This window comes from Mauremys reevesii, linkage group 2 (genome assembly GCF_016161935.1).
Source record: "Mauremys reevesii isolate NIE-2019 linkage group 2, ASM1616193v1, whole genome shotgun sequence".
Lineage (NCBI taxonomy): Eukaryota > Metazoa > Chordata > Testudines > Geoemydidae > Mauremys > Mauremys reevesii.
In genome coordinates, this window is record NC_052624.1 from 235,825,149 (window position 1) to 235,969,327 (window position 144,179).

Below are 144,179 nucleotides of genomic sequence, written 5' to 3' on the forward strand. Positions count from 1 at the left end.
TTCTGATCCCAAAGGACCAGCCACACACCCAGGTCAATATACAACTCAGATCTTACCCAAACATCATGCTGTCGCCAATCCTTTAGTATCTAAAATCTAAAGGTTTATTTATAAAAAGAAAGAAAGAAATGTGAGAGTTAAAATTGGTCAAAGGAATCAAATACATACAACAATCGCAAAGTTCTTGGATCAGGCTTGTAGAGTGATGGAATAAACTGCTGGCTTAAGTCAAGTCTCTGGTTGCTTCCAAATCATTGAAAGGTCCTCAATCCCTTGGTTAGAATGCTCCCATTAGTATAAGTCCATAGTCCAGAGGTTTGATCAGGAAAGAGGCAAAATGGAGGTGTTTCCAGCGCCTTTTATAGCTTCTGCCACCTGGAGGGAAACCCATTGTTTCAAACAAAGCCCTCAGCACAGCTAGTGGAAAATCACAGGTGACAAGATGGTGTTTGGAGTCACATGGGCAAGTCATATGTCTATGCATGATTCTGCTTAGTCACAGTAGAAGTCATTACCTATACCTCAAACAGCACATTCATAGGAAAGTCCAGTCGGGGTAGGTGGGCGTCTTCCATTGTGAGTTAAATGTCCTTTTGATGGGCCACTGTCATTTGAACAGATGTGCTGGCTAACTACCTTGTGGTTGCTACCCAGGAGCAAACATTTTGAAATACAGGTATAGAGCCAACAGTCATACTTCAAATACAAAAATGATACATACATACAAATAGCATAATTATATTCAGCAAATCATAACCTTTCCATAGACACCTTACTTGACAACCTTTGTACAAGATTTGTTGCAAGTATATAACAGTCGTAGCAACAATGATCTACATGGTCAGATAACATCACAGCGCTTACCTGCTGACATCTCCAGGACAAGAAAGCTGGACCAAGAGGAACAGAGAGAGGACTGGGGGAGTGAGGGATGCTCCCAGCAGAGAGACTGGGGAGGAGGGTTTGCACTCCAACTGGAAGGGTTAGAGTGGCTGTCCAGGGATAGAAGAGAATCTGGATGTGGCCCGAAGCACTGGAGGGTATGTAGGGCCTTGGGGAATGAGATGACAGGTGATCTTAATAACTGTTTGCAGTGGGGGTGATAAAGGGATTTTATGCTGGGACTTTTTTATGGACTACTTGCATGAGTGGCTATTGACTAAAAACTAAAAAATTTATTTTAGCATGAGCTTTCGTGAAAGCTCACTTCTTCTCTTCAGATGATGATGCACACACTGGGACACAGATTATACATACAGATACACACAAGAAGGAGGTGTGTATGCACACCAACACACAGGTCTAATCAATTGAGATGATGAGTCGTTAGCAGGGGAAAAAACTTTTTGAAGTGGGCCTGATACTTGCATGAGGTTCACTAATAATTCAGCCCCCAAAGAGGGATATTATTGAGAGAGGAGAATTTGCATGAAGTTATTGTTTTACCTGAGAGGGGAAACTCAGGCATGAGGCCGCTGACTCTGTTACAGTCTTGAAAAATTTGGATTAGAGAAATAAAAATAAAAGACTCAGGTGTAAATCGTGACCAGGCCTAGGTATGTTGGGGAAACATTGTAAGGCTCTTCATAACTTAATGCACCACTACTTCCTACTTCTCCAACCTTGTATCTTCTCTCATAAGCCCCAACCTTCTGTTCCTCCAGCCATGCCAATGTTCACATTCATTTGTCTGCTTTTCCCCACAAGCACCTATAAAGCATGGAATGCCCTCTATGAACTATTCAATAATACCATAATCCTGTCCTGCATCCAGTCCTCTTCAAGAACCACTTCTACCATACTTATGGGAAATGGCCAACTGATAATGATTAGGTAGATGACAAGTAGGAGTTTCTGATGTTTACCTTATTATTTGTGTTTTATTCTGTGCTTGTACAGTGTCTAGAAGAATTAGGTGTTACCATAATAGAAAGACTATTACCAGATCTGCCACAGTCTCTGTGATGTTGGGTGATTCACTTAACTTCTCTGTACCTGTCTATTTGGCCCTGCCTGCACTGTGTATGTCATTGTGCCTCTCTACATAAATAGCATAAAGGGCAGAGTAGCCACAACTGTCCTTCAGTTCACTTGCTAACTCAGAATCCCAGATAACAACGACTGAAAAAGTGGGAATGAAACGTAAGTCATGGGCTCCATGGAGATAACAAATATCTGAGACCCACAGTTACTGTAAGGTAAGTAACCACTCGTATTTCTAGCAGAGATAGGGGAAGTGTTATTAAAATTGCACAAGGCACTGGTGAGACCTCATCTGGAATACTGGGTGCAATCCCATGTTCAACAAAGATGATTTCAAACTAAAATAGGTTCAGAGAAGGAAGGGCTGCTAGGATGATCACAGGAATGGAGAAATTACCTTACAAGAGGAGACTTAAGGATTTTGGCATAGGTCCTGGAACTAGCAGTGCAGGGGGTGATGCAGCACCCTCTGACTTGAAGTGGTTTCCATTATATACAGGGTTTATAGTTTGGTTCCATGGCTCACAGCACCCCCACTACAGAAATTGTTCTTGCACCTTGTTTAGCCTAACCAAACGAAGGCTGAGGGGAGATATGTTTGCTCTCTGTAAATACATCAGAGGGATAAATATGAGGAAGAGAGAGGTGCTATTTAAATCAAGAGCCAGTGGTAGTACAAGAACAAATGGATATAAACTGGTCATCAACAATTTTAGGCTTGAAATTAGATGAAAGTTTCTAACCATCAGAGAATTGAAGTTCCGGAAGAGGCTTCCAAGGGGAGTAGTGGGGGCAAAAAAACTAACTTGTTTCAAGACTGAGCTTGATATGTAGGGCTGTCAAGCAATTAAAAAAATTAGTTGTGATTAATCAGCTTAGATTGCACTGGATAAAAAGCCAGTTATATGTAGCTGTTGCAAAGCTAAGTTCCAATACCATCAAAGTACTTCAAGTCTGCAGTAACACCAACATGCTGAACATGCTTTGGCCTCCAGTTCTTGCGCCGCAGATAACCCACTGACAGCAAATGAATCCCACCAGCTGATACAGAGTTCGTTTACAGAGTTTCAGGATCGTTACAAGCCCATGGATCAAACAAAGTACAACAGCTTAACCAATGCTAATGCAAAGTGGATATCTCTGGACAACAGACCACTCAACACTGTAAACGACAGAGGGCTAAGAGATGTTATTCAAATTGAATCTTCCAATCAGTCATACCCCTTGCCCTCCTGAGGAACCATTGCATCACGAATACATGACCTATATCACAACGACAAGAATACACAGTTGAAGCTTCTGAAAAATGCACTAACTGTTACTTTGAGTGGCATTTACTGGACAGGGAGCAATCACAGCTCTCTTGGAGTCACGGCACACTTGATGGATGCTGCACGGACACTGCAGTCGTTTGCTTCAACAGTCGCACATACTGAAGAGAGACATCATGCTGAAACACATATAGAGCATTTCTTGGATGCTGTGAAAGAATGGAATATTTAAGAAAAAGTAACAACAACAATTAGTACTAATGGTGTGATCAAAACTGCGATTAATCACGATTAATTTGTTCTGACTTAATCACTAAGTTCATTGCAATTGACAGCCCTAGTGCACACAATGTTATTGCAGGCACTAGAGGATCCCATGTCCAACTATGGTTTCTGTAGATCTCAGCTGGGTGACCAGGCTACAAAATGGCAGATGAAATTCAATGTTGATAAGTGCAAAGTAATGTGCAATAGAAAACTTAATCCCAACTATACATACAAAATTATTGGGTCCAAATTAGCCATTACTGCTTAAGAGATCTTGGAGTCATTGTGGATAGTTCTCTGAAAACATCTGTTCAATGTGCAGCAGCAATCAAAGAAGCGAACAGAATGTTAGGAAAGGGATAGAAAATAAGACAGAAAATATAATACCACTATAAAATATCCATGGTATGCCCCCACCTGGAATACTGTGTGCAATTCCAGTCACCTCATCTCCAAAAAAATATATATTAGATTTGGAAAAAGTACAGAGAAGGGCAACAAAAATTATTAGGGATATGGAATAGCTTCCATGTGAGAAAAGATTAAAAAGACTGGGACTGTTCAATTTAGAAAAGAGACAACTAAGGGGAGATATTATAGATATCTATAAAATCATGAACGGCAGAGCCATCCCTTGGGTAGGGAAAATTGGGGTGACCGCTCCAGGCCCTGCACTTTGGGGGGCTCCGTAGGCCGGTGCGATTGGCCGGCATGGTCGGTCCTGGAAGACATAGGCATGGGAACTAGGGGAGCAGGGGATGCTGCAGCACCCCCAGGCTCCCAGCTGCTAGCGCTGCACCTGGGGTCTCGGCTGCCGGCCTGAGTGCCCGGTCCCAGCTGCCACCCCACACGCCAGGGTCCCAGCTGCCACCCTGCGCACCCAGGATCTCAGTTGCCACACCGCCCCTGGGGTCTCATTTGCCACCTTGCATGCCCAAGACACTACTACTGCCCCGTGCCCAGAGTCTTTCCTGCTGCCCCACGTCCAGGATCTCTGCTGCTGTCTGTTGTGTATTTGGTTGTCATGGGTTTTGTTACTATGGCAACTGAGTTAGACTATTAAGGGATAGCTCAGCCGGTTTCAACCGGCTGAGTGAGCTCTCTGTCTCTGTAAATAAAATGGAGGTTTTGGTTAGCTGTCTGCTCTCTGGCCTCAAGTGATTGCTTCCTACACGGGCTGCCCCAAGGATACAACACTGGCGATGAGGGTGGGATCCTGGTGCTGCTCCAGTAACAGAAGGAAGTAGAAGTCAAGGTAAAGACCAAACAAAGAAAAAAAGCTGCTTGTTGCACTGACTGTGAAAGTGAAACTAAAAATCATGGCTACTCTGACCAGGCCCCTGGAGCCTTTTGATGAGAATACAGAGCAGTGGCATGTGTATACTGAGCGTTTTGAGCTTTTTGGTATTGCAAATGACATTACAGAAGCGAAGAAGGTGCCAATATTCTTAACTGTTGTAGGGGCTAAAACCTACTCTCTGCAGCTTACTACACCCTGTTAAGCCTGAGACTAAATCTTACAGTGACATTGTGGAAATCCTGGGGTCTCATTTCTCCCCAAAACCACTGGTAATTGCTGAAAGATATAGGTTCCACAAAAGAGACCAAAAGGAAGATGAAACAGTTGTACAATTTGTAGCCATTTTAAAAAAGCTAGCAGAACACTGTGAATTTAAAGAAATGTTAAATGATGCCCTGCGTGACAGGTTAGTGTGTGGCCTCTGCAGTGAAGCTATACGGAAGCGCCTACTGACAGAGGCTCAGCTTACATTACAGAAGGCTGTTGATATTGCTGTCTCCATGGAACTGGCTACAAGGGAGGCACAATACATCGGTGCACCCTATAGGGTGCAAAAAGTGTCACAAGAACTGACCCACAAAACGGTGCAGAGTCAAGAATGTTACCGCTGTGGTAAGCTGGGTCACCAGGCATCAGAATGCTGGTGTAAGGACCTGGTGTGTCGACACTGTGGCAAAAAGGGACACATTGAGTATGCCTGTAAACAAAAGAAAAAGAGGCCTGTGGTCTGGCCGAGAAAAAAAGGAACCTTGCATACCCTAGAGCAGACCCAGGATGATCAAGGTGACACCTCCTCACAAGAGGAAGTGCCACTGCATGTTTTGTCTTTGGCAGCGGGCTCACATGAATACTGGGTAACCCCCTTATTGGAGGGCAAACCTATACGCATGGAACTAGACACCGGTGCAGCTGTCTCGCTGGTTCCGGAGACTGTGTATAAGGAAAAGCTACAGCATCTTCCGCTTAAGGCAACAAAAACTGTTCTGAAGACGTATACAGGTGAAGCTGTGCCCATGTTGGGCACTATTGATGTTAAGGTGGAGCTCAATGGACAGGCGGCTAAATTGCCACTGTTTGTGGTGAGAGGTGACTACCCAGCCTTAATGGGTAGGTCTTGGCTTGGGAAGATTCAGCTGAACTGGGCAGAAGTGCACCGGATGACTAAAGAAGAAACCAGTCTAACCCCTATACTAAGGAAACATGCTGCTGTTTTTGGAGATGATTTGGGAAGTATGAAGGGAATCACTGTGACATTGAACATTAAACCTGGCAGTCCACCAAAATATCTGAAAGCCCGAACTGTGCCATATGCCATCAGGCCAAAAGTTGAAGCAGACCTGGAGCGCCTGGTCACCAATGGAGTCCTAATACCAGTTACCCATAGCTCATGGGCCACTCCTATCGTTCCAATAGTGAAGAAAGATGGCTCCCGCCCTGTTCCAGAGGGCTATGGACCAGATCTTGTGTGGCTTGTCAGGAGTTCAGTGCTATCTGGATGATATCCTGGTCACTGGAAGAAATGAAGAGGATCACTTAAAGAATTTAGAGGCTACCCTACAAAGACTGGAAGAGTATGGCCTACGAGTTTGCAAAGACAAATGTGAATTCTTCAAGCCCTCTGTTGAATATTTGGGACACATCATCGATTCTGCAGGTCTTCATAAGGCCCCTGCAAAAGTTAAAGCTATTGTGGAGGCTCCCCCACCTCGAAATGTAAGCCAGCTACGCTCATTTCTAGGACTACTGAACTATTATGGAAAGTTCATCTCACAGTTAGCCACACTGCTAAAACCACTTCATGAGCTCCTTGGGCAGAACAAGGCCTGGAAGTGGACTGAAGCCTGTGATGTTGCATTTAACAAAGCTAAGGATGCATTGTTAAATTCTGAAGTTCTAACGCACTTTGATCCATCCTTACCCCTGCAATTGGCCTGCGATGCTTCCCCTTATGGAGTGGGAGCGGTCGTGTCACACATTATGCCTTCGGGAGAAGAAAGACCTATTGCTTTTGCTTCACGCACTCTAAGCAAAGCAGAAACTAACTACGCCCAAATCGAACGTGAGGCATTAGGAATTGTTTTTGGAATTAGGAAGTTTCATCAGTACCTGTTTGGGCGAAAGTTTACTCTTCTTACAGACCATCGACCTCTGACATCAATTTTTGGACCCTACACAGGCATTCCCCCATTAGCTGCTAGTCGTATGCAACGTTGGGCATTGATACTTTCTGCACACACATATGAAATCAAATATCAGAAATCCACTCTGCACGGCAATGCAGATGGCCTCTCAAGGTTGCCTTTACCGGTCAAACATCAAGATAGTGCCCAAAAGGAAATCTTCTACTTTGAACAGGCAGAGAATACACCCATCACTGCTGCTCAGATAAAGAAGGCAACCGCGTTGACCCAGTATTATCCCAAGTTATGGACCTGGTGATGCATGGAAAATCTCGACAAACCTCTCCGGTCTCACCCGACCTTGTTCCCTACATGTCCAGGCGGACGGAGTTATCGGTCCAATCTGGTTGTTTGTTGTGGGGGAGGCGTGTCATTATTCCACCACCCCTGAGATCACAGATGTTAGAACAGCTACATTCCGGTCACTGTGGAATAGTGCACATGAAGGAAATTGCACGAAGCTATTTTTGGTGGCCTAGATTGGACAGTGCTATTGAAGAGAAGGCAAAAGCTTGTATGTCATGTCAGGGTGTAAGAAATGCACCCCAATGGGCACCCCTACACCCATGGGACTGGCCTGAAAACCCGTGGCAACGTATTCACGTTGACTTTGCTGGCCCCCTTGAAGGAAGCATGTTCTTGGTGGCAGTAGATGCCCATTCTAAATGGCCAGAAGTCTCTATAATGCAGTCCACTACTGCAGAGAGTACTATCCAAAAACTACGAGGACTCTTTAGTCGTTTTGGTCTGCCAGAACAACTTGTGAGCGACAACGGACCGCAGTTCGTCTCTCAGGAGTTTCAAAATTTTATGAAGGCAAATGGGATACACCACATCACGTCAGCACCATATCATCCGTCCACCAACGGATTAGCTGAAAGATTTGTGCAGACAATGAAAAACGCTTTGAAATCAGCAAAGGGACAACACTCTATTCAAAAGCGTCTGGATACCTTTTTACTTTCCTATAGAAACACACCTCATGCTACGACCCAGGCTTCTCCAGCCTTTCTAATGATGGGACGACAGCTGCGCACTTGCTTTGATCGGCTGAAACCTTCTGAACCCAGACAAACTGTGCAACATCAGCAGCAATATCAAGTCATCAGATGGGCACCCAGAGCAAAAGACTGAACCTTTAGCCCAGGGCAGCCAGTTTTGGCTCGGAATTATACTTCCAGAGCTAAATGGGTCCCGGCCACAGTCATCACTCAAAGAGGACCTCTTTCCTATACAGTCCGGACTGCAGAGAATCTTACCTGGCGGCGACATGTAGATCAGCTGTTGCCAGGTCATGCCAGTCTTCAGGACCCATCTGCAGTTGAGGAGTCTGACTTCACCCCTCCTGGTGAGACACCGAATCATGAGTCACCTGTTCCTGACTGTTCTCCTCCATTACTGCCGGCAGCTGAGATACCCCTTTGCCCAGCACGAGCTGATACCACCTCCTCACCTATTCGTGCTGCGGACCCTGAGCCCCTAGTACTTTCGGGTGCAACAACAACAGAAGTTCGCCGTAATCCACCTAGAGACAGAAGGCCTCCTCATCGGCTGGATCTTTAGTTAGGGCGAACCCACGGTTATGGGGCAAAATAATCCCCAGGGTTTAGCCGGGAATGGAGGCAGACTACCCTCCTTCTCTAGTTTAGTGTGTGTTTTATTTAGGGGATGTTCTTATTAGGGGGGGAGGAATATGTTGTGTATTTGGTTGTCATGGGTTTTGTTACTATGGCAACTGAGTTAGACTATTAAGGGATAGCTCAGCCGGTTTCAACCGGCTGAGTGAGCTCTCTGTCTCTGTAAATAAAATGGAGATTTTGGTTAGCTGTCTGCTGTCTGGCCTCAAGTGATTGCTTCCTACACCGGCTGCCCCAAGGATACAACACTGTCCCACACCCAGGGTCCCGGCTGCCGGCCCCATGCCCAGGGCTCTGAGGCCACCCCGCACATAAGGATCTATTGCCGCCCCATGCCTGGTGCTTTGCCCCTGGCCTCAGCTCTGGGACTGGGGGCAGGGGTAGGGGTAAGGGGACTAGCTTTCAGCACCCCTATTAAAAATGTTCCAGCACCACTGCCAAAAGACGAACCCATCACTTCCGCAGGGCCGCCATCTTGTTGGCAGTTAGCAGAGACAGCACCCGGCTCGGCCGCCCGCCTTTCAGTGCAGTGAGTCCCCCGCCCCAGCCGGAGCCCTGAGTTGCCGTGGCGCTATAGCCAACAATAGCAGCAGCAGGCAGCCCAGCACCAAGTCATATCCGTCCCGCCAGCCCAGCTGCCAATGCAGAGTGGGGACCCCAAACCAGCAGGGGCTGATTTGTCCCAGGCTCTGCATTCCCCTAGGGACAGCCCTGATTAATGGTGTAGAAAAAGTGAATAAGGATGTGTAATTTACCCCTTCACCTAACAAAAGATCTATGAAATAATAGGCAGGTTTAAAACAAACAAGGAAGTACACAGTGAGCCTATGGAACTCACTGCCAGGGGATGTTGTGAAGGCCAAGACTATAACAGGGTTCAAAAGAGAACTAGATAAGTTAATGGAGAATAGGTGCATCAAAAGCATTTAGCCAAGGCAGTCAGGGACACAACCCCATACTCTGAGTGTCCCTAAACTTCTGACTGCTAAACAGTGGGTGTGGATGACAGGGGATGGTTCACTCGGTACACTCTCTCTGTTCTGTTCATTCTGTCTGACGCATCTGACTGCCCACTGTCAGAAGACAGGATACTGGTCTAGATGCACTATTGGTCTGACTCACTGTGGCCATTCTTATATTAGCAGTACTTATATCTTCTTCTTCTACAGGTGCACTGAAATTCATTACCAGTCATTAGGTACTTTTCTGATGTCTGTAAATGTAACAGAAACATTGCTAAAACGAATAAAGAAGGGAGAGGACTGAAAAATATATCTGAAAAAGGGGGATTCTGCGGTACTGTGAATTTCCAGCAGCTTCAGGTGTGCTGTTAGCACTTCCCACATTCTCTCTAGATTTTTAGCATCGCCAAGAACATTAGTCATAATTAATAGATAACATGCTGCTGCAGAGGGATCAGTTGTGTGAAGTAGGAGGGAGGAAAATGGTGTAAGGAGATTTGAGATGGAGTCTATAAGACATATAGTGGGATTTGAGGGTACAGGGAGAGTTGATACAAGGGGCCAGAAGAACACAAGGATGGCACAGTGGGTCAGACCAATGGTCCCTCTAGCACAATAGCCTGTCTTCAGACATGGCCAATGCTTCAAAGGGAGTGAACAGAACAGGGCAATTATCAAGTGATCCATGTCATCCAGTCCCAACATCTGGCAGTCAGCGGGAACTTGGGAGGTATGGGAAAGAGTAGCAATGTATGGAGATTGGGGGGCCCAATAAAAGATGTGCAGGGATTTGTCAGAGGATTCAGGAGGATGGAAGGTAAATTGGATTTGGGGACAGACTGGCTGCAAGAAAATGGGAGGGGCTGGGTATTTTGGGAGATCTAGGAGTTGCTGGGGTATTGGGGGGAAATTAGAGATGCGGGAGAACTGGGGGCAACAGGGGGATTTAGAGAAATTGGGGGACATGGGGATTTGGGAAAGATTTGGAGATGGAGGGAACTAGAGGCCAGGGGCATTTGGGGAGCGATTAGAGATGCAACAAAGAGTCCTGTGGCACCTTATAAACTAAGGGTACGTCTTCACTACCCGCCGTATCGGCGGGTAGCAATCGATTTCTCGGGGATCGATATTTCGCGTCTCATCGGGACACAATATATCGATCCCCGAACGCGCTCATGTCGACTCCGTAACTCCACCAACGTGAACAGCGGTAGCGGAGTCGACACGGGGAGCCGCGGACGTCAATCCTGCGCCGTGAGGACGGTAAGTAATTCGATATCAGATACTTCAACTTCAGCTACGTTATTCACGTAGCTGAAGTTGCGTATCTTATATCGATTTTCCCCCATAGTGTAGACCTGCCCTAACAGATGTATTGGAGCACAAGCTTTTGTGGGTGCTTATGTTCCAATACATCTGTCTGTCTATAAGGTGCCACAGGACTCTGTTGCTTTTTCCAGATCCAGACTAACAGGGCTCCCCTCTGATACTTGATTAGAGAAGCAGCAGATTGAGGTTTGGGGGTGGGCTGGCGGCGCGGGTATGTGAGGCGGGCTAGGGAGAGGGCGGGGTCAGCAGGGACAGGGGCTCTGTCTCCCCCTCCCTCCCGCACTGCGCGCCGCGCCGCCCGCCCGCCCGCTCCGGGAAGCCAATGGGAGCGGGGGATGTTAGCGGTCGGGGTGGGGCCGCGTTGCTACAGCAGCGGCAGCCGGAGTCGGAGCGCGCCATGGAGGAGCTGGAAGGTGAAGGGTGGGGCGCGGGCGGGGATCAGAGACCGCAGCGGGCCCCCACCCCGGGCCGGGGCTTTGTGTGTGTCCGGGGGTCTGGAAGGGGCTGGAGCGGAGGGACCGGGGTTCCTGGGGGAGGGGAACATGAGACCTCAGCTCCGCCTTGGGCACCGCATCCCCCGCCCCCTGTAGGGAGCCGCGGGGTCGGGATAAGGGGCCTGGCACCCCGGGCTGGCTGGGCTCCCTGTCAGCCCCCTCCTCGCTCCAGGGCAGCAGAGCCCGCGCCTGGGAGGTGCCGGGCAGCCAGGGGCGCGCTCTGCCCGCAGCGGGGTTGTCCGCGCCCAGGGACACAAACAGCAGCACAGCCTGGTTTCCTACCACTGAGAGCGACTGAACATGCGCCGGGGGGGAGCCTTCCCCCCGTGAGTGGGGTTTGGCAGCCAGGCTGCGAGTGCTCTTCTCGGTAGCCAGGTCACCCCTGCTGTTTCCCCCCTCCCGGCGCCCCTGTCGAGCCAGTGCTGGCTTCACAACTGAGCGCTCAGTGTTTGACTCTTGTGTTTAACGTACAAAAGCGAGCACGCCCCTGATTATCTCTGCAGCCTTTCAAGTTCCCAACATCAGGCTCCACCTTGCTGATGTGCTGCAGCTGGCTGATGGGGATGACTACAGCATTGTTTTGGGTGGTACAGGCATCCTTGTCTGTCTGCTTTTTTAGCCAGAGGATTGGGCTTGATAGTATTACAAGTTTTAAACACTTGCTTCGGGATTGCTACAGTGGTGAAGTATTACAGATATTGTAAATGGTTGATTATGCACTGGTCTATGCTACAAACGTATGTTGATATAACTATGTCCACTTTCCTGAGCGACATAGTTAGACTGAACTAATCCCCCAGTGTAGACAGCGCTAGCCCTGTAGTTACTGCCTCTTGGGAAAGCAAAGTACCTACACCAATACGTAGTGATCAATGGCTCCATGTCTAGTTCGCAGCCATTATCAAGCGGAGTGCTCCAAGAGTCGGTCCTGGGGCCAGTTTTGTTCAATATCTTCATTAATTATCTGGAAGATGGTATGGATTGCTCCCTCAGCAAGTTTGCAGATGACACTAAACTGGGAGGAGTGGCAGATACGCTGGAGGGTAGGGATAGGATACAGAGGGACCTAGACAAATTAGAGGATTGGGCCAAAAGAAATCTGATCAGGCTCAAGAAGGACAAGTGCAGAGTCCTGCACTTAGGACGGAAGAATCCCATTCACTGTTACAAACTAGGGACCGAATGGCTAGGCAGCAGTTCTTCAGAAAAGGACCTAGGGATTACTGTGGACGAGAAGCTGGTTATGCGTCAACAATGTGCCCTTGTTGCCAAGAAGGTGAACAGCAATTTGGGCTGTATAAGTAGGAGCATTGCCAGCAGATTGAGGGACATGATCATCCCCTCTATTTGGCATTGGTGAGGCCTCATCTGGAGCACTGTGTCCAGTTTTGGGCCCCACACTACAAGAAGGATATGGAAAAATTGGAAAGAGTCTGGCGGAGGGCAACAAAAATTATTAGGGAGCTGGAGCATATGATTTATGAGCAGAGGCTGAGGGAACTAGGCTTGGTTAGTCTGCAGAAGGGAAGAATGAGGGGGGATTTGATAGCTGCTTTCAACTATCTGAAAGGGAGTTCCAAAGAGGATAGATCTAGACTGTTCTCAGTGGTAGCAGATGACAGAACAAGGAGTAATGGTCTCAAGTTGCAGTGGGGGAGGTTTAAGTTGGATATTAGGAAACACTATTTCACTCAGAGGGTGGTGAAGCACTGGAATGGGTTACCTAGGGAGGTGGTGGAATCTCCATCCTTAAGAGGTTTTTAAGGTCAGGCTTGACAAAGCCCTGGCTGGGATGATTTAGTTGGGGATTGGTCCTGCTTTGAGCAGGGGTCTGGACTAGATGACCCCCTGAGGTCCCTTCCAACCCTGATATTGTATGATTCAATAGAAGAAGTTTGTACATAGTATTTCCACTAAGCATTACAGTGCTGTAGCAGCATTGTAAGTGTAGACAAGCCCAAGCCTTGTGGAATATTTGCACCTTTTTATCTCCTACGGTTAGATTAATGCAAATAATATTTTTGTGGGGTTGTAGCTTTTCACAGATAACAGAGGTAAGACGATAACTTCACTAATGCAAGAGTATCTGACATCTGTAAATGTTTATAACTTTTAATGTTGCTAAAAATAACATGAACAGAACTGTAAAAGCAGCAAAGAGTCTTGTGGCACCTTATAGACTAAAAGACGTTTGGGAGCATGAGCTTTCGTGGGTGAATACCCACTTCGTCGGATGTCTGTTAGTCTATAAGGTGCCACAAGACTCTTTGCTGCTTTTACAGATCCAGACTAACACGGCTACCCCTCTGATACATGAACAGAACTGTTTTGTGTAAATATCTGTAAATGATCATTTAAAAAAGCATTCATACTCTGTTTGTCGTAACCAGTTGAGTATTTAAGATAAGAATGATATGGGCAATCTAGCCTCCTCTTCTTTTTGCTTCTACTTCAAAGAACTAAAGCAATTAAAATAATTTTTACTGTATAGCAATTTTTATCTTTATAGCTAGGCTAGGCAAGTCAGTCAATTGATTTCCTATTTACTTGATCATGGTCAAATATTGTGAAATTTTCCAACAAGACTTAGGCAGTGGCCTACCTTTTTGATTCCATCATGATGCCATTCCTTCATTTTTAGAACTTTATTTCATTGTGCTTCACATTTTTCTGTGTTAAAATAACTCAGGCCTGGTCTACACCTAAAACTTAGGTTTACTTAGCTTTGTCATGCAGGGGTGTGAAAAATTCACACCTCTGACAGACGTAGTTAATCCAGCCTAAGGCCTGGTGAAGACTCTGGCTTCGGCTGCATTTTCAGCTGCGCCGCGCAGCAGCAGCGCTGCTAGCGTAGCGCCCAGCGCTCAGCGAAAGAAAACCCTCCAGCGTCGCTGTCCGCACTCCCCTGGGGAATAGGGAGACAGCGCTGGCGCTGGGAGCTTCCCGCTGGGGGGGCTTTGACACTGGCGCTTTGTAGCGCTGCAATTTGCAGCGCTGCAGAGGGTGTGTTTTCACACCCTGCTGCAGCGCTGCAAATTTGTAAGTGTAGCCAAGCCCTCTGCTTTGTCAAAGGAATAATGGTTCTATTGACCTTGCTTCTCAGGGTGAATTTACTACAGTGATGGGAAAACCCCTTCTGTTGTAGCTAGTCTCTACACTACAGCGGCATAGCTGCAGTACAGCAGTTGGCCACTGTGGTGCTTGTAGTGTAGACACATCCTCAGTTAAGTAACTTATTTTTTATAAGCAGGCAGAAGTATATATCTAAAGCCTATTGGAGACCATATAGTTTTACTCTTTTTGTTACTCTTCTAATAAATTAGTGCTTTAAAATATTTAACCATTTTTAACATTATTTGACTGGTTAGTTGATTTGATTATTTTTGGATCAAATGCCCCACCCTATATATACGCTTGGCAGAACTTAATTTTTTTGAAAAATATTGATGGATATCTATTTGTTTTAAAGCATTTTTTCCTATTTTTAACAATAAATTTTCACATTTGCAAGAAATTATGGGGTAGAGTGAGAATAATTGTTTAATGAGAGTACATGTTGAGATTCAAAAAGTTAGTTTTATAATTGTTAAAACACAAATTGTCAACATCAGATATCAAAATATGCAGTGTAAACTCTAAGTTATCAAACAGCACTTTTCTTTTATTGCCTATCTGAAATTGCTATTATTACTGATGAAAATATATTTCATCAATTTGTGTGTGTACAGAGGAATTGACGTTTACTGACATTTACTGATTAAAAATCTAATCCTTCCGAGGCTACCAGTGTAGCATTTACAAACATCATGAGCGAGATTCTGGTCTCCTTATACAAGCAGCCCTACTGACTTCATTGGGATTACTTGCATAAATACAGAGAGCAGGATTTGTCATAGAATCATAGGACTGGAAAGGACCTCGAGAGATGTTCTAGTCTAGTCCCCTGCACTCAAGGCAGGACTAAATATTATCTAGACAAGCCTTGTCAGGTGTTTGGAGATTTTAAAGAGCAGATTAGACAATTACAGAGATTCCACAACCTCCCTAGGCAAATTATTCCAGTGCTTAACCGCTCTGATAGGAAATTTTTCCTGAAGTCCAACCTAAACTGCCCTTGCTTCAGTTTAAGCCCATTGCTTCTTGTCCCATCCTCAGATGTTAAGAACATTTTTTCTCCCTCCTCCTTGTAACAACCTTTTATGTACTTGAAAACTGTTATGACCCCCCCCCCCCCTCCAATCTTCTCTTCTCCAGGCTAAACAAACCCAGTTTTTCAATCTTCCCTCATAAGTCATGTTTTCTAGATCTTTAATCATTTTTGTTGCTCTTCTCTAGACTGTTTCCAATTTGTCCATATCTTTCCTGAAATAGGGCACCCAGAAATGGACACAATACGCCAGCTGAGGGTGAATCAGCGCAGTGTAGAGTGGAAGAATTACTTCTTGTGTCTTGCTTACGACACTCCTGCTAATACATCCTAGAATAATGTTTGCATTTTTTCAACAGTTTTACACTATTGACTCATATTTAGCTTGTGATCCACTATGACCCCCAGATTCCTTTCCACAGTACTCCTTTCTGGGCAGTCATTTCCCATTTTGTATGTGTGCAACTGATTGTTCCTTCCTACGTGGAGTACTTTGCATTTGTCCTTATTGAATTCATCCTATTTACTTTAGACCATTTCTCCAGTTTGTCCATATCGTTTTGAATTTTAATCCTATCCTCCAAAGCACTTGCAACCCCTCCACAAACTTTCAGTGTACTCTGTATGCCATTAACTAAATCACTGATGAAGATATTGAACAGAACCAGACTCAGAATTGATCTCTGCAGGACCCTACTCGATATGCCCTTCCAGCTTGACTGAACCACTGATAACTACTCTCTGGGAATGGTTTTCCAACCAGTTATGCACCCAATTTAAAATAGCTCCATTTAAATTGTATTTCCCTTATTTGTTTATGAGAAGGTCATATGAGACAGTATAAAAAGCCTTTAGTAAAGTCAAAATATATCACATCTACTGCTTCCCCCATATCCAAAAGACTTCTTACTCTGCCAAAGAAAGCTATTAGGTTGGTTTGACATGATTTGTTATTGACAAATCCATGCTGAGTGTTACTTATAACCTTATTGTCTTCTCGGTATTTGCAAATTGATTGCTTAACTATTTGCTTCATTATCTTTCCTGGTACCGAAGTTCATTAATACCCTTGAAAGATTATGTCTCTTGTGTTCACTCTTAAAGTATTGCTGTAATTCTTAAATATGATCCTGGTGTTTAAAAAATCAGTAAAACCAAAAGATGGTGTCTTATGCTTTATCAAAGGACGGCCTTTTGGGCACTAAAAACTCATTAATAAGGCTAAGATTTTGTCATGGATATTTTTAGTAAAAATCACGGACAGGTCATGGGTAATAAAGAAAAATTCACAGAAGCCTGTGACCTGTCCCTGACTTTTACTAAAAATATCCATGACAAAATGGGGAGCTGCTGAGGGGGGCCCTGGCTGGAGCTCCAGAGGCCTCCACCACCTGTGGGGGTCTCAGAGCTCCAGGGTTTCCCTCCCCCCATGGTGTTGGGAGCTGCAAAGGCTAGCCAGGAGCTGTGGGGTCCCCCACCGTGTGGCTTAGAGCCTCCCAGTGCCTGCAGCGGCCGAGAACTCCAGGGGTCCCCCCTGCCACCCGCAGCGGCTGAGAACTGTGGGGTTCCCCCCATGGCAGCTGGGAGCTCAGGGGGTCTCCCCTCGCTGCCTGCAGTGGCCAGGAGTTCCTGGCAGCTGTGGGGGGCCACTGCCATTTGGGAGGGGGAGCTCTAGGGTCACCCCTGGGAGTTCCGGGGTCACCCCTGCTGCTCGCAGAGGTGGGCAGCTTTGGTATGCCACGTGCAGCAACGGGGACCCGTGGGGGGGGGGCCCCAACGCCCACGGCAGCCGGGGTAGAGGGAGTCCCCCTGCTATCCACAGCGGAGAGTTGAGGGGTACTCCTGCCAGGAGCTTGGGGGTGGGGGCATCCTACAGCTCCCAGCCACCTGCCAGCTGATGTCGCGGAGGTTTTTGTAGGTCATGATTCCGTGACTTCTGCGACCTCTGTGACAAAATCGTAGCCTTACTCATTAAACCTTTCTCACAAATACTTCTATGGCCAGATTCTGTCTTTACTTACACTTGTGGCAAATTTGCACCTTCCTAATTTGTGAGCCAGTTGGGGGTTTTATACAGTGTTAATCATGGCAGAACATTGCCTACTGTCTGTCCATCCAAACTAGTTTGGGGTTCACCTGAAACAAAAATGTTTCGAATTTTTCAGTGACTTGGAAAAAAATAATTTAGTCTGAATAAAATATTTCATTTTAGAGTTTTTTAATTTGTGTCTTAGATGCAGTTGAACCAAATTTCAAAATGAAATGTTTTGGTAAAAACTTTGTTGTTTAATAACAACAATCAAAATATTTTATTTAGAAAATATCAAAACAAGAGTTCTGATTATTTATTTATTTGCAGATTTTTTTTTTCCCCAACTGAAAACATTTGGCAAATTTGGGAAATGTTTCAGTTGACTCAAAACTGCATTTTTCAGTGGAAAAAGTGTTGGCTGAAAAATTTCACCAGTTCTATCCTGACTAGTTGATTCACGAGTCTGCCAAGGCTATCCACATTCCATGTATTGGAAATCAATTTTGGGAGTTAAAGGTGTAACATATCCCATATTTACAAAGCAGGCCTTTTCCTCAACCCCGATACCTTGTTTTCTGAAAAATAAAATATTGCTTATTTTCTTTATGATCACTCCAGATTGATATCTAAGCTACCTTTTGGTGTGCTCATATTTTAAAAAAATTGAGTTGGACCTTGTAAACTTTCTTATCCCAAATAATTTTAAAGACAAATTTCCTCAGAACTGTGAAGAATAAATTCAGTGACTTCTTGACTTGTCACTATAATGCATTTCTCTTAAGTGAATCAGTCCAGTAAGAAGCAAATACTTTCTTTGTTTTTTCTGTTTCAAAACATGTACTAAAATGGCTTGTATTTGTGTTCCAGCAGTTGCAGGGTAAACATAGGTAAGCAAAGCTTTTATTTACTTGAAAAGACAGTGCCAGATTAAGCTGTACCTCTTTGGGGTGTGATGACATTGGATCTCACAATTTAAGGATCGGGTCTAGTCAACATTTGTATGGAGGGTAGTCTCCAAGGAAAATTGTGGGACAGAAAGTACTGATGTTTCATTAGGTAGCATTTTCCCTTTTAAGACATTACTGAACTAGTGACGCAATATACTGGTGTTGGAGGTGCCATCTTGGATTAAATGTAAACTTCTGGTAAAAATTCTGGCATAGTTCCCCCATCCTTGTAACTTGCTGCTTCTAACAGTCATCTAAAGCTTAATATTGTAACCTGTAAGATGCACCTGTTTAAACTAGCTTTTAATCAATCAATGAGCAGGGATTTTCTGATAAGGAGTGCAGGGGGCTGATTGGGTAAGTTGGAGAGTATTTTAGAATATGTGACTATATTGATTGAATCTTAGAGCAATGTTCGTAACATTCAAAGGGCTTGTCATATTTCTTGTATTGTGATTATACCCCTTAAGACATGTATCTAGTGAAACTGCAAAATAAATCTTCTCTATGTGACTTCTAATTTCCTTGGAATTCACTTCTGGCTTTCTTTTGAAATGACATCTAGTTCCGTTTTTGCTTTACTACTTTCTGAGCTGGTTCTGAAGAACAGTCTTGGAGCTTAGACTGGCTGTAGGAGGATCAGGGCTCAAATATATTAATTAAAGTGACAAAAGCTGACATAATTTTTTAAAAGCTAATCTAAAACTTCCTAGCTTTTGTTAGTTATTGTGGAATCTGTTTGCTGATTAGCTGTCGTCTTGAGAACAAATTTGGTTTTGTTAGCTTATTGTTAATTTTTTTTAAAGTTACTTTTTGAAGACAGTATAAGACCTGACTTTTAGAGGTGCTGACTAAGGACCGTCAGCTCCCATTAACTTCAGTTGGAGGAGTTTACGCTCAGCACTTCTTAAAAGTAGGTCCAGACTTCTTCACAGTCATAGATGGGAGTAGTGTTTGGCAGAACCCCTATATCAGCTAGGGAGCAGAAAGATTTTTATAATGGACTTCATAGAATGTTTTATGAATGCTGACATACTTGCATTTCAAGAATTCTTTTGCCACCTTGAAGGGGTGCTATCAACTTTAAACTCATGTTTTAAACCTCATTAGATTTCAAGTATTTTCAAATATGACACTGGCCCCTGAATCCTCTTCCAATTTTTATGGTTTTACAATCACATTTTTGTTTTTTAAATCTGTCCCTCTTTCTGTTGCTGCATGGAAGACCCACAAAAACATGAGAGGCTGTATGTACAAGAGAAACAACTTAACTGACAAAATGCTGTCAAATGCACAAAGTTTTTAAAACATAGACAATTTTTATTTAATTTCTGGTTCATAATAATTGTTTGTAGTAATAGTAGGTAAAATATTTTCAGATAGACGTGTGTGTTTTGTTTGTTCAGATAGAAGGGAGTGTGCTCGTGGGCATCAGCCTGTCTTGCTTCCCCAGTGCATGGAATGTCTGACAATTGATGTGCTGATTTGTGGATATAATTATTTTAAAAGCATATGGGGTCAATGTAAAGGTTTTGCACTAAAATGTGAAATATATGAAGCTGAGGTACATACTGCTTTTCGGTATCTGTTCGAGATGGAAAGGAAAGCCTTATGGCAGTGGTTCCCAAACTTGTTTCGCCACTTGTGCAGGGAAAGCCCCTCGCGGGCCGGGCCGGTTTGTTTATCTTTCACGTCCGCAGGTTCGGCTGTTCACGACTCTCAGTGGCCGCGGTTCACTGCTCCAGGCCCATGGGAGCTGCTGGAAGCGGCACAGGCCAAGGGACGTGCAGGCTGAGGGACGTACTGGCCGCTGCTTCCAGCAGCTCCCATTGGCCTGGAGCAGCGAACCGCGGCCACTGGGAGCAGCAATCTGCCGAACTTGCGGACGCGGCAGGTAAACAAACCGGCCCGGCCTGTCGGGCTTTCCCCGCACAAGCGGCGGAACAAGTTTGGGAATCACTGCCTTATGGTGTATTGTAGCGCATTATCAATTGCATTGGCAATATGAAGATGGAAAAGAATGCGTAAGTCTTTCCTCTTTTTAATTTCATTCTCTTCAATTTTGGGTGGATAAAGTATGTCCTACTACTAACATTTTGTTTGCAAACTGCATTTTAAATTAAAAAAACCTGGCCCCTAACTAGAAGTATGTGAAAGGATGGGTATTGAGAAGAGAGAACTTATTATTGTGTTTGAAATGTGCTGGGTCTTTGAGCATTTAAGCATCTAACTTCTGAGGCAATCTAGTGAATAGTTTATGAAAACTGTAATGATGGCCTTGATTAAATGAAGTATACACTTAAAATTTCCAGCAGCAGCTTAATTGTAACTGACAAACACACTTTAAGAAGGTGTCCAGTGTTGTTAGTTACAGCATACAAAGGATTTTATAAACACACCTTCTCCCTTTGACTTGATCATATTCTACAAATATGAGCATAGATAGCATATGTCTATGCAACATTCAAATGGAGAATTTGCAAAACTGGCAACCCAGATTATTAGGCCCTACCAAATTCACAGTCTGTTTTGGTCAATTTCACGGTCATAGGATTTTAAAAAGCATAAATTTCATGACTTCAGCTTTTAAATGTGAAATTTGATTTTGTTGTAATTTTAGGGGTCCTGACCCAAAAAGGAGTTGTAGGGGAGGTTGCAGTACTGCTACCCTTACTTCTGCACTGCTGTTGGCAGCAGCGCTGCCTTCAGCGATGTGCAGCTCGAGAGCGGTGTCTGCTAACAGGGAGCCCAGCTCTGAAGGCAGAGTCGCCGCCAGCAGCAGCGCAGAAGTAAGGATGGCATGGTATGGTATCGCCACCCTTACTTCTGTGCTGCTGCTGGTGGGGTGCTGCCTTCAGAGCGAGCTGGGCACCCAGCCAACAGCCATCACTCTCCGGCCACCCATTTCTGAAGGCAGCGCAAAAGTAAGGGTAGTAATACTGTGACTCCCCTAAAATAACCTTGTGACCTCCCCCTCCCCGCAACTCCCTTTTGGGTCAGGAACCCCAATTTGAGAATGCTGGTCTCCCCTGTGAAATCTGTGTAATATTGGTAAAAGCACACAAAACAACAGATTTTACAGGGGAAGACCAGATTTCACAGTCTATGATGTGTTTTTCATGGGCATGAATTTGGTAGGGCCCTATTTATTAGCCACCTTTAGTATCATTTTCTCATTTTACTGTTTGTCCTATTGTGTTCTCTCCCTTGATTCATCCCTCATTTTAGTTTTCTTAATCTTTTAAACATGTTTAAATATGCCTTCCCAAGAAGTGTTTCCCAGATGGCATATTTTACATGTGGTCACATTGTCATTTTTGTATGACCATTGCTTGTGCTATTTGTCAGTCTCTGCTTCACTTAAATAATATAGTAAAAATATAAATAAAAATGACATCCCAGACAACACTGATCAGTGGAAATATAATGGAAACGGGCGCTCAAGGGACTGTAGCCTGAATTAATATCAGAAGATCACAAGATCTTTCCAAGGCAAAACAATCTGAAGTGTATAAGCACTGAGATTTCCCCCCCCCCCCCCCAATTCAAGTGGATGGAATACCAATAATAGCAGGGAAAAATGCAAACGTTTTGGAAAAATTATGTGAGGAAGCAGTGAAATTTGAAATTGTATGGGAACACTTTTGTCAGCCCTTGCATAAATGTTTGTGAATTTTTAGAGATAATCTGATGCATCTATATCATATAAAAGGAAACTTTTATACTAGAGAGTTTCTGCAAGTTTGAATGGAGTTTTGGTTGCCACAAGTGACCAAGATTTTTTATGTCAGCACAGCAGATAAATTTTGAAGGACAACATATGGCATTTTACAGGAATGTCAAACTGCTACTAATAAATATAGTACATGCATTTTTTTCAGTTTATACAACAAATTTTATCTAGGTTTGTGCACACAACTTTTAAAAAGAGAAAACTTATAATACAATTTCAATTAAAAATTAGGGCTGTCAAGCAATTAAAAAAATTAATCCTGTGATTAATTGCGCTGTTATTAATAGAATACCATTTATTTAAATATTTTTGGATGTGTTCTACTTTTTCAAATATATTGATTTCAATTGCAACACAGAATACAAAATGTAAAATGCTCATTTATTTTTTATTACAAATATTTGCACTGTAAAAAAACAAAAGAAATAGAATTTTTCAATTCACCTAATACAAGTACTGTAGTGCAATCTCTTTATCATGAAAGTTGAACTTACAAATGCAGAATTATTTAAATAAAATAACTGCATTCAAAAATAAAACAATGTAGAACTTTTAGAGCCTATAAGTCCACTCATTCCTACTTCAGCCAATCACTCAGACAAACAAGTTTGCAGGAGATAATCCTGCCTGCTTCTTGTTTACAATGGCACCCGAAAGTGACAACATGCGTTCGCATGGCACTGTTGTAGCTGGCGTTGCAAGATATTTGTGCTAGATATGCTAAAGATTCATACGTCCGTTCATGCTTCAACCTCCATTCCAGAGGACATGCATCCATGCTGATGACGGGTTCTGCTCAATAACGATCCAAAGAAGAGCGGACCGATGCATATTCTTTTTTTCATCATCTGAGTCAAATAGCACTAGCAGAAGGTTGATTTTATCCACTCTGCTGTAGTTTCTGCAGCAGAGTGTTGCTCTTTTAAGACTTCTGAAAACATGCTCCACCTCATCCCTCTCAGATTTTGGAAGGCACTTCAGATTCTTAAACTTTGGGTCCAGTGCTTTAGAAATCTTTAGAAATCTCACATTTGGTACCTTCTTTGCCTTTTGTCAAATCTGCTGTGAAAGTGTTCTTAAAACGAACAACATATGCCGGGTCATCATCCGAGACTGCTATAACATGAAATATATGGCAGAATGCGGGTAAAACAGAGCAGGAGACATACTATCCTCCCCCAAGGAGTTCAGTCAGAAATTTAATTAACGCGTTATTTTTTTAACGTGTGTCATCGGCATGGAAGCATGTCCTTTGGAATGGTGGCCAAAGCATGAAGGGGCATATGAATGTTTAGTATATCTGGCATGTAAATACCTTGCAATGCCGGCTACAAAAGTGCCATGCAAATCCCTGCTCTTACTTCCTGGCGACATTGTAAATAAGAAGATGGTAGCATTATCTCCCGTAAATGTAAACAAACTTGTTTGTCTTAGCAATTGCTGAACAAGAAGTAGGACTGAGTGGACTTGTAGGCTCTGAAGTTTTACATTGTTTTGTTTTTGAGTGCAGTTATGTAACACAAATGTAGATTTTTTTTGTTTCACTTTCACAACAAAGATTGCACTACAGTACTTGTATGAAGTGAACTGAAAAACACTTTTTGTTTCATTTTTACAGTGCAAATATTGTAATAAAAATATACACTTTGATTTCAGTTACAAGACGGAATACTATATATATGAAAATGTAGAAAAACATCCAAAATATTTAATAAATTTCAATTGTTGTTCTATTGTTTAACAGTGTGATTAAAATTGTGATTAATTGCTATTAATATTTTTACTTAATCGCATGAGTTAACTGCGATAAATCGACAGCCCTAATAAAAATTTAGTGACACCAAAGACACTCCCCACAAATGTCAGATCCAACCACTGGAGGTGAAACACATTCTAGAAGCAAGCACTTCTGGTTATTGCTGCGGTAATTGGAGGCAGCTGAAAATTTGGGAAGCATTCTCCAGACACAACTGACAGAAGATCTCCTGGAACATGAACTTTTTATTAACCAATGGTGATATAGCTGCTCTAAAACTATTTCTGATTTCTTTTACCCAGACAGACAACGTCTTATCTAGATAGAGCTCAGCCAGCTTGTTCTTTTTCAGGACTCAATCTCTGCCAGATACTGGGAAAACCAGGTGACTGTGCAATCTGGGTTCAGTGAAATGGAGATTTAGAGCTGTGTGGCATAAGCATAGTGATACCACTTCGACCCAAATCATCTTGCTATTTCTCTCCAGTGTCCTTCCATGCTTCTTGAACAAAACGGGTCAGGATAGAACACTGTAATTCTCTACATGAGATTACTACAGGTAGATAATTTGTACTCTGTCCTCTGGAGGGAAGTATATCAAGTCACTTAATTCTGACTCCAATTCCTGCCACACATTGCAGACTTGTTAACAGTTCATGGTCCGAAGTATCAAAGGAAGCTGTTTGCAGGTTTTTTAAAAAAAAGATCTAAGATGCTGGATCTTTATTCAACCCCGGGAGATTAACCAAGGAGACCAACCATACCATTCCCAGGCCTCAAACTAATCTGAAAGGAAATCTGAATACTCTGGTATTGCCAGAATTGCCTTGCTATACTCTCACTGATCCTTTTTTTTTTTTTTTTTTTAAATAGTTTGCATAAGGAGCTGGTTTCTCGAGCAGGATTGTTCATTTGAGAGATTCTGCTACCCTCTCATCCTCATGCAAGGGACTGGTAATATTCAGCAATAATGAACACAGTGTCTCCCTGCTTGATTTCGTCAATAAGGAAGAACATGAGTCTTCCATCTTTTTATTCTGTGTTTGTATAGTGCCTAGTACAGTGGGATCCTGGCCCATGACTAGGGCTCCTAGGTGCTACAGTAATACAAATAATAAATTATAAATCTTAACTTATGGCAAAAGCTCAGATAAGGGTTCTATATTTGTCCTCCTTTCCAGGTAGAAACTTGGTATCTTTCTGAATTTCTGTGTAAACATTTTGCCTCAGGCTGTGCTGGGAATAGAGACAATAAAGATGAGATTTTTCACAAGTAAAAGTGCAATATTAATGGAATAATATACTATAATCCATTTGGAGATAAAGAAACATATGCTGTAAGATATTTTAAGTTATACAGAAAAATATAAATAGACATTAGCAAATCACCCTAAAAATAGACACAAATATAAAATTTTAAGGGTAACAATTGAGAAAATGAAACGCAGCAAACTTGCAGAGAGTATAACTAAGAACAGGGAGCACACAAAGGTATTTTGAATTTCTGAAATTGGAGCCAAATAGTCTTAGAAAAGATGGCAGCATATCAACAGTGAACTCAGTCCTGTTAAGATGCAGGGAACTGAACTAGAAGTTCCACTAGAAAATACCTTCCAACTTAATTTAGTTTGTGTTCATCGGTGTTTCATTGATTCTTCTCATTTTTAATTCCAAACACCCCTATGAAAAGTACTCATGGGGGAATTCTGTGCAGAATTCATGTCTCCTGCAGATTTTTCTTTTTTCCCCGCAGAAAATAAATACATTCTGCTGGAGAAGTACTGCAGTTATGCCTTTTGCCCACCAGGGACTGCTGTGGTGCAAGAACAGAGGGTAGCAGCTTCTCACCAGCCATAACAGCCAATAGGGAGAGATCAGAGGCTGTGTTCCTCACTGTGCGCTGCCCACGGGACCAGGTGAAGAGGCACATATAGTTGGGGGACAGACAGAGCAGGACACACAGGACTGCTGGGGTAGTCAGACTGGGTTTTAGAAGGGCTAGTTGGGGGGGACAGACTGGAGTGGGGGTGTAGGGCCACATGGGGACGGGGTTGGGAGTGCAGGGCCACATTGGGACAGGGACAGCTATGCCTGACTGAATGGGAGAGGTTAGGGTTTAGTAGCTTCCTAACAATCCCTCCCCCACGGCCTTCCAAAAAACCCTTTTATATGCTTCTCCCACCTGTACCCAACAACCCTTCAGGTTCACTCCCAGGCTTCTTCTAAGCAATTACTTCCCTCTCCCTCAGCTCCTCCATTACCTCTGACTCCCCCAAGCCTTTGCAGTGCTTCTTAGAGGTGCTGGAAATTCATTTCTGTATTGTAGTTTAAATGAATTATTGCTCAAAGTTCTGTATTAGTATGTCTGTTAAGGAATCTGTTTGTGAAAAAAACATTTCCTGAATCTTTTTCATTGTCTGTGTTGTTACAGACATACTTGTTGACAGGTATTTTGAAATAAATTACCAAAATAAAAGAAACTGGTGTGATTATATTGTTGTTTTGACAAATAAAATTTGCAGAATTTTAAAATACTGTGTGCAGAATTTTATTTTTTTGGCACAGAATTCTCTTAGAAGTCGAGAAGATACAGTATCACCAGATAGTATTTTTTTTTGGAAGGTAGCACAATTAATGTGGACTGTAATATAACACAGAGGCTGATTTCAGACCTTACTTGTTTGTTGTGCTCTATGTTGTCTAGAAAACAAACCCATTGGTAAAGCATGTCAGGTGTCTTGATAGTGCCTCATGCTGCATCATTGAAGTCAGTAGAAGATTTTCCTTGATTTCAATAGAAGCAGGCTGCTAGAGAGTGGTCATGTAGATGAGACACTCCTTTATATCAAGCGGTAGGGGTCTGTGCTAGGGATCTGAAGTAAGGGGAATTGATTTAAATTACCAATTTTAATCACTATTTAAATCATTTTTAATTTTGTTTTGCATTTGCACTTTTTAGTTATGGGGTAACCACTGAAACACATTGATTTGCAACTAAATACAGCCTTTACACTAAACTTGGTACTACTTCTTGCTATCCAGGAGGTTACACTATATCAATACACATTTATTTAAGCAGTTACATTGCTTAACATACATTTATTCAGATTCTTAATTTTTACGTTTGTATTATGTTAGAAAATGGTGAATGATTCATTTCTTTCTTAGATTATTTTTTTACTTGTGATTTGTGTCAACGTATATTTGGATGAAATTTGGAATTCAATTAAAAATGTACAAAACCATAACCTTTTAAATCAGTTAAATAAAACTATTTTAAATGTGCTGGATGGGGCGGGAGGGGGAGTTTATCAAACCATGTGTGGTGCTAGGGAAGTCCTAAAATCAAACTTATCATAGGTGTTCGCTAGCTGTGTGTTTCTCATTTTCAAGTGCCTGATTTGAGACCTGGGGCCTAATCTGCAGAAGTTCTTAACACTCACAGCAGCAATGGAGGTCAATGGGAGTTATGCTTTGAACATAGAAAGTGCTACAGAATGCTAAGTACTCTGAAAAATCAGAGCGTAGGCATCTCAAATTGGGCACCCAAAATGTGGACATTTTCAAACTTTAATCTTAATTTCCTTGACTATAAAACCATGTTTATTACACCCAGTTGCATTTACACAGATTCTACAATGCAGCTTTTATAACGTCTATGATACTTTAACTTTCTGTACTATTTTCTTTTATGCTATATTTTGAAAAGTGTTTATAAGCATTGGTTATTTTGATTTGTATAAAATATTTAATAGACATCTTTAGCTTCAAGTTGTAAATATATTGTAAATGGCAGGTTATAAATCTGAGGTCCATTTTGGCCAAAAGGCAAACAAAACAACAAGAGGCCTTATCGAAAACAGGACACATCTCTTGTATATGACACCAGTTATCAAGATGAGCTTTGCCTTTTGGAAGAGACAGAAAAGCTTAAGATATTTGTTTTAGAAAGAGTCCTTACTTTAACAGAATGTAAGAATGTTCTTTTTATGAGCAAAGAGGACTGTGAGGTCTCTTTATTTAGCTTGTAAGCTCCTTGGAGCAGGGACTGTCTACTTGCAGAGTTTTTCTATATATGTCTTAAGGTTAAGCTGTGCATTGTCTCTCTGGAACTTTCCCTAGAGACCCTTCTTCCCAGCAGGTTTCCCCACTGCCTAGCCTCCCCTCCCCAGGGACTCTGACAGCTTCTCTCCGGGGACCTCTCTGCTTCTTGTAGGCCTCCTGGTTCTCTCAGAGTGTCAAACTTCCTATTCCTGAACAAGTACATAGAGAAAAGCTACCCAGAGACCAATTACAGGTTCATCTTATTGAAGCTAATACCATAAATCTGGCACATTCTGGATTCCAGCCAGAGCATGGGGTCGCTTTAGTGGCAATGACAGATGGTCGGTCATTGGATAGAGGGCAGACACCCATTCATATCCTCCTGGACCTCTCCGCAGCATTCAACATTCCATTAGTACAGAATTCTGCAGTGCATATCCCCAGCAAGCCCATCGCACATGTTTTCTGTACTCGCTTCCCCTACAACAAGAGTGGGCAAACTTTTTGGCCTGAGGGCCACATCGGGGAATAGAAATTGTACGGCGGCCCATGAATGCTCACAAAATTGGGGTTGGGGTACAGGAGGGGGTGAGGGCTCTTAGGGGTGCAGACTCTAGGATGGGGCTGGGGATGAGAGATTTGGGGTGCAAGAAGGTGCTCTGGGCTGGGACCAAGGGGTTCGGAGGGCAGGAGAAGGATCAGGACTGGGGCAGGGGTGCGGGCAGGGGTGCAGTTTCCGGCTGAGGGTGTGGGCTCTGGGGTGGAGCTGGGGATGAGAGGTTTGTGGTGCAAGAAGGTGCTCTGGGCAGGGACCAAGGGGTTGGAGAGCAGAAGGGAGATTAGGGCTGGGGCAGGCTCTGAGCGGCGCTTACTTCAAGTGGCTCCCGGAAGCAGTGGCATGTCCCTGCTATGACTCCTACGCGGAGGCGTGGCCAGGTGGCTCTGCACGCTGCCCCATCTGCAGGCATTGCCCCTGCAACTCCCATTGGAGCCAGGGGTGGCTCTAGGTATTTTGCCACCCCAAGCATGGCAGGCAGGCTGCCTTCGGCGGCTTGCCTGCGGGAGGTCCCCGGTCCCGCAGATTTGGCGGCTTGCCTGCGGGAGGTCTGCTGAAGCCGCGGCACCAGCAGACCCTCCGCAGACACGCCGCCGAAGGCAACCTGCCTGCTGCCCTCACGACGACCGGCAGAGCGCCCCCAGTGGCTTGCTGCCTCAGGCATGTGCTTGGCGTGCTGGTGCCTGGAGCCGCCCCTGATTGGAGCCCAGAGGGGGCCAATGAAGGGCATAGGAGCTGGAGCGGTGAGGAAATGGCTTAAGTATAGTCAGGTAACTGATTCTGCAATTAATATAAATATTCTGTACTCAAATGGCTTCTTGCATTAGTAACCAGTTATAGCAAAATCATTGGGCTCCATATTGGTACAGAAAACACCTTACCGTTTACATAGCAGTGATATTGGGAAGTTCTTGGGTTAGCTGCTTACATTTAAATGAAAAAACACTTGCAAATGTATATCTCAAAAGAGATTTATGCTATCTTTAAGCATCTAAGGGGTTACAAGATTTGGACCATTGAGAGAAAATGAGTTAGCAGAAGTAAATGACATCTTCTGTAAAACATTTTTCAGCCATCAATGTTTTTCTTAAAGTTTGAAGGCCTTAGAGTGCTTATAGAAGAAATTATTTTCAATAAGAATTTTGTAGGGGTTTAATTGAGGTTTTTGTCTATGAAGGTGGAGGGGGTGGGCAGAAAGCCCATTTTTATGGCTTAGTTTTATAACTCTGACACAATGTATTATTAGTATAGTAGTGTCTAAGGGTCAACCGAGTATGGGGCTCCAGAGTACTAGGCATGGTACAAACAAGACTAGTAGACAATCCCTGCCTACTAGTAGGGATCCCCTGCCTCATTCATTACACACCTTTTGATTTCTTCAGGAGATAAAGCAGGGGTCTTTCAGACAAGAGTCTCCTTTACTACAGAACCATGACACATCCATAGTGCAGAGCCATCCTTTGCACCCAATAACGCAGGGATCATATGGAAAAACTAGTATGTATATTTAAAGTCTCCATCATAATGCATAATAAGGGGATGCAGTTTAAGATTGCACAGGCAACCTTAATTCTAGCATTTCCTAACCCCTGAATGCTTGACTTTGCAATCTTAATTATGTTCTTTTAACACAGTCATTTTTTGTATAATTTCTTAGATTTGTAAAAAGGCAAATAAAAAAACCCAAACAAATCCCATCACGTGGCTTCGTATTGACACTCACATAGTTCCTCACTAGGGTGGAACCTTTAAATGTGATGTCTGCCACTTGAGCTAACGGAATAAAAGATAACAATAAATAGTAGAAGCAGCAAAGAATCCTGTGGCACCTTATAGACTAACAGACATTTTGGAGCATGAGCTTTCGAGGGTGAATACCCACTTCGTCAGATGCATGAATAAATAGTAGGTGGTCATTGTCATAGGTCTCACCCCCACTTAGAGCTGTTGGGTTCCAATGTGGGGACCTGCACTGGTTTCCCTATAAACTAAAATTCTACTTTAGATCTAGTAAAAGCTGCCACCACTCAATCAGGTACGTGGATTGAGACACAATCCTTCCCCAAAATCCTAGGGGATTCCAAGAGCCCCAAATCCATGGAGTTCTTACACCCAGGAGAAATAAACCATTCCCCCCTGCTTCCTCCCCCCTCCCTTTTCCTAGGAGAGACACCGGGATTTAACTACAGAGGGATACCTCCCCCTCCCCTTTCCCTGAGAATCCACCCAAAGAAAGATCAACCAAGTCCTTAATAGAAAAGAATTTATTAAAGAATAAAAAGAAAAGTCACTGTCTCTGTAACCAAATTGGAACAATATACAGGGTCTAAATTTATCAATCTCTGGAGAGAATTCCCCCTCCCTTCTTTCTCAGTAAAAGCAATATCAGCAAACAGGAATAAAGAATTTCCTTTAGCAAACACACAATTGCAAATATAGAAAAGCAACTCAAAAGACTAATCCGCCTTTCTAATTAATACTCACTATTAAATAGTAGGAACTACTCCAGGAGAACTTGGAGACATGACTGACCTCTCTTAGATCCAAAGAGAGCTCTCAGCAAACAAAGAACACAGACAAAGGCTTCCCTCCACAGAGATTTGAAATTATCCTGTTCCTTGATTGGTTCTCTGGTCAGGTGTTTCTCAGGTTACTGAGCTTGTTAACCCTTTCCAGGGAAAAGAGATCTTAACCCTGATCTGTTTATTTATGACACGCCCCCCAAATCGCAGACAGTGGGGGAACCACACTGGCGGTGATTTCCTTCTAGAACTTTAAAATAAACAGATTAACAAAACACATGCACTATTACATATACTACTAAGTATGTAAACAACAAGGTATTTGACATTGAAGAACACTTTTTATGCATTTGACCGGACATACTTGGCAACGTCCTTGCCCATCCCCTCCCAGTGGAAGGACTTCCCCAACCTGTCCTTGGTTATGTTCACCCCAGAATGACCACTGGGATGTCATGGCCCAAGCTTAAGAGCTTGTCCTGGTACTTAGTTGGAACTACCAACTGTTTTTGAGGATTCTGGCCTTTCTGGTGTCCACCAGAAAGAATCTTGTTATATAAAAGTCCTTGTTTTACAACAAACTGGGATCGATTAGAAGAGCTGAGAGGCGGTGGGTTGCTCCGTGCCGCCGCCCAAGCTTTCTTAAGGCTGTCATCGGCTTCCTGCTCAGTCTGGAACTGTTTCCTTGAAGCTGGAGACACTAGTTCCTCCTTAGACTGTGGACTTGGGCTTGGTCCCTCTGGAAGCGATGTAGGTGATGAGGTTGTTTCCATTGACTGTGGACCGCTCTCCGCTGGTGCACAAGGTGATATTTCAGGCTTTGGCTGAGCCTCTTGGGTAGGGTTGTCTGCTGTTTCTGCCAGTTCAGGCCCATTGGCGCCCTCTGGCGGTGGAGTTGCAAGCGCTGGCGTCAGTGCTGGCACTGGTTCTGCCGCTGGTTGCTCTTCCAGTTCCGGTCCTGGGACTGGATGTACAATGGCTGCTGTAGTTGTTGGCATGGGATCCGGTTCCACCACCTTGGTCTGGGTCTCTGGTAACACAGACGGGGTCCTGGTGGATGGCTCAGGAACAGGGATGGGAGTGCCTGCTTGTTTGGCCTGGCTGCGGGTGACCACTCCCCCCTTCTTGGCCAGCTGCACATGGTTGGCCAAGTTTTCCCCTGGTAGCATGGGGATGGAATAATTGTCATAGACAGCAAAAGTCCACTTTTCTGACCAGTCCTTGTACTGGTCTTCAGGGATGCTGTACCCATGGCAGGTCCTTTTAAAATTTTTCAAGAAGGCCTTAGTGTTCTCACCTGCCATGTAGGTGGGAAATTTCTTGGGATGGGGAACTGTGCCTGGAGAAGGATTGTTAGGGTTGGCTGGAACATGTGGGTTAGCTCTTGCTAATTCCAGGTCTTTGTCTTTTAACTCCATTTGTCTCCTGTGCTCAGCCTCTTTGGCTGCCTCTTTGGCTCTGTGGTCAGCTTTTTGTTTCTCCAGCTCCCTCTTGTGGTTAGCCTCTCTGGCCTGTTGCTTCTCCATGTCTTTGTGCTTTCTGGTGCTGGCCACACCCCTCTGCATTCAGTGAACTGTATTGCTTGGTTCACTTTTCCTACCCTTTCTATTCACGACTGAATAAAAAGAAACAAAAAACTTTTTATTTGCAAATGTGTAGCTGCTGTTTGCTGATATACTGAGAAGACCAAAAAAAAACACTGGTTTGTCCTGTTTCTAGCACTTGCTAAGTACCTCACAGTGGGGGTCCTTTCTAACAAGCCTCCCAAAAAAACTTACACCTTTTCCCTAGCTGTTTTTTGAAGCAACCAGAAAGAAAAAAGAAAAAAAAGAAAAGAAGAAAAAAAATATTTTGCTAACAAAGCCTGTTAGAAAACCTTATTTCCCTCAGCTAAACCCAGCTGAAAATCTGTTTCCAAAAAAAAAAAAAACAATCTCCCCCTCCTGGCTCCCAAGAAGGTAGAAAAACCGGTTTTGCCACTGTCTTTTGCAAATTGCTAAGTACCCTCTCAGTAGGGTGTTCCTTGTAACAAAAGCCTGGTTAGAAAAACTAATTCCCTCCAGCCAACCGTGCTGAAGATTCCTTCTAACAATACTAGTTAGAAACGGAATACTTGTAAACTCCCTCTTCTCTCAGGTTGCTTTCCTGCTCTAGAAGAAGAGAATAGCTCCCTTCAGCTTAGCCCAGCTGAAAAAAACTCCTTCTAACAAAGCCAGTTAGAAAACCTTGTCTGTTTGCCTTCGGGGTATCTCTCCCTCCTAACCTGCAGTCCTGCTTTAGGAGAAGAGAATAGCAATGGCTCTCTGGTTCAGAAAAAATCCTCACCGCTGCCCACCATGTCATAGGTCTCACCCCCACTTAGAGCTGTTTGGTTCCAATGTGGGGACCTGCACTGGTTTCCCTCTAAACTAAAATCCTAGTTTAGATCTAGTAAAAGCTGCCACCACTCAATCAGGTACGTGGATTGAGACACAGTCCTTCCCCAAAATCCTAGGGGATTCCAAGAGCCCCAAATCCATGGAGTTCTTACACCCAGGAGAAATAAACCATTCCCCCCTGCTTCTTCCCCCTCCCTTTTCCTAGGAGAGACACCGGGATTTAACTACAGAGGGATACCTCCCCCTCCCCTTTCCCTGAGAATCCACCCAAAGAAAGATCAACCAAGTCCTTAATAGAAAAGAATTTATTAAAGAATAAAAAGAAAAGTCACTGTCTCTGTAACCAAATTGGAACAATATACAGGGTCTAAATTTATCAATCTCTGGAGAGAATTCCCCCTCCCTTCTTTCTCAGTAAAAGCAATATCAGCAAACAGGAATAAAGAATTTCCTTTAGCAAACACACAATTGCAAATATAGAAAGCAACTCAAAAGACTAATCCGCCTTTCTAATTAATACTCACTATTAAATAGTAGGAACTACTCCAGGAGAACTTGGAGACATGACTGACCTCTCTTAGATCCAAAGAGAGCTCTCAGCAAACAAAGAACACAGACAAAGGCTTCCCTCCACAGAGATTTGAAATTATCCTGTTCCTTGATTGGTTCTCTGGTCAGGTGTTTCTCAGGTTACTGAGCTTGTTAACCCTTTCCAGGGAAAAGAGATCTTAACCCTGATCTGTTTATTTATGACAGTCATCCTTTGTGAACTAACACCAGAGAATAATGAGACTTTTTGTCAGTGAGGAGTACACACACTTGCTGACATCAGAGGAATGGTGAGATCTTGGGTTGCATTCCAGGCTCTGCAGGGGAGTATATTCTAGAGAGCACACTCTTCTGCCTGTTCCCTCACCAAGGTTGATACCTTCTGCTCTGTCTCTTCCAACTTGTCCCTGCCTTGCTCCTGGTCCCTATCCCAGTCTCCATTCCTCAGGCTTCTTATCTCAGTGCCAACCTCCTTGTCCTTCCAGTCCTAGCTACCTGCTCCGGCTTCCTTTCCGAGTATGGTCCCTGCCATTCCCAGCCTCTGCCCAACCAGTCCCAGTGCCCTCTCACCTTGACTGCTTGTCCCCAGTCTGCTTGCCCACTGAGTCCCAATTTCTCACCTCTTGGCTCCTTGTCTGATCTGTCTCTCCCCTCCGACCTAGCCCCCAGCCCCATCTTCCTTTCCCCACCTCCCACAGGCTCCCTTTCACAGTTTTTCTCTCCAGTCCATTCCAGTCTCACTGTCATACACTCAGGTGTAGGTCGTGAGATCTAGCAGTCAGAGCAGGAGTCTTGTCCTAGTGGTTGGAGCACAATCAGAGGGCAGAACTGGAGGCGTGGTCAAGAGACAAGTCAGTGGTTGGAGCCAGGAGTTAGGAATCAGGAGTTCAGAGGTAGGCATGGACTAGGGCTGTGGTGGAGCAAGGGCTTGTAGCCCAAAGGAATACTTTGCTAGCTATTATATCCTACTAAGCCAGCCAGCCATATCAAATATGTTTCTCTTTCTGAATTAATCCATTTCATATACGACTCTTATATTTTATCAGTTTTAATTCCTATGAAATTAGGATGTGTTGCGGCATATGATATGTGTTTCCTAATAATTATACATAGAATAAGTTTTGCTGAAATGCAAGAAGCCTGCCAGCGTGTATCCGGTAAGATCCGCTAAATAGCTAAAAGTATAATCAGTTAAGAGTAAATCAGCATAAAAGCTGGCAACCTTTGCCACAGATAGAAATGGTCCCTAAACTTTGGGGAACCAAAGGGAGGAACTACACACAACACTGAACAGATTTATCCGGCGTTTGCAACCGGTTGGTAACCGCAGGGTATACCACAAACCTGGAAGTTTCCAAGAAAGCCTAGGTTGGCAGTTTTTGGAGTAAAACAATCCTTATTAATATGTAGAAAGTAAGTGTCATAATCCACTAACCTATAAGATAAGGGTACCCATACATTTCGGAAATAAGATTTGGGTATAGTAGGTTGGGCCTGAATTACATAGCGTCAGGATCCTATAACACACCATGTAAGGATATCTTAGGAAGCTTTCTTTTCTTTGTTCTCCTATATTCTGTAGACTTTTTTATCCACCTATCATTCTGTCTTCTATCACGCTATCAGCTCAGCTTGTGCAGTATAGTATAACTACTGAACATTCCTAACTGTTGGGGAAGCGAGAACCATCGGGTTATTGGGTATGACAGGAGTAAGGCTGGTCCTTCACCTCCTATTACCAGGTCCTCAAGGAAGGGTGTGAGTATGTTAGGTTAAGGTACTTACAATAGAAATGTTACCACCAGGAGTGTTGGAATTCTTTTACCTGTTTTGCAGTCATAAGTTTCATAGCATTTATTATTTTTTTGTTAATCTCAATAAAGTTTTTATCAATTTGATATTGTCCTCAGTGTACGCGTTCTTGTCAAGCACCCCGAGAGTCCTCTCCTGCTATAGAACTCTCTGAGTTCTTGGACCCTGTAGTCTGAATTGGACAAGAACGTATAAATCTTCTGGTCAGATGCGATCAGTGGCGAGCCATAACATTTAACCCAAAAAATTCAAGTCAACAGACTGGACAGGAAGCAGGCCTGGCACACCTGCAGCTGTGGAATGCATTGAGCAGCCACTGTGCTGCTGCTGTTACAGTGCTTAAATGGTGATCTGTTGGCTCTTCTGACCAGTCATGGAGCACAGTCACTTATTGGTCCCAGTGAGCTCATTGGGTTTCTAGGCAACTAAGCAACTGAGTTCCTGACATTTCTAGCAATTTTTCCCAATATGTTCTTTTCCCTTTAAGTGTTGTTCCATGCCTGGGTGGAGCCAGGCATTGGAACTGAGAGGAGGGAGCCTGTATCTCTTGTGCTCTTAAAGGGTATGTCTACATCACAGTTTAAGACTGGGTGTGAGCCCAGGCTCAAGCCAAAACCCTGTGGTGTCCATAATACATTTGTACTAACCTAGGGCTTGAACCCAGCATCCCAGGACCCTGCAGGGTCTGAGACCCATGTTAAACTGGGACCTAGGGTTTCCTGTATACACTCAGCCATGGCTTTCCTCAGGTCCCAGGAGTTCTCCAAATGTGTCCACAGTTCCTGGCAGCAAAGTAGCAGAGCTGCAGGCAGCTAGTGCAGCTGGTTGGAAGTGCCATTAGTGTTTGGTCGAGCTCATTTCCCCCTTCCTGCTCCTTCTGCAGCAGCAGCTCCTGCTCCTCCTCGCTGCTGAGTGGCACTTGCACAGAACAAGGAGCAAAGTAGCCAGGTGGGAGGCAGCTCCTGGCTGTTGGGGGTTATCCCTCCCCAAGCAGGGCTGAGCCAAGAACTCAGGTGTTCCTTATGGGTACCTGAGTTCCATCAATAGCACCGCCGTAATTAGGAAACGGGGGGCAGTAGAGTTTTCCCACAGTGCACCATGTTCCTAGGGCTAGAATGTCAACATGGGGTTGGTGCTAGGCACTCTGGGATACAGTTACTTTGACTTGGGTCTGTGCACTGCAGTGTGAATGCCAGAGCCCTAGGTTTGAGCATAGGTCAGAAAATTCTTATCCTAGGCTTAAAATGCAGTGCAGATGCTCAGGTCCAGATTTCTATGACATAGGTGAGCTGACTTGAGTCCCACTAACCCTAGGCTTACATTGGGTAGACATAGCTGAAGGGACTGACAGCCAGGATACATTGAGGAAGAAGCCATCTGATTTGAATGCAGAGGGGACGAGCCAGACTGGGGAAGAAATTGCCTGGTCTGCTAGGACAGATTCGGCTGGAGTGTGTTCCATCGTTCTCTTGAGGTGGCATATGTGTAATTCTGTCAGCACATAGGAACTGTGAGGAAATGGAGCATGTTCAATTATGGCAAAATTTTAGAGACTTTTCGATACTAAAATGCAAGTTTCTACTGAATAGGTGCAAACAAACTTTTTTTCAAAGGCTTATTACTTACAAAATTTGGGTGGATTTTTAGTGTCAACAAAAGACATTCCTGATACAAAAGGCCGCCCTATGCCAAATTGCAAGTCTCTGCTTCAAATCATGGGGGCACTAGAACTTTTGGAAGTCAAGGACACCAGATTTTTTTTCAGTTGCAAAGCAATGTACTTTCCTCTAACCTTGTTTTCTGCTGTTTCTGAGCTGTTTTGGCTGAAACTTGAAAAAATCAGCCCCGAGGCAAACACCTGGCATGGAAAACTTCAGCCCTAAAGTTTAGTTTGTCAGAGTTACAACTAAAACAAAGTCTTGTTCTGGAAAATGTTGTGCATTCTTAATGCGGTGCTACCAACCATGCCTATAATACTTCTATGTCAAATTGTTTTATGTACTGTTAGTGTTAAATTTAATACCTTACATCACTATTGGTGAAAGGCATTAAAATATCTTTTATCAAGTTTTTGTTTATTTTGTGGATTTGATGGCATTTATTGCCAGCCAGTTTTCTCTATTTGTGTGGGTCTTTCACATAGCAACAGAGAGATGAAAACATTTTAAAAAATAGGAACTTGATTATAGTACCACAGCAGCTCCGTTCTAAGCCCCACTCCTGGGGAGGGAGCACCACCCAGCCCCACTTTGCCCCCAGTTCTGCTCTGGCCCTGCCACCAGCTGCAGCCCTGGATCCTGATCCTGCTCCCAGCCTCGACTGCAGCCCGGCCTCAGCTCCACTCCCGGCCCCAGCCCCTGACAGCAGCTCCGTTCTCAGCCCCACTCCTAACCCCAGAGCCGCTTGCAGCTGCAGACCAAGTCTCGGCTCCCTTACCCCTGTCCACCCCTCCCCCCCAGGGATAAGGGGAACATGACCCTGAAAATGTTGAGGCTCACTTAGAACGTCTGGAACTTTCCCTGTTAGTTTACAAAATTGTATTTTTGTTTTCTTGGTGATTTTTGGCAGAAGAAATTGCTCTTGGGAAATATTTTTGTTAGCTGGGTGTCTACCAACAGCAGCAGTGAAATGTTAAGAATGCTGTAAGGAAATTCACTACTACTGATTCTGTAGCTTCAATGAGGGCTAATTGGTGTTCATTATGTAGAACGATGTTATCATTTTGGCATGGGCTTGTAGCAATACTTCTAGATTCACTGAGTGTGTCCAACCTAGTCTGTTATTTTTAATGGTGAATTTGAGCACCAATTTATGATGAGTAGTTGGCTACTGAAAAGTATTTGTTCTGTTATTGGGAAATGTGGGGAAGAATGAGTGGCTCAGGGGACTGGTAAGGAAAGACACCCTATGACTTATTTACTGATTCTTACTTGTTCCTACTGACTTATGTAGGAAAAAATGCTGGTTTTACTCCTTTTCCTGGGGGAAAGCCACCCTCACATTTGGCACGCTTGATGGCAATTTCAGCAAAGAGGCTAAGGGGTACACTGGAATGTGGAGCCAACTACTTTCTCACAATTTGTTTTTGGTCAGGGTTGAAGCACCTTGGCAGGTGATATGAGGAAATCTGAACTGTGGCTAAACAGAAGACTTCAATATTTTGTGCTGTCAATTAGAGTAATTCACTAAATTAAAAATCGAAGGGAAATGAGGCTTGTATTTTCCATATTATTGACTGTCAGATTCTGGGGAATGAAGAAAAACCTATATAAAAATGGCTTAGCTGCCTAGCTCAGTGTGAAAAATGACACAGGCTGATCAAATCGTCTAGACTGCATATGAGTAAGTAATGCACATGTTTAAGTGTTTGCAGGATCAGGCCCTGAGAAAACTGATTAAAATGGTTTGATTCATTTGATGTGAAGACAATTTTCATCTGGTTTGCAACAGTATTTTTTATCAAAATCAAGCCTCCTAGTTACTGTTGCCATTTTAAGTGTTATCTGATGGGAGTACCACGCTACTGCATAGCATTTGCGTGATTGTGCTGAAATGCAATTATATATTGTTTAAATGATGGAGAAGGAAGTTCGATTATGACTTACGACATTAAATATATCTCAGGATTACTGTCAAAATTAGTTTTACAATAGGAAACATGGGCCACATAATGCTGTGATAAAGGACCTGCTCATGCATGGTGCTCAAAAATATTGTTTCTTTCCGAAAAGTTGCAATAATTAATGAGCTAAAAATATGAAATATAGAATCATAGGCATCTAGGACTGAAAGGGGCTCAATAGGTCATCTAGTCCAGTCCCTTGCACTGAGGCAGGACTAAGTGTTATCGAGGCCTTCCTTGACAGGTGTTTGTCTAATCTGTTCTTAAAAGCCTCCAATGATGCAGATTCCACAACCTCCCTAAGTAATTTGTTCCAGTGTTTAACAACACTTACAATTAGGAAGTTTTTCCTAATGTATAACCTAAATCTCCCTTGCTGCATTTTAAGCCCATTACTTCTTTTCCTATCCTCAGTTATTAAGGAGAACAATTTATCACACTACTCATAATGACAACCTTTTAAATATTTGGAGACTGTTATCTTGTTCTCCCTTCTCCATGTCCCCTTTTAGTCTTCTTGTTCCCAGACTAAACAAAACCAACTTTTTCAGTCTTTCCACCTAGGTCATGTTTGCTAGACCTTTAATCATTTTTGTTGCTTTCCTCTGGACTGTCCCCAATTTGTCCACATCTTTCCCAAAATGGTGCCCAGTACTGATTTCCCATTTTATATTTGTGTAATTGATTATTTCTTCCTAAATGTAGTAATTTTCATTTGTCCGTGTTGAATTTCACCCTATTTATTACAGATCATTTCTCCAGTTTGTCCATATCATTCTGAATTCTAATTTTGTCTCCACTGCACTTGCAACCCCTCACAGCTTGGTATCATCCACAAACTTTATAAGTGTTCTCTTTTTTTCCATTATCCAAATCATTTATGAAGATATTGAATAGAACTGGACCCAGGACAGATCCCTGTGGGACCCCACTCGATATGCCCTTCTAGCTTGATTGTGAACCGTTAATAACTACTTTCAGAGTGTGGTTTTCCAACCAGTTGTGCACCCACAGTATAGTAGGTTCATAATCGCCAATGGCTCAGAGATCTCTTCAGCCAGTTCTTTAAGTATTCTAGGGTGTATTTCATCAGGCCCTGCCAACCTGAGGATATCTTCTTTAAGTTTCGTCTAATGGAGATTCAGTCCTGCCTGGAATATCATGCCAGCTGGAGGCTTCTGCCTCAGGCTGCTCTTCCAGTCAGCAGCACCACGCGGTCACGGCTACCCCTTGCTCCCATGGCTCATGAAGCCTGGACACTAGTAAGGAGCAGTTCAACTGTAGGCTGAGCAAGTGCATAATGATGGTAGAATGTGCCTTTGGACGTTTAAAAGCTCGCTGGCGCAGTTTACTGACTCAGTCAGACCTCAGCGAAACCAGTATTCCCATCGTTATTACTGCTTGCTGTGTGCTCCACAATATCTGTGCGAGTAAGGGGGAGACATTTATGGCAGGGTGGGCGATTGAGGCAAATCTCCTGGCTGTTGATTATGTGCAGCCGGACACCAGGATGGTTAGAAGAGCACAGCAGGGTGTGCTGTGCATCAGAGAAGCTTTGAAAACCAGTTTCATGACTGGCCAGGCTAGGGTGTGAAAGTTCTGTTTATTGCTCCTTGCTGAAAACCCACCCTCTTGGTTCACTCTACTTTCCTGTAAGCCAAACACCCTCTCCTCCCATCTTTGATCTCTGCTTGCAGAGGCAATAAAGTCATTGTTGTTTCAAATTCATGCATTCTTTATTACCTCATCACACAAATTGGGTGATAACTGCCAAGGTAGCCGGTGAGGGAGGAGGGAAGCACAGGGGTGGGGTAGTTGTAGGGGCACCCCCTAGAATGATATGCAGCTCATCATAGAAGCGGCATGTGTGGGGCTCTGACCCGGAATGGCCATTTGCCTCTCTGGTTCTTTGGTAGGCTTCACGCGACACTGCTGCGGGTCCCTGTTATAACCTTTGACCTTCACGCCGTTGGAAATTTTTTCAAATATTCCAGCATTTCGTCTTTTGGAACGGAGTTCGGATAGCACGGATTCATCTCCCCATACAGCGATCAGATACAGTAGCTCCCGTTCGGGCCATGCTGGCGCTCTTTTGTGATTCTGGGACTCCATGGTCACCTGTGCTGATGAGCTCTGCCTAGTCACCTGTGCTGATCAGCTCGCTACACTGGCCAAACAGGAAGTGAAATTCAGAAGTTTGCGCGGCTTTTCCTGTCTACCTGGCCAGTGCATCTGAGTTGAGAGTGCTGTCCAGAGCGGTCACAGTGGAGCACTCTGGGATAGCTCCCGTAGTCCAATACCGTCGAATTGCATCCACGCTACCCCAAATTCGACCTAGCAGGGTTGATTTCAGCACTAATCCCTTCGTCGGGGAGGAGTACAGAAATCAATTTTAAGAGCCCTTTAAGTCAACAAAAATGGTTTCATCGCACGGATGGGTGCAGGGTTAAATCGATCTAACGCTGCTAAATTCGACCTAAACTCATAGTGTAGACCAGGGCTTTGGCAAATTTCCCATTGGCTTTCATAGTTTCCCCTACTGATACAATGGGCAAAGTGATACTCTAAATCCAGACACCAAATCTTCTTTTTATTAAAGAGCAATGAAGCGAATTAGTGTTCTGACTTAAAATCTCTGGTATGTTTGTAGCTTTCTTTCTTTAGTTTCAGCTATTGGATTGCCAAAAAGAAAAATAAATTCAAAATATTTGTCTTGTAATTATAGTATTGTCAACTATTTGGTGGAAGATAAGATTTTTACATAACTAAAGTTGGCAAAAGGTTGAAAAATTCAGTTTGCTTATAATAAATATGCATGCTTTATTTTTCTTTTTGTTAGAAAATGATATTACACTGCCAGCTGGAGATCTATTACCATGCAAGATTTGTGGAAGGACATTCTTTCCACCAGCACTGGTGAGTAAAGTGATTATATTTTCCATTTGCTTTTGGAATGGGTATATCAATCTGAGAACCCTGTGTGTTGATACCTCTGACATGGTCAGTGCAGCAAAGCATCTCAGTTTAAATTTTCAAAAGTTACTAATAATATTGAGTTCCTGTTTTTTTAGGGTGCTCAACTTGAAACACCTTAAAGGGATCTGATTTTCAGAGTTGCAGTGCCCAGCACTTTGTGAAAATCAGGCCTCTTTAAAGCCACTTATAATTACTACTCACTTCTGAAAATGTTATAGCAGTCTCAGATGATGACCCAGCACATGTTCGTTTTAAGAACACTTTCACAGCAAATTTGACAAAAGGCAAAGAAGGTACCAAAATGTGAGATTTTTAAAGATAGCTACAGCACTGGACCCAAGGTTTAAGACTCTGAAGTGCCTTCCAAAATCTGAGAGGGACAAGGTGTGGAGCGTGCTTGCAGATGTCTTAAAAGAGCAACACTGTGCTGCAGAAACTACAGAACCCAAACCAACAAAAATGAAAACCAAACTTCTGTTGGTGATATCTGACTCAGATGATGAAAATGAGTATGGATCGGTCTGCTCTGCTTTGAATTGTTATTGAGCACAGTGGTGCTTGAAGCATGAAGGGACATATGAATCTTTAGCGCATCTGGCATGTAAATATCTTGCAACACCGGCTACAACAGTGCGAGGTACCATTGTAAGCAAGAAGTAGGCAGCATTATCTTCTGCAAACTTGTTTGTCTGAGTGATTGGCTGAAGTAGGACTGAGTGGACTTGTGGGCTCTAAAGTTTTACATTGTTTTATTTTGGAATGCAGTTATTTTTTTTGCATAGTTCTACATTTGTAAGTTCAAAGTTCATGGTAAAGAGATTGCACTACAGTACTTGTATTAGGTGAATTGAAAAATACTATTTCTTTTATTTTTTACAGTGCAAGTATTTGTAATAAAAATAATTTTACACTTACACTTTGTATTCTGTGTTGTAATTGAAATCAATATATTTGAAAATGTAGAAGGCATCAAAAATATTAAATAGATGGTATTCTATTATTTAACAGTGCGATTAATCGTGATTATTTTTTTTAATCACACGATTTATCGCAATACATTTTTTAATCTCTTGACAGCCCTAGTTATTTTTTGTTGGTGATTGAAATAGCTGATAAGGAAGAACTTCATGTTGTTCTGTATCCAGATATAAATATTGCATACAATAGATTTCTTTCGTCTTCTTCTTTCAGAAAAAGCATACACCCATTTGCCAAAAAACCGCTACTAAGAAAAGGAAGACATTTGATTCCAGCAGACAGAGAGCAGAAGGAACTGATATTTCCACAGTAAAACCTCTAAAGCCACGGGTAGGTAAATAACCTCTTGAATATTATCATTTTTGACAAAATACCATACACAGGCATGTATTACACCTCTACCTCAATATAACGCTGTCCTCGGGAGCCAAAAAATCTTACCTCGTTATAGGTGAAACTGCATTATATCAAACTTGCTTTGATCCACCGGAGTGCATAGCCCCACTTCCCCGCCGTGCGCTGGTTTACCACGTTGTATCCAAATCTGTGTTATATTGAGTCGCGTTGTATCGGGATAGAGATGTATGTGGTTAATTCATTGCTTATATGCAAGGAATGCCAGTGCTAGTAATGGGTATATGGTAAAAGTAGTTAAAACGTGCAGTTAGATCAAGAGAGCAGTAATAATTTTAAGGTCCACTATCTTGCAAAAAATTGAAATTTAGATAGAAACAGACCTAGCTTTCCAGTGATATAAAGTAGTAACCTGTGTCATTTAATATGACATTGGCTACTAAAATCATATTGTGATCGAAATACAGGAAGAAAAAGGTGGTAATCAGAATGACATAATTTTGAAATCTGAAGGACCAGTGCAAATGTTTTGGAGATTAATATACTATTCAAAGTGCAACAGCCTGTCCCAGTTTCCCTCTGGATGGCCATGATTGGACCCAACCACTGGGTCCTACATGCATCTAAACTAACTGGGTCTGAGCAGATTCTGGTCACTGTTCTAGGTCTGGATTATGTAAGACACACTCTGAAGTTCAGACCCCTTGTCTGAACCCTACCTTAAGATGTGGAGACTCTGTAATCCAGCTGCCCCAGACTCTGGAACCAGTGCCTCAGAGTTCCACCTAACTGTGGATGTAAACCTTTCAGGGATAAGATTACAGGAAAGTCAGGAACACTGGCTTAGCCAAGTCACTTTTCTCTTAAAAAGCACTAGAAAATTACAGATATTTAAAAAATAAAGTCCTGAGGTGCATCCCTGCTCTGATCTCCCTTCTACACATCCTGTCAGTGTTTGAGGTTAGGCCGCATCCCTCCTGCCTTCTCAGTGGACGTACCCTCTTAAATACAGTCTCACTACTTTTGCCATGGTCTCTGCTGAGCAGCTGCAGATCTACTAGCTATGCTGATGCTCCTGTGTAGAAAATCCATTGTTCCATGGAGTTGGATCAGCAGTTGAGACACAATCAAAATTGCTGGCCCTAGTTTGCTCTGTGATGGCTTCTCAGTGACAGTCCTTGAACAAGATGACAAGCACCTTTCCTGGGCAGAGTACATCATAATAGACTTGCCTTGGGGAAAGTTATACATGTGTTTAGCACATAACACATAATAGAACAGGGGTGTCCAAACTTACTGGCCCTCTGAGCTGCATACAACAGTCTTCAGAAATTCGAAAGCTGGAGCACACCTGCTGGGAGCCAGAGCTTGCGGTTTCAGCCCCAGTCCTGCTGAAGCCCTGAGCCCCAGCATGTGCACCCCACAGGACTGAAGCCCTGAAAGCCTCCTCCCTACTGGACAGAAGCTCCTACCCTACCACACTAGTGCAAGGCAGAGATCCCGAGTTCCCTCCCACCGCAGCTGGTAGGTGGAGAATGCAGGGGGCAGAGAGGGCTTGCAAGCCACACTTTAATGGTAAAAGAGCCGCATGTGGCTCGTGAGCCACAGTTTGGCCACCCCTGTAATAGAAGTTACAGTATAAAATGGAGTTCATAGGTTGCTGCAGACATATCCCACTACATCACACTAAGCATTGGTTCTGGACTAGGGATCAGAGAGAAAAAGAGTATCAGAGATCAAGTTTTCAGGAAATACCAATCATGTTGCTGATAAAAGTATTTGCTCTTTATATTTCTGACACAAAATCTTTTGCCATCCTTGTACTGAGACTGAATATCCAAGTTTCTCTCTGTTTCTTTTTCTTCTTTTTTTTTGGTCTAAGGTGTCAGCCATACTCTCTTTGCAAGCCCTGAGAGCTATTTGTCTTCCTTAGCTTTAGGGTCAGTCAGGATTTTAAATATAATGGTATTAAAAATTGTATAATAAAAGCAGAAATGTGGGTTTTGGGTTCTTTCATTTTACAGTAAATACAACAGCTTTTTTTCTGTTGGCTTCTTAGCCAGAACCTCCCAAAAAACAGTCCAACTGGAGACGAAAACATGAGGAGTTTATAGCAACTATACGAGCAGCCAAAGGACTAGATCAAACTCTCAAAGAGGGTGGAAAACTTCCTCCCCCTCCTCCACCTTCATATGATCCAGGTATGTGAAATGGTGAAGTGCTGTAGATGTTTGTAAAGAATTTTGATATGTTGTATGTGTTGAATTGATAAGGAATATATTGGAATAAAATGTTCATGAATGCATACAGAAAACTGTCATCTGATAACAGCTAAGCAGCTGATGAGTTGTGGTTACTTATTCTGACTGGCTAAAAATTGTTTATGTCCTATTATTTTTGTTATCCCATTTTCTCTGATTTTTTTTTCACTTTTAACACATGTATGTCAAAATGTTATTGAACAATCTGGCGGTTGGCTAAGGAGCTGAGGGAAATATGTAACTTTTACGAGATTAGTCAGGTTTTTGTTTCCTTTCTTTGGAAAAGGAAATCTTCCTTTAAAAAGCAGGCCCCCCCTACAAAATATGAGAATCATGCTGAGGATCATACATAGATCTCACACTGTTATACCTTTTTTTTTTCCCCCTGATAGCTGCCTATAGTCAAGTGAAGACTTCACTTTTATCTGATAATATATGTGTATGTCCCAAGATTTGGACTGACATATTATACTCTTCTAGACTACTGTGCCAAATTTAAATTCAAGAAAACTTTAATTAATGTTATGGATAATGTACATCTTGTTTGAAATTGAAGTCATGCAGAATATCACTGGTATTATCCTGTACTAGTGTTTCCTCCTGTTGAATACTCACTTTGACTGACTGTGTCCACAGATATGTTTTGTTGCGGTCCCTTCAGCAAGCCAGTGAACAGTTGCCTGATGGCGCTGATAAAGCATCTTTATTTGAGCTATTTATTTGTAGCTGCATCAAATCTGGGGTGTGCTTTGCTGCATATGTTTATTTCTGCTTGTTTTAATTAAGTTACATGTCGAAAACCTGCATTCAACCACTGCAATGCTACAGGACAATGAGAACTGTATTCCTCCTAGCCAGGAGGCTTGGTTGTTAAAAACTTCAAAAAACAAACCAACCAACTACAGTTTGGAAAGGATACACACCCTGATGCTTAAGGACTTGAGCTAACCTCTAAGGGTCTGATTTAAAGCCCATTGAAGTAAATGGAAAGACTTCTGTTGGGTTTCAGATCATGGCTCCTCTGAAGAGGTTGGAAAGAATTCTTCCCTGTGAGCAGTTTCTTCCATAATTACTCATTCAGGATTCTGGCACTATCTGTACTGGTCAATGTTGGAAACAGGACAATGGGCTAAATGAAGTACTAGTATGGTAATTCTTATGGTACACTGCTTGGGCACTGCCATCATTTATTGTTGATTTGATGGTATTTGTGTAATTCTAAAGGTAACCACGTATGCAGGACACTCTCCTTTCCCTCCTCATTCAGCACCGACGTGAAGAGGCCTACTAGCCTGTTAATTTGTATGTTGCCATACTGGACTAATTCTCTTTTTATTACCATTCCTCTGTGTAAAGTCAAAACATTGAAGCAATGTGAACATTGACTGCTGTGGCCTGTTGAGTCTGGCATCCATATCTCAGAGGGTAGTTTCAGACATGCTGAGTGTTTTGCAGCTTTACCTCTAAAGACCCAAGTATATTTACTCCTTGAAATTTACCATCTCTAAGGAAACATATTTGAACATAGAAGCCAGGATTGTCTTTCATTGTTATAAATTTTAGCGTAGTTCTTCCTAGCTTTTGCAAAGTTAATAAAAGTTGTTCCTCTTGTAAGAGAGACTGTAGTCATAAAGTTCATCCTGAATTACAACACGCCCACAAATTAGCCTGTTTAAGAATGCCTCTAACATGAGCTACGTTTTCCCCTTGATTCAGTTTCCCCTGTTCCAGATGTGACCTCATTTTTTAGTATTGCCTTCAATATGCACGATGGATTGTTCACTTGCCTGAAAAGTATCACTGAAAACTTGAAATTGCTGCTGTTATCTTTTGGAACTTAAGTAGTAAAGTTGTTGAAAATGTATTTCAAACCCCAACCATAACTAAGGGCCTTCAAATGCAAAGGGCACTAGTGGCTTCAGGGCAATATCTTGAATTTTAATTGGGCTTTTGACCCAATCTTGTAGACATTCTGATAAGCAAACAAGAGAAATACAGTCTAGAAGAAATTACTGTAAGGTGGGTGCACAATTGCCTGAAAGACCAGTCATTGTTCATGTCTCCTTTTTCAAGTTAAGGTGCTTTTTGTTTTGTTTTAAGATTACATTCAATGCCCATATTGCCAGAGAAGATTTAATGAAAATGCAGCTGACAGGCACATCAATTTCTGCAAGGAACAGGCTGCACGTATTAGTAATAAAGGAAAATTGGCTGCTGATGCAAAAGGGAAGCTGCCTGCTCGAACACAGGTGAATTATAATACTTTCTTTGACTAGTGATTTCTTTTATGTCTTTGTGATTGTTAAGCCAAGTCAGTTAATCATTTTAGGTGTATCACAAAATGCCTTATAGAGTTAAATAATACAAGTCCAGAATAACATAGCTGTGGGAGAGAGAAATCAAGAGGCATAGACAAGGGAAAAGTTTGGGTGAGAGTTAATCAGGTGTAGAAATGCAAAAAGATTTTCCCAGATGATAGGAATCAGAGAAAAGAAAGCGCTCTCATAAATATCGGTGGAGATTATGAGAAATGGCAGAGAAGTAGTTCTCCAGACTTCTGCATATACAAATTACTGAAGGTTCATGGCGGCATTAGAATGATAAGGACAAAGAGGCAAGGTTTGTAAACTAGGTTGAAACAAGTTCATAGAACATCATAAAAACAAGAAATGCAATTTTAACTAGATTCTGAAACAACTGGGGAGCAAGTGAAGGTACTAGAGTATGACAGTTATGGCTCTGCTTTATGGGACATATGAGAAGTTGGACAGCAGTATTTTGTATATCCATCGTCTGAAGAGCTACTTGAGCAGACTATTGAGATGGGAGTTGCTCTTAGTTATTGGGAGGAGATGGAAGACCTAGATCAGCATTTTAATAGACACACAGTTGGTAGGCAGATTTCTGGATATCAGAGATGTAGGTGGAGAAGGAAAATGCTAATGGTCAAAATTGATGCTAGGTTTACAGTACAGGAAGCAAATGGGAGATCAGAGTGTGTGTATTATGTCTTGTTCCTTTCTATAGTACCTTCACCATAGCGGGGTAGGTGCTTTAAGTTCAGAGGGTAAAATACGAAACAAACACAAACTAAAACAGTTAATAAAAAGCTAAATAAAATTAGTTAATCTTGCATTATGTCCTGAAGGTGACTAGGCTCCAAGTCTGTGCAGAAACTGGTCCAACGTCCAGCTGTGTGAATGGAGTTTGGAGCGATGAAAAGAGGCTACTTTCCTGAGCACTCTCCTAAGAGGAAAATTTTAGTTGTGGGGTGATAATATTAGGGGTTATTAAAAGAGATGAGCAGTTGGACATATTGTGGGGTGAGGAGAGATACAGTGGGATACAATTTAAAAGTTTCTACCAGTTAGAATGTTTTTTAACCTTTTCTACAGTATTTTACATTATATGGATAGGAAACGTCTTTCAAACCAGTAGAAACAATTTCTTCAACCACTGTACCAGAAGCAGTGCTGACTGATGATGTTTTCAGGAGCTGGGGTGGGAAGACAGGCTAACAATCTTTCACGTTACATTTAATTACTTGATTAAACAGCTAAATAATTGATTATGTTATAGTTGAGTTTTATGTCCATTGTTACAGTACAAGCCTGCTACAGTTAAAAAGGCACCTTCTGCAGGATCAACACCATCCTCATCACGCTTACCACAGCCAAGTAACGTTAGCAAAACTGTTGTAGGTATGAACTGGTATTTTGAATTATGCATCTACTTTCTAAATAACTGATTTCCAACTATGAAATCAAGATCATATAATTTTAGTAGCTGTAGAGTTGTACAAGTGGTGCACACAGAGAAAGACGGGACATAAAAGCTTCTTATGGGGAACTCATAGAACTCAAAGAGTAGCACACGAGTGAGTTAAATGGTGACTGGCTTTTACTTGCATGCTATTTCCAGTTGCTTTTCATAGTTTTTTGTAATCTCAGGCCTTTGGCTACATTTTTGATTGGTGCACATTATAGTGTTCATTTATAAAGTTATTTACTCAACAAAAAATCAGTTAAAGTAAAGATTTACTAAATGTCCTAAAATAGGGATTTCAGTCTCAGTTCATCAAGACGCTTTAGTACGTGCATATCTTTAATCATAGTTGTAGTGAGGTCCCTGGGACTGGCACATGTGGTGGTTAAGTACTTTGTTTAACTGGGACCTCTGTGTACTGATCAGTGCAACATTGTTTTCAATTTCAGCCGTTTGAAGTCAGATTTTTCTTTTGGTTGCTAAATTCTCTAATAAATTTTTACACTGCATATACTAGTAAGCAATTTAAAAATACATGTATAGTAAAGCAAATTCTGTAAACATTAGACCCTACTCTAGTCGCAAATAGGGACCTATCATTTATCTCTATAAAATTAATTATTGCAGTTATGCAGGCCCTCTGCAGTATAGAATTTTCTTTAAAATGCAGAACGCACCAACCCATGTCCCATATTTTAGAATACAATAGACCTTATTGTCTCACTGGGCTTCTGTGAATTTTCTAGGTAATTATTAATACTCCTGCTAATGCCGTTATATATTCAGAAATTATTTCTAAGTAGTTGTCTAATGATTCCAATGTGGGCCGTACATGTTATCATACAAGAATACTATTTTTGCATCTAGTAGCAAAATCTAATATTAGCTTCTTTATATTGTAAGGTACACCTACGAGTAAAGTGTTATCTACAGGTGGGCCTTCTGGAAGCAAAATTCAGACCTTATCTCCAGCTCATAAAAATTCAGTGAGCATGACAAGCCCACAAGCAAGGTAAGTCCACATTAATTTTGTAGTTAAAGCTTTATTTGTCCCTGATGATGATTTTAAAAATGTTAATTGTTCTCTGTGCTCTTGATATAATTTAAACTAATTACTATTCTTTCTATTAATGATAGAGATTAAATGGGCCAATTTCATCCCCGATTTAACTCTCTTGACTTTTCTGTGTATGAACCAAAGATGAATTTGGCATGGTATGTTTACATAGCATGCTATGATTACGGTAAGTTTAAGGGCCATCAAGCTTGACAAATGCCTCCTTGACTATGGGCAGGTCTACACTAAGGGCGGGGGTCGAACTAGGGTACGCAAGTTCAGCTACGTGAATAGCGTAGCTGAATTCAAAAGTACCCTAGTTCGAACTACTCACCCGTCCAGACGCCACGGAATCGAAGTCCGCGGCTCCAAGGTCGACTCCGCCACCGCCATTTGCAGTGGTGGAGTACCGGAGTCGACCGCGGCGCTTCCGGAGTTCGAACTATCGCGTCCAGATTAGACGTGAAGTCGAACTCACCGCGTCGACCCGGCTGGTAAGTGTAGACTAGCCCTATGTAAACAAAAGGATTTGATGCTGAGAAAGCTTCCCTTCCCCCCACCCCATGGCTCAGCTCTGTTCTCAACCATTTCTGTAGCTCCACCCTCCTGACCTACCTCAATCCAGCTTTTCCTCCCCCATTCTGTGGCAGCCTTTCCTACTCCTTCCCTCCTCCAGCAGCTAGCTTTGTGGGCTCACTCCTCTCTAGAGTGTTCCTGTCACAGCTTCATGCAGTTCAAGAAGCAGGGTAGGTAGTTTTTGTGTATGCCTTAAGGGGAAGGATAAGCATGTACTGTTAGGAACATGATGAGGGAAGCAGGAAGGGATGTGTGCAAGAAAGAGATCGGAGGTAAAGACAAAGAGATAAGTAGGGATACAAGAAAGGGTAGGAAAATAAGTGAGAATTAGAAAGCTGAAGACAGAAATATGAAGAGAAGAGAAGAAAGAAATAGAAGGAGAAACAGAAAAGGAAGAAATGATGCCAAACTGTAAAGTTAGAAATTGTTGCATTTATATTATTATTATTATTATTTGTATTACCATAGTGTTTAAAAGCCCCAGTCATGGACCAGGACCGCATTTTGCTTGGCACTGTAGAAACACAGAACAAAAAGATGGATCCCACCCCAAAGAGCTTACAATCTAAGAAATAAGACAAGACAGATGGATACAGACAGATGGAGGAGTACCAAGAAATACTGAGACTATATTGGTCAGCATGATAAGCAGTGGTATCTGCACACTAGTGGTCTAACTGTTGACAAGTTTTTTTGGTAGGCATCATGGAAAAGGAGGGTTTTGAAGGATGGGCAACATGGGAGAAAGCACGAAGGTGCTTGTTTGAAAACTTAACAAGTGGACAGTGAAGGCTGATATCTTAGGCAATCAGAGACAGGCCTTGACATTTTGATAGTAAATGAGAAATGGCATACTCAGAGTAGTTATCAATGGTTTGCTGTCAAACTGGGAGGGCATAGCTAGTGGAGTCCTGCAGGTTCAGTCCTTGGTCTGGTACTATTCAATATTTTAATTAATGACTTGAATAATGGCGTGGAGAGTATGCTTATAAAATATGCAGATAACACCAAGCTAGGAAGGATTACAAGCACTTTGGAGGACAGGATTAGAATTCAGAAAGACCATGACAAATTTGAAAATTGATCTGAGTTCAAGATAAATTCAGTAAAAGACAAGTGTAAAGTACTTCACTTAGGAAGGAAAAATCAAATGCATAACTACAACATCAGGGAATAACTGGCTAAGTGGTGTTATTGCTGAAAAGGATCTGGGGGTTACAATGGATCACATATTGAATATAAATCAACAATGTGATTCATCTGCAAAAAAGGCTATCATTCTGGGGTGTATTCACAGGAGTGTCATGAAAAACATGGGAGGTTAACTGTCTCACTCTGTTCAATGCTGGTGAGGCCTCAGCTGGAGTACTGTGTCCTGTTCTGAGCACCACCATTTAGGAAAGATGTGGACAAATGGGGAGAGCAACAAAAATGGTAAAAGGTTTAGAAAACATGATCTATGAGGAAAGGTTAAAAAAACTGGACATGTTTAGTCTTGAGAAAAGAAGACTGAACGGCTACCTGGTAACAGTTGTTAAATATGTTAAGGGCTGTTATCAATCAATCAATCAATTGTTCTCCATAGCCACTGAAGGTAGGACAAGAAGTAATGGCCTTAATCTGCAGCAAGGGAGATTTAAATTATATGTTAGGAAAAACTTTCTAACTATAAGGGTAGTTAAACTCTGCAATAGCCCTCCAAGGAGACTGTGGAATTGCCATCATTGGAGGCTTTTAAAAACAGATTGGACAAACACCTGTCAGGGATGGTCTAGGTTTACTTGGTCCTTCCACAGCGCAGGAGGCTGGACTTGATGATTTCTTAAGGTCCCTACCAACACTACATTTCTATGATTTTTATGACAATAAGTAGGGTGGCACTAGGCTGTGTAGGGACCAGGAAGTAAAGACAAGTAGCTTATGTCTGATGTGGTGGAAAGGGGATGTCATTCAGGAGATTCAAATAGAGGGTTGGCATTGTCAAAGCAATGGATGAAGAGAATCATTTTTGCAGTAGCAATCCGAATGGATGTGAACGAGGCAAATTTGGATTTGTCAGGGCCTGAGAAAAGGGTGTTTGTTTCAGTGATCAAGACATGAAATGATGCGAGCCTGAATGAGAGTTTTAGCTGTGTGGATGGATAAGAAAGGCAGTCTCTGAAAGATGTTATGCAGAAAGAATCAAGAAGACTTTGACATAGTGTATATGTGATGACCTAGAGTTAGAGGTCCAAGTTGAAGATGACACCCAGGTTATGGGTCTGAGCGACATGCAGGAAGTGGTGTTGTCCACAGTGATTGTGAAAGTAGGTAGCGAGGAGGACTTAGCGTAGGGGTGGGAATATTGGGAGCTCTGTTTTAGCCAAGTTGAGTTTGAACTGATGGCTAGACATCCATGAGGAGATGTCAAAGAGAGAGAAGCTGAGATTTTAGTTTGGACAGAAGAAGACAAGTCTGAAGTAGAGAGGTAGATCTGTGAGTTTTCAGCATAGATGGTAGTTGAATTTATGTTTGTGGATGAGATTACCCAGAGATAAGATGTAGAGGGAGAAGAGATGGGGACCAAGGACAGAAGTGTGTGGAACCCCCACAGAAAGTTTGAGAGTGGATGTTGACGATCCTCCAGAGGACATGCTGAAGGAGTAATTAAAGAGAGAGGACAAGAACCAGGAGAGGACAGAGTTAGAAGCCAAATGTGTCAAAAGCAGCTGACCGGTCAAGGAGGACAGGGATGGAGTACTGGTTCTGAACTTCAGCTAGGAAAAAGTCATTAGAAACTGACGAGAGCAGTTTCAGTGGAGTGGAAGGGGTGAATGCCAGATTGGAGAGGGTCTAGGATGGAACTGGAGGAGAGGAACTCCAGACAAAGATTGTATACAGTGCATTCAGTGAGCTTAGAGGGGAAAGGTACATGAGATGGTGGTGGGAAAAGCAAGTGTGGTTAAGGTTTCTGTTCTTTTTTTTTTTTAAAGAAGGGAGAGGCTACAGCATGTTTGTATTGTGAGGGGAAAGAGCCAAAGGGGTTGTGATGGGAGAGAGGGGCTGGCTCTGAGCCTGGCTCAGCCTGGCTCTGAGCCCCTCTGTTTGCAATGGTCCTCTGCTATGGGAAGAGCTTTCCAATGATAGTCTCTCTTGACGATGAGGGAACAGGTCCAGGCGGTGATAGAATGGCTATGATGGCTCCTGACTCGGCACTAAGCCCTAGCTGTCTGTCAAGCGGTCCCCTGCTGTGGTAGAGCTCCCCAGTCAGTCTCTATTGGAATTCCCATATTGAACTAATTTCCCAGTTCGGTTGCTCACTGAGCAGTTTCCTTCAGTCTGTCTCTGCTTTAGGAAATGTAGTGGGGAAAGGAAGAAAATAAAGGAAACATCTTCCATTTCCTCTTCTGATACTTAGGGGTTATCTATACTTATGGCTAGATCGGCATTGATTCACCAGACCTGCTAAATCGATGGCAGTGCACTCTCCCATCAACTCCTGTACTCCAGCTCCCCGTGAAGAGTAAAGTAAGTTGGTGGGAGAGTGTCTCCTGTCGACACAGTGCGCTGTAGACACCACTGTAAGTCGACCTAAGTTATGTCAACTTCAGTTACATTACCGTAACATAGGTCGACCTTCAGCTGTAGTGTAGACCAGCCCCCAGAAATTAAAGAACACCTCTATGGCCACTTCAAATGAGTGCCTTAAGTAGCATCTTGCAGATGGCTTGGAGCAAACTTTATTTAGAGAATTGCATAACTGACTAGACATTATTTTCAAGCAGGCAGTGAAATGAATTTTTATCTAAAGACACGTTTTTAAAGCAGAGCAATTTAAAACTTGCACAAATATGCAGTGGTATTCCTTCCAATTTACAATTCCTTAGTTTTTAAAACTTTTAACTATAATTTTCAGAAATGTCATTAGCCTGTGGCTTGCCTGTTAGTTCCGTTTTTCTGCTCCTTTCATAATCTTTCTAACTGTGGTGTGGATATTCCTGTTTAAAGTTCATGCTTCTAAATAGTTGTAAGTTCTAAAAGCACATCTGTACTGGCTGGTCTGCATGGAGGATAACAGCCTACTACTGCTACCAGTTATTCTGTTAGTTTAAGAGGTGGAGGTCTGTTCTCTGGATCTAAAAGTCACAAACCTGCTGGTGACCCTTATGGATGTCAGTAAGATGTTCCTAGATGGACTTTGTTTTTACAGAATGTTTTTTTTTAAATTAAATTACACTGGAAAAATACTACATTAAAAGAACATTATTAAGGTTTACAAAGTCAAGCACTCAGAAGTTAGGAAATACTAGAATTAAGGTTGCCTTTATTTGGCCGACTTATGTGGACACTTTAATTACATAGTCCCATGCTATTTTTTTTCCCACGGTCCCCTGCCTCATTCAGTATACAGGATAGACCTGATTTGGGCATAAACCAGGGTTATACAATGAAGGAAACCAGGGTTATACAATGAAGGAGACTTCACTGTAGGACCCCTGCTTCATTTGTTGCAAAGGAAGGTGTGTAAGGAGTGAGGCAGGGGATGGCAGGAAGAGAAAGGATGGTCTCATGGTTGAGGTAGTTGAATGCCCCTTCTGAGAGTTTGATTCTATCTGTGCCTCTGCTAAATAGTTCCTGTGTGATGCTGGGCAAGTCAATGAAAACAATTTTTTCACAGTTGGCCATTGATACTGTGTTCCTCATTTTCTGGGTGCCCAACTTGAGACCCTGCGGATTGATTTGCAGAAATGCTAAAGTACCCATAGCAGCAGTTGAAGTCAATAGCAGCTGTGCTTTGAAAATATAAAGGGCTATAAAAATGTTCCATACTCTGAAAAATCAGACCCTAGGCATCTCAAGTTGGGCACCCAAAATTAATGGACATCTTTGACAGTTTTGGCCTTTATTTTACAGATATGAAACAGGTACTTTGAGATTAATGTAGTTCTTTCTATGTAATAGCCACATAAATCAGAACAGAGTATAATGAGAGAGAGTCTAATCGTCAACATTCTGAAAGGGTAAATTAGAATTAAGTTTCTATCAAGATGAAACATTTTTCATATTAAAATATTTATTATTTAAAATATAACTAAATTGCATCCAGAAATATAGAAGAATAAATCCCTTTTAAAAATTCAAAAGGAGCTTTAAGACCTTCAAAAAATTACCTTCATAAGGAAAAAGCATAAGAGTTTATTCTCTTATTTACTTTGTTACGGATAATTTACACAGTAAAAGAATGTTAGATACTTACCTTTAATTATACCATACTGCTGTGTGCTTTCGTTATACCATACAAGATAAACAAGTTCAGGCATAGTTAGCACTATGGCAGGGGTCGGCAGCTTTTCAGAAGTGGTGTGCCAAGTCTTCATTTGTTCACTCTAAAAAGGTTTTGCGTGCCAGTAATACAATTTAACATTTTTAAAAGGTCTCTCTCTCTATAATATATAACTAAACTATTGTTGTATGTAAAGTAAATAAGGTTTTCAAATGTTTCAGAAGCTTCCTTTAAAATTAAATTAAAATGCAAATCTTATTAGTTTAGTGTGATCCTTGCCCTTGCTTTTCCTTGCTGAGTTTTCCAATGTCTGGCACGTATTTGGATACTTTAAGCTGCACACAGGCTTCTGTTAACTGGCTCCGAGGGGGACAGAGGACAGATTTCATGTGTTAAAATACCTGTTCACACAGGGATGTGGATCCAAATGCTGAAAGAATTGCAAAGGCAATTTTCTTCAAACAGTTAAATTTCACTGGCAGGGACGTCCAGCAGGTCAGAATAGAGGCCCCATGATATCTCTCTCAGTAGCTTTAAGTGCACTCCACAGATCTCCAGACTTTGATGCCCACAATTCTGAGCTTTTTAACTGAATGAGCGGTTACACCCATCCACTGAAATACAGACAAATCCAAGTCACTTTCGTTGAACTTTTCAGGCTTGATTAGAAAAGAAAGCATTGGGCCAAATCACTGGAAATCTTGAAATCTGTCAGAAAATTCTGATTCCAGTTCTTGCATGTACATTCCAATCTCATCGACACTAACAGTGCAACGTCTCGATAGCTCTTTTATGTGTTGGAAGTAGTGGAAAGTCGAAGTTCGAATATCCTGAGAAAAAACTGCTAGTTTTACAACAAATACCTTCCAGGCTTCATAAAGATCCAGAACTGTTTGCCGTGACTTGATTTTTCCTTACACGTAAGCATTTTAAACACTGCTTTGCTTCTCATATCCTGCTACTGCCTTTTTGATCTATTCAGTCTTGTCTGCTTCGTCAAGAAAGGTTTTCTTGTGTTTCATTTGAAAATGTCGTCGAACACTTGATGTGTGACAACACTTTCACAACAGAAAGCACAAACAGCACAGTCCTTCTTTTGAATAAATCCAAATGTGTCTGTCCAAAAAGGCTGAAATGAATGGACATCTAACTTTGCTTTCTTAGGAGCTGACATTTTGTCAAATATACCCCTCAACTTACAGTGGGGAAAAAAAATCGTGACAGACGGCACAACGTCAAACGCAATGTGCTGTGATAATGATGTAAGCAGCAAATCAGAACTTAAAAATATCCCAGTAAAGTGGTGCTGGAACAATTTTTAAAGTGGGGGTGCTGAGCTGTGCCCCCTCTTGCCCCTGTCTGCACCCCTCACTGGGCTGGGGCCAGTCTACCACAGCTGGGGGTGGCTGCAGAGTCCCAGGCTGAGGCCAGGAGCTGCCCCCCCGGTCCGGCGGCCAGTCCCCGGGGCCTGGCAGCAGGCTGAGCAGGGCCGGTGGATGGGATCCCAGATGGCAACAGAGTCTCCAGGACCGGTGGCTGGGACCCAGGGCCTGGCAGCGGGCTGAGTGGGGCCAGCAGATGGGACCCCAGGTGGCAGGGGGCCAACAGTAGGACCCTAGGCCGGCAGCAGAGCCCCCAGGACCGGTGGCCGGGACCCGGGACTGGCAGCGGGCTGAGCGGGGCCAGTGGAGGGGGCCCCGGGTGGCAGGGGGCCAGCATCCGAGACCCCAGGATGGCAGCAGAGTCCCCGAGACTGGTGGCTGGGACCCAGGCAGTGTGAGTGCCACTCAAAATCATTTCGCGTGCCGCAAGTTGCTGACCCCTGCACTAGGGTGTCAGACCTCCAAGTAACATGCTGCAGGAAGTGTCACATTTCCCTCTGAGTCAATACTGAACCAATTATTGAGTTGTTTGAAGTAATATATTTCAAGTGAAACATAAAACTAAGGTCTCAATCACTTTTAGGCATTAAAGAGTCCACACAGTTTTCATGAAAATAAGCAGATGAACCCCAATGTCCTGGCCATATTCCAACGTGAATAATTGTATTCACTCTAACTAAATCATGCCTGAATTTTCAACTAAATACAGTGTTCTTCACGTCCTATGATAAACTGTGGAATAGTGTTTCTGTATACTATTAAACAACTGACATCTTCCATTTCTGTGTTAGATAAAGTGGTCCCATACCTGTTACAAAGATGGTGTGAGGCTTAATTTATTCACAATTATAAAGTGCTTTGAGGTTCTCAGATGAAAGATACAGAAATGCAATATATTATTTGTAGTCCAGACAATATGCCTCTCACTACTAGAATTAGAGTAGGTATTTTGTGTGGTGGAGGGAAGGAAGCACAGATAAGATATCTGTGCATAGATAGCTAAAACTAGAAGAATCTACTGGCAGTTAAAAGTAAAACGCATAAGGATACAGCTTTACTCTTGCCCTCTAGGTGGCACTCCTTCACTGCTGCATGAGACGATGGTTAAAAAGAATTGCTGTTCAGATAAGGCCATTAACCACAACTGTTTTAAAGGCGATTTCTAAAATGCACTGTTGCTTTTAAATAATTGTGCAATAAGAAAATTCTGTAGCTCCATTTTATGTTGTAATTCTATACTGCAGAGTAAAAAGAGGTTAGAAGCAAAAAGGCATCCTTTAAATATTGGAAATCAGATCCTCTGAGGATAATAGGAAGCATAAACTCTGGCAAGTCAAGTGTAAAAATATAATAAGGAAAGCCAAGAAAGAATTTGAAGGGCAACTAGCTAAAAACAAGAAAACTAACGGCAATTACTTTTAAATATATCAGAAGCAGGAAGCCTGCCAAACTGTCAGTGAGGCTACTGGACAACTGAGGTGCTAAAGGAGCACTCAGGGAAGACAGACCCATTGCAGAGAAGCCAGATAAATTCTTTGCATCAGTCTTCATGGCTGAGGATATAGGGGAGACCCCCACACCCAACCCATTTTTTTTTTAGGAGGAGGAACTGTCCCAGATTGAGATGTGAGTAGAGGAGGTTTTGGAACACATTAATAAATTACACGGCAGTAAGTCACCAGGACCAGATGGTATTCAACCAAGAGTTCTGAAGAACTCAGATATGAAACTGCAGAACTACTAACTGTGGTATGTAACCTACCACTTAAATCAGTTTCTGTACCAGATGACTGGAGGGTAGCTAATGTAGTGCAAATTATTAAAAAGGCTCCAGAGGCAATCCTGTCAATTACAGACCAGTAAACCTAACTTCATAGCTGTCAAATTGGTTGAAACCACAGTAAAGAACAAAATTAACAGATGAAAAGATGAACATGATGTGTTGGGGAAGAGTCAACATGGTTTTTCTAAAGGGAAATGCCAATTTAAAGCCTTTGACAAGGTCCCTCAACAAGAGCTCTTAAGCAAACTAAAGGGATAAGAGAAAAGGTCCCCTCGTGGATCAGTATTTGGTTAAAAGGTAGGAAACAAAGAGCATAAATAAATGGTCAGTTTTCACAGTGGAGACAGTAAATAGTGTGGTCCCCTAAGGATCTGTAGTTGGACCTGTGCTGTTTGACATATTAATAAATTACATGGACAAAGGGGTGAACAATGAAATGGCAAAATTTGCAAACAACACAAAAGTGCTCAAGATAGTTAAGTCCAAAGGGATCTCACAAAATCAGATGACTGGTCCATAAAATGGGAGATGAAATTCATTGTTGATAAATGCAAAGTAATGTACATTGGAAAATGTGTTCCCAACTATATATACAAAATGATGGGGTCTAAATTTAGAAAGAGAGAGTTTCTCTGAAAACATCCACTCAATGTGCAGCAGCAGTCAAAAAAGCTAACAGAATGTGAGGAACCATGGGGAAAGAGAGAAACGATAAAACAGAAAATATTATAATGTCACTATATTTTCATGGTACACCCACACCTTGAATATTTTGTGTGCAGTTGTGGTCACTCCAACCCAAAAAAAGATATATTAGAATTGGAAAAGGCACAGAGAAGGACAATGAAAATGATCTGGTGTATGGAACAGCTTTCATACAAGGAAGATTAGAAAAGACTGGGATTTCAGCTTAGAAAAGAGATGACTAAGGCCTGGTCTACACTGGGGGTGGAAGAGGATCGATCTAAGTTACGCAACTTCAGCTACGTGAATAACAAAGCTGAAGTCGCCATACTTAATCGACTTACCATGGTGTCTTCACTGTGGTGAGTCGACTGCTGCCACTTCTCTGTCGACTGTGCCTCTCGTGGCACTATATCTCCAATTATTATTATACCTATCTCCTAGAACTGGAAGGGACCTTGAAAGGTCATTGAGTCCAGCCCCCTGCCTTCCCTAGCAGGACCAAGTACTGATTTTTGCCCCAGATCCCTAAGTGGCCCCCTCAAGGATTGAACTCACAACCCTGGGTTTAGCAGGCCAATGCTCAAACCACTGAGCTATCCCTCCCCACTACTCCTGGAGTACAGGGGTCGATGGGAGAGCGCTCGGAGATCGATTTATCATGTCTAGACTAGATGTGATAAATCGATCCCCGCTGGATCGATCGCTGCCCGCTGATCCAGTTAACCCTAACTAAGCAGTAGACAGGTTCATATTTGGATAGTGAATCAGGCTAATGAGGCCACGAGTTAGTTCCAGTGCACACTGGGAAGGAACTCTAAATAGTGGTGTATTATGTCAATTTCTTCATTTTAGGGGAAGAGAAGATTCCTGGTAAGATGCTTGGAATACTCAGATCTCCAGTAGAGCAAATTCCATTGGTTCCAGAGTTTTATTCCACCTCAGGGCTCAAAAATGCTAAGTCTTGCATGACAAGACATGATACCAGACGTGTGGGTGGTCAGACAGTGATCAGCTTATTCTACTGCACAATAAACTTTTACTGGATTTGTGAACTGGGGTTGGAAAATGAAATGGTGATAGGATTAAAGTTTATTATGTACATAAAATTAGAGCTGGGTGGGAAACAATTTTCCCATCCCATGAGAATTTTTGAAACTTCAAATATTTTTCACATCCCAAATCAGTACAAAAGGTTAAAATCTCAGTAATAGTCATGAACCAACCCTCTCCCGCCCCCCGCAATTTCTGATACGGTCAGTAGAAACATCTCATTTAGATAATTTTGAAACATTTAATGTTGATTTAAATCTTGTTTCTTTTTTATTGTTTTTACATTTTTTTTTTTACTATACATTCACTTATATTTTGAAACCAAAATTTGTTTCTACCTAAGAAATTATACTTTTTCATTTAGAAAATGTCCAAACAGGACATTTCAACAACTTGGAAATTTTTTCCAAATATTTTTCAGATTGGGAAATTCTTCAAATTGATCCTTTCCGGCAAAGGGTTTCACTTTTGGCAAATTGGCATTTGCTGACAAAAAAAATGTTATCAAAAATATCTGATTAGCTCTGTTTCGCATTTCCATTTTATAATGGTAAAAGGCAGGCCTTTTGGAGGTTATGCCTTACGTTGACAATAATGCTGTTTGTTGTGGCTAAAGTTTACTGTGTGCTCATTCTGAAGACCTATCCAGTCCCAGAAATGCCTTCACAAGCAGTTCTGCCACAGTCTTTTTAAAATCCCTTTGTTTCTGCCAGCTATTTTAGTTTGTTTTTAAAATACATTTATACACAATTCTTACACAGCTTTAATTCTCTGTTGAAGACTGCTTAAACCAAGGGTTCTCAAACTGGGGGTCGTGACCCATCAGGGGGTCATGAGGTCATTACATGGGGGGTCACGAGCTGTCAACCTCCACTCCAAACCCTGCTTTGCCTCCAGCAGTTATAATGGTATTAAATATATTAAAAAGTGTTTTTAATTTATAAGGGGGGGTCGCACTCAGAGGCTTGCTGTGTGAAAGGGGTCACCAGTAAAAAAAAGTTTGAGAGCTGCTGGCTTAAATGCATACACTTCCTGATCAGTTCCACACCTCCAAACATCATCTTTCTGACTGTACTGACCTCAGGTTCCCACCAAGAAATTAAAAGGCTCAATCAGTTTGGATTTTTAAGGTCAGCTATATTGCCATGGCAACTGTATTTAGTATTGTTGATCGTGTTATTTATTGTATAGCCGTTTCTACTGACACTCTGTTAAGGTAATGTGAGTTTCAAGAGCTGTGAAAAGCCTTACTGCACTTCTGTAGTATCTTGCAAACTGCATGAATTCAGCATCTTTAAGATGAAGATACTGTAGAAATGATTGAAGGATAATATTCATGTTAGAGAGGTATGCAAGGTAAATAACTAATTTTCATGGGTTATTAAAAGCCAGAGCAAAGCTGAGGGTATGTTGATGAATTAAGAGGCTATGAAGCCAATACTAAAATTACATTTCAATGGCCATGAACTTTTATTTTTAAAAATCTTATGGCGTTTGCTGAGTCTGTTTTTTTTGGCATATAACAAAAATAAAGTTCTCCTTCCCTTTCCCCCATGGGATTTTGGAAATTAAGTGCTTTTGCCTTCTCAGGCTTTCCAGTGACATCATTTTGAGGGCAGGGCTTATTATAGACAGAGAATGTAGCAACTTCTTTACTAAGAGGTTATTTTCAGTTTTTATTTTTCCCCAGTCTTTTACTTCTATAGCTGAAGTTTAGGAGATATGTAATGCCTGTTTTCTCAGGGCTAGTTCTCCTCTATTTGAATCTCTAACACTTTGGATGGGAAGGCAGGAGACCTTATTCCTCTTGGGATGATGGGCTCCAGGTTTGCATGACACTGTGAGGAGGAGGAGAATAGAAGGCATATTACATTGTTTTAGTGTCATGCTCAGGAACTTCTGGAAAGGAAGAGGGAGAACAGGCCTTTACAGGTAACCTTTGACTGGAAGAAGATAGCATTTTCCTCATCCCTTCCCACCATCTTATCCAAGGGTTTGTCTACACAAATGTTTGGTTCGCAGCAAGCTGGAGTGTGAATCTACCCCGCAGTAGCCAGCTGCATACTAACTGTTGTGCACTAACAGTTCCTTGGAGTGCTTTGATCTATTCCTGTTTCAAAGCAGTGTAGATCAAAGCACACTAAGGAACTGTTTGTGTATGGCAGCAGGGTACACATAGATAGTTAGTGAGCAGCAGGTGAATATGGGATAGATTCATCCTCCAGTTTGCCACAAACTAAATGTTTGGGTAGACAAGCCCTCAGTTAAGTTTGTATGAGTTCTGCCTATGAACTCTCTGGTCTGCTTCATTGCCATGATGAATTTTACTTTATAATGTTACAGTCTACCCAGTTTATTGTGAGATTGTCAATCATTAAATAACATCATTTGAGATAACCTAATTTTAATAATCTGCATGACTGTTGGAGACACTAGTCCCAGTAAACTCTCTGATACTTGTGAAGGAAGTGCTTTTTGGAAGACCAGGCTTGTAAATGACTTCCTGAAGTTAATGTGTTCACTAAAAGTTTGAGGTCTGACTGTCCCAGATAAGAATAATTCAATTTCAAAAAGTTAATGGAGTTCTGATGAGGAAGATAAATGTTTAATTGTGACTTGTTTGAAATACTTGCAATAATATAAATAGAAAACTAGCCAACTCCTTTATATATTTTAATAGTAAGACGGACAAGTTAGGCCCACCACTGCGAACTGGAAGAGATGTGCAAAGGTTGTATGACAGTGAAACAAAAACAGACAGTACCGTCAAAAGACCAAATGAGTTGTTGCCCATTAACAAGTAAGTATTGCAAATCTGTGTGATTTATCTATTTTTCAGATATGTTCCCCAAAAAGGGTTGGAATATTAAAAGCATCTTGTGACTTTTGAAATATGCAAAGCTTCCTAATGAAGTTGTTACCTAATGACATTGTAACAAACTTGCTGCCCCCTTTTTCGTGTCACTGTGAATGTCTTGATAAACCAAAACCAGTGTCTTGTGGGAAGGAGGAAATTAATATGTAACTTGACACATTATTCTATATAAGTATAACTTTCGTATTGGAAACAGTGTTTTATGGTAGGACAGAAAACAATATAATGTTTGTACTTGAAGACCTTTTCCACCGTCATTTCTTCCTTCGTTGACTCCAGTTTATTATATTTACTCTTATTTCATGTTTACAGTGCTAATACAAAGCAGTTATATTGCAAGCATTTAAACATAGAGAACAATAAAAAAAACCCACAGTCATAGGCATATCACATAGATAAGTCATTACAACAAGATAGCTTATTGGTTGCATTTAGCTTTCAATAGCTATTAAAAGCTGACACATATACCATTGCTTCAACATGGTAGAGAAATATTCTATATTTCATATATCTTTTGAATAGAAAATAGATGCAGTGTCCTAGATATCACTTTGAGGTAACTGGGCAAATGCTGATTTTTAAATGGCAAACACTTTATCTGTAATATTTTAAGATAAATTTTAATGAAGAGTTAGTTACAAATGGTGACACGTTGGGAAAATACACAAGAAATGAATATGACTTATTAAGGGGATGCTTTCAAATAATAAAAACAATTTTCCTACATTAATTGTTCTCAGATGCTGTTTTAATTTTTTTTAAAATGTAAACTAAAACATTTCCAGAAGACTATTTAGGCTAAAATATTCAGACTTGAGTGTCTAAAGTTAGGTACCAATAGGAAAACACAGTGGCCTTTTTTCCTGAGATGCACAGCATCTGCATCTTCTGTTGGCTTCAGCTGGAGCTGGTAGAGTGTTCAGCACCTCTGGAAACCAGGACGCTTTTAAAAAATTTATTTAGATGCCTGATATTAAGCATGGAAGTTTGAAAAATCAGGTGCTAGTAATTTGACAGTGAACATGCTTGAATGAACATGCCTTGTATCAACAAAGAGGATGTGACCTGGAAGAGAACTACTGGCGTGGAAGGTATGGACTTTTTGGCAGTCCCAGGAGTCCTACCACTGACACTAATTTTTGACCTACACATTTACCTTTGTAGTCATAGGATAATGATCGACTGTTCTTACCGGAGAGCTTCTTTTGAGAGCTTGGCATCTAGACAAACACTGCCACTATAAGAGTTTTTATTGTCCTACTATGAATATTCCAACCATATGTAGAAATGTCGCTGTTGTGATTATGTCCACTCAGCTACCCAAGCAGATCATGTAATTTGAAGAACTTGTAGTAGCAAAAGTGGGCTCCATAATTTTTAAACTCCTAGTGCACTGGCTATAATCAAGGTTGCCCAACAGTTCCCATTATAAGCCCCCTGTTTTCAGTTACTTATAATTTTGCCAAAGTTTAACCATTTGGGATGAAATGTTCCATTAGAGTTGTCTGCCTCAGGCTGCACTTTTTTTGTTTAACTTCAGCCAAAACTGTTCAGCTATTTCAGAGAATGAGGTTAGAGAAAATCACATTTAGACCTTTAAAAATTGTTTTGGCAACCTTTTCGTAGAAAAACTCCACTGTCTCCATGCTTTGGAACAAGGACTGGAAATTTGGCAGGGGGTGGTCTTTGTGATAGTGATGTGCTTTTGGACATCCCTATTAAAAATGTGCCCAAATTTGACCAAGTTAGAAGGTTTAGGAAAAAAATCACAGTTTGCACATGCTCAGTGCAGAATTGCATAAGAGCAAAAATTTCCAAAGATTCCATCCTCACTGACCAACTGACTCCACTTGGATTGGGAGCTGTGGGATGGACGGGAGATTAGAACTGGTTGGAAGAGAGGTTGAGGCTGGGAGCTGTGTGTAGGGAACTGGTTGAGATTGAGTAAGGAGACTTGGAGCTTGGAAGGTAGGGGAATACTGAACAAGGACACTGGGAGCCATTGAGGGAGACAGCTGGGGACTGGGAGCCAGTTAAGAAAGATACAGACAGGATGAGGAGCCAGAAAAGGAGAACTGAGACTGACTAGGCAAGGAGGGGATGGATCTAGGACTGGCTGTGCAAGGAGACTGAAACAGGGATAAGCCTGAATGGAGAGTGGGAATGGGTGAGCAAAGAAAACAGGTCTGAGACAAGGAGCTGAGGGGGAGGTAGAAACAGGACTATGAAAGGTTGGCTGGTATAGGACAGAAGATGACAGACTTGGGGGGAATGGGCAGTATAGTCTGTGCCCATTAGAGCAGTGGATCTACAGATTCTAACCCTGTTGATGAACAATGTGGGTGTCAGTATGATGCCGCCTGATGAAATTTCATTTTCCAGTTTGCTGTTTTAAAAGCCTAGGAAACTGCACAAAAAATACATTAAAAGACGTTATTGAGGTTGCAAAGTCAGGCACTCAAAAGTTAAGAAATGCCAGAATTAAGGTTGCCTTTGTAATTTTAATTTGCCCCCCTTGTGCATATTCATTAGTATGCAGTCTTTAATTATATGATTGAATAATATTTTTTCCGCAGGACCCTGACCTCATTCAGTTCACAGAAGGACCTGCTCTGGGGATGAATCAGGGTTGCATGTTAAAGGAGGCTGTGGCTATAGCTTACTGAGGAAGTGGAAGATGCATATTATTTGTAGTACTAGGGCAAGTGGGTATAGGCCTGCCCAGAACTAAAGGCCCTGCCCCCTCAGCTAAGAGGGAGGAACCACTAGACCCAGGCTACAGTAGATTTCTGGTGACAGCAGCACCTCTGCTTTTCTAAGGCATCCGGAGTAGAAAGTGTGTAGTGAATGAGGCAGGGGATAGCAGGATGAGAAAGGAGGGTCTTATCGAGACAGTTAAATGTTGCCCTGGAGAACTGGATTGTATCTTTGCTTTTGCCACAGAGTTCCTGTGTGATGCTCGGCAAGTCACTTAAGCCAGACTTTTTGCAGGTGATCGCTAATTGTGTGTTCATCGTTTTCTAGGTCCCTGACTTCACAACCTGAGTCTTGATTTTAAAAAGTGCTGAGCACTCACTGCTGCAACTGAAGTCCACGAGAACTGTGCTTTGAACAATCAGGTCCTAGGTGTCTCAAATTGGGCACCTAAAATTAGGGGATATTGTTTACCTTAATGTCTCTGTGAATCAAGTTCCTTATCTGGAAAATGGGGATAATAATTCCTTGTCATCTCAGAGGTGTGTTGTGGAAATATATTCTTTAGTGTTTATGAAGCACTCATACTATAATGATGAGCACAGTAGACAAGCCCATGAAGAAATACGTAATTCTGTTTTCCGAGCAGGATTTGAATAGTGGGCAATAAATGAGGCCTGTGGGCACACACTGAATAATAAATAGTTGCTCATAAGTTCCTCACTCATGCACTGAATGAGGCAGGGACCCTGTGGGAAAAAACAGTATGTGATAATGTAATTAAAGACTGTATAATAATGCACATGCACAGGGAGACTTAATTAAGGTTGCCCAGGCAAACAATTCTGGCATTTCCAAAATGTTGAATGCTTGATTTTGCAACCTTAATAATGTACTTTGAACTAACTTTTTTAGAGTAATTTGCACTTATATTGTGGCTTTTTGATTCCACAATGCTTTTATAAAGTAATCCTTACAATGCTGTTGGTAAGTAGGTAGGAAAGCAGCCCATCCTACAGACAGGAGAAATAAAGGAGAAAGTTTGTGACCAGCTTGATGTCACAAAGTCAATCTGTGAGCTGGGGCTATGGGCCAAATTACTCGCTGGCGTAAGTGGGTGGCATACTTGTGTGCTTAATTATTAGACCACTCCCCTCACTTTGGGTTTTTCACAGCAGTGTTCAGGCCACTGGGTCCAAATCGCAGGGGTCAAGAATCCTGTCTTAATCTACCTTTGGCTATTACTGATGAAGGTAAATTTTTTAAAGAAATAAATACATTCTTCAACACACTATCCAGTGTGTGGTACATTTTTTGAATAAGACAACAGAACTTATCTTTAATCACTGGTAGTGAAGGGTGCTTCCTCCTCCCCGTTCCTCTTGATGGTGGCAATGCTACTCAGGGATAACATCCTTACTATCCCTGCTCAGGGTTAGCGCAGCTTGTCAGTGCTCTGATGTTTCTCCATTTCTTCAAAGTGAGCAACTGTCTGCAGATTTGAATGGGACAGAGCAATCCTTTAGCTGGGTATCACCACCCAACTTCCCTTCTTCTGTGTGAGGATTCTTGAGAGAGCTTCTGCCTCTGTATTGCTGCAGTATTGAACTAAGGATTTGACAAGCCATAAAAGATGAGTGCTGCTACCTTGTTGGATAAAAGTTATTCCCCCATCCCCATGCTTAGGAGGAAGAGGCTGGACCATGAGGGCATCACCATCCTTCATAAGCAGGGGAGTAACAGCCACCTCCAATGGCTGCCATGGCTGGGTTCAGTATTATGGGAAAAAGAAGGCAGTGGCTGTGGCTCACCTAAGAATTGACTGTGAAAGGGAGCAAGGCATCCATCTGCCTTAAGATTCTTCCACTTCTTTAAGGCCACCAGTCAGTTGCTTTTCACTCTTCTAGCAGTCCTAACAGAGCCATAAAGTCACTTTTAGCCTGGCTGCAAAGAGGTGGAAATGTTCTGTACCATGAGCAATCAATAGAGAGTGCATTTGCTCTATTCTAGTGTGATGCAGAATGAAAGGTTGGGAGTAGGAGTGAAATGCTTCTCCACCATTAGCCAAAAGGGTTGCAGTGTTACCATCACTGGTCCAGGTTCTGGGCACTCTGTGGTCCTCAGACCTTGCTAATCATGCTACGGCTCTTCACTCTGTCATTGGTGGGGTTAATGAGGTTCTACTGTTTTTACAAAGTATTGGCAATGTTGTGCCCAGGTGGTTTGTTAAAACTGTTTATTTAATTCACTGACTATCTACTCTCTTCCAGACCCACTGTGAAAACTCGAATATCAACCCCTCCAAGTATGGCAAAAAACGCGGGCACAGGTGCTCTAGCAAACAAAAGGAAAGTCTATAATTCAGAAAGTTACTCAAGCAGGTAGTTTTTAACTTTGTAATCTTCTAAGTAAATAGAAACATTTTAGGGAAATGATGGGAAGGGTGGTACACAGACAGTATTGGGAACCTCCTAATTCAATATTCTTTGGTAGATTTAACAATTTTAGTGCTTTGACTGTAGATTTGGCATATTTAGTGCTGTAGCTTAGTGTAAAAGTAAAATTTCACCCATCCAAGTGTGTAAGGCTGAGCATTAGACGTTTCAGTACACTTGTGAAAAGGTTATGAGACTGGCTCCTTCAACCTACAGTTGAGTCAATTGCTGCTAACTGAAGAAGAGAAAATAGGGAATTTATAGTTCTAACTCCACATGATCTGAGGGTGATATGGTGGGTGTGATTTTCCGAGGTTCTCAGTGCCATATAGTGCTAATATTTCTTTGACTATATACTTTCATTTGTTAAAGATATATTTAGGGTTACTTTACAACAAAACCTTTGATATGTCAGTGATAGAATTTCTAGTTAGACTAACTTGTGACTTTAATGTTTCTTCCTACTTCTAGGATTCTGGTGTTAATTTCCTTTAGCATCTCTCTTTTCGTTTCAAAGTAGGGAGCACTTTGGAAAGGGCGTACAATATGATATTTCAAGTAGGTAGGCTGATTATCCCTTTCATGGCACAAACTTTAAAGCAGGGATTGGCAACCTTTGGCCTGTGGCCCGCCAAAGTAAGTACCCTGGCGGGCCGGGCCAGTTTGTTTACCTGACGCAACCACAGGTTCTGCCAATCATGGCTCCCACTGGCCGCGGTTTGCTGCTCCAGGCTAATGGGGGTGGCGGGAAGCGGCGAGGGCTGAGGGATGTGCTGGCTGCCACTTTCTGCTGCCCCCATTGGCCTGGCACAGCGAACCGTGGCCAGTGGGAACCGTGATTGGCCGAACCTGCGGACGCGTCAGGTAAACAAACTGGCTCGGCCCGCCAGGGTGGCAGGCCGCAGGCCAAAGGTTGCCGATCCCTGCTTTAAAGTATATATTTGTCAGTTCTTAAATAGTAATTCTTTGCAAAAGATTAGAATGGATATTTATACCGAATTGCACTGGATTAAATTATATTATGAACATTTGTTATCTGAATTTTCAGGTCTGATGGTAAAATTGGGTATGATAGTGGAGACTACTCATCCTCAGTCAATGGAGGAAGTACAAAAAGCAGCAATGAAAATTCACCTGTACAGTTATCAAAATTTTGCCATGAATGTGGAACCAGGTACCCTGTGGAATGGGCAAAGTTCTGCTGTGAATGTGGAATTCGAAGAATGGTTGTGTGAATGCATTCATGAAGGCAAACAAAACAAGCAAACAAAAACAAAACAAAAAGAAAAAAAGAAAGAAACCCAGAGCTTCAGTTGCATATTTCAGCATGGAATGCTGGAGCACTCCTTCCTGTTAGATTTCATGCTGCAAACATCCTGAAACACCATGTTGTAGTAATTTACTGAGTGCAATCCTTTTGGTTACATAGTTATTTATATATAAATATATATACTGTATATAAAAATAACAGGTACCTAAAACTGTGCCATTCAAGGAGACTTTAATCTCTGTTGGAAAGTATTTTAAACTAAGTAGTGATGTGTTTGGCAACTTAGCAAATAGAAATGGATCTTTTTGTAGAACCCTAGTATGTAAAATATTCTAGTTATGAAACATTTGGGCTAAAAAATGCTTCTGAAGAGGAATCAGATATACTTATGGGACACTAACTAAGAAACTGTCTTTTAAGGAAATATGAAAACTGCATGAGCAGCTCCTATAACTTTCTAATTAAAATACTAAAAGATTGTTTTTGGTTAAAGAGATTAAACCATACTATTCTAATGAGCTTCCATGGTTATTTTCTGGCACTGCTTCTAAAAAATTTGCTAAAGCAAATGTACTGAAGTGCTGTGTGAAAGTAGTGTTCACCTATGTAAAGAATAATAGGAATTGAATAAGAACCAATGAAGGTTATTACATATTTACAGCCAGCAGTATGGAACCAGGCGTTTTTTTTTTAAGCTACGTTTTTCATAATGACATGCTTTCCTTTCCACAACTGTCCACATGCATCTTATCCAACAGCTCCCATCTCTCCTTCCAGAGATGTCTGCAAGTTCCTGCTCCCTTCACTTCCCTCCTCTTTCTCTAGAAGGAAAGACAAAATAATTTACTCCAAAATTAAAAAAAAAAAATTCTTGGATATGTATTGAGATTTTCCAGTGGATGGCTTTAATGGATTATTATCATAGATGATGAAAATATAATTTGTACATCCATTTTTTAAACAGTCCTTATAATGTATCTAATATGATAGAGGTCCATATAGTTATATGAAACTGGTACTGTAAGTTTTGATAGAAGTCATCACTTCCTTTAGTCTTATCCATGTGCAAAGGCACAGCCATATGTTTTATGGAGCAATTATGCTTCATGGGATTGTATGAATATTTAATTATTCTGTCTGCAATTTCTGCGTTCTCCTGGGCTGTGTATTGCAGCCATTGAAGTCAATAGCAAAACTCACGTTGACTTCCAGGAAAGCAGGATCAGGCACCTTAGCTGTTTAACTTTTGTAATATGATACCAAGAGGGGGCAGTTTAAATAACCAGGCAAAAGCTGAGTTTCTTAGTCTGTATCTGAATTTAAATGTTTCTGTTATGTGACGTTGCTTTGAAGTGTTTTAAACTATTTTGGTTTCCCAGGGAAAAACAATCTGAAAGAATCTGATTGTGCCTTTCCCAAATTAACAGCTGATTTGTCCAAAATTGTTATTTTTAATTCATTGCTGCCACTAGTATAGTACGTGTATGATTTTTGTTAAGGTGGTATATTGAAGCTTTTTGCCACATATGGTATGACATTGCAATATTTTCAATTAATGTAATCCAAAAGTAATATTCATATTTTTGGAGAATACAGATAATGGGGCCAATTACAAACAAAATGTATTTGATATCCATTTTGTGGTTACCCTTTTCTGATTTTTATGGATATCTTTAGGGACTTGATGCTGTCATTTTGTGGGCCCTAAAATATTATTGCTATTTTAGGATGACCAAGTTCAGTGGTACAGAATTGTTTTGTAATCTTTCTGAGAAATTAAATGCTTCTAGGAATTGTCCCTTTACCAGGTGTATTGACATCTTTTCTAATTCTCCAATATGGCCACTGAGCTGCCCATGTTTAGTGTATAAGAGTGAATAACTATTAAATGTGATGTTATATAATAGGTAGACTTGATGGACTTTAACTGAATTTGGATGCTAGAAATCAAAGTGAATAGAATGTCCTTTTGGCAGTTTCATATATACACATGGGAATTACAGTTCTGCATCCCTTGTGGACATAAACCCCCAGGGAAAATCTGCTCCAGAATTACATTAGGGTGTCCATTGTCCTTCTGTGGGCCTTCTGCTCTGGTGTGAAGTGCCAAAGGAATGTAAGAATGAGCCAAATATGGGCTCAGCCAAGGGATGCTGAAGATTTATAGGCCCAATATCCGATTTAGTTTCTGTTCTTATATATGTTGGCAAATTAAATGTTATCAGTTTTTAAAAAAATAAATGGTAGCAGCCCAGCACTCATCATGAGCAAACCTGTAATAACAGCAATGTGCGTGTACTAAACTTTCCCTTTATATTGTAAGGAAACAGATTAGTTTCAAACTTACAAGGATTTTATTGTGAATAGTGAGAGGAGTGAAGGAATTCTCTACAAAATTATGAAAGCCTGTCCTTTGAAACCATAAATGCCAGCTTTCACAATTCAATACATACAATACATGGATTTATATTCATTGCTCTCTGAGCTGTTGTGTAATGCAGTGCTTCAAAGTCAGGTTTTAGAAAATTATCCTAGAGTTATGCACCATTTATTTTCTTTTAATTGAAATTTTGTGTGTATTAGTCTAAAGTTTAATTCAGCATTACAACTCAGTAAATTTAAACCTAGATTATTGACAAAATGTAACATTTAATAATGTGCACGTTTGAATCTTCTATAATAAAGACATGAAAACACTAACAAAAAATTTGATTATCCAGTTTGTTACTGCATACTGAGGCTATATTCAGTATGTTAAGGTTTGTTTATCAAAATGTTTTTATTATCTAATGTTATAGATTTTTCATGTATCCAGTGCTATCTACAGAGGACTGCATTGCATACTATAGCAGCACTGACTGCTGCCTTTCCATCCAAATGTTTGTTAGCAAACAAAAACGGAATGGTTTTCATAATACTCAGTGCAGATGAAACACATAAGGAATATAATTAAGTATCATATAAAAAGCAAAAAATAAGCATGGTGATTGAAGGAAGATTAGTGAAGATCTTGAAAGCTCAGTGTACATCTCTCCAAGAATATGTATAAGCATATGTTCTGTGTGAACTCTTCAAAAGTTATTATCCAAAATTAAATTAATAAAGATAAGCTAATCATTTTTAATTAAAATGGGAAGAAAACTAGAGAAGGATTATGAACCCCAAAACTTCTGAATAACAACATGCACTAACTGTACATTTTAAAAAAGGTTCTCTTATTCTGTAGGAGGGAATTAGTGGAGGGTTCTTGCATGAAGAGCCAGCTCTGAGGTGAAGGTTAATGGTAGGTTCCACAGTTGCCAACTTTCACATGGTAAATAAACACCCGATTTTCACAATAAGCCAGAAATCAAGCTAATCCCATTTCAAAACAAGCCAGTCCCTAAGAACCCCAACATTCTATGTGACTAGATCCTCCCTCCCAGCGTGCAGTCTGCGACTGGGGTGAGCCCGCTGTGCACCTCTGACTCTCTCACCCCCTTGCCCCTGCTTGCCCTCCTTTACTCCTGCTTGCCGGGAGCCAATCAAGAAAAAGAAGCAGCAAGCTACAAGCCCAACATGCAACAAGCTATAAACCAAAAACTCGCCAACAAGCAACTCACAAGCCAATTAAGCCAAAAACAAGCCCAATTTCTGTGTTTTTTTACGTGGGTTTGGCCCTGCATGCCATCTTGGCTGCCGTGCCTCTTCCCTGTCCTGAAGGTGTTGAGTGCTGCCTCTTTTTAGGATTTAGACCACCAGCACCTAGAACTAGGGCCATGAAAAGCATTTCTGTGCCCCAGAAAGCAAACACCAGACTTAGTGTCTTGCCTTCCCCTCTGCCTGTCTATTTCTCCCTCAGTCTAGCTCACATTTTTCATTAAAAATTGAACTTTTAGGCGGAGCTTTTCAAAGGGATTTGAATTCCCCATTACATTTCCCTTGGTAGATTTGAAAATCTCAATCTTTAAGGTTTGTTGCCCAGTAATGAGACAGAGCTTGATGTTAGGAGCTCTCCATGGTGCTCTGGCACTGAATCTGCTCCTACAGTGCATCTAATAATCAGTCATTCATTGCATATGCTACAGCGAGTGAGGGAAACAGAGTGCTGACTGCAAAGTGCATTTCAGCAACAGCCCCAATGTTAGAACATCATGGAGGGTGTCTGTTACTGAGAGGAAGTGGCTCAGTGTTGTGATGGTGCAGTGGTGGCCAGGGAGGAATAGGTAAAAACCATTTTTTCCTGATGGAAATAGCAGAACAGTATCTCTCTGCAGTAGCTTTAATGCTGCGTGCTGGCATCCCGCATGACTAGTCTACTGAACATGAAATCAAATAATATTGTCTGAATGCTATAAAAATCCCCTAGAAATGTTAGTTATCAATCACATTGATTCTGTATTGTATGAAGAATAAAACACTCCTGGTAGAAGCTTTCTGAAATCGTTACTGGAAAAATTGTGTTGCTAGAAAAGGGGCTATTTTACTACTTAATTGTATTGTTTTTGCTAAGCAGTGAAACTTAAATGGGAACAAGGTTTTGTGCTTGCAACTGCGTCAAACACTGAAAATAAATGTACATGAAATGATGGTTAATGAAATTGAGTTAATTTTACTTGCTTGCCCAAAAAAGAATTACTTGCCTGGGGTGAGTGAGTGAGTAGAATTTTTCAAGGCTCATTTATTATTAATCTGTGGGTATGTATCTTTTTTAAATTCAAAACATAATGGAGTAGAGAGTTCTATTGCATTTTGATAAGCACAGTTGATTCAAAACCAGATTCACCTGTGGTGTGTTAGTTTCTTTTTAACCCACTAGTAAGGTTAAATTGTGGCCTCACTTTATCCATGTCTTAAAAATAATATTTGGTAGGAATTATTAGCATTGTTTAGTAAGTTAGCACTCACTCAGCTCCTTGAGACTTTCTTCCTAGATGTACAATATGAGAGTTGGCTGGTACATATTTCCAGATGAAAAAGTTAGGTTTTTTTTTTTTTTTTACTGTTTACACATATTAAAGTGCAAACATATTCATGGGCACTAAATAGAGCCATTAAATATGTCGCAAGCAATTGAAAAACTTTACAAATTTCCCCCTTACAAATATGAACATTCTTCATTTGATATATACTAATTGAAAAGTATTTTTCCCCATGTAAATAATAGCCCTTGAGACTTAGTCAGATGTATTTTGAAGTTTCATTCAGTTCAAAACCACTAATGCAAATATAGTTATAGAATAACAGCAGTCTGTGCACCATTTCTGGTGTGGACTTTTGGCAGAAATAGTGTAGGATTTGCGCCTGATCCAATGCTGAGCACTCAACAGCTGCTCTGGCGTCCACTGGAATTTGTGTGTGCTTGTCCTCCTTTAAGCACTGGCCCTGTGTGTGTCTTTTATATGCATCTTCATAAGCCAACGCACCCATTTATTTATTTTTATGCCAATGTTTCACCTGTTTTATATAAATGGTTCATTATTGTATCTGATATTATTAGAGGTGTCATTACTGGATCTGTCATTGTTTATGCCTGGCACTTTAATGTATTGAATACTCTCATATTTGTCACTATAAAGAGTCCGATTTCTATCAAGTAGCTTGAGTTTCTTGATCACTTATTTGCTATGTGAAGTTTGAATTCTCAAGTGTCAATTCCATTTTAATTTGCAAATTTAATTTGTAAAGAGCTTACCCTATACAATCTTGCCACTTGTTAACAATAAAGCAGATCTGCTGGATAAAACATTCTCTTGTATGTTTCTGTATTGTCAAGTGTAAGTTGTCTCAAAAAGTAGCCTAGCATTGTTTCATTTCGTACTGTGTTTGAATCATATACATTTTTGAATTCCCAAGGTGCACAGGAAATACACTTACACTTGGTCCATGTGTAATGCCTGCTCCTAACATTTGGGCCAGCTACTGTCTTCTCTTGTGAGCTGAGAGAGAGCTGAAACACTGCAAGTAAAATTTTCAAAAGCATGTACATGAATTGTAATGAGAATGAGGCTCCCAGGTGTCTCACTCCATTTTGAAAATGTTACTTACTCTCCTAAATCACTAAGGACTTTTGAAAATTTTATCCTGAATTTTAATTAGTGTTTGTACAACTCTTTGAAGATGTAAAGTTCTAACTGAGAAGGGGTATCTTCATATTTATATACCTACTATCGAGTATGATCAGTTTATATAGAGCTTTTAGTCTTCTGTTTGCCTTTTTTTCTGACAATGTAAAGGAGTTATTTTAATACATAGCCATCAGTGTGATGTCTGTTTTGTAAATGTAAATATCTATATTTTTCTTGTGTTTGTGATGTGAACAGAAGCTGTAATTCATAGGATTTTTTTGTCCAGTTCAGTTGAATTGAGACAGAGTTCCTCTTTTCATCTTCATTCCCCCCACACTGCCCTAATTTCAAAGCTGCTCCAATTGGCATTTTTTCTGGCCCCAACACACCCTCCTCAGGTCCATTTTTACTGCAGAGAAAAGCAGATACTTCCTCTTCTGTACTCTATCATTCCTGTATAAAGGGGTGTGGCAGGGTGACGACTCACTGGCGTGGCGCCTCCTGCTGGTCATCCTGGAAATTAGCTCTTCCAGACTCTGGAGCACCCTCTGCAGGCCAGTGTCTTGCCTGCCACTGGCCCCCATGTGCCTCCTGGACCCCGGTGCCCTCTACATCAGGGTTCTGCCCCCTAGCAGCAACCCACAATCTGGGTCTCCCCACCCAGGGGAGCCCCCAACCCCCTATCCCCACCTCACTTCAGTGGCTACTGCCAGTCATCGTCTAGCCCCCACTCCCTGGGGCAGACTGCAGTCTATAAACCACTCATCGTCGGCAAGGGGGTTGGACCAGCTGCCTCTGCCTAGCTCTGGGCTGCCCCTCTGCAGCCCTAGTACCCTTTTGTGGGCCCTTAGCTTGGCCTGCAGCCTGGGGCCTTGCTAGGCTGGAGCTCCCCAGCTCCCTCTGCCCTTCCCCAGCACTGCTCCACCCTAGATACCCTCCTCAGTTTCCCAGGCAGCCAGGTCCTCCTCTCTCAAAGACAAGAGAGAGAGAGTGGCCTCTACAGCCTCTGGCCCTCAGCCCTCTTATAGGCCTGATTGGGGCGTAGCCTGATGTGGCTTGATTGGGGCATAGCCCCGGCTGTGGCTGCTTCCCCCAATCAGCCTAGCTTTACCAGCCACAGCCCTCTCCAGGGCTGCTTTAACCCCTTCAGGGCCGGAGTGGGACCACCCCGCTACCAGGGGCCACAGAGGCCTATGCACCATTTAGATCTACTGGAGCCCTACTTTGAGGATGCAAGTTGTGCATAGGCCATGGATGGGTGCTCTGCATAAGGTGAATTTGACGCTGCCTGAGTGAGTAACTTGCAAAAGATTCTTTTCCCTGGGGAAATGAGTCTTTAAAAAAGTCTCCCCTAGGAATTCTGCGTTTTTGGAATTGAGTGCAATGCTTGGGGTAGGTTTTGCCAAGTGCTCCCCCTTGCCTCCATACCAGTGAGTTTCAGCAGCTCCTCACCTGCTCTTGTAGTCATTGGCTTAGCTGTCTCATGCTTTGTTGCATAAGAGATCGGGGAAACAATGAGGATTTCAGTAAAGTGGATTTAGCACTTGAACATTGGCTTACTCTCCTTCAGGATCACTGTTGTGCTTCCTTTGTGAGCCAGCCCTTCACTTTGCTGATGTGTGGTGGGGACAGCACCAGAGCAGCTTTTGAAACAACACTGCCACTGTTCCCTACCACAACTTGTGTCATGCCACTAAGCCTGCAGGACAGTTCTGGTTAAGGGAAGAAAATACTCTCACTGAAGCCCTGCATAGACAATTACTACGCTGGCTTCTTTTTATCCTGAGGACTTCAAAGAGGACCCTCAGCTTGAGACCAATTTCCTAGCTGACCACTCAGTCCATCACCAGAGGGACCCTAACCAGATACCCTTTTTGTGCTTCCTATGCTGCTCACCCAACCCTGCTAAATTACTAAAACCTGCTTGTGACAAGATCACTTCTTGTCATGCATGGGTTTAGTTTAAAAAAACAAACAAACAAACCCTGGTCATCCAGGAGAAGCTGCTTCTGTCACCCTTCAACTTTTGTCTCAGAAATAGAAATCTGGAAATTGATTTGCTAAGTGATCTTTGCAAAATTGCTATTTATAACCCATTTACTGTGAAGCTGTTCATTCTTGCGGGCTAGAGAAAGTTATAAACTGAAAGTAAACAAGTCAAGGAATGCAAGTCATCGTGACAAGCAGCACTGGTGAATAAGAAGTGAATAATCTGCACTTGGCAATAAGATAAAAACAGGCAGGATATTTATTAAGAAAAACAGACAGCAAAGAATTTTATAGTTTCCCATGTCAGAATTACGATCTCGCCTTCTTGCAGGCCCGTTATATTAATTTTGATGGAGTAAGTGGGCCCAGAGAGTCAAAGGTGCTAGCATGACCCTGCCACTGTACAACGCTAAACTGTTAAACAAGGTTTGAAGGTTCCAGCACAGAGACCTGAGCCTGCTAAGTCCCATTGAAAACACTCCATTAAAAATCTTCATAACCTTTGATTAAAGATAAAACAAAGAAGGAAAGACAGTTCAAGCATTTGAAATGTACAGTAAGAAGTAAGGCTTTCATTTTAATGTATCACTTTTTTCTTTTCCTTGAGAGATTTTTTTAATAAAGGAAACCCCCCTGTTTGACAATCTTTTAGATGGTATTTAAGATGGTAATATCCTTTTTGAGGAAAAGAGAACAAGTTAGTTGAGATTAACAGTAGCAGCAGCTCCAGCCTAAATCCAATCCTGCTTCCTTTCAGACTAAACAAGACACTCACATACACAAGGAGGGAGAAAAGATAGAAAATGCAGCTTCTGACTTTGGTGCTGATTCTTACTTTCAACCTTGTTGCTGCAGAAACACAGGCACAGTCCAATCAGCCACCCCGAGACATTGGCAAACTTGTATCAGCATCACCACATTCCTTTTAGCTGCCTCATTGGTCACTGGGCTCACAGCACTTCTGAAAGAAACATTCTTGACCAGCTAAACCAGGCTCTTATTAAACAGAAGGCAATAAAGAGACGGATCGGAAAGAGGGGAAATAGGGGAGGGGAAGAAAAAGGACACCTGAGGGAGGGAGTACTGGCATGAACCAAAGTCTGATATCCCAGCTGATGTTTAGGACTTCACCCATGCTGGTAGAGATGGTAACGTAATCGGTTTCCTCCTCTCTCTGGCTCCGGTCTCAGGATCAGGAGATTGAAGGCTGAACGGTGTCACAGTGGCTCCTGGGATCCCAGAAGATGTAAGGGTGACAACCATGACAGAGCAGCTGATTCCTTTTTGTCCTGCTGTCCTCTGACTTGTTTGATCCTCCTTTTGAAGCCTTTTTTAAAGACCCATAAAAGGGAGCGATAGGTGCAATAACCCATCGCCCCATTATTTTGTCCGCCAGTTACACCTAATTTCTAGCAAACCAATTTTGGTCCATTAATTTCCGATTCCATTCTCTTCTTTGTGTGGTACAAGTAGACCTTTTTGTTTGGAACTATTCAGTCTTTCTGTTTCTGAATTTGGCTAACTTTTATAAACAAGTTTATGTAACTGGTTGCGTTGGCCTTTTGTTACCATGGACGACGTAGAGTACAGGCCTTGGCATACCTATATTTTGACTGCTACTGAGGACTGTGCCAAAGCACTGCACTTGGCCTCTCTTAGGGTTCCAACAGGCTTATACTTTTTCCAGTTAGTCCCTGATGGGCTCTCTTTTGCTAATGGCAGCGATTCTTAGGAAATTGGGCCTGGCTTTAGACTGTTGCTGAATTTTCAAGGAAATTCAGTTGCTGCTTCCTCAGAAAAACCTTGATTTATTTTGAAAACTTTTCAGATTAATTTTACAGCTATCTCAGACAATGAATGAATGTTTGGTTATTTCATTTAGCAGATATTTATGAAGTCATGGGGAGGTGAACTATCTCCAATTCAACAGGTGAATCATTAATATTTTGAGGATTTTCTTGCCATGATGTATTAGGAGGAGAACATCACCCAACAGACATTTAAATTGTTTTATTTAACTAAAACAATGTTATGTATTCTGGATTTTTTTTCTTCAACAGCAAACAAATAATATTTTAACAAAGCAAGCATATGAATTTTTGAATTTAGTTAAACATTCAAGTTTTTTAAAATCAGGTTTGTTTTTGTTAAAATTGTTTTAAACTAAAATAGTTAAATTATATACTTTTTTAAAATAACAAAAATTAAATCAACTATGTCATCAAGGTCAACATGAGAATCTTAAAATATTGGCTTCTGCAGCTAACTCAATCGTCTTCACCTTCATTTTCCTGTTTGTTCATAATCTGGAAAAGAAAAATAAACTTTCCTGCTTTTTCAGGTCCCAAACGATTTCTCAATTGGGAATGAATTGGTCCAAAGGAAGAAAATATTCTTTCTACACTGGAAAAAGAAGCTACTGCTGTTAAAAGTGAGATTATCACTTCAACAGTTTCTGAATGCAAGTGCTTAAGTGACTTCCACGAGTTCACTGGTGTGACTTTCTTTAAAACATCATCAGCAAACATATATTTCTTGAATGGTTCACCCTTAGCTCTGAAGTTTATTATAGTTGGCATTATGGAGGGATGATTGCTGGATGTCCATGTCATAGCCAACTCCTCCTCTTCACAGTTAAAGTTTGACCCTGGTATCCAGTATTGAGAATATTTGCAAGAAGATGAGCTGGTGATAGTGTTTGTCCCATTTTTTTTAATTATTATTTTTAATGCTTGTAATTTAACTCTGTCATTGCATATTTCTCTTTTTAAGATTTCACTCAGTTCCTTCCAAATTCAACAGCGTCAGCAATAAAACCTATTTCCCTGCATTTTGTTCAAGAATATGGAAATAGGCTTCAGGGTGCTCAGCATGTGGTCAACATTTCTCTTAAGCCCAATGTTGAGAACTTTGGCTGTGACAGTGCCATCTATTTTTTCACAATTTTGTTCACAAACTGTCATCAGATTAGGCCAGTTCTTGCTATAGTGCTCAAAGCAGTCCACTACTGAGTTTCATTGCGCGTTTTGTGGGAGAGTTAGCTTGGTTCCTCCCACTTTTTTCAGAGCAGCTGCTGCAAAGTGGTTGTTACGGAAGTATTTTGCAATTTCAACAACATTAGCCTTTATTTCTGGAACACTGAAGTCTTTGGTTAGGAGGTACATCAAATGAGCATTGCAACCATATGTTATTAGCTTGGGAACTCTCTTCTAAATAAATTCTTCTCTTCTTGGATACATTTGCAGCATTGTCTGTGACCAAGTTGCGTGCTAGACATTTGAATTTTTTTCCACAGTTTGTTATAGCTTTTACTGCTACTTCTTGTAAGTATTCTGCTGTGTGTGCATTTCCTGATGTATCAATTGCTTCTGTAAGGAAGACATTCCCTTCTTCTGTTGTCACACGAGCACATACAACAGGATCATTGTGGACATTGCTCCACCCATCAAGACTCAGGTTAACAATTTCACCCTCTAGACCTTTTGCACACTGCTCAGTTTCTCTTTCATACACTTTATCCAGCAATTTGCCTGTGACATCTGCTCTGTTGGGTGGACTGTATCCTGGTCTTAATGACTGAACCGAGTTAATGAAGTGTAGGTTCTCAATCATATGGAAAGGAGAGTTTGTTGCATAAATAAACCGGGCAATTTTTTCATCAATTATCTCTTTTTGTAATCTGCTGGCTCTTATCACAAACTTACCTATGGTTGTTTCTGGATGATGGAGATTTTTTTTTCTTTTTGCTACTGGTGATATACTGTGACAATGTGACATACATGATGTGACTGAAACACTATCGTTGGCAGATAACTCTGAAACTATAGGAAATGATGGTGATCTTGAAGGTGGATAGTCTTCAGAATCATGTATGTTGAGGGTGGATTCTTCTAAACAAAATAAGTCAATGCAGTTATTTAATTATTATTACCATACTGCTCATTTAATATTACTCATTGCATTCACTGACACTCAGTACTACTTTAAAGGTGAAATTGTAAAAGGAAGATCTGCCTTTTTTATCACAACTGCATCTAAAATGATAGTACCATAAAGTAACAACTATATTTTTTGCTCAAACATGAGAATTCAAGAATAGTCCAGAAGGAAGACAGGCAGTCCTTAAGAAAGAAGTATGAAATAAAAAAGTTTACCAACCTGAAGTTCCTGCATATTCAGACATATTCTTTTTCAATATCTTCAATGCAGCTTCCTCCTGAGAAGGAACACTTCTCATGATGTTATTTCATTCGGGCAACCAAGCCTTGCATTTCTTTGTTGCTCTGTTTGCATTTTGCATTCATGCCTGTCTTACCCACAGGTAGAGGAACTTCATTAAAATATTCCCAAACTGGGTCTCTCTTATGGTCTGCTGCCATTATAGGTTTTCCCTTCTAGTGAGAGAATGGTATGGTAGATCTCAAATCAATGAAGACTACACTTAGAAAGACCTTAAGACTTCTGGAATATGCTGCTCAAACAGTTTCACTTTTGTTTCTACTGCCTGTCCCTCCCTTCTCACAGACTTCTTCTCCTTGTCCAGATCTATTCCGTCCCCAACAATCTTCTATTCATTGAACTTTTTGAAACTTTGCACTTTTAGAGAGAGGTAAAGGATTGACTCTGTGTACACAAATTTGCAGAGGGACAATAGGGTTGAGGTCTGTTATTTCTCACCTCTATATACTATTTATTTATTTATTTATTTTAAAACATTTTTGCTGTTGTTAAGCATGTTATCTCTGGAGACAGATATCCACAATCTGAGAACTGCAAAACTAAGCATCTCTGATGGTATCTTCTAAACCGAGCGTGAAGTCCCATTGGGTAGATAGAAAGATTAACCTAAATAATCTATACAGAAGGCTCTGGAATGCCATAAGATTGGGTCCCTAATCCATGAACTATTGGAACTCATTTACAAAACTTTTCTTAAACATTACATGACTATGCTGTCTTATACTATAGAATTAGAATTTATAATCCCTATTCCATGATGAGATATCTTTGAGCTATAATGTATCTTAATTAAAACTATCTTTAGATAGGTTTTTTCTTAAAAAGCATTTTGTCAAAAAAATCCGATTTAAATAAAAAAAAATCCTATTTTTTTTTAAATTATTGATTTTTATCCACCCTGTTTCCTGAAGTAAAAGGACAATGGAAAAGAACAAACCAACTGTTCAAAAAAGATCTGGTTTCTTCATTGTGCTGGGTTAAAGTTGAAAGTTACAGTGATCTGAATCCAATAGAGAGAAAAGGAAGATCAAGTGAGTCCCAAACAGACTTCTTCTGCAGCATATGCAGACAAACATTTACAGCTACCTCAGTACTTAAAAAGGAACAACACCTAGGTTCCTAGAGGAGTGGGAAGTTTCACCCATCCAAAGGAATTCATTTCTTGGGTCCCTAAGTACATACACATGTGGAGATCATAGAATCATAGATTAGGGTTGGAAGAGACCTAAGGAACAGCCTAGCTGCATCCTCTTTGGAACCCCCCTTCAGGTAATTGAAGGCTGCTACCAAATCCCCTCTCACTCTTCTTTTCTGCAGACTAAATAAGCCCAGTTCCCTCAGCCTCTCTTCATAAGTCATGTGCCCCAGCTCCCTAATCATTGTCATTGCCCTCTGCTGGACTATCTCCAATTTGTCCACCTCCTTTCTGTAGATGAGATGGCAAGAACCTCTGCTCCTTACCATGAGTACTCTGTCGTCCTCACCAGTCAAGAGCCCAAATGCCTAAAAATGAAAACAAGAAAACCAAGTACTTCCTTCTGAGGATCAAACATCCTCTTGCAACATATCTATAATGTTTGGGAAGGAAGACTCGTTTCACTGACTGATCATTTCAGTGGCTTCCAATATACCATTTAGATTTTATGGATACCAGGCTTTAATCTGAATAACAACATGCTGGCCACATTCTCCCATCTGGAGCATCATCTGCTCTCTCTTCCTGAAGGACTGGGAGAAAAATCTGGGGAAAAACCTTTTTCTTTTCTTGTTTGCTAAAACGTCTGTGATAAGTTGCTGCAAGAATGGTTGATCTGACTGTAAAGTTAAGGAGTCTTGTTATCACAGGTCTGGGATAGGTGTTTTCCTTAGAAATAAGTCCTGTAGTTGGTAAACCCTATCTATTTTGGTTCCCCCCCCCATTACCTTGAAAACCAGAAACTTTGGGATCCAAAAGGAAAAACACTTAATCAGGTCAGTGTCCTGTGTCCTAGTTCGTTGGCATGAGATAGCTCTGAGGCAGAGATTTTAGCAGGATTCAATATGGGATTATATGTGTATAGTTAACAGGAATATCCAGATTTAATCCATGGAAAACTGAAATGTCTGGTGTTTCTGAGAACATAAATTCCATAGTGGATGGTAAAATTATGGTCAGGTTCTTGGATTATTCTAGTAGTAGTTACTGCTTGCTGTGGAACTTGGATTTTTCCCTTGTCTGACTCTGCTTTTCTGGATTCCTATGTCTTTATTTGAGATTTTGTAGGAAATTTCCTTTTTGGAGATTAGTATGGATATTCTTACATCTTAGTCTGAGCAACTGATCTGCAAGAAGATGTATTTTTTTCAAGTATTGACTTGGAGTTAAAAGGATTTTTGAGGAGCAATTACATTAGGATGAATCAGGAACTGATAATTATTTGAATACCTTCTACATATTTCCCCAGTTTTACTGCATCCTGCACCTCAAATCCTTACAGGGTCACCAGGGAAAATCTTTTCCCCACCTTCTCTGTATAGGATCCTTGCATCACAGGTCTCACCAATGGCTTCAGTGTCAGACCTGGGATTTGATCTGAGGTTGGAGTTAGAGCTGGATCTGGTATTGGTGTCAATTGGACGGTTGTTTCCTGGAAGAAGTGTTCTAAAGAGGGAACCCAAATTTCCTGAGTATCCTTCGGAGACTGCTATACCAAACTGGACAAGGTGGTAAGACTACCCTATGTAACAGATTTCTATTACCAATCTGCCTGAGGCGTCAGGTGATCAGGCTGAGGCCGCAGGATCGTTTGGAGAGGAGATGACGAAACATACCAAGTGTCTATGTTTTAAAGTTTTATTAATAAAATAATTAAAAAAAACAGCGGAGAGTGCTGGGGTGCAGGGGTTCCCCACGTCACTCAGAGGAAGGAAGAAAGCGTTAGTGCCCCAAGCCCTAACCCACTTTCATACTACTCTCACCCGCACTACCCGAGGCTGGCCAAGCCTGGGTGTAACGTAAGAAGAGGTGGAGGGGTGGACGGGAGTTCTTGTCCTGGGCCCAGGTTATCCAGGCTCCGCTGTGATCTCCGAATTGCTCCAGCTCTCAGGAGGATTTTTAAGTCCAGGATTCCTTTGGGGGTGTTTCGTTCTGTGACCTCTGTCCCTGGTGTTCTTTGTACCAATCCAAACCAGCTTTCTGTGGTCTCCTCAACTTTCCCAAAACACACCAGCTCCAGGGATGTGCAGCTCTACTTCCCCCACACCCTTCGTCATCTCGCCTGTGTTTTCCATCTCTGCAGCCCTAGTTCTGTGTACTTTTTCTTTTCTCATGGCTGTCTGTGGCTGAGTGAGAGATAAATGCAGCTGCAGATTTCTTGTCTAGCGCCGTGACCTTAGACTGGGGCCAGCGTAGTGTCTTATCATCGGACTGAGATAGCTAGCTACAGTGTTGAGTTAACCCGTTCTCTGCTCTCTTCCTCCCTCCCCTTTGGCCTCTTGCAACCTGCAAAGAAATCTTCCATTCCACACTCACACCTTTGACCCTTCCCAAAATGCCCTGCGATGCTTGCAACAGAGTTAGCAATATACAATGTTGAATTGCCTCCCTGACGGGGACCCCTTGAGGGAGGGGGCCATTGGAATGTGACACCTATATGTCCCCAGATGCCTTGGCAATATTGACATACTAGAAGACTGGACTTTGCGGGGGCAGAATAAATTCCATTGTCTTCTATGGAACAGAAAGGTCAGAATCCTTTAGCCAGGGATCGAAGACTGTCAGATCCTCCCCAGCCTGCAGAACAGGAGGTAACCTCAGAAGAGTAATTCCAAGAGGGACCTCCAAAAATTTCCTTATGATTCAGGAGAGTTGCAGAGCAGCTCATCTCCTAATGCCAATGTTGGAATGATGACAGCTTTGTCTCCCTTTAAGGATGCAATTCCATACTGTGAGTTAGTGGATAGGATGGCATCGGCCCTGAATTTACCATCAGTTTTTTTTGGAAGAAACTGAAAATCCAGTGTTCGATATTTTAGGGTCAACAATGAAACTTATAGTCTCTTTGCCCATAGTAGAAGGGTCATGGCAACTAGCTAAATCCCTTTGGTCCAAACCCTCTTCATGTCAACCAGTTTCCAAAAAGGCTGACAAGCTGCATCAAATCCCAGAAGAGGGTTTCTCTTATTTTCATGTGCATTCTCAATTGAACTCCCTTGTCATAGCAGCTACAAAACGTCAAAGACTGAGATCTGGCTTTCAGCCTTCTAGCTAGCCCATTGAATAAGAAAGGAAGAAATTAGCCTCTTTGTTAGAAAGTCGTTTTGTTCAACATCTTTGAATATGCGTATAGCCAGCTAGCTGTTGAAGACTAGATACCATTTTGAATTGTTGGAGAAGATGGTTCTTTTTACCAAATATCTGCTAGAGGACCAAAGGAAATGATCATCAGCCATTATTAACGAAGGCCAAAAGGTAGTCAAACGTGCCCTTAGGGAATGTTTGATGTGTCTGATACTGCCTCTGGAACTCTCTTGCAATAGCTTTATTTCTTTGTAGACAAGCCTGGCTACATTTATCCTGTCTCCCGCTAGGCACCAGGGCTAAAATAGAAGACTTACCTTTTGAAGGAGATGGATTATTTAGCATTCAGACAGATGATACATTGGGTAATTAAAGGAGACTCTGTCCACAGCTAAGTCTCTAGGACTTGTGCCACTTTACAGAAGACCTTCTATCTCCGTGTTCCATTATCACAGGCAGTACATGCCATCATCTTTGTCTGTGTGATGGCGTGGACTAGGCTCTGAGGCCTCCTCCTGGAGGCCTTGTGGCCTTGCCACACCCAGCTCTAGAAAAGGGCAGTAGAGAGGTCCTCCAAGCTGCTTAGAATGGCTGCGTGGGAAGCAACCAATCAGGGCCCAGCAGTATAAGAAGAGCTGCAGAGCCAGGCTGAGAGCAGCTCCTAGAGCTGGAAGAGTACATAAGAACGGCCATACTGGGACAGACCAAAGATCCATCTAGCCCAGTATCCTGTCTTCCGACAGTGGACAATGCCAGGTGTCCCAGAGGGAATGAACAGAATGGTTAATCATCAAGTGATCCATCCCCTGTCACCCATTACCAGCTTCTGGCAAACAGAGGCTAGGGACACCATCCCTGCCCATCCTGGCTAATAGCCATTGATTGACCTATCCTCCATGAACTTATCTAGGTTTTTTTTTGTTTTTTTTTTAACCCTGTTATAGTCTTGGCCTTCACAACATCCTCTGGCAAGAAGTTCCATAGGTTGACCCTGCATTGTGTGAAAAAATATTTCCTTTTGTTTGTTTTAAATCTGCTGCCTATTAATTTCATTTGGTGACCCCAAGTTCTTGTGTTATGAGAAGGGGTAAATAACACTTCCTTATTTACTTTCTCCACACCAGTCATGATTTTATAGACCTCTATCATATCCTCACCTTAGTCGTCTCTTTTCCAAGTCACGGAGCCAACATGAAATACCAGATTTCTTAATCTCTCTTCATATGTCAGCCATTCCATACCACTCATCATTTTTGTTGCCCTTTTCTGAACCTTTTTCAATTCTAATGTATCTTTTTTGAGATGGGACAACCACATCTGCACACAGTATTCAAGATGTGGGCATACCATGGATTGATATAGAGGCAATATGATATATTCTGTTTTATTAGCTATCCCTTTCTTAATGATTCCCAACATTCTGTTCACTTTTTTGACTGCCGCTGTACATTGAGTGGATGTTTTCAGAGAAGTATCCACAATGACTCCAAGATCTCTTTCTTGAGTGGTAACAGTTAATTTAGACCCCATTATTTTGTATGTATAGTTGGGTTTATGTTTTACAGTGTGAATTATTTGCATTTATCCACATTGAATTTCATCTGCCATTTTGTTGCCCAGTTACCCAGTTTTGAGAGATCCTTTTGTAGCTCTTCACAGTCTGCCTGGGACTTAACTATCTTGAGTAATTTTGTATCATCTGCAAATTTTGCCACCTCACCGTTTGCCCCTTTTTCCAGAGTACTTATGAATATGTTGAATAGGACTGGGCCCAGTACAGACCCCTGGGGGACACCACAATTTACCTCTCTCCATTCTGAAAACTGACCATTTATTCCTACCCTTTGTTTCCTATCTTTTAACCACTTACCAATCCATGAGAGGACCTTCCCTCTTATCCCATGACAGCTTACTTTGCTTAAAAGCCTTTGGTGAGGGACCTTGTCAAAGGCTTTCTGAAAACTAAGTACACTATATATATGCATGTTGACCCCCTCAAAGAATTCTAGTAGATTGGTGAGGCATGATTTCCCTTCACAAAAACCATGTTGACTCTTCCCCAACAAATTATGTTCATCTATGTGTCTGATAAGTTTTTTCTTTATTATAGTTTCAACCAATTTGTCCGCTGATTTAAATGATAGGTTACAGACTGCAGTTAGTAGTTCTGCAATTTCACATTTGCGTTCCTTCAGAACTCTTGGATGAACTCCATCTTGGATGAATACCATCTGGTCCTGGTGACTTATTACTGTTTGTTCCAAAACCTCCTCTAATGACACTGCAGTCTGTGACAGTTCCTCAAAAACAATGGCTGAGGTTTGGGAATCTCCCTCACATCCTCAGCCGTGAATACTGATGCAAAGAATTCATTTAGTTTCTCTGCAATGGTCTTATTGTCTTTGAGTGCTCCCTTAGCATCTTGATCATGCAGTGGCCCCACTGGTTGTTTAGCAGGCTTCCTGCTACTGATGTACTTTATTATTATTATTATTATTATTTGCTATTACTTTTTGAGTCTTTGGGTAGCTGTTCTTCAAATGCTTTTTTGGCCTTCCTGATTATATTTTTACACTTCATTTGCCAGAGTTTGTGCTCCTTTCTATTTTCCTCATTAGGATTTAACTTCCACTTTTTAAAGGATGCCTTGTTGCCTGACTGCTTCTTTTACTTTGTTGTTTAGCCATGATGGCACTGTTTTGGTTGTCTTACTATGTTTTTTGAATTTGGGGTATACATTTAAGTTGAGCCTCTATTATGGTGTCTTTAAAAAGTTTCCATGAAGCTTTCAGGGATTTCACTTTTGGCACGGAACCTTTTAATTTCTGTTTAACTAACTTCCTCATTTTTGTGTAGTCCCCATTTCTGAAATTAAATACTACAGTATTGGGCTGCTGTGGTGTTTTCTCTGCCACAGAGATGTTAAATTTTTATATTATGGTCACTATTACCAAGTGGTCCAGCTATATTCACCTCTTGGACCAGATCCTGTGCTCCACTTAGGACTAAATCAAAAATTCCTTTCCTCCTGTGGGTTCCAGGACTAGCTTCTCCAAGAAACAATCATTTAAGGTGTCAAGAAACTTTATCTCTGCATGATTGTGGATGGTGTGTGGCTGGCTGAGGGAGCTGCAGAACCCTGTGCAGGGCAGCGCTGCAGGAAGCCAGGGAGAGTGAGAAGGATCCCGGATCTGGGACTGCATTAGGATAAGGCCCTGAGGTAAGGGTGAAGACGCCGTGGGAAAGTAGCCCAGGGAATTAGAGAAGCCATGTGACATAGTTAAAGGGACACAACAGACAGCTGCTATCTACAGGGTCCCTGGGCTGGGACCCGGAGTAGTGGGCGGGCCTGGGTCTCCCCAACCCCCATAAACCACTGGGGGAAGCAGCCTGGACATTGAGGCACACCCAGAGGTGGGAACTGAACTGCAGCGGCCCAGCTGGAGAGTTGTGGCTAGAAAGGTCCTAAGAGGGTGAAGACTGTCACCGGGGGTGGGGTGGGGGGCCCTGTGGCACTGCTCTATCCCAGAGCAGGGACAACATGTGACAGGCATTACAAGGGCACTGAGAGAGACCCCTGTTGGACTTGTACCCTGGAAGAAGTTTTGCTTTGCTTTCATCACACAGAAAGACTGTGTGTGACTTGGCCAGAGGGCTGAATCACCAAAGGCAGACCACAGATGGGGGAGGGGCGCTCGCAAGAGGTGACTGTGCCCTGTTACAGTCTGCCTCCTAGCAGAGGAGGTAATGATATTATCAGCACCAGGCTTACTTACAGACAAATGATAGGAAAAAACCCTTCAAACCTTGTAAGAGGACAAAGAATCCCTCAGCCACCCCTAGTTTGCCACATCTTAGACCTCAGGTTTGACGAGTTTCAAGAGCTTTGAATCAGTCTTAGCAAACCAGTTTGGAGACACTGTCCAGATTGTATAATAGTTGGACAGCTTTCACCTGGTTCTTGGTTTTGGATACAATAAGAACTCTATACCGTCCAATTCAGATAATTTCCCCCATGCATTCCCTCCCACCATCGCTCCCTCACTCTTCAGGGACCACTCTCATGAGAGACTGTTAGGAATAGAGGTACAAGCACTTCTGAACATGGGAGCTATAGAACAAGTTCCCATGATAGCCAGAAACAGAGGCCCTAAAAGCATTTCTTCCACAGATATGCAATTCAGTTATCCAAGCTGCCATGGAAAACATGACTGCAGTTTATTATGTGAACAAACAAGTGGGGACTCATTTGATCCACCTATGCAATAAAGTGATAGAGAGATGGAATTTGGAGCATACATTACATTTACCTGACAACTTTACACATTTTAGGAGAACACAATAAATTGGCTGATCGTCTGAGCAGGCAATCATCACAGACACATGACTGGTCTCTAAAAACCTCGGTAATTCAGGATATGTTCAAACATCCCTACTCTAGATCTGTTTGCCACCAGTCTAAATACAAAATGCTCTTTCTTTTGTTCATGAGCAGGAGCAGACAGTCAGTCTTTGACAGATGCTTTTCTCCTAAACTGGGGAATGGACCTAAAGTATGCATTTCCCCCATTCACTTTGATTTGCAAAGTTCTAAACAAAGTAAAGCAAGATTTGATCAGGATGATCTTAGTTGCTCCAGCATTGCCAAGACAACAGTGGAACACCAACCTACTCCGTTTACCCAAGGGCAACCACTGGACGCTACCATTATTATTGATTTTTTTAAAGACAACACAGGAACAGTGCTCCACCATCATCATCTCTCGAATCTCTACATTTAACAGCTTAAGACTTAAGACTTTGGAAGAAGAAAGTGGGTCCTTTTTTTTCAGCAATCTCTTAGTAAAGCTAGAAAACACTCAACTAGAAGGTGTTATGACTGCAAATGGAAAGGATTCGCTATATTGGCAGGAAATAGGAATGTAGATCCAGTCTCAGCCCCCATTCAAATGATCTTAGAATATCTATTACACTTTTAAAGACAGGGTCTATCTGTGTCATCTATTAGAATATACTTAGCAGCTATTTCATCGGTACACACGCAGCTTAGAGGCAAACCCATTTTATCATATAACATGGGGAAGAAAATTTGGAAGGGTCTATTGAATCTTTATCCATCCCCTAGAGATCCTGTCCCTTTGTGGAATTTAAATTTAGTGACTCAGTTGATGTCTGCCCCGTTTGAGTCATTATGAGATTGCTCCCTTTTTCACCTTTCAGTAAAAACTGCTTTTATTATAGCAATCAATTCTGCTAGAAGAATGTGTGAGTTGCATGCACTAATGGATGATCCTCCCTATGCTATTTTTCATAGGTACAAGATAGTCCTTAGGCCAATCCCAGATTCATTCAAAAGGTTGTCTCCAATTTTCATGTAAATCAATATAGAAACCTGTATTTTTCCCCAAACCCCATATGCATAAGGGAGATGCTAGATCACATTCCTTAGATGAAAAAGAGTTCTCTCATATTACCTGGATAGAATGAAGGTCTTCAGATGTTCTTCTAAATTGTTTATCTCTTTACTGGTTCTTCAAAGAGCAGGGCCCTTTCAGTTTCAGTCACTATCTAGATGGGCCAGAGTTGGTATTGAGGAGTGTTAAAGGTGAACTTCACTTTCCCTTCCTTCTTCTCTTAGAGCTCATAGTACTAGGGGGGGTGGCCATATCTACAGCATTTCGCAGACATGTTCCTATTGAGTTTTGCAAGGCCACTACATGGGCTCACTATGTACTAGATTTAGAATCTGGGTCCAATGCTTGTTTTGGTAGGGCAGTACTTCAATGGTTGTTAAATTAGGGCTCCACCCCGCCCCCTTCCTTATTGAGGTACTGCTCACCAAACTTTCCCAAGAGTAGGAATATGCAGAGGGCACTGGAAGAAATGGAGGTTACTTGTAACTTGGGGTGACGGGCATGAATGAATGAATGAATGTAACTGGAGTACTTTGAGATGCACTCTGCATATTCACGCTCCCCGCCCACATTCCCTGCTTTTGCAGAGTCCTAATTGTATCTTTACTTGGTATTCTGCATTAGCATTTGGAAGGAACTGAGGCAGCAATGGCACTAATGCCTCTCCTGTAGCCACGTCCCGTCTCTGATGCGAGCTCTAGGGACAGAAAATGAGGGGCGAGGTGCCTCTGGATAGGCACTGTTACTAGAAGGTTCCACCATCCTAGCTGCACTGGATCGGCATATCACCAACAGTGTGAATATACAGAGTACATCTTGAAGAACTCCAGTTAGTAGTACGTACCTTACATTTCCTATGACCCACTTCAAGCTGGATCAGGCTGTAGATGTGATATATCTTGATTTTAATAAGGCTTTTGGCACAATTCCACGACATACTCAAAAGAAAACTAGGGAAATGTGGTCTAGATTAAATTACTATGCTATATACTCAGTGCTTATCAGTGGTTCATTGTCAAACTGGGAGGGTGTATCTAATCAGGCCGTGCACAGGTCAGTCCTGGGTCTGATACTATTCAATATTTTCATTAATGACTTGGATAATGGAGTGGAGAATATGCTTATAAAATTTGCAGATGAAACCAAGTTGGGAGAGGTTGTAAGGACTTTGGAGGAGAGGATTAGAATACAAAACAACTTTAACAAATTAGACACTCTGTCTAAAATCAACAAGATTAAATTAAATTAAGTGAAAGGATGGAAAAGTCAAAAGCATATATACAGAATGGGGAACAACTTTCTATGCAGTAGTACTGCTGAAAAGGATCAGGGGTTATAGTGGATCACAAATTGAATATGAGTAGATAATATGCTGTTGTTGCTAAAAAGCTAATATCATTCTGAGGCATATTAATAGGAATGTCTTATGTAGGACACAGGATATAATTCTGCATGACTCAGCTGAACGTTTGGATTTCCAAATAGTTTTCAGTTTACAACAGCTTAACTGATAGAACGCTATGATGATTCATACTTCTTGCAATAGGCTAGGAAAGCAATGTTGCCAATTGTTGCCTGTATTCTGTATACATTGGCCAGATGGAAAGATTATGCTTTGGTGAAGCTGGCGCCATGGAATCCCTTCTTAGACACTCTGCAACCCTGAAAGAGTAGGACTATCTTACAAAGCAATTAGAATAGTCCAAAGTCACAAGTCAGTGCAGACCCATGCAGTTTTATGGAAGTACCAGCTTAGTCACATATTGTGCCCTGCATAATTTGTAAAGGTGAGATTGTTGGTGAGTTATTTTTCTTACATAATGAACAACCAAAAACCCTACATTAAAGGAAGGTTAAGATTCTGAAGGCCAGCACTCAAAAGTTAAGAAATTCTGGAATGTGCATCTTTAATTCTGTATGCATATGCATTTTATTTGTTTTTAATGACATGATCACACAATATTTTTTCCATGGGACCCCTGCTAATCAATCAATGAGTAGTTCTTCAATATTATATGTTTATCCGCCTATTTCAAACTGTGCTCCCAGACCTTATTTTACTGCCACCATCCCAATGCTGCCCTGAATACAGCTTTATTCACGTCTTCAGGGACATTTCCATAGTGCTCTTGCAATAGGAACTGAGTGCTTCACACACAATAATCAATTTGTCTTCACATCTCTTCTGTAAGATTTGGTAATAGTATTACATCCCCATTTTATAGCTGCATAACTGATATAAATTAATGCCCAATTTGGGGGACACAGGGTCTAATTTTTCAGAGTATTTAGCATTTTTATAGCATGTTACATGTTCAAAGCACAGCTTCAACTGACTTCAGTTGCAATTATGAGTGCCCAGCACTTCTGCGAGTCAGATCCCAGGTGGACCCTTAAAATAAGAAACACAACTAGTGGCCAGCTGTAAAAATTTTGGTTTACTGATTTGTCCGGTATCACACAGGAACTCTGGCAGAGGCAGGTGTGGTGTTCAGATTGAAAATCACTCTGAGCTAAGTGTTCCACTTCATTCAGTGTCTGACTTCTAACGGACCAGCATTGCACATGAGCCTCTGCATAACACAACTGGCTCCAATTAGCTCTTGCCAAACCCTCTTAAAGGTACACTTTCCCACAACAGGGATAGAATCCAGTTCTCTAGGGTGGCATTCAACTTCCATTACCATAAGACTATCCTTTCTCTTCTTACAGTCACCTGCCTCCTTCACTACATACCTTCCAACTTCTGCAACAAATGAGGCAGGGGTCCTACAGACAACAGCCTCTTTCATTACACAACCCTGATTTGTTCCTAGAGCACTGTTTATCCTGTGCACTGAATGAGGCAGGGTTTCTGTGGAAAAATGTGTAATCATGTAATTAAAGAATCATCATAATGCCTACGCATAAGAAGGCTGAATTAATGTTGTGCTCAGTCCCAGCATTCCTGGGCTGGAGTGTGCTCGGTGCAGATTGAATCTTCTGAGAATTTACCTGCCAAGTCTCTAATTAGGATGTGTAAACGGCAATTTTTCGAGGCTTATCACTTGGATCCAATTTTCACAAGCATAGCAAAAGGCACAACTCTGACAGCAGGGTGACCCACCTGGCCAAATTTCAAGCCCTTAAGAACATAAGGGCTGTCATACTGGGTCAGACCAATGACCCATCCAGCTCAGTAGCCTATCTCTGAGAGTAGTGACTACCAGAGCTTCAAGGGAAGTGTACTGAACAGGGCAGCCAGAGTGATCCATCCTGTCTTTCCCTTCCAGCTTCTGGCAGTTGGAGGTTTAGGATTGCCCTGAGCATAGGGTTACACCCCTGACCATCTTGGCTAATAGCAATTGATGGACCTATCTTCCATGAATGTATTTAGTTTTTTCTTGAACCGTTATACTGTTAGCCAGCACAACATTCCACGGCAATGAGTTCCACAGGTTAATTGTGCATTATGTGAAAAAGTACTTCCTCTTGTTTGTATTAAACCTGCTGCTTATTAATTTCATTGGGTGACCCATGGTTTTTGTATTGCGGAAAAGTAAATAATACTTTTCTCTACACCATTCATGATTTTACAGCCCTCTATCATATCTTCTCTTAGTTGAGTGAACAGCCCTACACTTTTTAGTCTCTCCTCAGCTGGAAGCTGTTCCATACCTTTGATCGTCTTTGTTGCCCTTCTCTGAAACTTTTCCAATTCCACTGTATCCTTTATGGGATAGAGTGACCAGAAATGGAGACAGTATTCAATGTGCGGCCACCATGAGTTGTGGCAGTATGCCATATAGTGGAATTATGATATTTTGTCTTATTTTCTATCCCTTTCTTAACAATTCCTAATATTCTTGCTCTGGTGCATGGAATGCTAGAGTTTCTCAATAGAAAAGTTGCAAGAATTTTTTTTTAACAAGGGTAAAACAATGTAGGCTTCCCTAATCTGTTCCTTGAAATAACTCAAGCTTCCAATAAATAAACATTAGCCTGAGGTAGACACCTGGCATTGAAAATTTTAGCCTAAACACCGTGGAAAAGTTATAAGCAACTGAAAACAGGTTCTTATAGTGGGAAGTGTGTGATGGGGTGTGCACCCTACACCAGCCCTGAAGAAATTGAATTAGGTGAAGTGGGCCCAATCAGCCAGTTAAGCTGCAAATGGGGGGGATTTAGGCTGTGGGGAGGCCATTAATTCGAAGGAAACTCACCTGTAAGGGAATAGGTGGGGCTTCTATAAAGTCAGGAAGCTGACAACGGTGTGGGAGGCTGCACGGAGGAAGCCTATAGTCTCTCTCCCTGAGGTAAACGAAGTCGGGGGGATAGGGACCCTCTGAGAAAGGATTTACTTAGGGCTAGTCTACACTTACCAGCCGGGTCGACGCGGTGAGTTCGACTTCTCGGAGTTCGAACTATCGCGTCTAATGTGGACGCGATAGTTCGAACTCTGGAAGCGCCGCGGTCGACTCCGGTACTCCACCACTGCAAACGGCGGTGGCGGAGTCGACCTTGGAGCCGCGGACTTCGATTCCGCGGCGTCTGGACGGGTGAGTAGTTCGAACTAGGGTACTTTGAATTCAGCTATGCTATTCACGTAGCTGAATTTGCGTACCCTAGTTCGACCCCGCTTCTTAGTGTGGACCAGCCCTTAGTAGGCCTAAGAGAAAGGGGTCTGACTAGGAAGGCTGGAGAATGAAAAGCTTGGAAAAGCACAGTAGGAAGTAGTCCTGGGGCGAGAGCAGTAAAGATGGTGTAGCCGCAGACCTTAACTGCTTGCTACAGGCCCTTGGCTGGAACCCAGCATACAGGGTGGGACGGGGTTCCCCTAATATCAGTGGTGTTGCTTGGGGCACTGAGTGGGGAGACTGCCTGAGTCACTGCAGGACTGACATAGTCAGGGTAGCGAGCATGAGGACTGCCTGATGCTGCTTGTGCAGAGACTTGGAAAGACTCCCTCTGAAGGGGAAATCGCAGTGTGGCTTGGCTGGAGCGCTGAGTCACAAAGCAGCCATGGTGTGACTCAATCAGTGAGAGCTGAGCAGCAATGGTGGAAGAGAAGAAAAGAGGCGCTGAACCAGGCAGAGCTAATCGCCAGGAGGAGGTGCCACACAACACTGAGTAGAGCCCATGGGACAGTCAGTTAACCTTAACTACAGTGGCATTATCAGCTCTGTCTATAATAGTCTCATATACCAAAAACTAGAACAGAAGCAATGATACCAAAAGAGACACCATTTTGTTAGATATATTAAAAGTGGCTTTTGTTACAAAAGGAGTAGTAATATCTAAGTAAGAAATTGTGAGGTATAAGCAACTAATAAATATTTATAAATTCATCAAAAATTAAATATGAACATATAATTAGTAAAATGCCAATATATTATTCTCTGAAAATACTCATACATACCTTAAGTCATGTCTGTTTCATGTTAAATACACTATATAAAATATATACACTAAAGTCATCACAATTAATGTGAGCTATTCTAACTATTCCTGCAGCTAACTGTGATTACCAAATCCACAATGCTAATATTTTCTCCAGTCAGCCGATCTTGCTCATGTTCAGGAGCTACCCTTTTCCTCATCCTCAGGCCTTACTCTGTCTTGCCTCTAGCTACTTCAGCAGCCTCTGTGCTAAATCCCTCCAAAACTGATACCTCTTCCTAGGCTGTGTAAAAATAATTCACTCCCCTATCTTTTTCTGGCACGGACCTGTTCCATTTTTTGGCCTCAAAAGCAGCTTGCAGATCCCATCAGATACCAGTACTTCAAATATAATTGCATCAGCAGAACTGGCTCAGGAGCCATTCTTACCTAGCATAACTGTTAGTTTTGATCCATGATGTAGTTATATAAAACATCATATTAATTTGACATTTTGCTTTCTTTGCCTTTTCCAAGATTATTTGTCACAGTAGGCACCTCACAAGTTTCTTCTCACCTTAAAGTCATATAAAGTTACTGAAAAAACATGACCAAGTACTTGTAGATAGCTACAAAATCTAAGTGTTTTTTATCATCTGAAGGTGGGGCTACAGCATTCTGTTCTGTTTGTCTTTGCTTCCAATTATGTTGTTAGCTTCCACTTCTTGAACTTTAGAATTTGTTGGTTTCCAATGGCTTTGTCCCCAGGAACAAGGTATTGGATCTTCTCGTCAGAACTTTGGCAAAAAGTATTTATGTAAGCAGACAGAGATACTTGAAGATTGCATGTAAAGTGCAAAGCAATGGCGCTTTGAAAAAACAGATAGGATTGCATTTTAAGGTTTTTACCTAGCAATTTCTTTTTCAAACTTATTCCAGCAGGATCTAAGACTAGCTATAGTTTCCTTTAGTTCACATAATTCTTGGCAACATTTTTTCTTGGGGCCTTGTGCCTCTAGTGTGTCTTTGCTGGGTTGTGTAAGCAATATGCAAATCTGTAAAAGAACAGTTTTAAATTGTTAATCGAGATGAGCTTATGTTCCTTTCTGCAGAGAAATACTTTAAAACATAAAACAATCAAATATATATGAATAAATGTAATTATCCTAACTGAGCCAGAACATTGGGCGACTCACAGGAAGGCCATAGAATCTTAGTCACTTGTGATCACAATCCAATCAATAGCACTAGCGGCACAGTGCCTCTTTACACCAAACCAGAAAACTCAGTTTTGACTTTGAAGGAAGCATGCCACATGCTGAACTACCAACACATCTTCCTACAGCATCCAGCGGTGCTTTGAAGGTTTCACATGCAAGTACTGACCTTGCCTAATCCTTGGTTAGTTAATTAATATAAAACACCCAAATCCAATTACAGTAAAAGCGTTGTTATCCGGCATGTTGGGTGAAGGGTGTGTGTGTGTGCCAGTTAATCAAATATGCTGGTTAACTAAGAGTTATACTTTACCAATTGCAGGGGGTGTGGGCTCCAGGGTGGAGCCAGAAATGAGGGGTTCAGGGTGCGGGAGGGAGAGTCTGGCTGAGAATTGAGTGTGTGAAAGGGTGAGGGCTCAGTCTGGGGGTGCAGGTTCTGGGGTGGGGCGAGGGGTGAGGGGTTTGAGGTGCAGGAGGGGGCTCCGGGATTTGGGAAGGAGTGTGGGTGCAAGAGAGGGCTCAGGTAGGGATTGGGATAGGCTCTGGGAGGGAGTTTGGGTGCAGAAGGGAGCTTGGGGCAGGGAGTTGGGGCACAGGAGGGGTTTCAGGGTGCCATATCTGGCTGGCACTCACCTGGGATGGCTCCCTGCAAGAGGCAACATGATGTCCCTGCTGCTCCTAGGCAGAGGCACAGCTGGGCGGCTCTGTGCGCTGCCTCCGCCCGCAGGCACCGCCTCCGCAGCTCCTATTGGCATCGGTTCCTGGCCACTGGGAGCTGTGGAGTCAGGGAGTAGGGCAGGGGCAGCGCACAGAGCCCCTGTGGCCATTCCTCCACCTAGGAGCAGCAGGGACATCATGTTGCTGCTTCTGGGGAGCCACACAGAGCCAAGTAGGGAGCCTGCTTGCCCCGTGCCAACTGGACTTTCAACAAAGATCAGCAATGCCAGTTTATAGAGATTTCCGGTGGGTAAAGTGCCAGACAGTTCAGCTTTTACTGTACTATTAAAGGGTGAAACTGAAAAATTATGGTTCAAAAATATTATCAAAGTACTTATTTTGAAAAGTGTTAATGCTTACCATAGAATCTTTCCATAGACGTCAATGGGCTTTACATCAGAGCCTTAAGCTCTGTATCAAGGGGCATATTATATGGGGTGAGTTTTATAATGTTTCATTTTGGTTGATGGTAGTAACCTTCTATCCTGAAGAGACTTGAGAGCAATGTCCTTCCTTCTTTATATAAAAATATGCAAGGTAATTTGTAGGCTCTCCCAACAACTTACCTTTCTATTTTTGCTCTCTCTATCACATCTGCAATGTAGAATTTCTAATGTCATACACGAAACCCGAGCAGTTTGCCATCTGAAATCTTTGTTGATCTTTTTTTTATAAAAGAACTTAAGCATGTCACATGCCATATTCTGTAATGACCTTATTTCCTATGAAGAAAGAAATAAAGAAAAGATGCCTTGAGTTTGAGTTCCCTTAGATTTTATATAATGGTTGGCTGTCTTAAGCTGTTTCAGTAGGCATTAGCTTGTTTAGAAGCTGCTATGCTGTTCTCTTCCAATATATCATGTGACTAACCTGACTAAATTTTCAGACCCTTATACTGTATGAAGCATTCCTAGATGTGTTGAATTTAGTCTGCAATTACAACTGACACTGGTGGGGTTTGATCTTATCTAAAGCAAACTAATATATCAAATTTTAAAAAGTGATTTTGTGGTTATGACAACTACCTATGTGTGAATTTATGAATATTAGTATGTATAGTAATGAGATTCCGCCTCCGCCCCCCATTAACAACTTTGGCTTCTACATGGGGACAATGTCTGCCACAACATTATTTTAGAAATACTTCTTACTAGAAAGTGCAGATTATTTTGTAAAAGATATCTTACATACATAGAATTAAAGATCAATATCTGAAGTGAAGGTGTAGTTGTATTGGTAACAACAGAAAAAATATTGGTAGGAAAATAAAACAAAGCATTTGAAAGATTAATTTGTACTTGTTAGCTAACTGATACAAAGAAGGCATCCTGTTCTTCATTCCATATTGGATGAAAATATTTTTAATAAATCAATATTTGATAAGTGAGTATAATCTCTGTAGTATGAGATATTGGCTTCTTCGGAAACAGAATTACTACTTAAAGTTTCAAATAAAAATCAGGTACTTGTGTGCAGTATGCATAAATTTTAGGCCCAGAAAAGATTAAAAGGAAATTATTTTATTAGCTCTTATGAGCCCACTGTGCTTGGCTCTGTACAAACATGGAAAAAAAGATGGTCTCTGCCCCAAAAAGTTTATAATCTAAATATAAGAAACTGATGGAGACAGACTGACAGGGAGGGGAAGGGGGAGTACAAGAAAAAAATGAGACAATATTGGTCAGTCTGATAGGCTGTAGCCTCAGCTCACCAGCAGTCTAACCATTGTCAAGTTTTAAAATGAACAGTTCTATAATACAAATTCTGAATACCAGGACTTGCTGTGATTACAACATAACAGTCCTCATCAGCAGAATTTGTTACACAGAGATTGGATTATACAGAAAAGAAATCTACAACACACGAGCGCAAGGAAACTCTGGGGGAAAAAAAAGGGTACTAACCTTTCTGTAACTGTTCTTCGAGATGTGTTGCATATATCCATTCCAATGTAGATGTGTGTGTGCCTCGAGCACAGCTGTCAGAAAATTTTCCCTTAGTGGTATCTGTTGGGTCGGCTCTGGTGTGCTCTGGGGCCGTGTGTTCATAGCATTGGTATATAGGGCACTGCCAACCCCATACCCCCTCAGTTCCTTCTTTCCAGCCAACTCTGATAAGATGGGTAGGACGGTGGGTCTTGGAATGGACATGTGCAACACGTCTTGAACAAGTTACAGAAAGATTTTCTTTTTTGAGTGATTGCACATGTCCATTCCAACATAGGAGACCTCGGCAGTTGTACAGGTATCCCTAGACTCTGTTTGCCAGAAGCTGGGAATGGGCGACAGGGAATAGATCACTTGATGATTACCTGTTCTGTTCATTCCCTCTGGGGCACCTGGCATTGGCCACTGTCAGAAGACAGGATACTGGGCCTTCTGTAGGTATAGGGTTCGGAGTTTATTGACATGCTGACTGCAACACAGATTGGTCAAATCCAGCATTGTCCCTAGCCTGCTTAGCAATGGCATAATGAGAAGCAAATGTGTGCACTGACGTCCAAGTTGCTGCGCTACAAATGTCCTGAATAAGGACCTGGGCTCAAAACACTGCTGAAGACGCTATGTGTCCTTGTTGAATGAGCGGTTATGGTGGGAACACCTGCTAGTTTGTAACATATGCAAACACATGGCATGATCCATGATGAAATTACCTGAGCTCTGATGGAGAGACCTTTCATCCTGTTTGCAACCTTTACAAACACCTGGGTGGATTTCTGAAACTGTTTGGTCCTTTCTATGTAGAAAGCCAGTGCATACCTAACATCTAAAAAGTGGAGCCTTTGCTCTTCCCTGTGGTATGTGACTTCGGATAGAAAACCAGTAGGAAGATAGCTTGATTACTATGGAACTGGGAGACCACCTTTTGGAAGGAAAGCTGTGTGAGGACACAACTGCACCTTATCCTTAAAGAACACCATGTACAGTGGCTCCAAAGTGAGGACACAGATCTCTGAAACTCTTCTGGCTGAAGTAGTGGCCACTAAGAAGGTCACCTTCCAGGAGAGGTATAGTAACAAGCAAGTTGCCAGTGGCTTGACCTCGTGTCCTTCCTGATAAGAATTGTGCTGACGTTGCTGATACATGCATTTTAAAAGAGCAGGATGTGCCCCAGGAATATCTATTTGGGGTCTCAAGGCTGCAAACTCTGGAAAAACCCACACCTGGTTAATCAATAATCAGAAGGAACCTCTTGCTTGACCATTGAAACTGCATACTTAACAAGTTTTCTTTAAGAGACATGTCATTCTATTACTAATGTATAAATAAGGGGGGAAAGTCTGAGGTAGTTGGACTCGTTTGAGACTTTTCTGGGACTCTCCCTCTGGATACATCTTGTGGTCCCCACCAGCAGACAGAAGAAGATTTGGCCACCGGAAGCCTGTTGCTGTGTCATTTGAGAGCCAAACTCAGCTTTGATAATTATCAAGGGCTGTGGGTGTTTTACTAATCTGTTGCAGACATGTGTAAGTGCTTGAGACTAAGTAAAGTTTAGCTTTAAGTGAATGCACTCTTGTGTTGTCCTGTTTGTGCCGGACATCTATTGATTGGACAGCCGTGTCTCCCCTGATTTATTTCCTGACACCTTCTCGCACAAAGTAAAAGTTACCAAGAGCTTTGGGTTGAAAGAACCCTGGGTAACCGTTGCACCTGAGAATACAACCTCTCAAAGCCCTTAAGGAAATGGTTAGAAAGATGGATCGGTCATCCAAGGGTGAAAAGCAGAGATTGCTTCCAGGTGGACTCTAATCAATGCCACGGTTAAACTCTAATAGACTGCAGTCTCAAGTGCAGTAAGTACACTAGAATGAACAGCAGTGATGATTGCATAGGCAAGACACCCTTCTGGGAAGACCAGATAGCAAGCCACTTCCATTCTGCTAGGTAAGTCGCCCTGGTGGAAGCTTTTCTGATTCCTAGTACAACCTTAAGGACCTGCTCCAATCAGGCTAGTTCTGTGGGGTTTAGCCATGGACTTTCCAGGCCATCAGGTGGAGGGACCCAAGGTTCGGGTGGAGCAGATGACCGTGGTCCTGAGAGATCAGGTCTGGATGTAGAAGTAGTGGGATTGGTGACGCCACTGAGAGGTCCAGCAGAGAGGCAAACCAACGCAGGCAGGGCCAAGGCGGAGCTATCAGAATGACCTGCACTTGGTCCCGTTTGATCTTCATCAGGACCTTGTGCACAAGTGGAATAGGAGGGAAAGCACAGAACAGGTGACCTGTCCATGGAAGAAGGAAAGCATCTGAAAGTGACTCGAGGCTGTGACCCAAAAGGGAGCAGAACTGGTGATACTTCCTGTTGTGCTTTGTTGCAAACAGATCTACCTGGGGATTCCCCCGCTGCTGGAAAATGACCTTCATGACATCTAGGCAAGGGAATCACTCATGGTGATCGGTCAAGGATCTGTTGAGCTGATCTACCTGCTCATTTTGTGCTCCTGGTAGGTAGGAGGCCTCATGGTGAATCGAGTAGGTTATGCAAAATCCCACAACCGAACTGTCTCCCAACACGGGGGGAGGCATAGAACATACCCACCATGTTATCTGTTAGAACCAACACATTTTTGCCTTTAACATGAGGCAGGAATGCCTGACAAGCCAGGAGGACTGCCCTGAGCTCCCTGACATTGATGTCTACAAAGAGCTCTTCCTGGGACCACAGGCCTTGAGTTCTGAGAGGACCCAAGTGAGTTCCCCAGCCCAGTGCTGATGCATCTGTGGCCAGGGAGAGTGACAGATGGGGCCATGAAAATGGGATGCCCTTGCAAACTGCCAGTGGGTCCTGCCACCAATGGAGCGAGTTGAGAACCGGGCGAGGAATCATAAGGACCATATCCAGATGAGGGCAGTTTGGCTGGGAGAGGTCTGAGGTGTAGTTTCGCGTATACACTACATAAGTACATGTGGCCATATGACCCAAGAGCCTCAGGCAACTCTGGGCCATCGTCACTGGGCGATCCTTGAGGCATGCTATGAACTCCATGACTGCTTGAAATCACCTTTCTGGGAGGAAGGGTCTGGCCTGGACAGAGTTAAGCACAGCTCAGATAAACTCTATCCTCTGAACTGGGGTAAGGGTAGATTTCTGTGTATTTATAACCAAGCCCAGGTCCTGGAAAGTCAACTGGATGAGGTGGATGCTGGGCTCCCTGAGCCCTGGTTTGGCCTATGACCAGCCGGTCATTGAGCTAAAGATACACCTGCACCCCTTGGCTCCTCAAGAAGGTTGCTACTACTGCCATGCACTTTGTAAAAACGTGGGGTAGTTGACAGGCTGAACAGGAGAACTGCAATTTGGTAATGCACGTGATCCACTATCAATCTGAGGAACCTCCTGTGACCCTGAAAAACTGGTGTGTGAAAATAGGCATCTCTCAAATCAAAGGTGATGTACTAGTCTCCTAGATCCAGGGAGGTGATGATGGACTCCAAGGAGACCATGCAGAACTTTAGCTTCTTGAGATAACTGTTAAGCTGGTGCAGGTCCAGGATAGGTCTGAGACTCCCCCTTGTTTCTTCCTAACCCCAAAAGCTGGTAGTAGAACCTGCAAACCCTTAAATTCTGTGGAACCTCTTCCATGGCTCCCACCTGCAGGAGCAACTGCACCTCTTGGGCCAGAAGTTGCTTGTGAGAGGAGTCCCTGAAGAGAGAGGGGTGAGGTGGGAGGAAAGAACTGAATTGAAGGGTATATCCCACTTCTACTGTGCTCAGTACCCAATGGTTTGTAATAATATGGGACTATTGTCCGGAGAAGTGGGACAAGTGGTCCACAAACGAAGGGTAGGTTGGATCCAAAGTTTCTGTGACTGGTACGGCATCCTCAAGTGCCAAATCAAAAGGCCTACTTAGAGCCCCCTGAATATCTGGGAGGAGCGGGCACTGACGTTGAGGAGGACTGGGGTGAAGGCCTCTGCCTGAAGCCTTTATTTCTCTTTCTCTGAGAGTCCTGCCGGGCCGGCAGAGGGAAGAACCAGGAGAAATGTTGGGGCCTATAATGCTTCTCAAAGACACTGAGGTGTAGAAACCCAGGGACTTCAGATTATCCCTGGAGTCCTTGAGGTCACGAAGCTTGATGTCTGTCTGCTCTGAGAAGAGTGAAGTGCCCTCAAAGGGAAGGTCCTAGAGGCTCTGTTGAACCTCATATGGGAGGCCTGAGACTTGGAGCCAGGAACTCCTACACATGACCACTGTGGAGGCCATGGACCTGGTCTCTGAATCCTCAGCATCCAGGGCCACTTGTAGCCTTTGCTACGGACCTCCCTTCCTCCACCAAAGAGGAGAATTCCCATTTGGCCTCTTGGGGCATCGAGTCCTTAAACTTTAACAAGGAGTCCTAAGTGTTAAAGTCACATCTGATTAGTGATCCTGAGCTGCAAACCGCCAGTTGAGTAGACCTTCCTCCCAAACAGGTCTAGCTTTTTTGTGTCTTTTGCTTTGGGGATAGCCCCTGGTAACCCCTGTCACTGTCGCTCATTGGCAGCGGAGCCACCAGATATCCCATGGGGGTGGGGGTGGGATGAGGATACAAAAACTCATATTCTCTAGCTAGGACAAAGTAATTCTGTTCACCCTTCTTGTCCGTAGGAGGTAGGGACACCAGGGTTTTTATTTGGTCCATGATGGCTTCACTGAGGGGAAGGGTCATAAGATGTCCACCAAAGAGTGGGAGGACTCCTGAACCCCCTCAGCCTGAATGCCCAGGTTTTGGGCCACTCTCTTTTAAGAAGCTCGTGATGGGCCTTATAGTCATCATGAGAGGGTGACATGTCAGCTCCTGTCATGGCCTCATCAGGAGAAGAGGAGGAGGAAGCTTGCACTGGCAGGGAGCACTACTACTCCTTGCTTTTGGCACCGGACAGGTTACATGATGCTGGCTCCTGGTACTCGGTACCAGAGCCTGGATCAGGCTCTGCTTGAAGAAGTGGCAGCACTCTTCCCTCGCAGGCCACCGAGTATGAGCACCTCCATCGAGGATCTTGCATAAAGAGAAATGCCCAAAGGTTCTAGAAGAACCACTTTGCAGGCACCTGCCTCTAGCCAGCAGGCCAAGCAGTCAATGGTATGGCCTGGCCCAGGTGCATTGCAGGATAGTGCCGACTTGTCTGTTGGGGCTGGCTCCTATGGGAGATATACGACTCCACCTCCGACTCCAAGGACAAGAAGTCTCTGTCCAGAGACCACAGAGGAGTAGTTCCCATCGGTGCCAGTGAACAGTGTCAAGGCAGGGAACACTGGAACTGGACCATCACAGCCAGCTTCCCTTTATACAGTACCAAGGGCTGTGGAGTGGCCCAATGCGGGTCGCACTCTGTTCTGGTCTCCATGCCTGGCCATCCTAGGGGTCAGGGAATGTCCTATCTTGACTAGCATCTTCTTTTGTTTTTTCCTCAGCACCGGAGATGCTGAATGTTGCTGAGGTGCCCAGATAGCGGCAGGAGTGCTCCTCAGTGACACCAAGGTGCTTGGTGGTGAGTTTGAATGGCCTGGCTCCAATAGCGGCCCAAGCACTGCTTCTATTAAGAGGGACTTCAGCCTAGCATCTCGGTCATTTTTGATACAGGGCTTGAAGTCCCTGTGACTCTTGCAGCACTCCCAAACGTAAGCTTCCCCTAAGCACTTAAGGCAACTGGAATGTGGATAGCCCAGAGGCATAGCCTTGCTGCAGGAGCCACAAGGCTTGAAGCTCAGCCACCAAGGCATGCCTCAGTACTGGGAGCGGAGGAAACTAACTAACAACTACAAGAGAAACTTAACCAACTATGAACAAAACTATATGTATAGAAAGAGAGGAAACAAAGTCCACTGAGGAAGATTTGCAAGAGAAGGATAGAGCATTTCCAGCAACCATCATGGGTGGTAAGAAGGAACTGAGAGGACGTGGTCAGCAGTGCCCTATACACCAACGCTATGGACGTATAGCACCAAAGGGCACCAGAGCCGACTTGACAGATACCATGGAGGGCATATTTTCTAGTGACTGTGCTCAGGGCGCACACACACCTACATTGCAACCGACATGTGCAATCATTCAAAGAAGAAGTTGTCTTTTACCTGAGTATCATTGCAGAAAAATGCACTGGGGTTTTCATGTCTTTTATTCCTGCAGCACCTGTCACGATACTCTTCAGACATATTTTCCTATAATAGATCATATGTTAAATAATGTAACGGTGTTCAAATCAAGTTGGCTTGGTTTCTCTTTCAACAGTTGATGAGCTTAACTCCTTAGACTGCTTTTTTAGGATGGCATCAAGAGTAGCAGTGGAAATAGAGAGTGCTGAATTTTTTCTTGGCAGGTAAGCTAAGGAGGAAATAATTTAGCTATAGTTTGCAAGGGTAGCTATTTATAATTTTGAAACTACAGATTCCACTTAATTACTTGATTTCTTAACAGCATTTTTTGGTTGTATTTTTGTTTAAAGTTTATTCTCTTAAGAAATATACATAAATTGAGATTTTCCAAGGCATCTAATGGGATTTTGGCATGCATCTTCTATTAACATGAATATAAGTTGTGTCTAAATCCCCTAAATGTCTTCAGCTGTAAGTCTTGCCCCTTTGCGCCACCATTTTTTCCCTTTGTTTCCTTCTTCCACACCTTTCTTTATGTCATCCAGACACTTGTAATAACTTCTTGATCCCAATGGAAACACATTCTCTCCCTTTGTTCTTTCCAACCCCCCTCAAAAGTCTCTCTGAACCTTGCAGAAGAAGTGTGTTAAGTCATATCAATATTATGCCTTCCTATATTTAAAAAAATACAAGAAAGGTTTAGTCATCTCCATCCTTTGGGTTTCTCTTTGTATTTTTGTTCTAACTTTGTCAGTGTTTCAGAAGCACATCTGAACAAAACTGACTTCAAACTTTGGAAACAGTAGATTGTGTAAACAGGGAGGTAGTGACTCAACACAAAACCCTAATGAGTCAAATATTCAGAGACCTAAAACAATTAAGAGAGCATCAAACAGCTGTTTGTTTGCTGAAATGCTGAAATTCCAGCCAGAAAGGCCAGACAGTCCTCAGCTCCGCCTGACTTTTCAAATAGCTTCACAATAATCACTCTGGTTGGTAGGTAGGTAGGTCACTGGGTGGGACAAAAAGACAGTGGATGAAACCCTAGCCCCACTGGAGTCCATGGCAAATCTCCCCTAGACTTCAAGGGGGCCAGGACATACCCACTATCTGCCTGTAGTTAATGTCTGCAGTCACCAGATATGGAGCAAAATCACAATGAGCATTGCCACACACAACCTCTAATAGAAATCCTATTTTACTCTTGCCATTCTTTTAAACTCGGGGGGAATGATTATGGGAACCTTGGTTCTTGAGAATTTAAGAAACACATACCATAGTTTGGGGGAGAAATCAACATTATTCTCGTTCTGTGGTGACATTGCTTATTGATAGTCATCAAAGTTTTTATTTTATTCTTAATATTTTTGTTCTGTGAACCACTGCACTTATAGAAATCTAGATCAAATTTAGCCTTGAGCATAACCTTGCAAATCCTGCTCTGAGTCAGACTAGACAGAAATTAGTAACTAAAAGAAAAGTAATAATATCTTACACACATTGCAGCAGAGTGGTACTTATCAGAACTATTAATTATGGTGGCTTGGTGAGTGTAATGGGGTAAAAGATCCTTCTGCCTCTAGGTTCCAGGTTCAAACCAGAACACAGGTTATGTAGAAACTGAAAGTTATTTGCTATCACTATGTGATCTCAGGCAAGAGGCTAGAGGACACCTTCTACCACACAAACAGTATTACTAACAGTTCTTGCTGATAATTTAAGCAGACAGAGAAGCATTGATTAGATATGGAGGCTGAACTAATCTCTCCAGAGCTGGGGTAACACACATTGGCTGGGAAATGAGGGAATCTGCATAATAGGTGCTGGTGCTACCCCTATTCCGTGAGGACTTCAGATTTCAATATTCACAATCCCATACCTTTCATGAGCACTAAATTCACAGCTCCTTAAATAAAAATTAAATAGCAAATACTTTCATTTTTTCCTAGCTCCTAACGACTAGGAATGATTCACTTGATGTAGACAGCTGTTGACTTAAGCATTCCATTTAATGTGCTGGCATAAAGATATAAAATACTAGATTAATGGTCTGGGTATTAACTGGCCTTTCACATGGCTTTCAAATATGGTGATTATTTCCAGTTTGGATCATTGTCAGCAATGAGAAGTAGAGCTCAAGACTGAGGGCCAGTTTTTTTAAATGCTGACTTTGTGCATATATTCAACAGAGGGCATAAAACTTCAGGCAAAGTTATAAAGAGATGCAAATTATGGGTCAGATTATGTAGCCTCTACTCATATTGAATAGCATTTACAAACGCAAGTAGTCTCAGTGACTTCACCACAACTACTATGTAAGTGCTTTCCAATGGGATTAGGTGTTACACAATCTAGACCTAAATATTTTATATCTCTAACTACCTGTTGCAAGGACACGATCATCTGAGTCATATCATTTGCACCTGCAAATAACTGCATTCACAGCTAGGTGTGAGTGCAAAATTAGAGGCTGCATCGTTATGTCACCTAAAAAAAACCCTGCACACCCATTTTAATGTGTGCCTTTCAATGTGACATTTAGCATGAATTAACCTTAAAATTATTCACAAAAAGATCACCTTTACTTTTAAAAAAAAATTTAAACAAAAGAATATGACTACCTACCAGCAATTCAATATCGTGGCTTAGGATATTCTCATACTTTTCACGTATTACAGTTGTATTTTCCATCACACAAGTAGATGAATTTACTGGCAACAGAACTATGAACAGTGGCAGAATCCCAAACACAGACCTAAAAAAAACTAGATTACAACAACATCAATTAAGTATATTTTTAATACCACAGAGTATGCTCTATTAACTGTTATATAATGAAGTCTCTTATAGTAACTTATCTGGGATTTATTGTTCAACTCTACCAAATAACTGATACATTACAGTCCATTTTGGGTATGAAATGTGAAAATGCCTTTAAACATACTTTTCTGACAAGGTATCTTTTAAATGCATTTTCAGAGTATGTTGCCCTAGGGGTATTAACATAAACTTAATTAATGCTAACAAAAGTAATAACTATGTTGAGGGGACAATAATATCCTTTTGAGTATTGTTAGAAATCCTGAAGTACTACAGTATATAGCAGATGAAGTATACAAGTTTGCAAGTATAAATAAAGTTTTGCAAGTTTTAAATATTTGGATTTGGGGCGGGAGGGTTTAAAGTAAAGTTAGTGCTCATGAAAGACACTATTTGCCCTCCGCTGGGAAGGTCGGGCCCCCTCAAAGAGTCATTCAGGCTGCCAGTCCTAGAAACTAAAATAGCCTCTATGTGCCAAATCTGCTTTGATTGAAGTCAATGCAGAAATCCAACTGAATTCAATGTACATGTAACAGTTATTTTGTAATATACGTTTTGCCACAGCTCCCTACCAATGGACCTTAATGCTGTCTTGGAAGGATTACCTCTAGTAATAAGAATATAGCTCAGTCTTCATGCCCCCTCAATCCCTCTCTGCTGATGTTGTCAATTGTGGTAATGTTGATTGTGGGGTAGACAGCTACCCTGTAGAAACTGAACTGAGAAACTCTTTTCATCGCTGTTAGTCAAATTTCACAGTCTTTATTTGGGCAAATTTCCCTTTGACTTTAAATGAGAGTTTTGCTTGACTAACAGGCAAATTCTTTATCCCTACCTTAGGTATTTCGAGGTCACCCATCACCAAAATCATAAGTCGTTGAAGAGCCATCCAAGGGAAATAATTTATGGTCACTAACAGTCAGGGCTGGATTTAAACAGGTCAAATAAAGGTGAACGGCTCAATATCTCATGACACATTCCTTGACCTAGTCAGGTCCTAAGAACATATATACAAGAGCACATGTAACACACATTGTCCAGGACGCCTGGACACCTAATTTAGGCCTGTGGATCACACTAGCTGGCAGGGTGCCTAAAAGTTAGGCATTGCAATACTGAATCTAAGTCTCCTCAGTAGAGCTAGCCCTAGGCACCTGTCTGCATCTTTAGGCTCTCAACTAGCTTTGAAAATCTGGTCCAAAGTGCTATGTAATCCCTTGAAATTAAAGACATAAATATAGTAAATGTAAGGCTGTAAAAATATGTCCCTGATCCTGCACTCAGACCTCTGACTTCTACAGAGTCATAGAGTTTAAGGCCAGAAGGATCACTAGATCATCTAGTCTGATAGCCTGTGATATTCAGGAGACCAACACTGCCCCGCACTGCCCCTATTCTAAATTTAGGGTTTAAAGTATTACAGCCCCCAGGAATTTAGCTGATTATGATGCACCAATGGCAGAGGCCCCTGTATTGGTAGGGAAATGATTAAGTAAGATGTACCCAGATAATCCTGGGAAGTGACTGGCACCCATACTCTGCAGAGGAAGTCAAAGGAAACACAAGGTTGCTGCCAATCTGACCTGGGGAAAAATTCAGTTAGACTCTGAGCATATGAGCAAGAACCAGCCAGGCAAGCACCCGAAAAACACAATGCTCAATGCCACCCCAGAGCCCTGGCCCACTCCATCCAGTGTCCAATCTCCAGCTGTGGACATCTCTGATGCTTCAGAGCAGGGGTGGCCAACCTGTGGCTCCAGAGCCACATGCAGCTCTTCAGAAGTTAATATGCGGCTCCTTGTATAGGCACCGACTCCGGGGCTGGAGCTACAGGTGCCAACTTTCCAACGTGCTGGCTGGTGCTCACTGCTCAACCCCTGGCTCTGCCACAAGCCCTCTCCCACTCCACTCCTTCGCACCCCTCCCCTGCCCTCACTCCTTCCCCTCCAAGCCTCTTGCATGCCACGAAACAGCTGATTGGGAGGTGCAGAGAGGGAGAGGGAGGCGCTGATCGGCGGGGCTGGTGCTGGTGCTGGTGCTGGGAGCAGGTAAGGGCAGGGCCGGCTCCAGACACCAGCCTACCAAGCACGTGTTTGGGGCGGCACCTTGGGGCGGGGTGGCACTTGGGGTTTGTTTTTGTTCTTTTTGGTTCGGCCCGGCAGCGCTGGGGGGAGGCGGGACTTGGGAGGCGTGGCGCCGTGCTGGGGGGGCGGGGACTTGGGTGGTGTGGCGCTCAGCGGGGGCGGGCTTCAGCAGCACGGTGCTCGGGAGGGTGGGAACTTGGGCAGCGCAGTGCGGTGCTCGGGAGGGGCGGGGACTTGGGCGACGCGACGCTCAGGGGCGGGGACTTGGGCGACGCGACGCTTGGGGGGTGGGGCGGCGCTCTTTGTTTTCACTTGGGGCGGCAAAAATGTTAGAGCCGGCCCTGGGTGAAGGGGAGCTGATGGGAGGCTGCTGATGTATTACTGTGGCTCTTTGGCAATGTACATTGGTAAATTCTGGCTCCTTCTCAGGCTCAGAGGAAGGCGACCAAAACAGAATGAAAAACTACAGCATGGGGGGGGGGGGGAGAATCCCTTCCTGCAGGTGGCCAGCTGAAGCCCTGAAGCAAACTGGAAGTGAGCCCCAGGGCTGCTGAACCTTACCCCGTCAGACAATCACACTCATACATTGTCCAGCTCTCTCTTCAAACTAAGTTGTTTGGCCCCACAACTCCTACTGAGAGGCTGTTCCAGAACCTCATACCTCTGATGGTTAGAAACCTTCTCCTAATTTCCAGCCTCAATTTGTTCATGGCCAGTTTATATCCATTTGTTTTTGTGCCAACACTGTCCTAAATAGCTCTTTACCTGCCCTAGTGTTTACGCCCCCTTCCCCTCCACACTCCCTCCAATGTATTTATAGAGAGTAATCAGTCTTCTTTTTGCTAGGCCAAATGAGTCAAGCTCTTCAAGTCTTTTCTCATATGATAAGCCCTCCATTCCCTATTCATCCTAGTAAATCTTCTCTGCACCCATTCCAGTTTAAATTCAACTTTCTTGAACATGTATGACAAGAACTGTACACCAAATTCCAAATGAGGTCTTACTAGTACCTTATATGGTATTAATACTTCTCTAGTTCTACCAGATTATATCCAAGGATTGCAGTTGCCTGTTTCACAGCTGCATCACATTACTGGCTCATAGTCATCCTGTGATCAAGGAACACAGCCAGGTCTCTCTTCTCCTCTGTCACTTCCAACTAATGAAACCTCAAGCTTGAGGCAGAAATTATCATTAGATCTTAGGCATATGACCCTTGCACTTTATACTACTGAATTCCATCCCATTTCTGTTATTCTAGTCTTCAAGGTCATCCAAATCTTCCTGTATAATATTCTGATCTTTCTCTGTACAGACCGTCCCTCCCAACTTTGTACCCCCATCAGATTTCATTAGCATACTCCTACTTTCTGTGCCCAAGGTCAGTAATAAAAATATTGAGTAAGATTAGTCCTAAAAACCAATCCTTGAGGAATGCCACTAGTAACCTACCTCCAGTCACTTTTTGGCACAATCTGTTACATTCTTCCCCTTGAACCAGTTCCTTATCCACTTTACAATTCTTATACTAATCCCCATCTTCTCTAAGATAGCTAACAATTTCCCAGTTGTTTCATATTTCAAAAGACAAATAACAATGGTCTAAGTATGTCATTAGTGCAACAGATTCCAACAGTAACATTAAACAAGAAAGAACCACAGCCCTTATAGATATCAGTATATGGCAACAACACTGTAGCCATAGACCTACTTAATCTAGCAATTTGTGATTAAAGATAACCTGCAAAAAAAAAAAGAGTTGGGTCTATACCATTATATTTTTTTTTTGCCTCGCTATGATCTATAAAGAAAGCCTGAAAGGTTTGTTGGGGTGTGTGTGTGTTTTTACATTAGTAAATTAGGTCCTAATGAACCCATAATACTGATACCATAACAAGAGCCAAGAGAGAGCCAGACGATTGAGAAGGGAAAGGATTTCCAGTCAGATTGTTTATTATTAAAAAAAAAGTGAACATCTATTTATCTGCAATGACTCATTGCTATGTTGAAGGAAATTAAACTTTTAACAAAGTGAACATTCTGCTCTTCCAGTGAAAGTGTATGAGTTCATAACTCCTACTTCCTGAAATCCCCAGCCAGCAAGAGTTAATATTCCTGGGAGTTTCAGACAGAGGAAAAAGCCCGTATTTACAAAAAGCAACCTTTAGGCCCTTCAGTACAAGGGGCCAGGCAGGCACACTATCAACGTTATACCACCCAGGGGCAGGAGATCACTTCAATTTCCTCAGCAACACCCTTGCAATATCCGTAGATTAAGTGACAGTAATGGAAAGCTACCAGGTTGTAGCATCCTCCCAGGGTTTCAATGCTTCCAAAAGCCTCCACCAGAGGCTGTTCAGAAGCACCAGCAGGTCCAGTCTGGGCTTTCCCTGCTGTGGCTCAAAGCACTGGGCAGTCAGGGTGGGCTGTGTCCCTCAGCCCCCCAAGCCATGGAAATACCCCATGGGCCTGAAGGAGAGAAGAGTGCATTATCTTCCTGCATCCAGCTTCCCAAAGCAAGAGCATGCACAAGGGGGGGCAAGCAGGGGCAGAGCCCCCCTAATTAGTGGGGGCACAGTGGAGGGAGGGAAGCAGCTCCTCTGGCCGCATGGGGTAGTGCCCTTCCCAAAGCAGTCAAATTTTTATTCTTGCGCAGGCCCCCTGCCCCAGAGCAGGATTCAGCCAGAGCCTGCAAACCCAGGAGGCTTAGTACATCTCCCTCCCCCCTCGGCTGGCCAGACAGCTAGTGTGAAAAATCGGGATACTTTTTTTCCTCCGGGGGTAGGTGCCTATGTAAGACAACGCCAGTAATGTTGGGACAGCTGGTCACCCTATGGCTGAGCGCGTGGGGATCCCCAGAGGCACCTGTTTGGTGCCTGCCTCAACTTTGTGCAGGGCTCGGCGCAGCGCGGCCGCCTGCCCCTGGCTTGGCACGGCAGGCCGTGGGCAAGGCGCACGCCGCAGGGAGGGGCGGCTCTTCCCTGCAGGAGCCGGGGGTGGGGAGGGGGGCGGCTGGCGGCGGACCCGCTCCCGGGACGCCAGCCGCTGCCTGGGGGCAGCCGGTTTCCCGTCCGCGGGCAGGTGTTTGCACCGGCCTTGAGGGGGCGGCGGCGGCGGCGCTCCCTTGCCCGCTCCCCAACCCTGGCAGTTCCCAGCAGCGCAATCCTGATTTCCCGACACCAGGCGGGCTGGGAACCGGCCGCTTCCACTTTCGCTCTGAAAAGCTGGGAAATTCCCGGCCGGGGCAGTGGGGATAAAAGCACCTTCGCGGGCGCCGCTGCACCATTGCTAGCGGGAGCTGCCAGGGAGCCAGCGCAGCCGGGTGAGAGGCGGGCGCCGCGGGGCAGCGGGCAGCGTGGGCTGAGGGCAGCGGGCTCTGCAGGCGGGATGCAAAAGCCGCAGGGGCTGCGCGCCGGGAGGGCTGCAAGGGTCGCCGGCTCGGGGGGCTGCCGCGCGCGCGCGCCCCTTACCATGGAACATTGTCCGCAGGGGGAGGTGGAGAGAGCTGCGCTGGTGGCTGCTCGGTCATGGTGGTGGCAGAGGCTTGTGCATGGTGCGAGGCTGGTGCAGAGCGCGAGGGGAGGCTCTGGGAGTGCAGAATCCGCCGGGGCAGGCTGCGCCAGGCGCTGCTGTGCGAAGGAGCGGGCGTTCCCCGACTCACCAGCCCTCCGGCCGCATCTTCCTTGGGGGAGACGCGCTGGCTCCGCGGGGCTCTGCTTTTCCCATGGGACTTCCGCGTGCACAAGTTACTTTCACTTTCTGCTCTGCCCGTGTGGCCCCCGCTCTCTAGCCAAGGCTGCCGACTCCAAGGCTGCACCGCGGCCAGGGGCTGGGCAGGCGCTCGCGCAGGAGGTTCCCCTCCCGGGCGCTCCGCCGCAGAGCAGGTGGGACGGCGAAGTTATCCCGCTTCCCCTCCCCCCTGCGCAGAAAAGCGCCCCGCGCCCAGAAACCTGCCCGGTCGGGGATCCGTCCGCGAGTCCACCGAGATAGCCAGAGCCTGCGGTCAGAGCGCGGCTGGGGAGAAGGGGGGAAAAGGCAGCGCTGCCCGCCAAAGGCCAGAGTCCCAACAGAAGTGACAGCTGGAGGCGCTGCTTGTGTGGCTTGTCCCGGTCCGGGGAAGAGGAGGTGGGATCACATATGCCTTCCACGCCCAGCCCTTCGGGGATCCCAGTGTGCGGGCAGAGGCAGAAGGATGTACCTTGGCAAGGCGCGTGGAAAGAGCCATTCGTTAGTAATCAGGCCATTGGGAAAAACTGGTTTTTGTTGTTTGCTTGGGAGGTTTGTGTTTTTTTGTATGTTTGGGGTGGGCGGGCGAGCTGCCCGATCCCGGGCTGTGAGAGCCCCCCACCTGAGGGGCTGCATCTGGCTTGCATCCAATAGCATGTGATTGAAATATGTAACGTGCCGCCGGGTGGAGGTTACTTTTGGGCTTCCTTGACTCGTTTTCAACGCTCCTGAAAGCGTCGGCCAATCTTTAGTTCGATTGATTTTCCAGGGACATTGTCCACTAGTTTATCTTGCTGGGGTTGTTTAAGTGCAAACGATAGTACTGACTGGAGAGCAATTGCAAAGTGCAGAAAGCAGTTGGCGAGGGGGGTATGCACTCTCATCGATGTGAAAAGGTTTGAAATGTTACGTAGCCAATAAACAATACCTCTCCCAGCGAGTCTGCTTTAGCAGAAAGGCCCGCCCAGTCGTGCAAAGCGCTGGGCGTGCGTGACCCCTCACTGAAATCTGTGGCGCTCTGCCCAATTCCAAACCACAGTAGTCTGCTCACGTGGGTCTCCATACAGGGTCGGGGGCCTAACATTGATAGCTAGTTACAGGGGTCTTGAATGTGAATGAGGGTTTTGCCTGACTAAAACTTTCAAAATTTGGTCCTTAATTAGATCTGTTCATGAGACTACTGAATTCATCACCAGCTTTTTATTGGTTTTACTGGGCAAGCATGCCTTCCACCCCACCTGTATTGAAATTTGCCATCTCCTCTGGTCTAAAGTAGCCTGACTTGGTTGATATTCAATTCAAGGTATGGTGCAGGGCTTCTTGGTGTGGGGAAGCAGTTTGCAGAGGGGTTGAAGGAGGTTTAGGATAGGGCATGATTTAGGGTGTTAGCTGGCCTGGCTGTATTTCTTCAAATTGTGGGTGGGGATTACCCTGTTCATGTTTTGTGATTCATAGTAAAGAACTGGGAACCCTTGAGGGGATGAACACTTTGCATTGTAAGGCCCCAGTCCTCCAAACACTTGTGCATGTGCTGAACTTTACTTACTGAAGTAGTCCTATTGACCTCTGGTGGTACTACTGCTGTGAGTCAAGGTAGGTGTCTGTGTAAGTAATTGTAAAATCACAGCGAAAAGTTGTACCAAAGTCACATATTCACATGCTAGCAAACAATATGTAAAACTTATAAGAGTACTTTATTTAGATGTTCTGGATAAAAAAACTAGAAAATCAGCACATCAAAAAGATGCAGATATGAAATATAATAATAATGATTAATAAAACCTTACATAGTGTGACTCATTTAGTTACTAGGCTGCGTTCCTTTAATACTCCATTCTGAAACCGAGGGTTAAATCCTGAAGTCAGTGGGCATTTTGATGTAATTGGTGCCAAGAATTCACCCTGGGACTTCTAAATAAATGTAAGTGCTTTTTTTCATGGTAATGTATTGTTGAAATATGGCACAACTCTTTTTTCTGTAGTCAGAGTGACAAGAAAACTAATAGCTTAGTCTGATCATTTTGGCCTGGGTCTTGCAATTAAATTCACATGTACGCAAGGGTCTGCCAGTGTTTGAAGGCCTTCCTAAGTAAAATATGAACAAATAAATACTTGAATGCCATCATCCAAGGACATTATTTCACAAATGCTGCTTAATATGAAAACATTACTCTTTAGTAGAAAAGCATCAAAAGTGTAAAGAAGCTTGGTTCCCAAAGCATATTCAAAGTATTAGTTCAAGTATTCAAGTTAGTATTAGTATTCAAGTATTGGTTCCCAAAGCATATTCAAAGTAGATTAGAAAATGTAAACTTGTTTAATGGTCATGTAAAAAAATATATGGAGTACTTCTTTCATCTCTGTAGTAGCTTCTCGTTTTTTAACACGGTCATGTCATCTGTTAAAATTACTCAGATTATCCAAAGAGAAATAAGACTATTGTGAAATCAACTACTGTTTTATGACTAAGATTTATTCAGCAATAAATTAATCTGAATGTTAAAAGCATCAGGGATTGAAAATTACGGTTGTGAAGACTAAATGTAAATCAACTCCATGTATTATGGGAATATCTCAGCATTCATGAGTTCTGGATGAAAGAATCATTGGAGAATCAATGATATTAAAAAGGCTAATTTATTTGACCCTAAACTAGTCTAATTAACTGATATCATTTTTCGAATTTTAGGAAACATGTTTGATACATAGGGCCCAAACGTGCTCGGAGTGAAGTCAGTAGCAAAACTCACTCACTGGAATGGGACCAGGCTACAATTTAACAGAAAAAATCTTAGATTTGATTCTATAGTCTTTACTTGGGGAAAAACTTTAATTGACTTCAGTGAGAATGTTACCTGAGAAGTACTATAGATTGGACACATTTATTGTATCACGGGACTAGACAGCTCCAAAAAAATCAGAAATTCCAGTTTACTATTTATGATTTGGCTGACTAAGCAAGAGTGGAGAGTAGGTGGCTTTCTGAAAGATTTAGGTGGTGATTCTTTCTGTACATATAGTATTTTTTTGTCGTGCCTGTCTGTAAATGCATATGTTTCCTGTATTCATTCACTGATATATAACCTTGATTTCTTCCAAGCTTTGAAAAATAAGCAGAAATAATTTTGAAAAACAGAGAAAGCATTGAAGTTTGCATATGAAACAGTTCCAAGATACCAGTAACATTCTCAATTTATGCATGATCATACTCCATGAGTTTAGTATATGACTTTGTGAAGATAAGTGCTGTTCATCTAAATTACCTTCAGTAGGTATTACTAGAATGATTAGATTACTAGATTACTTTTTTTTAAAGTAGACCTGATGTCCTAACTTTCTGCAATGATTAAAAATAAATAAATAATAGACAGCAATTACTGCAACATATTAGTTGGAAGAACATTTAAGGGCCCAATCCTTGAAGCTTTCACTTTAATGCAACTATTCATGTGGGTAATGCTGGGCACATGCTGAAGTGTTTTTTAGGGTTGGGACTTAAAATATAACATGTAATTGCAGTAACTGCTTTTCAATAAACGATAACATCTTGTGTACATAATTGCAAAAGTTTAGATTATGGCCTATTATGTAAATCATATTTCTGCAAAATTGGTGAATGATTAATTTAAAAAACTATATTATCGAACTACATATGTAGCAGAAGAGCTTTTTTATTTTGGGGTAAAAAAGCTCAGTGTTGTAGTTGAGATACATACTGACAGAATCCAGTAAATTGGGGTTTCTGCTATTCACATCCTTATATTTTAAGTATAAATATGTGACTGGTGATAGACTTAATTGAATTTTCTCATTCTCAGTTTGTTACAATTTAATGTTAAATATTCCAGGGGTTTTCTACACATTACAAAAAGCCTTTGCTTATTTGGGGTTCAATGTCAAATGCACTGGGCACCCAGAACTTCCATTTACTTGCAGGTTTGGCCTTATTTTATAGTGCAGGTAGAACTAGGGTCCCAATCCTATAGTTACACCAAAAATGTTAACTGACGTCTGTTGATGTATGATAGGTATTTTTTTTTTCTGCATACAGTGATTGTTCTCTTTAGAGTTGTATGTTATAGGACAAACAGGTGAAATGACTGTTTTTTAAAATGCACTACTTCTCTAACTGAACCAAATGTATATTTTTATGTAAGAACTCCAGCACAGTCTATCTTCCCCCCTCCACCCCGCACCCTTTGGAACTTGATCATGCATTCCTTTTGCACCCCAAATAGATTTCATTAGGCATTTAACGTTTAAGAGAAATTCTGGATTGGGCCTTTAGAATGGATTTTTTTTCTTTCTCCCTGCCACCCACAAATGCTAGCTTTGAAAAGATTCTCTGAAGAAAATTTGTATTTTCATTATAGCCAGAGTTGGACTTTAAAGAATAATTAAAAGAAAAAACAAAATAGTTGCTGTGGTGGTTTTTCATGGATCAAGATAACTACATAGGACATAAACTATTGCAAATTGCCATGCTAACATTCTGAATTGAATTAAATTAAAAGTTCCCTTTTAGTGGACACATTGTTTGGAACTACCTCTGTGCACTGCAAAAAAGTAGGTACTTATATTATGTCTGCTGTCGTAATCTGGAAAAAAAAGTGTTTCTTGTTTTTGGTTTTTTAAGTTGGAAGTGTTTATATTTACTCAACTTGCATAGAAATCTTGAAGTAAGAAAATCTGAAGGCTGTAGGATTGAGCCCTTTTGTGTTTTGGAAGGGGGAAAACAAGAATTTGTTCCTTATGAGCTTTTTTTGTTGGAATTTTCTGCAGTTGTGATGCATTTTGTAGTACGCACAAGAAAATATATATGTTTAAAACTTTATCAAAGTTCATTTTAAGAATATCTCAAAATAGGCTTTTGGAGACCTAATTAGGAGAAAAAATGTAAGGATAAAGAAACAAAACAATAGATGTAAACAACTTTCTTTAGGATTGTTACTGCTTTGACATTGTGGAATATATATTTTTATTAAAGCTATCTACATTTTTAAGTTTTCTGGAATTCACATGTCCCTGAAGTCATTAAAGTAATAACCTTTTTTTGAATTTTGGAACATTCCTAGATTTCTACATTTTACCAGGAATGCCCTATATTGACTTTTTAATAAAAACTATTGTGGCGAACAAAACATACATACGTATAGACTGTGTGTCAATATCATTTGGAGTTGACAGGACAAATCAGAACTCTTTCATAATGTCACATTTCTCATAAAAACATCACAGTATAAGTGCTATATCACTTCAATGGCCAGAATAGACCTCACTTGTTAGTTGTACACAGCATAATTATGAGGAAGGGATTGAGTGAGGACTGAAAAAAGTAGTGACCTAGACACACGTTTTTTAAAAACACATGTTTTATTTTAAACTGGATTATGTGTGGAATCTGAATTCTGACTAAAATCTTACTAATAACTTTCTGAAAAGTGTAAGGATCAAGCATGCCTTATTTGATTCTTCCTTTAGTGCATGACATAAAGGATACTGCTGCTTTATAATGAAAAGATATATTCAGCGTTTGCCCAGCGTTTTTGGAAATATTTTTTAAGTGAGCTCTCCATTGAACTCTGAAATTCATGCTTCACTGAAATATTTTCAGATAGGGTTTTTTTTCCTGATTTGTATTTATTTCCTTTCCTAGTCTCTAGAAGAAGTTTCCCAGTAAAGTGTATCATAATTTGTAAGGAGAGAAACTTCCCACATCTTCCGTTAGACCCATTATGTATACGTACTTGGAAGCTGGGTTACAATTAATTGATTCAGCCAATTATTTCAAGTTGGTGACAGTGAGAAGCTTTATCTGATTTGTCTTGTCAACAGAACTAAAGTTTTAAAGAAGCACAAAAAGTATGTTTTTCTGTCAGATGGTGTTGGGCGCCTTACTCAAAACTGTCAGATGTGGTAGAAAACAGTATCTGAATATTCCAAAAGACGCTTTCTGAAAACTCTGCAGCATGTTAAACTACTTTTAAACTTCTATTCCCAAAGTAACTATGTAGAAAAGTGTGTGTTCTTTGAACATGACTGAGCTCACCTTTTATGTACATTTCTGTGACTTTTTATTTGATTTAATTACTGACCTTCAGTAGTATTGGCACTTCCCTAAATGCATGCAGGCAAGCATGTTCCTTCTGATTTGGTTGTTTTTATGAAAGTAGGTACTTATATTATGTCTGCTGTCGTAATCTGGAAAAAAAGACAACTCAGTGTGTAAAGGTAAACATGTATGTATGTCTCTGTATGATCAGGGCCTGTAGGTCTTAATTACTGTCAGCTCTTAAATCTTGTTGGTTTTTTGCTATATGGACTCTTGCATTTTTCTGTAAACATGCACTATTACATCATTTATTGAGCCTAAAAAATTTCTTCAAATGTAATCTTTGCATGAAATTTCAGCAAGCTTTAACTATAGGGGATGATTCTGAAGTCTCTGTTATTGGATTATTTAAAATCATACAGGACAAAAAGGCTACTGAAAAGAGTGCTAAATTTCTTGAGGGACCTATTTTTTAAATTAACTAACAGATTTACCGAGTAAGTATTGTAATTTTGGGGAGGATATGCAGTGTCTTTCATATATAACAAAGAGGGGGAATACCTGCTTTTAGTGCAAAATCAGACTCGACCTTACCTGTGCAACTGCTATAATTTTGTAAATTGTAATTAGTTTAGTAAATTTGTCCTTTTTTTCATTTTAACAATTTCTATTTGTCAAATCAATGGGACAATCCTATATGTATCAAAATAGAAGCAAAAAGGGTCCATACATGCAGCATTTTACTGGAGCGCAATAAATTGTCTTGAATAAAACAACACATTTCTTCACCTTCTGGTAGATGTGAGTAAAAGCCAGTGTCACAGCAAGTCAGCCATTTAAACTTAAAATTTAAAAATTATGGATCTGATCCTACAAACATCTAAATGCTTAACTTTACCTTTGACTTGAATGGGACTACTTATGTGTTTAAAGTTAAGGACGTCCATTAGTGCTCACAGATTTGGAGTGGTGGGTATCTGCACTGAAAAGATGGACCATCTCTATTTTGATGCTTTGATTTATTTTACTAAGTCTCCTAAGTTGTCCTTTTATTCTAAACCAAATATTTTATCTTCCTTTTTCTACGCAGTCTCATTTTAAAAGTCCTGGCTGTAAATCTTCAGTGCACTGGGGGTGACATTAACATAGCTTTTTCTTTAATCTACACTGGTTTTGTTCTCCTTTCCATTATTGTTTTAATAATCAAAACATACTATATCAATAAAACTTACTGATGCAAACATGAACTCCCCAAACCACATTGTGCAGTTACCAAATAATTCGATCTTGGTATGCACTAGTGCACAAAGGACAAAAGTTTAAATACTTGCAGGTCTAACATTAAGGGCAAGATTGCAGTTAATACCCCAAAAAGGTTTGTGAAACTTAAACATTTGTTAAAATAAATAATCAGTAGCATCAAAGGCCTTGATTCTGCAATCTGTTCCCATTGAAGTTAGTGGGGCTTTGTATGGGCATGGCGATACAGCTGTGTGGAACTTGCTGCAGAAATGGGGCATATGTTAGCTCAGTTCATGCTGTGTGTGTCTGTTTTGGCAATATTGGCATGTAAATCTAAAAGAAGTATTCTTTTGGTGTATAGCTTAATGAGGGGAGGGAAAAAAACCAACTCTCCTTTAATACAGGTTTGTTTTTTGTTTTTGTTTGACTTTTGGCTGAGATCGTCACCCCAGCTCGGGTCCCTTTATTCTGGGTAAATAAGCTAGAACCATGTAAAGAGCCCCTAAAAGTCCTGGCTGTGACCAGGGCAAGATATATCTGGTTCGTTGGAAGATAGCCATAAGACTGCCTCTGGAGGACCCCATTGCAAGCCCTGGCATTAGGGTGACCAGATGTCCTGATTTTATAGGGACAGTCCCGATTTTTTAGTCTTTTTTTATATTGGCTCGTATTACCCCTCATCCCCATCCCGATTTTTCACATTTATGGTCTGGTCACCCTACCTGGCATATGGAGTGAGCCAGAGGAGGGGTTTGTTTGAGGTAAGTCTACACCACTGTGGACATTCTGACCAATGCTGCAGCCCAAAGAGACACCTTTATCTTAGGGTATGTCCGTCCTGCAGCTGAGAGTTGTAATTCCTAGCTCCGGCAGATGTACATGCATTAGCTTTGCTTAGTTAGCTCACTAAAAGTAGTGCTCTGGCCATGGTGGTTCAGACTAGCCACCCAGGTGTATCCCCATGGATTTGGGCAGGTGGCCAAGGCCATAGCCAGCCTAGCTGCGACTATGCTTCTACTTTTAGCATGCTGGCTCAATCAAAGCGAGCACATGTAAATCTACCTAAGCCAGAAACTCCACCCTCAGCGGCAGTGTAGTTTCTAAGATTGTACTGGGGGAAAGATGGGGGCAATGGAAAATCTTAACCTTGTTGGTCAAACTGTTTTTGATAAAGTCTTCTAAAATGAGTTCTTATTAAAGATAATATTCTACTGTCTTGTAAAACAGAATCTCTGGAGAATATTACAGCTATTAGAAAATGGTACCAGAGAGCATTCACTCAATTTTCTATTATTTGTAGAAGAGATTTTGCATCAATAATTTGAGACACTTTAATATGTTTTAATATTATATAATTACATTTTAGATCTTGCCCCCAAGTCGCTCATTCTGACTCTCACAACCTGAGAATCCATATTGTTATCTTCATATTTGATACAAAAAGGAACATAAGGGTGCTTGGAGACATGAAGGAGATCTTAAATATATACATGCTTTTATTAAGGTTTTAGTCACTCCTGCAAAATTTGCTCATCCACACAAAAAGAAACTTGACTTCATAAACACAGTGAGACACCATGATGCATTTTTAAGAGGCACGGCCCAGAGCTCGCAGTTCAGTGGACATCTAAGGTTGCTTTAATCCACCCTTGTACCCTCCTGACCATGGACTGCTCTGGCTTTTGGAAAGCACCTAGCATTGCCCCCATCTTTTTCCCAATACGGTCTTAGAAACTAGTGAATCAAACCTTGATTTAAAGAAGTTAGTGTGGTTTGGGAAATGTTCTGCAGAAAGCACTGCTTTGAGTGACATATCCAGTCTCTTTTTTTAAGGAAGGCTTATAAAGAGATATCTTTAATCTGAAGGAATCATAGAATCATAGACTTTAAGGTCAGAAGGGACCATTATGATCATCCAGTCTGACCTCCTGCACAATGCAGGCCACAGAATCTTACCCACCCATTCCTGTATCATTCCTGTGTCTGAGCCATTGAAGTTCTCAAATCATGGTTTAAAGACTTCAAGGTGCCGAGAACCTTCCAGCAAGTGACCTGTGCCCCACGCTGCAGAGGAAGGTGAAAACCCCCCAGGGCTTCTGCCAGTATGCCCTGGGGGAAAATTCCTTCCAGACCCCTAATATGGCAATCAGCTAAACCCTGAGCATGTGGGCAAGACTCACCAACCAGACACCCAGGAAAGAATTCTTTGTAGTAACTCAGATCCCACCCCATCTAACATCCCATCACAAGCCATTGGGCATATTTACTGCTAGTAGTCAAAGACGAATTAATTGCCCAAATTAGGCCATCCCATTATACCATCCCCTCCATAAACTTATCAAGCTTAGTCTTGAAGCCAGATATGTCTTTTGCCCCCACTACTCCCCTTGGAAGTCTGTTCCGGAACTTCACTCCTCTGATGGTTAGAAACCTTTGTTTCAAGTCTAAACTTCCTCATAGCCAGTTTATATCCATTTGTTCTTGTGTCCACATTGGTACTGAGCTTAAATAATTCCTCCAGCAGTGTGAGCAGCTGCACGCAACTAAAGCAGTCTGGGGAATGGAAGGACAGACCACCAACTCAACATTTTCCTCTCATAGACATTTCTGAAGTAACATACTGTAGCCAATGATTTTAGTTTATTATCCATTTATTGTGTGATGTTATGATTAATCATCTATTATAGCATATATATTCATTGTATGTTAATTAAAATGAATTTGTAGGATTATAAAAGTATAAGGTTGATCAGTATTTAGAGGAACCAAGTATGAGGCATGAGTAAGACAAGCTGAAACACAAGAATATGTAGGTTGAGGACTGCAAGACTTTAGCTTAGCTATTTTAGGCCTTGGAGACAAGAAATGATGACATAAGTAAGTGACCAGAAAATAACTCGATACACTAAGATTATGGGAAAAGAGGTACCAACTGGTAAGATTGCGAAAAATTACCCAGAAGACTAATATTAGATCATAAAAATAATGTAAAGGCACATCTGTCTCCAGCACGTGTCTTAACCACAGGATACAGGTTATGCGTCAGTGCTAATGACAATAAAGGGAACTTACATAGCCTATAGAAAATTGAGGTCCCTTAAGTTTCCAGGGGACACAGACCAGTAAGAGAAAATAGGGTTGACACTTCTATGGACATGTGCAGAATGTAGGTATAGACAGAATCACATTATAAAAGGGGGATGCCCAGAATGGGAAAATTGAGCTCCCTATGGGAGACACCAGCAGGAACCATCCCTCTACTGATGATCAAGCCATGAGAGCCCCATTAGACCCTAACGCTGTTGTTAAGAATGTGAGTATAACTGTCTTTGTAACTTGTGCATTGGTGTGTATAGAATTTCTCTATGCTTGGGTAATCTTAACTTTAATAAAACTTGCAAAACAGTCTAGACCAGTGGTTCTCAACCTATTTACTCTTGTGGGCCGCATATGCAGCTCTCTGTGTTTTGTGGGCCGCTTCCTCACAAAATATATACTGCCTGTATGGCCCTGAGTATATCATATGGGCCACAGCTGTGCGCCGATTGGGCCACAAGCAGGTTGCGGGTTGAGAACCACTGGTCTAGACCTTGTACTTGTGAATGTATGTGTGGTCACTACCTTTGGTCTTTATGTGTTTCTAGAAACTTTAACTCTGAAGCAAGTACCAGAGGTGACTTTTACTCTGGTAAGCTTGAAACTGTAGCCACCATAGCTGAACCCATGGTGGTGTAATATTACATTACAAAATTCACTTTAAATAAAATAAAAGGATACAATACTGTTCTTCTCTGTGCCTGTCCCCTGCTTATTCTGTTGACTTCTCTTGGGAGACATCTTCTGAAAGAGGAAAAAATATTAAAGTAATAAAGCATATAGCATAAGTCCCTACCCAACTCATTAGAATGTTACTTAAAAATACTATGCAACACATCATAGCTGTTTGTATAGTAGTAATTGCATCTTGCCCAACTCCAAAAGATTCTTAAGTGTGGTGTGCCACAGGTTTCCATGTTGCCATACCTCTTACTCAGCTTTTATACAGGCCATGAGAAGTCATGAGGTGTGGAATTCTCAGTATGTGTGACATCCAGCATTGTCCCTTATCTCATCCAACCCAGAAGATGAAGTTGAGTGCTTTGCTAATGCCATGAGATTAGGGCATTATTGTGGGTAAACTAGCTAAAGGTCAGTCCTGGCGAAACTGAGGTGGTGATGATCATTGGGGAAGCAGCTGCAGGTTATAGCAGAGATAAGATTGGCCTCTTTGAGAGTAAATCCAGTATGAGCCATCCAAGTTCTTAAAGTAAGGGTAATGTTAGATAGACACTTGCTTTTAGACAATCATATGGCAGTGACCAGAATAATTCCTCCCCCCCCCCCCCCGCCATTTGCATCTGGCCAGGAGATTGTGCCCTCTTCACTGGATGCAGATCTTGCTTAACTACTGCAGTCTGCTCTATTTGGGAGAGCTCAGAGGCACAATGTGAGCACATGATTGGATGCGCAGAGCTTCTGATTTATTATCCTGGTTCTCAGTCTGATTCCTGCTGGGCACTGGGGCAAATCACTCAACATTTTGCCTCGACTTCTCCAGTTTTGAAAGTGGGATAATACTCATCTACTCAGAGGTGTTATAAGGATTATCAAATTTGTAAACAGCATTGAAGATGAATTGTGCTATATAAATGCTAAGTATTTTATTTTAAAAAAAATGAATTCTCTTCTTGGTTAGCTACAGATGCAACTCACAAAACTATCCAGTCCTCTTCAAAAAACAAAAATTCCACATTTGCTGGTCTTTGGATTTTCCATTAATGTCTTCTAACTATTTAAGGTTGCGCTGGTATAATTATAAAGACCAACACAGGATAAAGCCTGACTGTAAGGGCTTATCTACAGGGTGTGACAAAGTGTGCCAGCGGGGTGTGATTTGGAAAGTGCTCCAACTGCTCCACATAGACCTTGCTGGAATGCCCTGAAAGGTACATAGTTCACATGAATGCTAAGTAAACTAGGTACCTTTTAGATCATGCCAGCAAGAAGAGCATCCCTACCTCTGGGACAGTTAGAACACAGCATAATAGAATATGTCACAAATTGCATCCCTCCAGCTCCGTGTAGACAAGCCATAAGCCACACCCTTCAGTTCCTTCTTTCTCCAATCCATTAATGCTTCCATTTGGCTGGTGGTTTGTTTAATGTCTGGTTTTCTTTTCCTTATAGTACCTCTTCATCCTTGCTCCTCTTCATCAGATTGAGACTCACCTCTCTAGATCAGATACGTATTTTGGTTAACTTTATTGTTCATTCAAGATCAAATTGATGTGGATGTGGTGTCTTTCTCTTTACAGTGAGTAGCTTTTCCTTTTTTATTCCCTTTTTAGATCATCTAATACCTTTTTATTGGCTACAAGACCAAAGGATTTCCAGTTGAGGTATGGAATTGGTAACCTATAGCATGTGCTTGCAGCATATATTGTAACTAATTAACTCAGGCATATTTCAGAATTCTAAATTGTATGTGCTTGTTTTGTATTTAGCAAACTGAAGTGTGTCTTAAAAATAGAGCAGTGAAATAATCAATATAAAAGCAATACTTAACTGCAACACTTACATGGAGAGAACATAGAAGTTAAGTTAAGTGAACCATATGTGTCCCATCCCAGAGATTTGTAATCACGTAGCACATGTGCACTCAAAGGCTCTCTCCACACCGGGAGCATAATTGTGATAACTGCAAAGTTGACTAAATGTGTTTATTGGTAGGATGCTAGTCTGGTTTTCCTGAGGGGCATTACTACCTAGGGGCTAAAGGAATAGTAATAGAAACCTGCCAGCAATTATTTTGTTTTGCCACAGTTGTAACTAACTGTATTCTGATTCTAGTGTGGACCAAGCCTACCACACTCATCTTAAGAACTTATTGTTCATTAATACAGCAATAGTGCTAAGATCAGAGCCCCATTTTACTAGATGCTTGCCAAACCCACATAAGCTGAAGGATGTACAAAGGGTAGAAGAAAGGAAGTGTCATCCCCATTTTATAGTTGGGGTACAGAGTTATTAAACTTGGCCAAGCTCTCACAGGTAGTGTATGGAAGAGCTAGAAATTGAACATAGGTCTTGAAATCCCTATGCAGCACCATTACTACAAGACCATCTTTCCTCTGGTCTGTTATTCCTCTGATATTTTTCTCCAAACATTGGCATGACAATCACTTCTGTATTTTAAGTCTTCCCTTGTTTATTTAAAAAAAAAAAAAGCTTGTAGAACAATTTAGCTAATTTCTGAATCCTGCATTGACTGACCCAAGCTGTGATGTTACTGTAAAATACTGAAGGATGTTTTGAAAAATCTGTGTAGGATTCACAGTATGTAGTAACTCTATTGGAGACAACTGTAACTTCATAATGAATTCTTCTCTTAGCCACTACTTTATGTAAACTTGTAAATAAAATCCTTTTATTATACTTATAACAGTCTTTGTCTTTGGTGCACACTATTGTATTATATCTATGGAAATTCCATGAACACTTCCATTTTCCTCACATTTTGGACCCACCAATTTCTTGGTCACCCCAATTTCTTGGTGGAATCCAAGATATCCTAGGTTCTTTTGTGTGCCCCCATTTCCAAATACATTCATATAAGTGCAGATTTGTAGTAAGGCAAGAATGCAATAGGATCGGTAAAACTAGTAATCTCTAACAGTATTTCAGTCAGGAGTGATGTGGGACACAAGATAGCTTTGGAGGGAAGGCATTTTTCTCTTCCTTTTTGTGCCATGTGAAGTTCATTTTGTTTAGCCTGACTTTGGTTGCTTTTAACTTCTTAGATCTTACTTTTCATGCTTAGATTTGGCATATTTGTTCTCAGTCTGGGAGTAAATTTGTAAAGTTTGAATAAACACAGTCAAGTAATTTTTTTGAGAATGAAAACAATCAAAGGCTGCAGGGAGAGGAATACTTGTCTTATTACATTTAAATGTAACTTGTGAATAGCTCTAGTGCACGAGTGGCAGCAATTTGGCAGGAGCATGGCCCCTAAGTCACAGATATGTTTTTAATGTTCTGGTGAAAACTGGGTGTGATCTGTCAATGTTAGTAAATATATTTAATAAATTAACACTTTTTTTTGTAAATCAGCTCGTGATCTGTCAGTGTACATTGGCTCTGCACATGCAGATCAACTTGCTAAGCAGCAGTTCTGCAGAAAAGGACCTGAGGATTACGGTGGATGAGAATCTCAATATGAGTCAGCAGTGTGCCCTTGTTGCCAAGAAGACTAATTTTGGGCTGTATTAGTAGGAGCATTGCCAGCAGATTGAGGGAAGTGATTATTCCCCTCTATTCGACACTGGTGAGGCCACACCTGGAGTATTGCGTCCAGTTTTGCGCCCCCCCCCCACTACAGAAGGGATGTGGACAAATTGGAAAGAGTGCAGCAGAGGGCAACAAAAATGATTAGGGGGCTGGGGCACATGACTTACAAGGAGAGGCTGAGGGAACTGGGCTTATTTAGTCTGCAGAAGAGAAGAATGAGGGGGCATTTGATAGCAGCCTTCAATTACCTGAAGGGGGATTTCAAAGAGGATGGAGATCAGCTGTTCTCAGTGGTGGCAGATGAGAAAACAAGAAGCAGTGGTCTCAAGTTGCAGTGTGGGAGGTCTAGTTGGATATTAGGAAACATTATTTCACTAGGAGGGTGGTGAAGCACTGGAATGGGTTACCTAGGGAGGTGGTGGAATCTCCATCTTTATTGGTTTTTAAGGCCTGGCTTGACAAAGCCTTGGCTGGGATGATTTAGTTGGTGTTGGTCCTGCTTTGAGTAGGGGATTGGACTAGATGACCTCCTGAGGTCCCTTCCAACCCTGATATTCTATGATTCTATGCATGCAAATGTTAAGAAGGTCTGTAGAGTCCTGTATCCATTCATATGACACTTGAAGCTGCGTAGGGAAAGGAGGTGCAGAAGGACCCCTGCCTGCAGCCACACAATGAGTGGAGGTGGGTAGGAAATGAGGTAGGCTCCTTCCATAGGATATGTGATGGTGCATATATGTAACCCTTCTGCCCATCTGAGTTGGCAGCAACAAGGGCCAGGTTCAGTATCCAGGGGTTCCGTTTCAATAACGCAATGCAAAACCGGCTCGAGCCCCCACCCGGTAACCAGGGACAATTACATATCACCCCCCTAGGTGCCTCTAAGAGGCAATACTTCCCCTCTCGCAAGCACGGTGTCTGAGTATAGCAAAAGCCTTTTAATAAAGGAGGGAAACAATGCGGCATTACGTTGGGGAAACACCACAAACAAGATTCATAACACAAACCATGAGCAAAAGACCCATGCCCAAGTTAAGTTTGGCAGGTCCTTTTCCCCTCAGGGCCTTAAGTTCAGCAACCCAACAGTCACCCCACTCACAGTTTCTGACCTTGGTCAGTGCAATCCCAGAGTGGTTCTTGAGTCCAGCAACCCAAAAGTCACCACTCCCACAGTTTCTGTCCTTTTGGTCAGTGCAGCCCCCAGAGTTCAGAAGTTCCTCTGCAGAGTTTACCTCCCAGCCTGGGTGGAAGTGGGGGCAGGCATTGGGGGCATCTTAAATGCTCCGCTGCTTGGGTTGACAGCCAATTGCCACACCTTTCCGTGGGGTTCTGCTGCAGTCTTTACCGCCAGCCGCCCTGCTATCTGCTCTGCTCCGCTAGCCGTCCACTCCTCTCCATCAGCCGCCCTGCTATCCACTCTGCTAGCTGTCCGCTCCTCTCCACCAGTCGCCTTGCTATCCACTCTGCTAGCCGGCCTGCTAGCCGCTCACCAACTTGTCTTCAGGCCCCCCACCCCCACTTAACACAGATCTCAGTGATCTCAGCTCTTAGCCCTGGTCTACACTACGAGCTTAGGTCTAATTTAGCAGCGTTAGATCGATTTAACCCTGCACCCGTTCACACGACAAAGCCATGTTTGTCAACTTAAAGGGCTCTTAAAATTGATTTCTGTACTCCTCCCCAAAGAGGGGATTAGCACTGAAATCGACATCGCCAGGTCAAATTTGGGGTAGTGTGGATGCAATTCGACAGTATTGGCCTCCAGGAGCTATCCCAGAGTGCTCCATTGTGACTGCTCTGGACAGCACTCAGATGCACTGGCCAGGTAGACAGGAAAAGCCCCGCGAACTTTTGAATTTAATTTTCTATTTGACCAGAGTGGTGAGCTGATCAGCACAGATGACCATGAAGAGCTCATCAGCAGAGTGACCATGGAGTCCCAGAATCTCAAAAGAGCTCCAGCATGGACCGAATGGGAGGTACTGGATCTGATCGCTGTATGGGGAGACGAATCCATGCTCTCCGAACTCCGTTCCAAAAGACGAAATGCCAAAATATTTGAAAAAATCTTCAAGGGCATGATGGACAGAGGCTACAACAGGGACCCGCAGCAGTGCTACGTGAAAATTAAGGAGCTCAGGCAAGCTTACCAAAAAACCAAAGAGGCAAGCGGCCGCTCCGGGTCACAGCCCCAGACATGCCGCTTCTATGATGAGCTGCGTGCAATTCTGGTGGGGGGGGCTACCACTACCCCACCCCTGTCCATGGACACTTGCAAGGGGGGAGTCTCATGCAACAGGGATGAGGATTTTGAGGATGGAGAAGATGAGGAGGTGGAGGAGGATGAGGATAGCGCACAGCACGCAAGCGCAGAAACCATTCTCCCCAACAGTCAGGAACTGTTTATCACCCTGGAGCCAATACCCTCCCAACCCTCCCAAGGCAGGCTCATGGACCATGAAGGCGGAGAAGGCACTTCTGGTGAGTGTACCCTTGTAAATATAATCCATGGTTTAAAAGCAAGCATGTTTAATGATTAATTTGCCCTGAAGACTTGGGATGCATTCGCAGCCAGTACAGCCCCTCCTTTTAAATGGCCAACCCAACAGATGCTTGGTATGGGAAAGGAGGGCGCTGATGTTTGAAACATGTACAGAAAAATCTTAACTTTAAATGAACAAAAAATACTGTATTTTTTTACATTGCGATGTAACATTCCCACATGTTATGAAGGTTGAAGAAGCTGAAAGTCTGTGTCTTACCATGGCTGCCTGCAAGCCGAATTCTGTTGCTCGGCCCTGCATGTGTGATCTGTCACACAAAACTGGCAGGTCCTCAATATAAGAGGCAAAATACGACCTTGTACCGAAAGCACATGTGCTATGTAATGTTAACAGCTTGGTTCACCGTGAAAGAGTCTCCCCATTGTTCTCTAAAATGTGTCTTTTTAAATACTACTCTCCGTCTTTTTCCTCCCGCAGCTGCAAATGTTTCAACGCTACCCCTATCATCTCCGTCCTAGAGGCTAGCGCATATAAGAAGGCGAAAAAAACGCACTCACGATGAAATGTTCTCTGAGCTCATGCAGTTCTCCTGCACTGAAAGAGCTCAGCAGAATGCGTGGAGGCAAACAATGTCCGAGTCCAGGAAAGCAGAAAATGAATGCGAGGACAAGAGGGACAAGCGAGATGAGAGGTGGTGGGAGCAAGATGAGAAGTGGTGGGAGCAAGATGAGAGGAGGCAGGATGCAATGCTGAGGCTACTGGGGGATCAAACGGATATGCCTCAGCATCTGGTGGAGCTGCAGGAAAGGCAGCAGGAGTACAGACCACCGCTGCTGCCCCTGCGTAACCACCTGCCCTCCTCCCCAAGTTCCATAGCCTCCTCACCCAGATGCCCAAGAATGGGGGGGGGGCCTCCGGGCACCCAACCACTCCACCCCAGCGGACTGCCCAAGCAACAGAAGGCTGGCATTCAATAAGTTTTGAAATGCAGTGTGGCCTTGTCCTTTCCTCCTCCCCTCATCCACCACCTGACCCAGTGCTTCCTTTCTCCTCTACCCCTCCCAGGCTACCTTGGCAGTTATCTCCCTATTTGTGTGGTGAATTAATAAAGAATGCATGATTTTGAAACAATAATGACTTTATTGCCTCTGCAAGCAATGATCAAAGGTGGGAGGGTGGTTGGCTTACAGGGAAGTAGAGTGAACCAAGGGGACGGGTTTTCATCAAGGAGAAACAAACAGAACTTTCACACCCTAGCCTGGCCAGTCATGAAACTGATTTTCAAAGCTTCTCTGATGCACAGCGTGCCCTGCTATGCTCTTCTAACTGCCCTGGTGCCTGGCTGCACATAATCAATGGCCAGGCGATTTGCCTCAACCTCCCAACCTGCCATAAACGTCTCCCCTTTACTCTCACAGATATTGTGGAGCACACAGCAAGCAGTAATAACAATGGGAATATTGGTTTCGCTGAGGTCTAACCGAGTCAGTAAACTGCACCAGCGAGCTTTTAAATGTCCAAATGCACATTCGACCATCATTCTGCACTTGCTCAGCCTATAGTTGAACAGCTCCTGACTACTGTCCAGGGTGACTGTGTGTGGCTTTATGAGCCATGGCATTAAGGGGTAGGCTAGGTCCCCAAGGATAACTATAGGCATTTCAACGTCCCTAACAGTTATTTTCTGGTCTGGGAAGTAAATCCCTTCCTACAGCTGGTCAAACAGACCAGAGTTCCTGAAGTTGCGAGCATCATGTACCTTTCCCAGCCATCCCACGATGGCGGTGAAACATCCCTTGTGATCCACCAATGCATGCAGCACCATAGAAAAGTACCCCTTGCGGTTTATGTACTGGCTGCCAAGGTGGTCCGGTCCCAAGATAGGGATATGTGTTTGGTCTATCGCCCCACCACAGTTAGGGAATCCCTTTGCAACAAAGCCATCCACTATGACCTGCACATTTCCCAGAGTCACTACCTTTGATAGCAGCAGCTCAGTGATTGTGTTGACTACTTGGATCACATTAGCCCCCACAGTAGATTTACCCACTCCAAATTGATTCCCGTCTGACCTGTAGCTGTCTGGTGTTGCAAGCTTCCAGAGGGCTATCACTACTCGCTTCTCAACTGTGAGGGCTCCTCTCATCTTGGTATTCTTGCACTTCAGGGCAGGGGAAAGCAAGTCACAAAATTCCATGAAAGTGCCCTTATGCATGCAAAAGTTTCGCAGCCATTGGGAATCATCCCAGACCTGCAACACTATGCGATCCCACCAGTCTGTACTTGTTTCCCGGGCCCAGAATCAGCATTACACGGCATGAACCTTGCCCATTACCACCATGATGTCCAAATTGCAAGGGCCCGTGCTTTGCGAGAAGTCTGTGTCTATGTCCTCATCACTATTGTGATCACACTGTCATCGCCTCCTCACCTGCTTTTGCAGGTTCTGGTTCTGCACATACTGCAGGATAATGCTCACAACAGCAGCGGTTAGCTGAGTGGGCTCCATGCTTGCCATGGTTTGGCATCTGCAGGAGAGCAGGAGAGCAGAGTTGCAGTGGAAGCGGTGGAGGATGACGGTTAGCACCGCACACATTTCTTGAGGAAGAACACACATTCCCGGGAGCCCATGACAGACAACATGGAGAAATTCACTATCGAGACATGAGCAGGTGAGCAGAGTTACAGCGGAAGCGGAAGATGATGATGGATGCCACGAGAATAGATATTTATACCGAACAACGAGAGGACCTGCGAGGTGGATTCATGGACACACCAGGAGAGCAGGAGAGCAGGAGATCAGAGTTGCAGTGGATGCAGTGGTTGGATGACGATGGTTAGCAGGCCTACTGCACCATCTGCTGAAAGAAGTATGGCGTCTGCATGGAAAAAAGGAGCAAAACGATTGTCTGCAGTTGCTTTCATGGGGGGTTGGGGGGACTGATGACATGTACCCAGAACCACCCACGATAATGTTTTTGACCCATCAGGCATTGGGAGCTCAACCCAGAATTCCAACGGGCAACGGAGACTGTGGGAACCGTGGGATAGCTACCCACAGTGCAATGATCCAAAAGTTGACACTAGCCATGGTACTGTGGACGCACTCCACCGACTTAATGACTGTATAAAATTGCTTCCTAAAAATCAACTTCTGTAAATTTGACCTAATTTCATAGTGTAGACGTACCTTTAGTGACTTCAGCTCTCAGTGATTTTAGCTGGTAGTAGGGGAGCCTCAGTGCTGGTGCACTACTAGCCCAAAGAAGGTCTAATGCTTAGACCTAGGTATCAGTGATTTCAGCTCTGTAGCATGTAACAAGATTCCTAATGGAATCAAAATTAGCTTTGTTATTGCACAGTGGAGAGAGGAGAAGTAAAATTGGTGTTTAGGGCCCTCAGAAGGGGCCCACACTACCAGGTACACATGCCTGTCCCCAACCCCTCTCTCTCTCAATTCACTGAGTTTTGGAACCCATGTCCCTTGCCTAGTAAGTGCTACTTAGTTGAGGGTGAGTCCCTCCATCATAAAATGCCAAGTACAGTCTACTGTCCTTGATTCACATAACCAGGATAACAACCCTTTATTATTCTTGCTCCAATAACGAAACTGGGGATCCCACAGCATCCAAAGTGACCATTTGGGCAAACTGTCCATCATGCTAGGCCAGGGGTCGGCAACCTGCGGCACGCATGCCAAAGACGGCACGTGAGCCAATTTTTAATGGCACGCTGCTACCTGCCGCCTGCCGGGGTCCCGGCCCCACTCAGCCCCTCCACCCACTGCTCTCTCCTGCGGGGGCAGGAGGCAGAAGCTTGGTCCTGCCAGCAGCCAAGCTGCCCCGCTTCTTCTCCCAGCGTGGTGCTTTCCTGCCCCTCCTCCTCTCCTTCCCTGTGCCAATCAGCTGATTGCCCTTGCGAGGGGGAGAGGGAGCAGAGCTGCAGCGTGCTCGCTGCTCCGGGGAGGAGGCAGAGAAGAGGTGGGGACAGACGGGGCCCTGAGGAAAGGGGTGTAATCAGGGCATATCACCTCCAGCCCCCTGCTGTGAGCCACTCATGGCAGGGTGCTGGGAGCACCCCCACGAGCCTAGCACCCCAGCCCTCTGCCCTGACCCCTGAAAACCCCACCATGCTCCCAGCCCTCTGCCCTGACCCCTGCACTCCCCCCCACAGCCCTCTGCCCTGACCCCTGCACTCCCCCCCACAACCCCAGCCCTAACTTCTGCACCCCACATACCCAGCCATCCCACACCCTGATTCTTGCACCCTCACACACCTCCAGCCCCATTCTGACTCCTGCACCCCCACATACCCAGCCCCCAACCCATGCCCTGACTCTTGCACCCACCCCATATCCCCACCCCCATCCTGAGCACCAAATGGGAGCTCCTGCACACACCCCACCCCCCGCAAATTCCTACCTGCAGCCCCGGTCTGGGGTCCCGGCCGCTGGCCCCACTCAGCCCGCTGCCAGTCTGGGGTCCCAGCTGCCGGACCCTTACCAGCTGGGGTCCCGCATGCCCTCTCAGCCTGCTGCCAAACTAGGTGAACAGAACCCCAGGGGGCGGACTGAGTGGGCTGGCAGCGTAAGATCAACATTTTAATTTAATTTTAAATTAAGCTTCTTAAACATTTTGAAAACCTTGTTTACTTTACATACAACAATAGTTTCGTTATACGATATCGACTTATAGAGAGAGACCTTCTAAAAAACGTTAAAATGTATTACCGGCATGCAAAAAGTTAAAGTGAATAAGTGAAGACTCGGCACACCACTTCTGAAAGGTTGCCGACCCCTGTGCTAGGCAGTGTGGATGTTCCCATGCCAACAAGATCATCCCATGAAGTCCTTTTCCACAGCAAACAATTAATTTGTTGAAATGCCAAAAAGTCAGACATCTCATTTTAGTGATCAAGAATGTTAAAGAGTTAGAACCTGGCCCATGCTTCCTTGCTAAGTTTATCAGAAAAGGAGAGGGCAGTGTACTTTTGTTGACCCTTTTCAATGGTTATATGGAGCAGCATTTACATTGGGTTTGGAACTAGGATGATATCCTCTGTGATCAGCATGGTGGAAACTAAATAAAACAAGCTATTTAGAAAAATCTATGTAATCATTTCAGATAATCATATTTCTGAATAGTATATGTAAGTGACATGGTAGTGTCAGTTTGAGAGCCATTATTTTGAAGGTAGTTTGTTTATTGTGTATAGGTCAGAATGCCATGGCGATAGGTTTGATATTAAATAATCAGTTACTAGTTTATTTAGTGTAGGCTAAATGTACCATTAAATGTCTTAGCTATATACTACTGCCACCAGGTGTTGCCTGGATCCCTAGACACTGTGACATAGTAAATGAGGAAACTATAAAATAAACACAGTGCTGTACGTAAAATTGCTTCTACTCAGTATAATAGCCTTTTCTGTGACTGAGCAGGATGTAACTGACTGGAAAATAAACATGCAGATGTGACTTATTTTAATCAGCCACAAGTAGCCAATGACCTGTTCAATAAAAATAGTCATATACAATTTTATGAGATACAATGTAAAAGATAATTTCATGCTGATGTACTAGAAAGCAGGATATCTGTGATAACACATGGAGTGTTATTTCTGGTAAGGATTTGAGCCAAATGGATGAGCCAGAAACAATACTTCTGACCTCTGCTACAGCTATGTACATGTTGTATAGTTATCAAGTTCATATAGGGCCTCGTTTTCTCATGCGCTGAGCACTCACAACTCTAATAGAAGTCAATGAATGCTCCAGGTACTCAGCCCCTCTGAAAATCTGACCCCAAAACATGAGATTTACTGTAAGTAAACCTTTAAATCTAAGTGCCAGCTAGGGTCAGGTTTGTCTTTCCTAAATATTTTAAATAAAGAAAAAAATTGTTTGGGTTAACAGACTGTTACAAATGGCCCATGTGCCTTAGCTGTTTAAATACATTGTTTTGCAAAACTTCTTACATCTCAAATGAAAAAGGATTCGTTCAGGAAGCTTGTTCTCTGCTTTCTAGATATAAATCTTAAGTGGTAAGTATAAATGCAGTTTGATCACAACAGTAATAGTGTGCCTAAAAGCCGGGTGGATTTGATTTAAATCATGATTTAAATCACTAGTCAGGAAGATTTGATTTAATCATGGATTTCTACATAAAAGTGCATTCTTGTTGGTTGTTATAACCTTAATACATATTCTTCACTACTCAGAGATAGATGTAGGTTTCATTTTCAGAAGGTACACACCATACATTTTTTAAGTGATTTATTTTGAAAACTTTTCAGATTAGTTTTACAGCTATATCAGACAATGAATGATTGGTTATTTCATTTACCAAAGGTAATTGAAGCAGATATTTATGAACACATTGGGAGGTGAACTATCTCCAATTCAACAGGTTAATCATTACTATTTGGATGATTTTCTTGACGTGATGTATTAAGAGGAAAACATCACCAGAAAGACATTTAAATCATTTTATTTAACTAAAATCATCCCTTCATAATGCCAACTATAATAAACTTCAGAGCTAAGGGTGAACCATTCAAGAAATATACATTTGCTGATGATGTTTTAAAGAAAGTCACACCAGTGAAGTGGTGGAAGTCACTTAAGCACTTGGATTCAGAGACTGTTGAAGTGGTAATCTCACTTTTAACAGTAGTAGCTTCTTCTACCGGTGTACAAACAATATTTTCTTCCTTTGGACTAATTCATTCCAAATTGAGAAATCGTTTGGGACCTGAAAAAGCAGGAAAGCTTGTTTTTCTTTTCCAGATTATTAACAAACAGGAAAATGAAGGTGAAGACGATTGAGTTAGCTGCAGAAGCCAATATTTTAAGTTTCTCACGATGACCTGGCTGACATAGTCGATTTAATTTTTTTTTAATGTTTCATTTAACTGTTTTAGTTAAAAACAATTTTAACAAAAACAAACCTGATTTAAAAAAACTTGAATGTTTCTCTAAATTAAAAAATTCATATACTTGTTTATGTTTGCTGTTGAAGAAAAAAATCCAGAATACATAATGTTGTTATTTAATAATTGGAGATATACCAATCTCCTAGAACTGGAAGGGATCTTGAAAGGTCATTGAGTCCAGCCCCCTGCCTTCACTAGCAGGACCAATTTTTGCCCTAGATCCCTAAGTGGCCCCCTCAAGGATTGAACTCTCAGCCCTTGGTTTAGCAGGTGAATGCTCAAACCACTGAGCTATCCCTGCCCCTTATGACAGGGATATTGCTGGATGTCCATGTCATAGCCAACTCATCCTCTTCAGCAGTTAAGGTTTAATTGAGAATATTTGCAAGAAAATGAGCTGGAGATAGTGCTTGTCCCATTTGTTTTTTTAATGCTTGTAATTTATTTCTGTCATTGCATATTTATCTTTTTAAGATCTCACTCTATTCCTTCCAAATTTCAACAGCATCAGCAACAAAACAATTATTTCTGTGCATTTTGTTCAAGTATACAGAAATAGGCTTCAGGGTACTCAGCATGTGTTCAACATTTCTCTTAAGCCCAATGTTGAGAACTTTGGCTGTGATAGTGCCATCTATTTTTTTCACAATTTTGTTCACAAACTGTCATCAGATTAGGCCATTTCTTGCTATAGTGCTCAAAACAGTCCACTACTGAGTTCCATCACACGTCTTATGGGAGAGTTAGCTTGGTTTCTCCCACTTTTTTCAGAGCAGCTGCTGCAAAGTGATTGCAATTTCAACGACATTAGCCTTTATTTCTGGAACACTGAAGTCTTTATCTAGAAGATGCATCAAATGAGCACTGCAACCATTATTAACTTGGGACTCTCTTAGCTATGTTACCTATGTTATTATCTTGGGACTCTGGTCTAAATTTCTTCTCATCTTGGATACATTTACAGCATTGTCTGTGACCAAGCTGCATACTAAACAATTGAATTTTTTGAATTGTATTGAATGTATCAATTGTTTCTGTAAGGAAGACATTCCCTTCTTCTGTTGTCACATAAGCACATACAACAGGATCATTGTGGACATCAAGACTCAGGTTAACAATTTCACCCTCTACATCTTTTGCACACTGCTCGATTTCTCTTTCATACACTTTATCCAGCAATTTGCCTTTGACATCTGCTCTGTAGCCTGGTCTTAATGGCTGAACCATGTTAATGAAGTGTGGGTTCTGAATCATATGGAAAGGAGAGTTTGTTGCATAAACAAACTGGGCAATTTTTTCATCAATTACCTCTTTTTGTAATCTGCTAGATCTTACTACAAATTTATCTATGGTTGTTTCTGGATGATGGAGATTTTTTATTTATTTATTTTTGCTACAGGTGATGTAATGTGGCTATGTGACGTACATGATGTGACTGAAACACTATCATTGGCAGATAACTCTGAAACTATAGAAAATGATGGTGCTCTTGAAGGTGGATAGTCTTCAGAATCCTGTATGTTGAGGATGGATTCTCCTAAACAAAATAAGTTATGCAGTTAATTATTATTACCGTACTGCTCATTTAGTATGACATTGCATTCACTGACACTCAGTACTACTTTAAAGGTGAAATTGTAAAAGGAAGAGCTGCCTATTTCAGCTATTTATTTTTTATCTCAACTGCATCTAAAATGATAGTACCGTAGAGTAACAACTATATTTTTTGCTCAAACATGAGAATTCAAGAATAGTCCAGAAGGAAGACAGGCAGTCCTTAAGAAAGAAGTATGAAATAAAAGTTTACCAACCTGAAGATCCTGTATGTGCAGACCTGTATGTGCCTTTCATCATCTTCAGTGCAGCTTCCTCCTGAGAAGGAACACTTCTCATGATGCTGTTTCATTCGGGGAACCATGCACTGTTTGCATTTTGCACTCATGCCTGTCTTACCCACTTTGCACTTTTAGAGAGAGGTAAGGGATTGACTCTCTGTACACAAATTTGCAGAGGGACAATAGGGTTAAGGTCTGTTATTTCTCACCTCTATATATTATTTATTTATTTAAAAATTTTTTTGCTGTTAATAAGCATGTTATCTCTGGAGACACAAATCCACAATTTGAGAACTGCTAAGCTAAGCATGTCTGATGGTATCATCTGGACTGAGCACTGAGTTCCATCGGGTAGATAGAAAGATTAACCTAAATAATCTATACAGAAGCCACTGGAACCCCATAAAATTGAGTCCCTAATCCATGAACTATTGGAACTCATTTACAAATTTTTTCTTAAACATTACATAAATTAGAATTTATAATCCCTATTCCATGATGAGATATCTTTGAGCTATAATGTATCTTAATTAAAACTATCTTTAGATAGGTTTTTTTCTCAAAAAGCATTTAATCAAAAAATCTGATTTAAATAAAAATCTGATTTTTTAATTATTTTTTTTAAATCATTGATTTTTAAATCCACCCTGCCTAAAAGTGATTTTCCAGGTAGTATTCCAAGCATTCTGGATAGGTGTCTTTGTGAAAGGAAGTGGAACACTGTACGTATATCACTGGAAGTGTTCTGCACTTAGACTGATGACTTGAACTTATATTAGAGAGACTCCTGCTTTACAGTAACTGAGTAAAGGTAGCCATCCAGATCTAACTAAAACAGGTGGATTTGATATATGTAATGAATCTATAACTCAGTCATGCTCTTTTGTTGCCTTTAAGCTTTTATTAGTTTTATCCTTTGTATAAACCTCTAACTTGGGTAAGCAGAGGTGTTAGCTGATACAATACAATAGTTGTGGAGTTAAATGTTTGGGATGCACATTACATAATGCTGTTCAGTAGTGCATTGACTGCAATTGATTACATTTCTTGAATCTGGCATCCTAGGGTTATTCTAAGGGAAACATGTCTGTGCAGAAAATTAACCCTCACATTATGAGCTGCAAAACATGTCTAGGGAAATACAACAAACATTTTGTATCCTAAAGAAAGTTATTACTAAAGAATTTTTAATAGATAGGGAGTATAAAGTCCGAGCTATGCCTTGCTTACAAAACTCTAGACTTGGTAAAGTGGCTGATAATTTACACAGTGACTCTGAACTCAGTCTCTGTGAAGCTCCACCCATCGTTACTGATCTCTGACTAATAAAGGAAATATTCTTAGTAGAAGTCCAGTTTACATGAAACATGTTATCTAGTACCAGAAGATTTATTG

General features: G+C 42.3%; 2 protein-coding genes across 4 annotated transcripts; one reads left to right on the forward strand and one right to left on the reverse strand.

The window, feature by feature from the left end:
* Positions 1 to 11,213: 11,213 nt before the first annotated feature.
* Positions 11,214 to 76,611, forward strand: ZC2HC1A (zinc finger C2HC-type containing 1A). 2 transcript variants are annotated; one of them, XM_039526657.1, is made up of 10 exons: positions 11,214 to 11,342; positions 42,361 to 42,437; positions 43,689 to 43,805; positions 45,889 to 46,030; positions 48,191 to 48,339; positions 49,695 to 49,791; positions 50,759 to 50,867; positions 64,334 to 64,453; positions 69,493 to 69,603; positions 70,706 to 76,611. In XM_039526657.1, exons 1-10 carry the CDS (start codon positions 11,252 to 11,254, stop codon positions 70,890 to 70,892), a joined length of 1,200 nt encoding a protein of 399 aa, XP_039382591.1. In that variant the 5' UTR covers positions 11,214 to 11,251; the 3' UTR covers positions 70,893 to 76,611. The 2 variants fall into 2 exon arrangements, with proteins under 2 accessions (XP_039382591.1, XP_039382592.1); XM_039526658.1 differs by lacking the exon at positions 64,334 to 64,453.
* A 21,535-nt stretch (positions 76,612 to 98,146) lies between these two features.
* IL7 (interleukin 7) lies at positions 98,147 to 117,396 on the reverse strand. 2 transcript variants are annotated; one of them, XM_039528077.1, is made up of 5 exons: positions 116,637 to 117,396; positions 110,888 to 111,027; positions 108,242 to 108,328; positions 100,754 to 100,909; positions 98,147 to 99,308 (listed from the first exon to the last, which is right to left on the reverse strand). In XM_039528077.1, the coding sequence occupies exons 1-5, from the start codon at positions 116,644 to 116,646 to the stop codon at positions 99,159 to 99,161; spliced, it is 543 nt and encodes a 180-aa protein (XP_039384011.1). In that variant the 5' UTR covers positions 116,647 to 117,396; the 3' UTR covers positions 98,147 to 99,158. The 2 variants fall into 2 exon arrangements, with proteins under 2 accessions (XP_039384011.1, XP_039384010.1); XM_039528076.1 differs by lacking the exon at positions 116,637 to 117,396 and adding an exon at positions 115,465 to 115,531.
* Positions 117,397 to 144,179: the final 26,783 nt, after the last annotated feature.

What these genes read in the sequence shown, in the direction of transcription:
- ZC2HC1A (XM_039526657.1), top strand. Translation starts at nt 11,252, where the DNA reads ATGGGAGCGGGGGATGTTAGCGGTCGGGGTGGGGCCGCGTTGCTACAG. An exon ending in TAAAACCTCTAAAGCCACGG is followed by an intron (nt 43,806 to 45,888) that starts GTAGGTAAATAA and finishes TTGGCTTCTTAG; the next exon opens with CCAGAACCTCCCAAAAAACA. An exon ending in CGTTAGCAAAACTGTTGTAG is followed by an intron (nt 49,792 to 50,758) that starts GTATGAACTGGT and finishes TTATATTGTAAG; the next exon opens with GTACACCTACGAGTAAAGTG.
- IL7 (XM_039528076.1), bottom strand. An exon ending in TTTTCTGCAATGATACTCAG is followed by an intron (nt 100,910 to 108,241) that starts GTAAAAGACAAC and finishes CTTTCTTCATAG; the next exon opens with GAAATAAGGTCATTACAGAA. An exon ending in GAGAGAGCAAAAATAGAAAG is followed by an intron (nt 99,309 to 100,753) that starts GTAAGTTGTTGG and finishes GTTCTTTTACAG; the next exon opens with ATTTGCATATTGCTTACACA.